The 135,819-nt window shown below is 46.7% G+C and overlaps 1 protein-coding gene and 1 non-coding gene across 2 annotated transcripts; both read left to right on the top strand.

Annotated features, from left to right (window-relative positions):
* The first annotated feature begins 14,525 nt into the window (after positions 1–14,525).
* Positions 14,526–112,663, top strand: LOC119436824 (ribonuclease 3). The gene is made up of 16 exons (XM_037703816.2): positions 14,526–14,804; positions 33,238–33,316; positions 36,210–36,317; positions 46,225–46,363; positions 52,877–53,097; positions 56,999–57,101; positions 62,445–62,560; positions 66,255–66,308; positions 72,416–72,519; positions 73,730–73,835; positions 90,148–90,280; positions 93,341–93,423; positions 100,788–100,894; positions 102,694–102,786; positions 103,222–103,274; positions 106,833–112,663. The coding sequence occupies exons 1-16, from the start codon at positions 14,566–14,568 to the stop codon at positions 107,105–107,107; spliced, it is 2,013 nt and encodes a 670-aa protein (XP_037559744.1). The 5' UTR covers positions 14,526–14,565; the 3' UTR covers positions 107,108–112,663.
* Trnas-aga (transfer RNA serine (anticodon AGA)) lies at positions 99,192–99,266 on the top strand. Its single transcript has one exon. It is a non-coding gene; the product is annotated as a tRNA-Ser (tRNA).
* Positions 112,664–135,819: the final 23,156 nt, after the last annotated feature.

The raw sequence follows: 135,819 nt of genomic DNA, 5'->3' as shown, positions 1-135,819 counted from the left end.
CCCATTTAGCCACTGTGCTAGGCTAGCTGGGCGCAGTCCACAAGAAGAAGTCCGGAGCTAACGTCCCATGTAACAACTCGTAGCAGGCCTGTGAAGCATCTGCCTGATAAGGCAGATGCCACGGTCTCTCAGTGGTCCAGAGCTTGGGGGAGATGATGCCCGGCGCTATCATCATCATCATCAGCCTATATATTGCCACCTGTAGTGTAGTGGGTCGAGGGCAAGAGTGGGTCGAGCCCAAGAGAAGAAAGAAGACCGCGCGCCCCCTTCTCTGCTCGAGCCAGCCCCGACGGTCGCGTCTTCCGAGAGCCAGCTGCTCTACGGGTTATTAAACCTTCAAGTCACTTCTAGAGGCTCGTGACAACTGGTGGAGGTGCGGGGTAAGCGTCCTCACGGAGTTTGCAGACCCCTCCAAGGATCCGCGCTACGAATCCAGTGCCTGTCGACACTCCCGTGCATCGGGCCAGCCGCAGGATCAGAGGACTGTCCCCAGAAGTCGTCGACGCTACGGTTCCCACCACATCGACCGTATGACCACGCCACCCTTCAAACCGCCCCAACCGGTACGGGAAGCACGATGTCGAACCGTTACACACTTGAGAGCCCACGGATCCCAAAGACGTTTCATGGCACAGTGTTCGAAGACGTCGAAGACTGGATGGTCGAATACGAGCGCGTGGCCTCCGTGAACGAATGGAACGCACGGAAAAACTCAGACACGTCTACTTCTACCTGGAGGATGGCGCGCGTACGTGGTTTCAGAACGCGACGGGCAACTGCCGTCGTGGCGCGAGTTTTGTCGTCAGCTCCTGGAGACCTACACCAGTTCTGATCGCCACGAACGAAGCGGAACGAGCGATTCAGGCCCGTGTCCAGTTGCCAAACGAAACTGTGACCACGTACGTCGAAGACATGACGCGCCTCTTCCGACGAGCGATCGATCCAGAATGACGGAGGAGAAGAAGTTACGTCATCTGATGCGCGGGGTCAAGGAGCAACTCTTCGCCTGGCCTCATACGGAGCCCTCCGAAGACGGTCGCGGAGTTCTCTTGTCCGAGGCCGTAACCATGGAAAAGATGCTTCTGCATCGCTCGAACTTGTATTAGCGGCAAGCGAACAGCATGTCTGCTGCTGACGTTTTCACGGCCATAGGAAGCAACGGCGACTCACTGCGAGAACTCATCCGCTCTGTAGTGCGTGAAGAGTTGCAAAAGGCCGCTGTAACACCGCAACCTACGGTAAGCTCCATAGCGAGCATTATCAAGGACGAACTGCACCAGGCGCCTCCTGCTAACGCTGCGGCAGTACCCCTCCTGAATACCCTCGTGCGACCTACGCGGAAGTCCTGAAGCGCCCTGCTTCCTCTCCGCCGCTATTCGTTCGTGCTCCTCCTACGGTGTCAGTTCAGTCGGTGCAGCCGATACCGTACTACGACGCTGGGTACACGCCGCCCGCCCGTTGTTCATGTCGCTCCATTTGCCCATCGTACGGAGCAAGCGGTTCACTACGTCGACGATAGACGCCCGCCCCCTCGGAAGTCGGATGTTTGGCGCACACCCGATTCGCGGCCTCTGTGCTTCCACTGCGGTGAAGCTGACCACTTGTACCGCCAGTGCCCATACCGGCGCCTTGGGATTCGCGGCTTTTTCCGCATACTCGCCACCGCCCCGATACGGCCAACGACCCCGGGACATTCAGGAATACCTGTCCCCAGCAGCGCTTGCCACCGCCTGCCCGGCGGCAGTCGCGTTCGCCGTCTCCGAGACGATTTTTCACCTCCGCCCCAGCGGTATTCTCCCGAGCGTAATCGACCAGTCCCCGCCGGAAAACTAACTGAAGCGATCTTTGGGGGCGAGGTCGCACACTGACGGTCGAAGCACTGAAGACCTCCGACGGACGCAGTTACGGAAAGATACCGACCCGACACCACCTGCAACGAAAAATGAACGAGACGACCGCTTTCGCTCGATATACCAGTTACTGTTGACGGTTATGCCGTTAGTGCTTTAGTGGACACCGGCGCAGACTACACCGATACTAAGCGGCAAAATAGCAACGCAGCTGAAGAAAGTGATCACGCCCTGGCATAACTCGCAGATTCGACGGCTGGCGGCCACATCGTTACTCCGCTGGCGCCTGCACGACTAGAGTTGAGATTCAAGGATCTACATTCGTAGCGAGCTGCCTTGTCTTACGCGAATGCTCCCGCGACGTTATCCTTGGGTTTGACTTCCTGCAGGAGTACGGCGCGATTATCAATCTGCAAGAGCGTCGTATCACTTTCTCTGCCGAACGAGCAATCGACGTGCAAGATGGGCCGACGGCGCGACGACGTACTTCGTGTTTCTGCTGACAGTGTAACGCTTCCTCCACGTGCCAGTGTCCTCGTCGACGTCACATGCTGTGGCTTACGCGATGGCGAAGCGGTGGCCGAAAGTAACTTGGAACACCTACTGAAACAAGGTGTTTGTGTGGCTCGCAGTGTTATACAGATTCGTGCTGGTCATTCGCAATTGCTTGTTACCAACTTTAGCTACTAGCACCGACACCTGTTCCGCGGCACTTCGTTAGCGTTTGCAGACGCAATAGCAGACGTTAACAACTGTTTCACGTCAGAAGTAGTGGAGACAGCAGACACGTCTCTGGGCCATCTTGACATCATTCTGAACTGTCCACCGATAGCCAGACAGCACTGCGCAAGCTCTTGCTTGAATTCAGGACCTGCTTCGCACATTCTTCCAAGGTACGCCAGACTTCCATCACTAAACACAGGATCATCACGTACGACGACGCACGCCCGATACACCAGCAGCCTTACCGCGTGTCGGCAAGAGAACGCCAAGCCATACGTACGCAAGTCCAAGAGATGCTTGACGATGGCGTCATCGAACCTTCCACAGCCCGTGGTCATCTCCGGTCGTTCTTGTCAAAAAGAAAGACGGAACGCTACGCTTCTGTGTCGACTACCGCAAGCTCACAACGTGACTAAAAAGGACGTGTACCCGCTGCCGCGTATCGACCCTCGTTAGATCGACTACGGCGCGCCCAGTACTTTTCTTCTCTCGATTTAAAAAGCGGGTACTGGCAAATCGAGGTAGACGAACGCGACCGCGAGAAAACAGCCTTTGTGACTCCAGATGGGCTCTATGAATTTCGAGTGCTTCCTTTTGGCTTGTGTTCAGCCCCCCGCTACTTTCCAGCGAATGATGGACACTGTCCTTACTGGACTGAAGTGGCAGCCTGTCTTGTGTACCTGGATGATGTGGTCATCTTCTCTGAAACGTTCGAGCAGCATCTTCACCGCCTACGGAGTGTGCTAGAAGCCATCCGATCGGCAGACCTCACACTTAAGCCCGAAAAGTGCCACTTTGGTTACGAAGAGCTCAAGTTCCTCGGTCATGTAGTAAGCGCCAAAGGGGTCCGACCCGATCCAGACAAGCTTGCCGCTGTGGCCGCGTTTCCAGCTCCTGCCGATAAGAAGGCCATCCGGCGCTTCCTGGGTTTGTGCGCCTACTATCGCCGGTTTATTAAAGGCTTTTCGAAGATAGCGGAACCCCTGACACGCCTTACAAGGACGATACGCATTTGTGTGGCATAAGAGCAACAGGCGGCTTTTGTGCTGAATTACGACAGCGCCTTCAGTCAGCACCCGTTCTTGCACATTTTGACGATGATGCTGATACTGAGGTGCATACCGACGCCAGTAGCATTGGCCTTGGCGCAGTGCTCGTCCAGCTTCAAGATGGAGGGGAAAGAGTTATAGCGTATGCCAGCCGCTCCCTGTCCCGTGCCGAGGCGAATTATTCGACTACGGAGAAGGAGCCTCATCGCGGTCGGTGGGCGATCATCAAGTTTCGCCCCTATCTCTATGGTCGTCCCTTCAAAGTAGTGACGGACCACCATGCCCTCTGTTGTTGGCAAGCATGCGCGACCCTTCAGGACGACTGGCACGGTGGAGCTTGCGGCTACAGGAATTTGACATCACCATCGTTTATAAGTCTGGCCGTAAGCATGAAGACGCTGACACGCTGTCCCGCGCACCCATTGATCCTGCCAGTCAGGAAACAGAGGATGATGACGGCTTCCTGGGCGCCATTAGTTCGTCGGACTTGAGCAGACGGCAGCGTGACGACGGTGAGATTCGACCGATCATCGATCATTTAGAGGGTCGCGACACAACCATACCACGCCATCTGTCCCACTCGCTGACGTCCTTCTGTCTGCGAGATAACGTGCTGTATAAGAAGAATGCTCGTTCGACCAGCCGTGCTTACCTCCTGGTGGTTCCAAGGGACATGCGCGACGACGTCCTCTTCGCTTGCCATGACGAACCGACATCTGGTCATTTAGGCTTTTCACGAACACTCGCTAGAGTAAGCGAAATGTACTATTGGCCCGGGCTTTCGGCAAGCGTCAAACAGTACGTTAAGGCTTGTCGTGAATGCCAGCGCCGCAAGACACCATCCGTTAAACCGGCTGGCTTACTTCAGCCAATTGAAGCACCTCACACGCCTTTCGACCAAGTCGGCATGGACATTCTCGGACCGTTTCCCCTTTCTGCCGACGGCAACAAATGGGTGATCGTCGCGACTGATTATTTAACACGCTATGCTGAGACGCAGGCGATCCCACGAGCCACGGCCTCAGAGGTAGCGCACTTCTTCATGCGCCACATCGTCTTGCGTCACGGTGCTCCCTCCACTGTAATAACTGACAGAGGGACACAGCATTCACAGCGCAGCTTATGGACGAGGTTTTTGAATTGAGCAACACCAGGCATCGCAAGACGACCGCGTGTACCATCCGCAGACCAACGGACTTACCGAGCGACTGAATAAGACGGTCACAGATATGCTCGCAATGTACATAGACGTTCAACACAAACATGGGATCGGATCTTGCCTTACGTGACCTTCGCGTATAACACCGCCGTGCAAGAGACGACGCGCTTCACGCCCTTAACTCGCCTTCTACTACGGTCGCGAAGTCCAGACGATGCTGGACGCTATGCTGCCGTGTCAAGACGCTGACCTATTGACAACTGACGCCGAGGAATTTGCAGAGCGTGCTGAGGAAGCCCGGGCAGCTCGCACGGCTGCATATCGGCCAGCAGCAGCAGGCAGACGCACGACGCTACAACCTCCGCCACAGGGACGTGTCCTACAACCCCGGGACCCAAGTTTGGGTGTGGACCCCGTTCGCCGTCGTGGTCTCTGTGAAAAACTGCTAAGCCGTATTTCGGTCCGTATAAAGTGCTCCGCCGCGTCAGTGACGTAAACTACGAAGTTGTTCCGGACACATCATCGCAGACCAAGGCGGGTAGGACACAAAGACAACCGAGCTCAGACATAGTTCATGTTGTGCGCATGAAGCCGTACATTGCGCGTCCGTAACTTTTTTTGTTTTTCGTTTTTTTTTTTGTTCTCTCATTCCCTTCTTTGTTTCTACTTTTCATTTATCTTTGGGAGATTGCTTCTTCGTTCTTTGACTGTGCCGGCGTGACGGCTACTTTTTTTTTGTGTACTTTCGCTTTGCCTGCCTTCTTCGTCGTTGTCTTCTACGCCTATTTTTTTGAGCATCGAGGCGATGCTTTTGTTCGGAAGGGGGGGATATTGCCACCTGTAGGTAGTGGGTCGAGGGCAAGAGTGGGTCGAGCCCAAGAGAAGAAAGAAGACCGCGCGCCCCTTCTCTGCTCGAGCCAGCCCCGACGGTCGCGTCTCCGAGAGCCAGCTGCTCTAGGGGTTATTAAACCTTCAAGTTCACTTCTAGAGGCTCGTGACAATATTATGTCCACTGCAGGACGAAGGCCTCTCCCTGCGATCTCCAATTACCCCTGTCTTGCGCTAGCGTATTCCAACTTGCGCCTGCAAATTTCCTCACTTCATTCATCCCATCTGGTTTTCTGCGACCTCGACTGCGCTTCCCTTCTCTTGGTATCCATTCTGTAACCCTAATGGTCCACCGCGTTGTCCATCCTCGCATTACATGGCCTGCCCAGCTCCATTTCTTCCGCTTAATGTCAACTAGAATATCGGCTATCCCTGTTTGTTCTCTGATCCACACCACTCTCTTCCTGTCTCTAACGTTAGTCCTAAGATTTTTCGTTCCATCGCTCTTTGTGCGGTCCTTAACTTGTTCTTGAGCTTCTTTGTTAACCTCCAAGTTTCTACCCCATATGTTAGCACCGGTAGAATACAATGATTGTACACTTTCTTTCAACGACAGTGGTAAGCTCCCAGTCAGGATTTGACAATGCCTGCCGTTTGCACTCCAACCCAATTTTATTCTTCTGTAAATTTCTTTCTCGTGATCAGGGTCCCCTGTGAGTAATTGACCTAGATAAACGTACTCCTTTACAGGCTCTAGAGGCTGACTGGCGATCCTGAATTCTTGTTCCCTTGCCAAGCTATTGAACATTATCTTTGTCTTCTGCATATTCATCTTCAACCTGATTCTTACTTTTTCTCGATTAAGGTCCCCAGTCATTTGCTGTAATTTGTCTCAATTGTTGCTGAACAGGACAATGTCATCTGCAACCGAAGGTTGCTGAGATATTCGCCGTTGATCCTCATTCCTAAGCCATCAAGCGTTATCAAGCGGGGGCCAATTGAGGCGCATCCCGCTGACATGTCCTTGTGCATGTGACTCAATTCAGGAGGGAGCAACACTGTTTGCACAGAAATGTAACTATGGCGCTCTAAGCATGGCTGCTGTGTAGCCGCTTGGGTGACAGTTCTCTATGATTAAGCTTGGCAAATGGCCATCATCACACACAGCAACAGTTGAAGCAGGGGAAAGCACCTCAATCCACAGTTTTATGGATATAGTTAGGCTTGAACAAATAGTGCTTTTTTGGTTCGAAGCGAATTCGAAGGGAATAGTAATTCTTCTTGAATAATTTCGAAGTGAATACATACTTCGAATAGTAGCAAATAAAGAAAAAAAATATGGCAGAAGGCTAAGGTCTGGGATTTATTCAAGGAAAGTAAACAACTTGATTATTTATATTTACGAAAATATACAAATTTTCATGCAGAAACACTAGCTATTCCTCATGCTGGGTTTGAGGTGCTCCCTTCTGCAGCTTACAATGGCACCTGTTGTGAAAAAAAGCCTTTCACTTGTCTGGGTGGCTGGTATCGAAAGATACCTATGGGCAGCTGCAACCAGGGTTGGGTAAAGGTGGCTGCCCTTGCTTTTTCCACTGCACAAAGGGGTCTTCGGACCGGGAAAGAAGGGGGGGCCTTCAAGTACCCAGCAACCTCATCCAAGATTGTATGGCTTCACTGATGATGTGCACGCGAACTGAAGTGTGTAAAAGCACTCCACACAGAGTCCCCTGATGGGTCTGCAGAGCAGGTGCTGTTCTCACTTGTTGCTGTACCATGTTGATCAACTGGCACAGTCTCTTCTGCTGCTGTTGTGAGTAGAGTGAATGCCCATTGCTTTGCGAGTCGTTCAGCATAACAGACATCTTTGTATCTAGGATCGACCAACATTGCCAATGCAGGAAGGTGTGACATCTTGATATCAGGGAACCTCGTCTTGATGCTACGTAAAAGGCTTGAGGCAAGCAATGCTGCCTCACCACCTTCGGAAACATGTTCAGCTAGAACCACCTCGGTACACTGCAACAGGGGAATGACTTGTGACAGCGTGGGATATCTGTCCCGAGACAGTTCAGTTGTGGCATGGTGAAGTGGCTTCAAGACTTGCACTGCTGCATTCATATGCTTCCACTCACTTGCGTTCAAGTTTGGAACTGCGTCAGATTCTGAAAGTTCTACAGTGATGACCGTACGGAGCTTCACGAGCCTGGCCATCATGGCATGCTCACTGTTCCATTGTATCGGGACATCTTCTATAACGTCGAGAGGGTCCAGCTGCATGTTTCTCTGAATTTCCTGAAGCCGTCCTCGGGCCTTGGCACTCCGTTTGTATCTAGCAACAATCGCTCTGGCTTTAGCACAGAGCTGCAAAAACCCTGACACTTCTCTTTTGGCATCACTGACACACAACTGAAGGGTGTGTCCGAAACACTGCACACCATTCCAGGACGACCACGCTACTGCAGAAGTAAAATTCCTTCCTTTAGCTATAACGACGAAGATCAATCACCACAGTATTGTGGGCTGGAAGTTCCCACTCCTCGATGACACCTGCGATAAATAGCTCCAGGTTTGCTGCATTGTGAGAGTCTGTCATCTCTGTGCAAGCCAATGCATGCAAGTCACTGTCCATGACGTGACAAGTTACTCAAACGTAGCTGTCATTTGCCCGTGATGTCCAACCATCAGTTGTGATTAAAAGCGGCTCCACTCCGCTTGAAAAAATGTCCCCGAGCTTCTTTTTCACCTTCTCTTTGCTTGATGCATAGAGGTTGTCGGGATAAGGGGGGGAAGCCACGGCTCTCTGCCTCGGCACACCGAGCCCTGCGGTTGGCGCATGCCTGTGCATCAACCATGGTCTGGTACAAGCTCGAGGAAACAATAGACGACAACCACGCGTACACTCGGAAAGCATTTATTACGACTGCAACTAACACTTCGAGCAGGCCAGCTAGCTATAGTTGACATCGCTGATAGTTCCCTCGAAGAGAATAATACGCTAGGTAAAGAAGGGCTTCCGACTTACCAACTGGGCAATACGGGCGGCCGCGGCGATTGCCGCTTCAAGAACGCAGTTGACTAGCCACGTGCAGGAATACGGGAACGGCAGTGGAGACTTCCGCTATCCCCGCTGGCTGGGGACCAAAAGAGACCCGGGTGATGTCAGCGGGATCTCACGTGACCCACCCGGTGGCGCTGATAGTGCTTGCGATTCCCGTGCGCTGCCCACGGAAGGAAAGTTTCCCCTCTCTCAACTCTCCCTGGTGCGCATGCGCCTGACACGACGTTCACTGCGCGTGCGGCGGTCATGGGACCCGAGGATTCCCACATCCCTCCACCCTTAAATGTTGCCCTACGGCGGAGAAATCACTGGAACGACGGCATTGACAAAGTATCCGGGCAGATGCGATGGTAAACTCCGGCAGGAAATGGCAGAATCCCCGTTGATAGGCCGTACAGTCCTGTGTGGCAGCCGCCCAGATATGGCAGCTGTCACAGGGCTGAAGATGGCTTGCCCCCAAGATGCGTGCCGCAATGTCCACCCGAGAACAGCGGGTCAAAACTTTCTCGAAACGGCGCGCGCGCCGGCACGTTGAACCTTGCACCGACGCATCCTCGTGGGAGTGTATGATGGTGGGCATCCTTCATTGTGGCTGCCATGTGCTACTGCACCGGGCCGCGAACAGGGAGGGGCCTCCGCTGCAGTTTGAGGCCGAGACAGCAGGCAGGGACGTGGACAATGGCAGCAATAGAAAGTCCAGGCGGCTTTACTTGTTCTGCAAAGTCGCGCAAATGCACTCCACAAACACTTAGAATTAAGGCAGTAGAGGCCGCCGCAGCGTCGAGCGTCTGACACGATGCTGAACCATCCGTCTACCGCATAGCTTTATGCGGCAACGAAAAAAAAAACAAAGAAAACAATCCAGTTCGTTTGAATGAAGTTATTCGCTTCTACCGAATTTTTCCGGTCCGATCCAGCGTGGAAGTGGGCGATGCTCGTATGAACAAAGCGCTCTATGGTGTCCGCGATTTCTGTTTTTCCGCCCGCAATATATTGAGCTCATCTGAACAAAGTAAGCTTTCTGTTTCGAACGAGGTTTCTCCGAAGCTCGGGCGAGTATAGTAAACCTAGCGAATCCATTTGCACCCGCTAAATGTCACGGCATGGTCGTCTTCGAACATGCGACCGGCAGCTCCGAAGGGCCTTAGGCCAAATCACGTCCATGACAGATACCAATGCCACAAAAGACCCATAAAGGGTTCCAATGAGCCGCCGTGAGGAGATGCAGGCCTAGCTAAGTGGTCCCCACTCGCTGCTCAACCCGCAGCTTCCGAGCCGACACCTGAGACTGCGCCCCCTTGACGTCCTAGCCAGCGTTTCCGGTGCTCGGCTCCCAGAGCCAAAGGTACAGAAAGGAGGCTATTTACATATGTACAAGGAAAATCGGCCACCGCGACGACTGCTGCACTCACTCTCTTCGGGCATACGCTTAGGAAAAAACGCGCTACAAATCTCAGCGTCTACGTATGAGTTCGGTGACACTGGTGCAGCGTTAACTCGCACTCAAGAAAGCACATGCCTAATCTAGCTAGGAATCACGCCTTTGGGTGAGGCCTAACGCTGGTGCGGACAAAGTGCTCCTCGCCCCGAACCGATCGTCGTCCCGTTTTCCAAGAGCTTGCCCCACGTTGGGAACGCCAAAATGTCGGGATATGGGGGGGGTTGCCCACGGCCTTCTGCCTCGACACATCGCGCCCCGCGGTTGGTGCATGCCTGCCCATCAACCGCGGTCCGGTACAAGCTCGAGGAAACAATAGACGACAACCACATGTACACTCGGAAAACATTTATTACGACTGCAACTAACACTTCAAGCAGGCCAGCTATCTATAGTTGACATCACTGATGGTTCCCTCGAAGAGAATAATACACTAGGTAAAGAAGGGCTTCCGACTTACCAACTGGGAAATACGAGTGGCCGCGGCAAGAACGTGGTTGACTAACCACGTGCGGGAATACGGGAACGGCAGCGGAGACTTCCGCTATCCCCGCTGGCTGGGGACCAAAAGAGACCCGGGCGATGTCAGCGGGATCTCACGTGACCCACCCGGTGGCGCTGATAGTGCTTGCGATTCCCGTGTGCCGCCCACGGAAGGAAAGTTTCCCCTCTCTCAACTCTCCCTGGTGCGCATGCGCCTGACACGACGTTCACTGCGCGTGCGGCGGTCATGGGACCCAAAGATTCCCAGAAGGTCTGGAATATGGCTCTCGAGAATGTTGTCCGAGACGGCACAGCATAATCCGGCATAGCAAACTTCATCATGTCGAGGAAACCCGGTTCTTCAACAATGTTGTAGGGGTGCATACCACGAGTTACGAAGCGAGCTATCATTTTTGTCATCTGTTTGTCATCTTTGGGGCCGACGCTTTCATTTTCGGCTTGAAACTGCCGGCTATGGATGGCTGTTGACCACTTGCCTTGCTTGCCCCCTTGAGCTTGGATGACCTTTCGCGTGCGTCCCGCTTCTCTTGGTAGTCCTTGTGAAAGTCCGGATGTCTCCTTAAATGCGTTGCTAGGGTTGTTGTTGTACTTGTTGGGGTCTTCAGGACTGCCTTGCATTTAAGACATCGAGCTTCGGTTCCCGGTGGAATTTTTACAAAAAAGTTCCAAATCGGATTGCTGGCTGCAGGCAAGTCCCCCATGGTGCTCTCTGGAGTGGTCGAAGGCGGCTGGGATTGATCAAATGCCGCTGCGGCAAAGACAGAGTTGCCCTCTAAACGCAATCGACCACACCACCACGCTGACGAGATGGGTTTTTGTACGCCTTTGTTCCGAGTATAGTTCTGTTTTCCTGGCTTGGTTTGGATTGGATTGGGAAAAGTATTACTGAATCCAAAACCGAAATTTCCGAAAACGCCTTCTCCCTGCCGCGTGTGGCTATTCGTTTTAGCCGAATACTTCGAAATTTCCGAATAACAATATTCGAATCGAAGTGAATATCGAATAGCACATTATTCGTTCAACTATTCAAAAATATCAAATATTTGCACAAGCCTAGATATAATGCTTTGCTGCTTTCCTGAAACAGGGTGCACTGAAGTTCACCTACACTTTGTCATGGTCGAAGTTTTCATTCTGGGGAGCATAGAAGAGCTCCTCTTTGTTGGAACCAAAACATGCAAGGGTGCTCTTCCTTAAGCCATACGTTTTGATAATCGCCCGCCATGGTGGCATAGTGGCTATGGCATTGCGCTACTAAGCCTGAGGGTGCGAAATCAAACCACGGCCGCCACGGTGGCATTTTGATGGTGGTGAAATGCAAAAACAGCCGTGGACCATGCATTGGGTGCATAATAAAGAACCCCAGGTGGTCAAAATTAATCTGGAGTCCCTCGCTACGATGTGCCTCATAATCAAATCTTGGATTTTTTTTTTCTTGTGATAATGTGCTCTTTTGTCTTGAGCAACATATTGAAGGATTGCTGCTTTCGTGCAAATAAAAAGTGCCATGTACGTTCCGTGCGTCATTGTTTCACATTAATTCTGCTCCATTATATGATTGCTCTCTGTGGCTTGAAATGTCAATCTCATCAATCTCGTCACACTTCACAAATTTTGAACTGCATCCTTTAACTGCATGGTGACAGGAATACGAAAATGAATCACATGGTAAACATGGCGAGTGATTCCCAAATAAGCTGATTTGCCAAGCCTCACTACCTGCCTTAGCCTCCCAACCTTTGCTTCCTACCTTCTGGCCTACTTCTAAAGCGGTAGCTTATCTTAGCTCATTCCTCAGTTTTGTGTTGCCATCGCCATGCCACAGCACCGACCTTGGCAGTGCACCAAGATCGTTGTCATCATCATCATCAGCCTATATTTATGTCCACTGCAGGACGAAGGCCTCTCCCTGCTATCTCTAATTACCCCTCTCTTGCGCTAGCGTATTCCAACTTGCGCCTGCGAATTTCCTAACTTCATCATCCCACCTGGTTTTCTGCCGCCCTCGACTGCGCCTCCCTTCTCTCGGTATCCATTCTGTAACTCTAATGGCCCACCGGTTATTCATCCTACGCATTACATGTCCTGCCCAGCTCCATTTTTTCGACTTAATGTCAACTAGAATATCGGCTATCCCCGTCTGTTCTCTTTGATCCACACCGCTCTCTTCCCGTCTCTTAATGTTAGGCCTAACATTTTTCGTTCCATTGCGCTTTGTGCGGTCCTTAACTTGTTCTCGAGCGTCCTTGTTAACCTGCCCCATATGTTAGCACCGGTAGAATGCAATGAGTAGAATGCAATGATTGTACACTTTTCTTTTCAACAACAGTGGTAAGCTCCCAGTCAGGATTTGACAATGCCTGCCGTATGCACTCCAACCCAATTTTATTCTTCTGTAAATTTCTTTCTCATGATTAGGGTCCCCTGTGAGTAATTGACCTAGATAAACATACTCCTTTACAGACTCTAGAGGCTAACTGGCGATCCTGAATTCTTGTTCCCTTGCTAGGGAACATCCTTTGTATCCTGCATGTTAATCTTCAACCCCACTCTTAAGCTTTCTCGGTTAAGGTCCTCAATCATTTTTTGTAATTCGTCCCCATTGTTGCTGAATAGGACAATGTCATCTGTAAACTGAAGGTTGCTGAGATATTCACCGTTGATCTGCACTCCTAAGCCTTCCCAGTCCAAGAGCTTGAATACTTGCAACACAACTCGCAACCCAACTCTAAGCATGCAGTGAATAACATTGGAGAGATTGTCTCTCCTTGCCTGGACCCCTTTTTTGATAGGTATCTTTCTACTTTTCTTGTGGAGAACCAAGGTTGCTGTGCAATCTTTGTAGATATTTGCTAAGATATTCATTTATGCCTCCTCTACTCCTTGATTCCGCAATGCCTCTATGACTGCTGGTATCTCTACTGAATCAAATGCTTTTTTGTAATCTATGAAAGCCATATAGAGAGGTTGATTGTACTTCGCAGATTTCTCTATTACCTGATTGATGACATGGATATGATCCATCATAGAATATCCTTTGCTGAAGCCAGCCTGTTCTCTTGGTTGGCTGAAGTCAAGTGTTGCCTTGATTCTATTGGAAATTATCATGGTGAATATTTTATACAATACTGAAAGTAAGCTAATGGGTCTATAATTATCGTTGTATGTTTGTGCAAATAGAATGTTTCCATTGGTGCAAGCACGTGCGCTTCCACGAATGAGAGAGGAGAGTTCGATCACGTGATGCAAAGCTCGGTTCCCTGCAACACCACCAGATGGTGTCGCCGTGCATGCATCATGGGTGGCAGAAGTCACCGATTGTGCCTGCAATATCGTGGAAATTTTGCCACGGTGCAGTCATGCCTCGCTTTTTTCTTTACACTGCAATGTCATTGAAGAAGCAGGACCCTATTGACCCCCAAGCAATTCGGCGAGCTCGAGATTGGGAGTGAAGATGCCCCGCCCGACAAAACAGTTTTGCCTTGCGTGCCCTGGAGGCAGCAGCAAGGCGACGTAAGCAAGGGGACTTATAGGTTCAAGTCGCTGAAGCAGAAGTGAAGCAACATTGATGCAAGGACTCTACAGTTAATACCACAGCGAACACTTAAGTGGTCACGTGACCTACACATACCCGTCGTGTGATTTTTTAAATCTCTGTTCATACAATTGAACTTTTCACTTCAAGTGAAAGGAAATACAGTGGCTGCATCGTGAGCATGCCATGAAAAACTGATTCCCTTTCTTTTCATTCAAGTTGAATATAAAATTTCATTGAATACCCCCATCCTATTTCTTTAATAACGTTATCTTGGCTGCAACACCTTCATTCCTCATTCGATGACCCAACGGCCCACGTGATGGGAAATTTATGCTGTCAGATGTAGTGCAGGCATGTGCAAAGTCAAATTATTCAGCAGGTGTGAATATCATGATTGAAAAACAAGTTTTTGCCCATGGAAATTCTTGAGCACTGGCTGAGACCTTGGGTTGGGACCGAATTAACTGGAGTCAAATTAACGAAAATCAACTGTACATTTATGATGTCTGTGTACCAACCTTCCAGGTACCAGAAGGCGTGGCGAGACTACGTAAAGTTTCGCCATCTGCTTGCCAACAAGCCCAAAGTGCTTTACACTGACCGGCACAAGCTACTCCAGAAGGAAGTCAAGCTTCAAGAGATGAGGCTCAAAAGGTGAGGCTGTGACGCTGCTTTTGAAGTTTAGAGGCCACTGCTTCCAAGGTGGGACTGTTAAGGGGGGCTTCTTTGAAAGGGGTACAGGAGGAACAACGTGACATCAGTCACCACAGGGAATTCCTCATAGACCTCCCTTGCTCACCTCAATGAGGCGATCGGAGAGAGGGAGGTGAGTGTTATCAGGATATTTTGGCCACTTATACCAACCACACTTGATCACTTGGTGATGACGATAGCACTTGCACTTCATAGGCTCTCCAACCTGGCCCAAGTGGTGCCACATACACTGCTGGGCGGCACCGCTTACAAGAGCAAATGAAAAAGTGTCCAGTGCGCTCGGTTGCACCGGTGTGTTGTGTATGGGAATACGGGCTACAAGATTGTGTCTCCTGTGCATTTGTTCGCACAAGCCTGTCGTTCAATGCCACAACAGCTTCAAAAACACTAAGAACTGATGCTCACTCATAAAATTCCACATATTTCAGGGCAGGTAGTGCAAAAAAGAGGAGACAAGCGTGCAACACTGCTGTTGTTTGCAAAGTTAAGTAAGTTGCGCTTGTTTGCTTTCACATGGCAAATTTTTACCATGTCACGCAGTCAATCGAAGGGGCTCTCGCGTGTCACTGGGGTCTTTTATTAAAGGGGACATTGAGGCTCATAGTCTCAGCTAAGTGCCACGCTGAGCACCGGCAGCAGTGGCAGCTTCATGCAGGTGCAGCGAGTGGTGTGGTGTGATGCGATATCACCACATGTTAAAAACGTAGAGGCAAAAGACTCGTCAAAGACTAAGAAAGCGTGAAGAAACTCCCATGAAAAGCCACCTCACAAGTAGCAAGAGAGGTGCTTTTACCATCGTGTTGCACGACACGACTGGGACGTCTCCGAGCTCCCGAAACCCATGACGAATTTATACCTCTTCCGCACAGACACTTTGGAATATGATCGGGTGCGAGCCTGATTGGGTGCTTCTACATGGGCCCTTTTGACCACGATTTTGCACGATCTGGATCCAGTTGATCACGATCGTGGGCTGTCGTCTGCACCGTCATCCTGAGTGAGCTCAACCAACTCAATCCGGATTGTTGGACCATGTAGCAGCGACCATTCTTGATCGCAATAGAAAAATTTGATCCGGATCAGGCTTGATCGTGATGAAAGTGCCCACGTTACACCGGTATTAAAGAACGACCGAAAGCCAAAGCAATTCAAACCACCACTGCCCTCCTCTCGCAACCCAACTCGCCTCTTCAAGATGTCACGCACTAAGGTCGGCATTCTTTTGACAAATGGGCTACCTTATGATACGCCTGTGCTAAAGCGCTCGACTGCTTGCAACTTGCTACTACAGAAATCTTACCGATCAAGACGCATGTACAAACAGCCCCTGCATGCTATCAAGCAAACGCAAACATGAAAAAGCACAATGTGTGTCGCATGCGCAAATCAACCGGCACCCCATGTGCCACTCAAAACACGTCCAAGTAGAGCTGGAGCAATATTCTTGTCGTCAAGAGCAAACTGTCATGACTGAGCTACAAGGCGAAGTAACAATGTTACCACAAATAACAGCAAGCTGTCAGGAAAACAACTAACTTTGACAATCCGACTTACTTGATTCTGCGGACGGTGGTTATCCGTGCCTCCTTGTGTGCCTTGTCATACCATTTACCCATTAATCTGCAAAACTTGTCAGGTGGCTGCAGGTCCCAGGTGTTTTTGTCACCATCGTGGCAGTTCACTATGCAACAGTACTGACCTCCTTAGCTACCTGGGCTTCATGCGGCCACTGCAACTATTGTGAAACAAAGGCGAGACGAGGAGCACGTTTGCAAAAGCTTGATCACGAGCGCCTGGTGGTGCCAGTGCACTGGCCGATGGTGACGCGGCTCTCTGCTAGGGGAAGGAGCGGCGCTTGCTTCTGGCAGCAAACTTGAGGTTGGGAGCCCCATAGAGTGGCATTGTCACCTAACTTTGCCATCCTAATGCCCACAGGTGAAGTGCACTGTCAAAATTTTGACTGGGTCTCGGCAACCACAACAACGAACCGATTGTCAAATGACTGTTGCCCTCTTACTGCAAGGCAACACCCCCTTACCCTCTGACTGCTGCATCCTCTGCCAAATGCAATTTCTCCTCTAGATCAAAAGCCCATCTCTTCAGAGATATGTGGCAGCAGCATGCCATCTCACAAAAGTGTGACTTCACGCGATGTGCACTCCCTGCACTGAGAGGCAGAATTTCTCCCTCGTATGAATACCCCTTTAGGATGAATGACTGATGGCTTATTTGCACCTTGTCGAGGCTAATTGTCACGCCTGCACTACAAATGCATTGCAGCACCTCCCGCACGTGCACAACATGGTTCTCAAAAGTTTTAGAGTACACCAGAACATTGTCGAAAAATGTCATCGCAAATTTGCGATTGATTCTGTTCGGCACTCTGATTCCGTTCGGGACCCTGTCCATCAAGGTTTGAAATGTGGTTAGTCTTCCTGCCACACTGAAGGGCATCCTAGTGAATTCAAATATGTCCTGGTGGCTGCTGAAGGCAGGTTTTGTGAGTTTTGCGAAGCACGTGCTCCCAGTGATAAACCCAAGCATGGAGCACGCATGTGCCACTCTTTCCTTTGTTGCCTATCCCCTGCCCTTCCCCTCATTCTTGCCTTTAAGTTAATGAGCAAAAAATAAATGCTTACTTTCTGCATGGTAAGTAACATGGACCACTTCTTGTCAGAGGCGGCGCGGCCGCCACCAAAGTGACAGTGAGGTCCTCATTACAAACCATAATCTGGAAGAAGACTTGGGAGAGATCAAAAACTTCAGAACCATTTTGCTCGACCAAGTTGTGCTAACATCCAGTCCATTCGCGGCATAAGATGCACACATTGGTGCATACTAGTACCATACTTTCCGGTGTATAAGACGCTGTTTTTTTTCTGAGTGTTTCGTCGGTGCGTCTTATAGAACGGTGCAACTTATGTAAGTTTTTTTTTTTTTCTGGAAAAACTGCCGTCAAAATCGGATTCGATGTTATGGCCATGCAAAGTGCGCTGGTTGACTTAATTGCTACGGGTTCTGTGCACACTATCGAGGTGGCGGGTACGTTCTTCTCGTGATGGAGTTCCCGAGCTCCGTTTTTGTTTTGTTTTTTTTGCCATTTTGTGGGGGGTGCGAATTATAGACCGGAAAATACGGTAGTCAATTTCAAGGTGGCAGCATCCCGATTTTTTTTTTTTTGGGGCAACACTGGGACACTTTTCCCCTGTTCTAGCAGGTCATTGATGCAGTCCATGATTATCTATTCCTTAGCATTGACTGGGTAGAGCTTGCATCTAACCGGCGGACTGTCTCTGGACTCTGTATGATGCTGGGCAAGGGTACTACATCCGTGCCTTATTGTGAAGACTCCGCTAAAATCTTGAAGTCTTTGTAATGTGTGGGTCCACGTCTTCTACTGAAGTGTGCCTGTCCTGCTGGATGGTGATGCTGTTCAATATAGAGACTCAAGTTGGTTCCTCTGCAAAACTTCATAAAGACTTATCATATTGACATTATCATCATCATCAGCCTATTTTTATGTCCACTGCAGGACGAAGGCTTCTTCGATTTTCAAACAACGATTTTCAAGCTCCGCACATATGCAAAACATGTAAACCAAGCAGCCGCGCGTATCCGAGAATCGAAGCGTGCGACTGCGAGTTATGCATCTGTTTAAATTTACGAACGTTGAATGGTTAATGTCCAAGTACCCATGATCTTCGCATGAAGCAGAAGAAGTAATAATTAAAAAAAATGTCTCAGTTTCGCCCGAAAGGCGAAGCATCAATTGCGATAGCAAATTATTAGAGAGCTATAAGAAGTAGGGATAGTAGTTTTATCGACTGCATAAACTTGACACATTTGCTTACTAACTGAATTAACAAGCGTGGTGTCAACGCGCACAAGCAAACATGAATAGACTCGATGACCGCAGACAACCACTGTCAAAACACGGCTCGTTCGTTCGTTCGGTCTATCGCTGCATCGGAAACTGAGCGGCGTAAGCACAGTGCCTACAAAGGTCAGAGCCGTGTGGAGATCGCTTTTAAGATATGGTGCGCGCGACAACGCCGACAGCCGGCACAGGCTGCAAACGCATTTGTTGGCAGAGTAGAAGCCGCTCCCCCCCCCTCCCTCCTGTGCTGCCTTCCCGCTTTGCTCCTTTCGCGTGGGAGATTGTGTCGCCAGTTCGCCTTGCGCCCGGTTGCAAGATACGCATTTGGTGCCGCAGCATAGCGTCGCCCCCCCTCCATCCCTCCCTCACGTACCTCTACGGCCATTCGCGCGACGGAAGTTGCGTTTGCTCTCCGTGAAGGTGCGCGTCCCCCGCGCTACAGTGTACTAGAATGTTTTAACCCGCGCGCTTTCACTCGCACATACGGCGCGCGGCAACGATTTTATCACCCTTGGACTCATGCTCCACATCTCATACTCCTCCTCCGCATCGCCCTCGTTGATCTCCTCTTCCATCGGTGGGCGCACCTCGTTGAGAAGCATGCTCGCTGCTGCCCTTGTCGGCGAGATTTTCCCGCGGAAGCCGCATTATAACCTGTATTTCGTCTCACGTGGCTGCACTGTTAGTGGTATGCGTATACATGGAGTGCTATGGGAAAATTAACGGAAGTGTGAAAAGACCATATTGTTACACGGCTCTGCACAATATTGCTACATGATGAGGAAGAGGAACACGAGCTGGGGGGCTGAAGAAGACGACGCTTCAGTGACTGACTGGTTGTGTCAATCATTGTCAATCATGTAAATATTGTAAATATATTTTCCCGTCTTGCTTCTTCCCTCTGTCACATATTTGGTGGAGGTGCTGGGTGTTGTGCACGACGGAGCTCCGCAGTGGACGTAGCCTGGTCACTAACAACATGACGAGTGCTGGAGCCGGTGCAGGGACAGCCACCATGCCGACAGGAGCAACCACTACCCGAATGCCGACAGTCATCTTGTCCCAGCCCCGCGACCCAGGCACGTTTTCCGGGACCGACAACCTTGACGTCGATGAGTGGCTCCACATGTACGAGCTTGTCAGCGCCCATAACAAGTGGGATCCAACTGTTATGCTGGCAAACATAATTTTCTACCTGCAAGGCACGGCACGGGTCTGGTTTAGAAACCACGATGAAGAATTGACTAGCTGGGAGCAATGCAAGCAAGAGCTCCGCGAGTTATTCGGCAAGCCTGTTGGCCGTCAGCGAGCTGCGCAAAAGGAGCTTGGGTCTCGCGTCCAGACGTCGACCGAATCATACCTGACATACATCCAGGATGTTCTCGCCCTTTGCCCCAAAGTTGACGAGCGGATGTCGGAAGAAGACAAAGTGAACCATGTACTGAAGGGCATAGCGGACGACGCTTTTCATCTGCTCGTATATAAGAATTTTTCCACCATCGACGACGTCATTAATGAATGTCGACGCTTCGAAGAAGCAAAAAGTCGTCGCTTCGCACACCAATTCACGCGTCTTCCAAACACAGCTGCTACGTCGTCGTGCGAGGATCTTCACTCTCCGCTTCAGCCGCCTACGTCTGAGAGCCTCGTTCGTGTCGTTTGGCGAGAGATCGAAGCCACGGCACCGGTTTGCTTCCAGACCTATGCTACCGATTCTCGACCGACAATTTCCCTCGTGCAGTCTGTCGTACGCGAAGAGTTGGCGAACCTTGGCATTCAGTCTGTCTGTTCCGTCAACCGATCGGATACCTATGCCTTCCCTACGATCCCTGCTTCGCGACGCCAGTACCCCTCTCGGCCTTTTCGCAACCCAGCTGAATGGCGAACATCCGATGACAGGCCGATTTGCTTCAACTGCCGACGCGTTGGCCACATTTCCCGTCACTGCCGCAATACCTGGACGTCATCGCAATATCGGTCTGCGTCCCCGCCTTACCGCCGCCCACCCGGTACTCAACCACCACCGGAAGATTCCACAGAGCCATACTACTGTACTCAGGCGTCGGCATCTACACGGCAGAGTCGTTCACCCTCACCACGACGTCCCCTGTCTCGCTCACCCACTGTTCGCCGTTCTCCGTCCCCCATGTACCGGCGCTCTACGGGAAACTGACGGGTGCAGCTCCGAGGGGTGACGCTGCTAGATCGACCCGGACTGCAATACCTCTACTGACCTTACCGACAGATAGGAATTTACTTGATGTGTATGTGGATGGTGTCACTGTTACTGCTCTGCTTGATACCGGTGCGCACATCTCTGTGATGAGTGACCAGCTTCGTCGACGGCTCACTAAAGTCCTGACACCTGCGGCGTCCTGTGTTGTGCGAGTCGCTGATGGAAGAACACTGGCCACAATAGGAATGTGTGCCGCTCGTGTGGGCGTCGCTGGCCGCCAAACATCTGTATTATTTACTCTTATTCGAGAGTGTCCCCATGACGTTATTCTAGGCCTTGATTTTCTATCCGCTCACTCCGCACTTATCGACTGCTCCGCTGGACTTGTTCAACTCGATTTGCCTTGCCCTGACCCACCCGAGGAAGTTCCCAGCAGACTGTGCTCGGCTGAGCACATTCGACTCCCCCCACAAGCCATGACCTGCGTCCTCCTCTCCCCCGCTCCACCTGTGCCTGACGGTGACTATATTGTTTCTCCTCTCACGGACGTTCTCCTTGCCCATCACGTTGCTCTTCCGCTACACCGTTGTCACTATCACCAACAACTCCACCAGCCTTCCTCTCGTAAACTTCGGAATTGGGGACCACGTCCTCCCGCAAGGCATAGCCTTGGGTACGCTGTCCTCCTCCCAAGATTACCAGTTATCAGCCTTGACTGCTGATATTACGTCGTCTACCCTTGACTCTGCATCTTCTTTGCCGGCTGTCTATCCAGAGTTAACAAACATGATTGCTCCCGATCTTCTGCCACACCACGCCGACCAGCTACGCCATCTGCTTGCCTCGTCCAGCGACATTTTTGACCTGCATGGTCGCCCTTTAGGCCAGACCTCTCTGACGACACACCGTATTGACACCTGGTGACGCACACCCTATTCACAGGCGACCATACCGCATGTCTTTGCATGAACGACAAGTCATTCACACGGAGGTCGAAAAGATGCTCTCTCGAGGTATCGTCGAACCGTCATCCAGTCCTTGGGCGTCCCCTGTCGTTCTAGTTAAAAAGAAGGACGACACCTGGCGCTTCTGCGTGGATTACCGGCACCTTAACGAGATCACAAAGAAAGACGTTTATCCTCTACCACGCATTGATGACGCCCTCGACTGCCTCCACGGTGCGAAGTACTTTTCTTCCATCGACCTTCGTTCCGGCTACTGGCAGATTGCCGTCGACGACTTGGACCGCGAGAAGACTGCCTTTATAATGCCTGACGACTTATACCAGTTCAAAGTCATGCCGTTCGGCTTATGTAATGCTCCAGCTACATTTGAACGCATGATGGACACACTCCTGCATGACCTGAAGTGGTCCATCTGTCTTTGCTACTTAGACGACGTCATCGTTTTTGCTCCTACATTTGCCTCGCACCTGGAGCGCCTCTCGCTCATTCTTCCTGCTTTTCGCACTGCTGGCCTTTAACTTAACTCATCTAAATGCCACTTCGGCCGCCGCCAAATTGCTATCCTCGGTCATCTTGTTGACTCATCTGGTGTGCGCCCAGACCCGGACAAAGTTAGTGCCGTACAGAATTTTCCTGTCCCAACCTGTACTAAAGATGTCCGGAGCTTCATGGGTCTGTGCTCATAGTTCCGCCGCTTCGTGCAAAATTTTGCGGAAGTCGCCCGTCCTCTTACTGCTCTTCTGAAGGCAGACGTTTCATTTTCCTGGGGCCCTGCGCAGGCAACCGCCTTCTCGAAGCTTATCTCGCTCCTGACGTCTCCACCCATCCTGGCGCACTTCGACCCGTCTGCTCCTACAGAAGTCCGCACTGATGCCAGTGGTCATGGAATCGGTGCCATTTTATGCCAACATTAGCGAGGTCACGACCGTGTGATTGCATACGCCAGCCGTCTGCTTTCTCCCGCTGAGCGTAATTATTCCATCACTGAACGTGAGTGCCTTGCGCTTGTCTGGGCAGTGGCGAAATTTCGCCCTTATCTATATGGTCGCCCATTTAAGGTCACCACAGACCACCATGCACTCTGCTGGCTTTCGTCCCTGAAAGACCCTACCGGTCGCCTAGGGCGCTGGGCGCTTACAGGAATACTCGTACACAGTTGCCTACAAGTCCGGCCGTTTACAACAAGATGCTGACTGCTTGTCCCGCCATCCAGTCGACCCTCCTGATGTTCCTGCGACCGATGCTTCTGTATTTTCACTATCTGCTTTTGGTGACCTCGCTACCGAACAGCGCCGAGATCCAACCATACGTGGTATCATGGACAAGCTCACATCTGGGTCAAGCGATCCCTCCCTTCGCTTGTTCGTACTCCAGGACGGCATTCTACATCGGCGCAGCATGCACCCTAGTGGACCTGAGATGCTGCTTGTCATTCCCCGGCATCTTCGTACCACTGTTCTGTCCCAGCTGCACGATGTACCAACTTCTGGTCACCTTGGGGAATCTCGTACGTACGACCGTGTCCGCCACTATGTCGCTTCGTGTGAGTTATGTCAGCGCCGGAAGAAGCCGTCTGCGCTCCCTGCTGGTCGACTCCAACCTCTTGACGTTCCTGCCGACCCCTTCTCTCGCGTTGGTGTAGACCTCCTGGGACCTTTCCCCACATCTACCTCCGGCAATAAGTGGATTGCCGTCGCAACCGATTATACAACTCGGTTTGCGATCACCAGAGCCCTCCCAACCTCCTGTGCAACAGACGTAGCCGACTTCCTGTTGCACGACATCATTCTTCACCACAGCGCTCCTCGTCAACTTCTTACCGACTGGGGTCGCTACTTCCTCTCTACAGTTGTGGACGACTTGCTCCGCTCCTGTTCTACCAAACACAAACTTACTACTGCATACCATCCGCAGACGAACGGTCTAACTGAGCGGCTTAATCGAACAATAACGGACATGCTCTCCATGTATGTGTCTGATGACCATCGTGACTGGGATACTGCTCTCCCTTTTGTCACATTCGCGTACAATTCCTCGCGCCACGACACTGCTGGTTACTCGCCATTTTATTTGTTGTACGGCCGCGATCCCGTATTGCCTTTTGACACAATACTGCCTACCCCTCAAGAGCCCGTGTCTGAGTATGCCCGCTACGTCATTGCCCGAGCCGAAGAAGCACGCCAAGTTGCTCACCATCGCCTTTGTGCTTCCCAGATCAAACAGAAAAGCATTTATGACAGTCGTCACCGTGACGCTGACTATGCTCCTGGGGATCTTGTCCTTCTACGGTCTCCGACCCGCCGCGTCGGCCTCTCTGAAAAACTAATGTCTCGCTACTCTGGTCCTTATCGGTTCCTTCGCCAGGTGACCGACGTGACCTACGAGATCTCTCCGGTCACACCTACTACTTGCTCCCTCCAGACTTCCCATGACATCGTTCATGTCAGCCGCCTGAAACGCTACCAGTCCTCTTCTACCTAGGAAGCACCGGGACGGCGCTCCCACGCCGGGCGGACATATGTTACACGGCTCTGCACAATATTGCTACATGACGAGGAAGAGGAACACGAGCTAGGGGGCTGAAGAAGACGACGCTTCAGTGACTGACTGGTTGTGTCAATCATTGTCAATCGTGTAAATATTGTAAATATATTTTCCCGTCTTGCTTCTTCCCTCCGTCACATATTTTATCCGGTCTTGCACTATAAGCGGTTACGTTATAAGCGGTCTATACTGTACTAAGAAAAAAAAATGGTACGAAAATTATGAGATATACAAAATGTATTGCCGTCTATTAGGCACTATCTCCCAAAAAATCGAAATTTTTAATTGAACAGGTATTTCGCTACAAACATTTAACTCCAAGCGTTACAGTTGGGCATGCCGTGCTGTGGCCGCCAATGTTCCGAGCTGGTTTGCGTCGTCGTCGATTTCAGACTCAAAGTCTGACGAAAAGTCAGCGTCCTGTGACTCGCTGCTGTTCGATGTATTGATAACATCAGCCGCATGGGCAGCGGAATCGCGTGCGACATTTCCGGAGCTGGACATTTTTTAATTCTGCTGTGACGATTGCGAAACTTCAGAGCGCATTTAAAAATCACCGCTTGGCGGGAAAAAAGTGAACTGCTTAGAAAACAAAAATATAGTTTCTCCTCTTTCACATCTGATGGTGCAGTGTGTTCGTGAGCAGCGCGGAAGGTCTCGAAAGCGGCTTTTGAAACCATCAATAGCAGGCAGCCATTTTTTCCGTCTCCTTTGAACGATCACGAAACTTTGGAGCACGTTTAAATATTACTGGCTCGCAGGAAAAAAGCGAAGTGCTTAAAAAACTAAAATGTAGTTCTCCTTCACGTCGGATGGCGCATTATGTCTGTGAGCGGCACGGAAGGTCTCGAAAGCGGTGTTTTAAACCATTGATAGAGGGCTAACCATGCCCATTGGGCGTGGTACGGAAAGAGTTAATGTCAACTAGAATATCCAATATGCCCTTTGCTCTCTGATCCACACCGCTCTCTTCCTGTCTCTTAGCCTTGCATTTTTCGTTCCATCGCACTTTGTGCAGTCCTTAACCCTTTAAGACGCTGTGTACACAATTGTGTGCGCCAAGTAAGTGCTTCAACAGCAATAACATTGATGAATGTAATGGTACTTAAAATGTTTCGCATACATCTTGAAACTGTTCCGATGGGAATCGTGTTGCAAGTTTGAATAACGGGTGCAAAATGTATTAGTAAAACAAGTGGCAAGGTAGATTGATGGGTGCTTTTAACAGCAGAGCTGTTTATGCCGAGCGTAATGTGTAGGCCGAAGCGAGCGCGCACCTGCATGGGCGGTGCATGCTCGCTTCGCCCTACACAGACACGGCTCCGCCGAGCTCCCTCCAGCTGCGCGCTACTGCGCATGCGCCGTGATGTCATCCTGGCACGTCTGCGCTTGCTGCCCGTACACTGTGCATAGCTTTCGCCCCACTTTTCCTACGACTTTGCCACCAGCTGCGCAGTGCTGTGCATGCCGCGAGTCAGACGTGACGTCACGGCCAACTGTGCATGCACTCCTTCGTTCCGTATAAAAGCCAGTGCGCGGCGGCGGCGTGCCAGATGTAGACATGGGGAGACCAAGGAAGGTTTGCACTGCCGAGGAAGAAGCCGCTTACCAAGAATCGCTGCGCACTGCTAAGCGAGACTGCCAGCGTCGAAGCCGACTGGACTGTGTGATTACTGTTGCGGTGCGGACTTGGCATCTGCCTTGCATTGCTTTGCATCACTATGTAAAACTTGGCATTAATTCGTATAACTTATCATCACTTTGTAAAACATTGCATCACTTGGCATTACTTCGTATAACTTAGCATCACTTCGTATAGCCAGCACCAGCTAGGAACCGATCAGCTCCACTTTGTCTTTAGCCTTGCGCCTCTAGTGCAAGCTACACCGAATTTTTATTCAAGCCTGCTAGACATGAAATAGTTGATGTTCTCATATGTAATGTTCTTCTAGCGAGTTTTCGCATGGAGTCCATGTTCTGTAAACTTGAAAAAACTCAATAAAGAATTGAAAATTCTTGATCTATTCTGCAGCTGTATGCTTTTTATGGTTCTGAATATGCAAGAAATGCAGTGAATGTAAGTTTCCAGTCAACAGAATTCATCAGCATCTGAAAGGGTTGACTTGTTCTCGAGCTTCTTTGTTAACCTCCAAGTTTCTGCTCCATATGTTAGCATCGGTAGAATGCAATGATTGTACACTTTTCTTTTCAATGACAGTGGTAAGCTCCCAGTCAGGATTTGGCAATGCCTGCCGTATGCACTCCAACCCATTTTTATTCTTTAAATTTCCTTCTCATGATCAGGGTCCCCTGTGAGTAATTGACCTAGATAAACATACTCCTGTAAAGACTCTAGAGGCTGACTGGCGATCCTGAATCCTTGTTTCCTTGCCAGGCTGTTGAACAATATCTTTGTCTTCTGCATAATAATATTTAACCCCACTCTTACACTTTCTCGGTAAGGTCCTCAATCATTCGTTGTAATTCGTCCCCAATGTTGCTGAACAGGACAATGTCATCTGCAAACCGAAGGTTTCTGAGATACTCGCCGTTGATCCTTACTCCTAAGCCTTCCCCGTTTAATTGACATAGGTGGAGGCAAACGCGCATCGGGAATAGCGAACTTCACCAATGGGGTGGAAGTGTGCCATAATATTTTTTTGGAGGGATGTTGACAGCTGGAACCCACGTTTACAACACAAAGTGGATGCCGGTGTCTGGAAAGTATACTTTCTTCAGATGGAGAGATGAGGAACGCAACAACAGGAGAGCGTGGAGGTCTCATTCTTGTAAATCTGCAAGCCGCTGGAGCGTGAAGTTAAGAGTTGCAGAGTTTGCAGATGCGGCTGAAGGTGTCACAGCAGCAATGTCTGTGCCTTTTATGTGCTGAATATTAGTTGTGAACTCAGGCAAGAATGCCAGATGACAAATTTCACGAGGACTGTAAGTAGTGCAGGCGGATGTGAAGGCTGTAGTTAGAGGCTTTTGATCAGTGAAAATAATGTACTGTCATCCCTTGAGGAAACATCAAAAATGCTTCACAGTTAGGTAAGTAGCATGTAGTATGCATTCGAATGCACTGTATCGTGCTGCTCATGTTAGTTTTCTGGAGAAAGAAAGCAAGCATTGGCCAGTGGCCATTGAGGAACTGCTGAAGGGTGCCACTGATGGCGGATCCTCCTACACTAAAACCCTATTAACTTGAAGCTGTAAAAAGCATGAAAAAATTTTTAATAAGTGATGTTTTGAGAAAAGTGAGTGAAATTGGAAAGTAGCGTACTGGCCACGCATTAACCACATGGAGCCTTTCCAAAGTAATGCCAATGAAATTCTCGGTCGATCACTTTCACATGCATCGGCACTAAGCACGTCGAATGGCACTGTGCCTAGCACTGTGCCAAGACAGCATTCTTGGCACTCAGTCAGATGATTGATCCTAAGGCTATATGAAGTCAGCCATCCGATCAGTTCATAACGAGTTCCAGTCATGCAAAAAGTTGATGCTGCTAATTTCTATAGACTGCTCCAAAATCAAAATTTGTCTGCTCCAATCTGCTCAGGAATTAAATTTTATCTGCTCCAATAATTGCTTCAAAATTACTTTTGGCATTCCCATCCCTGTTTTATGTGCTTGAATACTGAGAGTTATTTTCAATTTTAGATTTTGCTGCCGCGACAGGACCCAAAATGCAGTTTGGGACTTTAGTGTGTCTGATTATCGGAACTTTAGTGTGTTGGTGATAACTAGAAAGTGGAACAGAGTAAAACAAGAGATTTTCGTGCCCTCTGAAGTCAATCTATGGCTATGTAAGATACTTAAAGAATAACACTGGAGGAGTTCATTCAAAAATGAAGGGCTAGTGTAAAAATTTTCTTCTGCAAATGAGCTGCTCCAAATTTCAAACTTGCAGCTCCGAAAATTTGGTCCCCACCCCCCCTCTCTTCCCCCCGATAAAGGGGCCCTCACACACTTTTTCAAGTCACTGTTTTTCAGTTCAAGGCTGTGTAGATTGCTTGCCCCCAACTCAAATTTAGAGGGGTCTTCTGTCCCTCTTTCTCTCACCCACTGATGTAACCCCTCGTTGCCAATGGTGAGAGCCCGACGAGCCTACATAGCGGAGGTTCACTATTCCATAGTTGCCTACATAAACTATGTTCACGAACTCCGGTTACTCTGGTGTGCTGACGACGCTGTTACCATAGTAAAAAAATACCTTTGCACATTCTAGCACATTTCATGTGTGCCACTACTGGTCGAGCAACCTGGGACTATCCAACGTCTCTTTTCTTCAGTTCAGCACAGCGCCACGAACAAGAAAAAAGGTGCACGAACAACAAATGCACTGAGGTGAGAAACCTGCGCCACCTGAACACACGTGTGCAAAACTAGGCAGTGAGGTGACAAGGCTGCTCACGAGTGTACACAAGCGAGAGCAGAAGCTTTCGTGCTCAGGAGCCAGAGGTATGCCACCATACCAGGGGCAAAAGAACAGCCATACCGTGTATTGCGGTCATAGTGACCTTATTCTTCATCTTTCTTTTTTTTTCCCCACTATTTCTGTTTGCGTTAATATCAAAAGTACAGCAAATAAAAATAAAATAAAATCTTTATGTATCACATTTTTGCTTCAGTGCTATGGTTATCTGCAACTTTGTTTTTAACCAATCATGAAGGAGCGAGTGATGATGTCGATGATGCTTCTGGTGAGCGCCACCGGGTGATGATGCAGTCAGCAGCGATGTAGTGATTTGTTTGCGTGATTAAAATGTTAAATATTTCGATACTGTTGCTTTGACCTGCGCTAAAAGCATCTCCAATTGTCAGTGTCGACAACTTCCAACAGAAAGACGGTGGCTTGGGAAGTGTTCGAGGGCCCCTTTAACCTGCTCCAGTTTCAACGAAAATTGCTCCAACCTCCCCTGTAATTGGTGAGCCCTCCTCTTCTCGGAACACACAGCCAGCTTTCGTCACGTTGATGCTTTCATTCCTCGTAGTTCGACCAATTGACAGCTTTTACCCAAGTAAGGGCCCAGAGGGCCCGGAGACAAGCACCTAAGTTTGTGGCTTCCCCACCACACGAAGTGCTGCCATGTTTGCCAAATATGACCATTACAGCATCTGCACACATTATACAGCAAAATCTCTTTACTACGAACCCCACAATAACGAACTTTCCAGAATAACAATATTTTCAGAAAGTTGGTTTCTTATAGTTTCAATGTAAAAATATTTCAGTACTACGAACTTCGGAATGCCGAACTTTTCAGAATAACGATCGTTTAACGCCTCACTATTACAAACTAATATTTCAAAATCTGGGGATTCTTAAATTTCCATGTATCCAGTCACGGCAGCTGAAACAGGAGACAACTGGGCTCAGAAAGCGGACGCCGCGGCACATGTGTTCGGAAAACCTGAAATGGCACCTGAAGGGGGAAAAATAAAAGTACGCTGGCACGCAGCATCGGCGCGTTGGAAAGTGGGGCGGCTGCCTCTCAAAAGGCCAATCGCCCGCGATAATCACTCCACGAGTTCCAAAAAAGACTCGAAATCAGCGCGACAATCACACGAATCGGTGACAGCGCCATGTTGCAAGAAAAATGGCTGTCACCCGCGCGTGCACACAGGTTCTTTTGTGCACGCCTTTTCCATACAAGCCAACCATACCAGGCAGATGATACGCCGGTGCGCGTTGCACTGGGTCCGTCTCTGGTTTAGAACGACGCCCTTGCGCTCTACAGCGGTGCAGTGTGCCCGAAGGCCTCGCGTGGACGGATACTCCAACAGCGTAGCTTAGTAGAGTAGCGGGACCAGTGTGGTGAGAAGGCGCGCATCGGGTTAGGCATCACCGCAAAATACTTTAGCTCTCGACTCGCGCTTTTTCGTTCCGAGTGTCAACTGAACAGTCAGGCAAACCGTTCTTTTTGAGAAGGTCCCGAAGTGGCCATTGTCACGCACAGGACTGTTCGCACACTAGCTGAGGCAGCAATGCATCAGGTTTTGCGAGCGCATGCTCCGCCCAGACCAGTGTCGCCTAGCAACGGAAGCGCGGCTCTTTTGCCCTTCTTTCCGCGCACCTGTTCCGCGCTTCTTTCTGCGGCCGTACTGGCTATGCTACGTGCACGGAGAAATATAACCTCCGTACTTGTGGGGTTTCCACACGGTCACACTTTGTACTTTCCGGGCGGTGTCATTTACAAATAGTTCAGGTGTCCACCTCGAACAAGGCAGTTGTGGTGTTCCCGGCAAGGAAATGTGAAAAACAAACAACAAAAAACATTGTGCTTTGGAGGCGACATGGAGCGTCCTTTTTGCCGGTAGTTTTCTCGGTGTCAGCGTCTTTTTTGAGCACGTTACTGTTATTACACTGTTTCGGTGGTACGTGGGGCTGGAATCCATGGCAAATAGCAACAGCGCGGTCCGAGAGCCAACAGCGACGTCTTCATGGATAGCTCATATGGTGACAACTTATGAACTGATGGGTTAATGGGCTGAATGGTTAATTTTGGGGCTTTCACTATAACGACTTTTCAGAATAACGAATCATTTACCGTGGTCCCCACTCGCCACGGTGGCTCAGTTAGCAAAGGCGCTGCACTGCTGAGCACGAGGTCGCGAGATGGAACCCCGGCCGTGGCGGCCGCATTTCGATGGAGGCGAAATGCAAAAATGCCCGTGTGCTTGCGTTGTAGTGCACGTTAAAGAACCCCTTGTGGTCAAAACTAAAACAGGGCCCTCCACTACGACGTGCCTCATAATCAGAACTGGTTTTGGCATGTAAAACCCCAGAAAGAAGAAGAACCGTGGTCCCCTTAAGTTCATTATATAGAGATTTCACTGTGCATGTTTATTTAAATTATGTTCAAAGTGGCAGAAATGGCTTGGGGCCTTTTCTAGAGCATCGGATCCAGCATCCACCTAGGTGAAAGTCAACGTCTTGAAGCACGTAAAGAAAGAGTTTTGCCTCTCCACCAGGACTGGCCAACTGATCAGTAGGTTGCGTGTGTGTGAGTGTTCAGAAACCACTGGTACAGTGCCTGTTCACCTTCTTTCTTGACGCTGTGTCGCATCCTCTTCTGCCCCCTGCCCACGATTTTGTTCTGATTTTCGAGCAGTTTCCATGGGGATGAATGATCATTCAGATGTTCGACCGTGAGAGTCTATAATTTTGCCCCAACTCACGCACCTTCTTACCTTTGTTGTGGCCTGCTATGCTGAATTTCCACCATTATCGCTGTGTGCTTGCTCTTCCTTTCCTGCTGCATCGTGCATGAGAAGTGGAGGTGTCAGAGGTCCCTCCATCGTTGTGCAAGCTCTACAATTGTCAAACAAACCAGCAGAGTCAAAGTACTGGTGGAAATTAGCGCACAGTGTAGCCATCTTGCGAAACCACAGTGGCTGTATGAGGCGCAGAAGTGCACTGGAAAGGGACAACGGGACTGCCAAGGTGCCAGGGAAACACGGAAGCATGCGTCTCGTGTAACTTTCTGTCCACGTGTGCAGGCGAGGCCATGAGATGGAGAATGCTTTACCTGGCTTGGTGTTTTGAGCTGTCGATTGATGCTTCAAGGGGTGAGGAGCGCACTGCACGTATGCATGTGCACATGATGCGTTGCCATCACACGGAACTTGCAACCCCATTTAATTTTTTTATTCCTGCTGCATCATACTTTTGAAATTATGTAACTGGCAACTTGGCATGAAAGCATCGTAGTAAGCTGTTTATTTTACTATAAAACACATTATGAATTTTATGGTGCGGTGATTTTTCATGTTATATCTGATATATTGTTAGAAGCAGTATTGTTGGACAATACTGCTTTGTAAGTGGACTCAACTTTACAGTCAACACAGCAAGATGCAGGCGCAGAATTGGCAATAAAACATGTCTTCCATCAATCTTTTATCCAAGCCATGCCAACCTAACATTTTTATTTGTAGTACACGTGCTGCAGGAACAGGCGTTTATTGATCCACTGTGGCTTTATTTTTCAGTTAGCTTTCTTGGTTGGATGGTTGTAGAAAAATTATATAACAGAATGCTACTCCTATCCAGGGCATGGTGCTACAGTAGCCACCACATTTGCACTACTACTTTGACTATGTGTGGCTTTCCACTTAGTTTCTGCTGCTTGTCAGAAGTTCTTTAGGCCACTGCTAGCAGTAAGGCACATTTTCATGAAAATTGTACGCTATTTCTGTTCACTACTGTATATTTAAGGTTTTCATTTGAATCATTTTTGACTATGCATACTTTGGCCACAGCAGTCAATTGGTGAGAGACTTCCATGAAGTTTAAGTGATGCAGCACCTCTATATGTTAAGTAGCCATTCAGGATTCATTTTGATGAGCCATATTCGCTGCAGGCTGTGCAATGTTCACAGCATTTTCACTTTTAGCATCCCATTGGGCTGGATTTTCTGTAAGCCATTGTATGATTTCATTGCTTGTATTGCTACCTTTGTTAAGCTTTCTGTTTATTTGTTTGATTTTTTATTGTGTACTTAACTAGAATTCACTCTTACCTTTATAAAGCATGGGCCATTGCATTGATTGGAGGTGTAAGACCAGGGCTTGCACTAAGATTTATTAGTGTTCTATTACATGTAAAATGTCATTCTAATTAGACCAACAGGAGGGAGGCTTGCAGGTCACCGTACTTGTGACTGTAAGGTTCAAAATTTTATACTTTTAGACTTGTATAGATATAACTTTTTCATTTTTACCTTGAATTAACATCTTGCCAGTCACGTATGTATTGCTTGCCTGAACATGCTATGTTTCTTTCTTTCTTTTATATCCACACCAGCAACTTGAAGAGGGACGTTACTGTGGTAGTAAGCAGCAAGGGCTTCTACCGGACAGGCATCATGTGTGATGTTGTACAGGTATTTACAGGCTCCCGGTGTTTCTTTTTTTGCATGGTTTTATTTCATGCATTGATCATGTTTATACTAGTTGCTAATACAAATAGCTAATTGTATGAGTGTATGGAGTATCTTTCATGTGTACTCATTGGCTGTATTTAAGTTTTAAAAAGTAGGAAAAAATAAAGAACAGTGATGGAGGTGATGCTTGATGAAATTCTTTCAGTAACTATTATCTCTGCAAATTATGGTTTAGTTTTTGGTATATTATACAATATATTAGTTTTCAAGTAGTGTCTTGGAACTGGTTTTGCTGACACTGGTTTTGTTTTGCATCTAAGGTTTCGACTCTGGACAAAAATAGCTCTGGCCTTTTGTGTAGGCTTTCATAAGTGCTCATAAGAACTTCAAGTTTCAACATTTTGCCATTTTGCCTGATCCGCCAATTAGTGAATTTATTTGCCCGCTTGCAAAGGCGCAAAGTGCCAGTTACTGAGCGGTGCCCAGTGGCATTTAAGCAGAAACCAACCGTGAGCATTGCTTCTGTAAGCAATTGATTGCAACCACTGTGGAAGAACAGACAGGTGTCTGAACGGTGCCATCTGTCTGCAGAGCAAGTTGACTAGTTCTTTGTTCGTGCTTCATCCCTTTGCCGGCAGGAGCGCTGCAGTGTTGGGGGGTCATCATTTCCTGTTGTCTGCTGCCCCAGCCCGTCGTGCGAAAAGTGTAATGCCTTGTAAATTGCACAAGTTAAAAGATTGAATCGTTATAATAGTGTAAATGTAGATGCTTGGTAGCTTTATAGCGATAAGGAACAATTGAAAAAAAAAATTGATCAGAGATAATACCCATAGGGATACTAGGGCTCCATAGAAAATGCAAGGGGAAGCTTAGTAGAGGTAGGCCAATGTGAAATTTGGGGGTGGACCAACTTGAAATGTGGGGGTGGGTCAACCTAAATTTGGGGGTGGGCCAACTTGAAATTTGGAAGTGGGCCAAACTAAATTTGAGGCTATGCTTACACATACTTAGACAACTGCAGTGGAATTTCTGCATACTTTTAAACATTGTTTTGGTCACGAACAATCGTTATCACATAATTCTAGCTATCATGTACATCATTCAGACATTAATGTATATCCCTTTGAGAAATGTCTGTATAGTCGTGCATTTGTGTTTCTTGAATTTATGCCCTAGCGTGCCGTGTTAGCATTCAATAGACTAGGGGACACCACTCGGCGTAAATAAAATGTTTGAATTGAGTAACTTGCAATATAATCCAGATTAAAATAACGAATATTAAAAGTAACTTGCACGGTTGTAGCAATGTGCATGCTTGGCATGCATGCTAACCACAAACATAGCTGCAATTGGTAAGCTGTGGGTTTATGACTTATGTGCACAACTTGAGAAGCTTTGCACTTGCAATAGCCAGGTAGTTTTGCAATTGTATCAAAGTTGAGCACTAGTAAACACGCTGTCTCTACAGTGAACTTTCACGAGTTGCAAAGCACATTTACGTTTAGATAGTGCTACTAAGCTTAGATGTTTAAAAGGATATACCTAAGCTTGCTTCCCAAAGGCTTGCCAGAGGCTTAGACTGGCACACAGGCATATATGAGACAATTTAATAGTGATTCTGTTAAGCGCACGCGTGTTTGAGGAGCCCCACGCACTGAACCAGCTGCTGTGCTTCACCCCCCTATCATCCGCGCCATCTGCTGAGAGAGACCTAAACCACAACCGAAAAAGTCATCGGTGTGGCAGCCTAGTTCAGACACCTGTCTTTGTTCTTCCACCGTGGTTACAGCTATTACTGGGGTTGGTAGGACATGCAATGCGGTGCGTGGTATCAAGATGCTTAGCACAGTCATTCAGTTGGGGCTGCGGAATATATGTGATTCTTCTGAGGGGCTGTTGAACCAGTACGTCATGGTGCCCTGCCTGGCTTTGAAAATTTGTGCATGGCACACGCCACAGCAACAGGCAAAGTTTTTTGTTTTTGCTTCCTTTATGATCAGTATGAGAATGACATGCCTGCACAAGACATCCAACTTATGGAGACGTTTGACACTGCATGGAGTTCGATCTATTAGGTGTAGATACCATTTTAGTTAATAGATGTAACCCTATGTTTTGCTCTGTATTCTCACTGCAGCTTAAGGCAAACATTGTCAGAAAGTGCTATTTTGGCCGCACTGTGTGAACACGCAGTAGCAACAGCAGCTACAAGGGCTGTTATAAACTATTTGAAGAGCACCGGACTAGACTCGAGACTTGAAACCACTGTGCTATGTGGTTATTGCATATACCATCCCTTCTTCCTGTCATCATCATCTTTCATCGCTCATTTATCTCCGCTTTCCTCCTTCCCCTGTGCAGGGTAGCAGGCTAGAGCATAATTAGCTCAGGCCACCCTCTTTGCCTTTCCTCTACTAAATTCTCTTCTCCTTTGCTTTCACTGCAACGTCACAATGTGCAAAAATTGTTCTATATAAGAGATAGTTTGATTTAATTAGGTCTGATATCATATTTGGCTGTATGTGCAAAACAATTAATTTGGACATTCATTTTTTTTAAATATCAACCATTTATTGAATTATTAGAATACCATTAACATGCCATTTTGGATTTTCAGATGGTGAGTTTTTTGTGTGAGTACAGCAGTGCTCTTGATTTTTTCATTGCAGTAATCTTTTCTGATAAGGGTTAATTAGCGCCACCCTTAGCATTAGCAGTTGATGCTACATACACATTAGGAGGAAAAGCACGGAGAGCGTGCCTTTTGAAAGCACACTAGAGTGGGCTACTTATTGTAATGCAAATGCTGTGCTGCAGATAGAGTTATTAAAGCTGCCTTCATTTTATTTTTTATTCAGCAGCATAACAATAATTCATCCTGTTTCTCACACAGCATGCCCTGCTGCTTCCCGTGCTTGTGTGCCACCTTCGCTTCCACAAGTCTCTGGACTTTCTGGAAAGCATCATTGGGACTGAATTTAAGGACCGTTATCTTCTCCAGGTGGGCTATGCATAGCTGTCAACTCTCCCGAATTATCCGGGACCCTCCCGACGTTTAAACACATCTCCCGATTCTACGGACGCGACCTCAAGTCTCCCGGAAAGTAGCCGCCACAGCACAGAGTTTTTTTTTTTGTTTTTTTAACGCCCTATCGCTATAATACTATTACGCTCTATAATATAACCATTCAGGAAAGCAGTGCAGGAGCAGTTAGTCACCAGCATGCACCTTGAATCGAAGTAGTGGCCACCGGCACCACCACGAATGAGAGCATCTGACGGGCGCTGCCATATTGGATTTTCCAGATTGGCTCATCCCAGACTGGTTCGCGCTTTTTTAGCAATCTGGCCGTTAAATGACAGTGGGTGCCTAGGCTTTAGTTGGCTTTGTCAGAACGTCGAGTGTAGTGTGGAACGCCGAACTACTCTTTGTGTTTTCCCAAGTTTAGTTGGAATGATCGATGGCGTTTTCAAAAGCCAAGAAGTACTTGCAAGTATTTCTGAGATCATACACGACTTAGTTTCCGTGCATTGTCACTTCGCGGAAAGGTGACAAGTATGGATTCAGTACCACGTGCACCTGTGATATGAGCACAAAAAGAAGAAGCAAATTGAAAGGGGGGGGGGGGGTTAAAATTTGTTACCCTCTTTCCCCTGCGGGGCAGTCTCTCGAATTTTTATGTTGCTAGGTGAGCAGGTATTGCTATGTGATTTTGGGAAAAAAATAATTTTTTTTAATGTGCAGTAGGGAAGCTCATATTTTTAATAGATTGTTGAGTGAGATTTAGCTTTTCTTTAGTGTGAACACTCTATGCTCATAGTTCTCCATAAGTTTTCTTCAGAAATGGCCGATTGTGTTTTTAGAATGTCTCAGAGAAAGAGTGCAGCCGTTCACATTCCGCACACCATGCGACGGTGCCTCCCGCACATTTTCTCTTAATTTTCGCGCTCATAAAATGGGACTTTCCGGCGCTTCCGGCAATTGGCCGGTGGCCGCACGCGCCAGCAAGTGGCTGAGAGTGTATTAGAGTGTACTAGAGTGTACTAGAATATGGTAGACTAGGCCAAGTGGCACGGTGCTCCCTAGTTGAGGCGCAGAACAACGAAAAGTATATATGCTGAGGTCGCTGCGAGCAAACTAGATATTAGGGAGGCGCGCAGCGCCAACATTAAGTTGGTTCTAGTAACGTTGCATGGCACAGCTGGTGGGCATTTCTGTCCCCAGGACCGGTATAGCCTAAAACTATTCTAGTCTGTGTTTATGCTCATATGGGGCTAGGTCTCAGCCATTTTGATCTACCATGAAAGGCTTATGGCGGGTTTGGAATAAAAGGTCGCAGTTTTGCCCCATCAGGCAAAGCATCGATTGCGATAGCAAATTAGTAGACAGCTTTTCGAAGTAAGGATAGTAGTTTTATCGGCCCTATAAACTTGGAAACATTTGCTTATTAGCTTGATTAACAAGCATGGTGTCAACGCGCACAAGCAAACATGAATTCATCACACTTGGTGTCTGCGGATGCTCACTGTCAAAATGCTGGCGTGAGCAAGCGCCCTGATGTTGTTTTCCCTCCATGGCTCCCGTCTCCTGCAATCCGGCTTCCTCGCATAGCTAAGCGCCAGCGGCGGTCGGCGTAGATGTTACGAGAGATGGCGCGAGCGGCGCGCTGCCAACGCCACCTAACGGCGGGGTTACTTGGGCGCAAAAGGTCAAAGGCACTTCTTTTGGGTGGGGTCGGTGAGTGATGCGGACATTCTGCCCGTGCGCCGATCCACACTTTGCGATCCACGTGGCCTCGCGGCAAGGCGCTCATGCGTGGCAACTTGCCGCTCGCGGCATGATGTGCGTTTTTTGCCGCTAGCGTGGCCGTACCCTAAACCAGATTTCAGCTGCTCTGCGGTTATGTGCCAGTGACGACGAATAGAGTAACAAATGAAGCTGAAATACAGACTTCCCACGGTCATCGCACACGGCAGCAAGTAGCTTCTTTTTAAAGCATTAGCATTTCTTGGCTCGTTGCTCAGTTTTGCGCCATAGGCGCTGTCCACACCAACAGAGGCGAGAGATGCACCAGAAGGTGCTGTCACTGATGGAAGTGCATGCGACACTGTGTACACTTCCACCAATCAGAGAGGGGTGTTCCGTGACATAATGCAGAGCTCGGTTGTCTGTAATACCTCCAGACGGTGTTGCCTTCTGCACATAATGGCCGGTGAAACCCACGAAGTGTGCTCGTAGTATCGTGGAAGTTTTGCATCCATGTCACGTTAACCAGATGATGTTAACATCATATTATCAGGAATGCCTGTGGCAGTGCCTTGCTCGGTGCGCTGCTGCACGCCAGGCTGTGCCAGTGTATGCTTAGAAAGCTGGAGAGCACTTAAGCATTGGAGAAGAGCGTAGTAGTTTAATGAGACTACTACAATAAAACATCCTCTACACTGAAATGTCATGGAGGAAGCAGGACCATCAGACCCCAAGCTATTAGGTGAGCTCAAGATTGGGAGCGAAAGTGCCTAGCCTGCGCCATAGCTAATTAGCTAATGCTTGCATAGCTAATTTACTTTACCCGCTCATAACAGTCCAGTGACTTTACTTTTTTAGAGCAAATACAAATTTATTTACTTTTTGCTCATGTGTGGGATGCACCCACGAAGTTCAGGATGAAATTTGTTGAAAAAAATGTGAGGCCCTTACATGAGAATATACAGTATTTGGACTTACTCTTGGCACCTCCAAACCAGTGTATAATGGTAACCAAAACCTTCAAAGCTTTAAGATGTTCCACTGGATTTTTCAAACGTGATCGCATATGTGCCATTACAAACATGGGTGTCCGTGAACAAAGTTGCTACCGCTGAACTTGTAACTTGTACTGTTGCTTTCCTTAGCAAGGCTTGAATTTAGATATATTAATCAACATGACACCAAACGATACCTTAGTCACCAACTGCTGACACAACAGCACTGGTTACGCCTGGCAACTTCTCGGTGTGGCTTTGACGAGATTTTTCTCTCAGCCAGTGTGGTGGCAGGCACCAAGCAGTCACAGGAAGATTGCCACTATAATCTGTTCATACTGACACTAGTCCTGATTAGCAATCGGGCCCAAAATCACATGCATGGGCCAGACTGGTGGCTGTAGAATAGTCAAGTGTTCGACGGGAACTCGTCTGGCGAGGAAGGAACATAACTTAAATAAAACATGCACTCTCCAATTAAAGATAAAATGTAATATTATATTTGATTTTTAATGCGTGAGTGCATGTTTTAAAGCTGTAGAAATGGCTTTCGGGTCCGCGGGCAACCATTTGGTGTCTGCTGCAGGCGTCTGCCACGTTCAGAGGAATGGCGGAAGCTCTCACATAGGCAGAAAGCACTGGGCTGAATTCGTCTTGCAGTTAATGTCGCATGCAACACCTGCCCTTCATGACTTCATGGTATCGCAACAACTTGCAATGTGCATAGGGCTGTGTAACCATCACAAAACATAGAGTTAATTTACTTCACTGAAACAGAATACTGAAGAAAGGTCTGTTAACAAAGATTCTGCATTGCTGCCATTTTAAAAACATTATAAAAAGTAATGAATATTCTTTTTTCATTGAAATTAATTTTTTGGATTTCCCAAGTACCTAGACGTTTGTCCAGCCCACTTGTGTCCAAAAAATATGTTGGTGACTGTCGGTGCTGTACTGAGAAGTCAGTACAATGGAATCTCGATGATGATACGATCGCGGCTAATACGAATTTCCGGATGATACGAATTTTTCTGTGGTCCCGACCGAGTCCCATTACTTTGCAACGTGCTAGAGAATGGTTGTTACAAATAGATTTTCGACCCACGTCGGTTGATACGAATAAACGCCGCCCCACCGACGGCCGCGAAAGAGAAGAGCGTGCAGTCACGTGCTTTCTCCCTTTCTCTTATGGTGCGGAGGCGCGGGCGTGGCGCCGGACAGTGCGGAGGCCGCGACTGGGCACGAAGAGTGCGAAGCGGTGGCGTTTTTGTTGCTTTTGTGCTTTTCCTTTTATGCTTTTCCCCACGCAGGCATGGGGAAGCGCGGCCGCCACAGCGAGTGAACGTTCGTGCGGTCTATCGCTTTAACGGAAACTGAGCGGTGTAAGCACAGCGCATACAAAGGTCAGAGCCGCGTGGAGATTGCTTTCAAGATACGGTTCGCGTGAACACCGACAGCTGGCACAGGCGCAAAGTACAAGAACGCATTTGTTGGCAGACCTCCCTCCTTCCCTCCCTCCTTCCCTCCCTCCCGCGCTGCCCGCGGAAGCCGCATTATAATCGGTATTTCGTCTCATGCGGCTGCACTGTAAGTGGTATGCGTATACATGGAGTTCTATGGGAGGGTAAATGGGAGTCGGAAAAGGCCGAGTTGTAGCCATTTCTGGACTATAAATGGTTACGTTAGAAGTGGTCTATACTGTAAATGCTTTTTACATACGTGTGCCTGAGTGAGTTCACCTTTGACTCTTTAATTTAGCTAGTTTTAATTGTGTTTCGATGATACGAATTTCGGCTAATACGAATATTTTTCGGGACCCCGTGAGATTCTTATCGAGATTCCACTGTAATATGTGTTGCTTGGCTAGTCAGTTTATACTGAACAATTTCACACCATAAAGCCTGTTCCACTAAGCACAAAATGGAAACAAATAGGGAAGAGAACAAGGAGAACACTAATGCGACTGTTTATTCTGCTTAAAATGATTTCCAATGTGTAGAAACATGCACTGCGCAACATATAAAAAAAAAAAGCTTCAAACGAGCATCGCTGCGCTTGCAACAGGCTCTTGAAAAAACCGTCTCTCTGAAGGAAAGAGTGCAGCTGACATGTCACTGATACATGACGTACCTCGCTTCTTAATATGAAAAGTCTCTAATAATTCACGTGCTGCTGTGTCCCTACTTCTACCCAGAATTTAAGCAGTATAAACAGTTGAAAGAGCACTCCCATTGTCCCTTTCCCATTTTATTTCTGTTTTATGCTAAGTGGCCATATGTTTTATGCTCTGAAATCATTCTGCACTGAGAAGTGCTCGGTGAAATTACCACATGAACATATCTGACGAAGAGAAGATTTTATCCTGTGTGCTTATACTACAGTTTCAACATGATCCCAGCATTGATGGCTTAGCAGTCTACAATTCTACACTGTTAAGTGGAGCAGTCTTTTAAAAAATACTTGCTGGGCAAAAAAACTGCCCATCTTTTTAATCATAGAAATAACAGTAGCCATAATTTGAGGGCATCTACCATCAAGGAAAACCTGTAATGTCCAGGAAACTTGTTAGTTCTGGAAAATTCAAGTACAATGTAGACCGCTTATAACGTAAGTCGCCGGAGTTGCGAATATCTGCACTATAAGCGGTACCGCACTATAACCAAAACAACGATTTTCAAGCCCTGCACGTATGCAAAACATGTAGACCAAGCATGTAGACATGCTTTGTACTATCGCGCGCACATCGAGATTACGTTTTCGCCAGTGAGCTGGCGAAAACATAATAACGATGTAGCCAGTGCTCTTCAAGCTCGACAGCTTTGCACCGAGTCAAAACGAATCAATTGTTTGCCGCAACCCCTGTGGAAAAATCCGTGACCGCTATCGACGCGATTATGAATGGCAACTTTGCGGTGCTGAAGGCACGCGTCTGACGCACGCACCGAGTCTGGACGAATTAACTACCATTCGCTGCAACAACTGGGGGGGGGGGGGGGAGAGGAGGAGGGAGCAGTCGAAACCGCTGTCGCTATCGATGCAATCATCGATGGTGACTACGCAGTTTTTTAGGCACGCGGCCGACGTGCGTACAGAGTAAAATCAAAACTACTGTTCGCCGCAACCACTGCGGAGAAAACCGCGGCCGCTATAGACGCGATCGTGGATGACGACTACGCAATTACGAAAGCCCGCGGCCAACGCGGTGTTATGCGTGGCGGTAAACGCAAGAATACAGGCTTCAAAGTCACAAATAGGCTCGAAGCGTTCCGGTGTTGCTATCATCCACGTACGATTTCAACTGATGGCTGTGGCGATGCGACTCCGCCGCTTCATTTGGGTTGGACGCTAGCGCCGTTCTTGCTCTTTTGCGTCGCGCATTTGCGGCGCTCCTCTCTCACCGAGCTCTGAAAGTAGTCCGAATTAACCGATATGCGGCCAATTAAGTCCGAATTAACGAGAGTTTGATTGCATTGAATAATGCATACGCCGGCTGGGAGCACGCACCTTGTTGAGAAGCGTGCTCGCTGCCGCCCTTGTTGGCGAGATTTTCCCACGGAAGCCTCATTATAACTGGTACTTCGTCTCACGCGGCTGCACTGTAAGCGGTATGCGTGTACATGGAGTTCTATGGGAGGGTAAACGGGAGTCCGGAAAGGCCGCGTTGTAGCCAGTTCTGCACTATAAACGGTTACGTTAGAAGTGGTCTATACTGTAGGAACAGAATTTTTACCCTGGTTGCTTTGAATCAGGGAGCTTAGCAGCTTGAGTGAGTATAGTGAAGCTTGTGGTAGGCTAGAAAGGAGTGAAGTTTTCAACTGAACCTACACATTCCGCAAATAATGGTCTGTCTTCTACTGGTTTTGGAAGTGTGAGCCTGGCCAGAGTAGTGTGAATATCATGAAACTCATGAACCAGTCGAATCTGATTGTGCATCCAAACTGATTTGCAGCTTCCTGGTAGTAGTTGCTGAAAATTATGTGCTGGCATTATAACTTGGCAAGGTATAAATAAATTTTTTTCCTTGCGCCCACACCTCGGTGTTGTAGACTGCCAGGGAATGTTCATGGAAGAGTCAGGGAAAACCTGGAATAATGAGGGAGTTTCAATATGCCAACTTGGTGGACACCTTGGATTCTCATCAAGGTATTGTAGTGACAAAGGGAACTTGTTGAGATGTGCAGTTTCGAGAGCACCACATTTGGTTGTCCTTTTAGTTTTTAATGTGCTTGAAATACTGACCAGCAAGAAAGCTGGGATAGAATTTCTAAACCAGCTGAGAATGTGACATTCATATATAGTTTGCTTGACATGGACAGTAATAAGGTGGCATTACATTATACAGACAATACAGTAAAATCTCGTTACTACGAACCTCACATAAACAAACTTTTCAGAAATCCCCTCATGATTTCTTATGGTTTCAATGTAAAAATATTTCAGTACTACAAACTTCAGAATACCATACTTTTCAGAATAACGATCATTATTCAGTTTCCATGTCATCTTAACAACACCTCAGCTACTACGAACTCATATTCCAAAATTTGGGATTCTTAAATTTCCGTGTATCCACTCACGGCAGCGTAAACAGGAGGCTAGCAGATGACTAGGCGCAGAAACCGGACGCTGCAGCGCATGGGTTCAGAAGACCTGAGACGGCGCCTGAGAAAAAAATAAAGAAAGGATGCTGGCACGCTGCATCGGCACGTCGAAAAGCGGGGCGGCCGCCTCTCGTAGGCCAATCGCCCACGATAGAAGTCGTGGAGTGACTCGAAAGCAGCGCGACAATCATGCGAATCGGTAAAGCATCACGTCACAAGGGAAACGGCTGTCGTCTGCACGTGCACACAGGTTCTTTCACGCACGCCCTTTCCGTATGTATTCGGATATTCCAACAGTGCAGCTCAGTAGAGCAGCAGGACCAGTGAGGCGAGAAGGCGTGCATCGGGTCGGGCATCACCACCAAATACTTTCGCTCTCGACTCATGCTTTTTCATTCCGAGGCAAGGTAACAGTCTGTCAGCTGAACAGTCGGGCGAGCCGTTCGTTCTGAGAAGGTCCCAAAGTGGCAATTGTCGCGCGCAAGACCTATTCGTTCGAACACTAGCTGAGGCAACGACGCATCAGGTTTCGCGAACGCATGCTCCGCCCAGACAAGTGTCGCCTAGCAACGGAGGCGCGTCTCTTCCTTCTTTCGCCCTTCTTTCTGCATGCCTCTTTCGCGCTTCTTTCTGCGGCCCTACTTGCCACACGGTCACACTTTGTACTTTCTGGGGGGTATCATTTATGCGTGCTTGCGCTTTAAAATAGTTCAGGTGTCCGCCTCGAGCAAGACAGTAGCGGTGTCCACGGCAAGGAATGTGAAAAACGAAAACAAGAAACATTGCGCTTTGGAGGCGACATGGAGCTTCCTTTTTGTCGGTGGTTTTCTCGGTGTCAGTGTCTGTTTTGAGCGTATCACTCTTATTACACGGTGCTTCGGTGGTGCGTGTGGCCGGAATCTATGGCTAATAGCAACAGCGTGGGTCGATAGCCAACAGCGACGTCTTTGTGGGTAGCTCATATGGTGACACCTTATGATCTGATGAGTTAATGGGCAGAATGGTTAATTTTGGGGCTTTCTCTATAACAACTTTTCAAAATAATGAACCATTTGCTGCAGTCCCCTGAAGTTCATTATATCGAAATTTCACTGTAGCATGCAACCAGATTCATCATGTTTATTTTGTTCATCACAACAACCAGACACACAGTTTAACTATGTGCCATAAAACAACCTGTCATAATAAGAAACACACCGCACTCATGACTGAAAAGCTCTAGTTCCTCATGCATTGGTGTCACACACCCCGTGAACGAGGCACCAACGCCAGGCCAAATTCCAAAGCCGACATATCAGCTTCCGAAAATAATCCCACGAAAGCAAGGACAATTAATAAGGGGCCCTCTCGTGAGCCAGCAAACGCTGGTAGTGGTCCAAGGACCGAGTCAGAGCCCAGAGTTGTCAAAACACAACAAAAAGTATTCTTCAAATAAGGCTGTTACTTGCACATATACACACTTCGGCTAGGTACATCGCAATGCAATTCAGATAAGTGTTAACAAAACTCTAAAACATGATTAACGACAAGCACTAAGAGCTCAACACGTACAGTACAGAATGAATAGGAACACAAAGTGTCCACTTGTATTCACCTGTGCTGGTCTTGAGGCGGACGACCTCGGCATAGCTCGATGCAAATCTCGAAGAAGGAACTTCTTCTGGAAATGCAGACGCTCGAGGAGGTCATCGGTTAGCTTGCCGGGGAATCTCCTTCTTCCACAGACAGTCAGTCTTCAGTTGCATCTCAGGTCACGGGATCGAATCCCGGCCACAGCGGCCGCATTTCGATCGGGGCGAAATGGGAAAACACCCGTGTACTTAGATTCAGGTGCACGTTAAAGAACCCCAGGTGGTCTAAATTTCTGGAGTCCCCCACTATGGCGTGCCTCATAATCAGATAGTGGTTTTGGCACGTAAAACCCCATAATTAAATTTTTTTTTTTAGTCGCATCTCATCATTGGCGCGGTCTGATCCCCCTACTGATTCCCACACGGCGCTTTTATCGCCTTCGCTGGCGTTTCTTGAGCTTTCTGACGGAGTCGTGCTTCCATAGCATGCACAAAGCCTGGGAATCTTCTACAATCTAGACATTTCTCGCGTTTTCGACCGCGGCTCCGAAGGCTCTTCGAGAAGGGTGGCGACTCATCCGTTGGCGTACGCTCGGGCTGTCACATTCCTCTCTCTCTCTCTCTCTCTCTCTCTCTCGGCTCGTTGTGAGTCTGGGTCTGAGAGGGTGTTTCGGTGTGTGCCCTCCCTCTCTCCTCTTAACCTTCGCGTATCTTGTTGAAGCTTCTAGACTCCGTTGATCACGTTGGCTGTCTGTGGCATATGCGCTGTCTCCATCTGTCGAAGCTGCCGCTGGGCCGATGTGCTCTTTTGCTGGCTTGCATGACACGCAGCGTGCACTTTGATTTAGCGCACTTTTGTGACTATTGCGAAGCATAAACTCTATAGTAAAATGATGATGTCTGCTCCATATCGGGGGAAAATCTTCATGTTTAACTATGCTGAGGCCATTTGCATTAAACTGTTTCTTTTTTTTCCTTCTGTTTTCTTTTCCAGCTGGCATTGACACACCCATCTTACCGGCAGAACTTTGGCACTAACCCAGACCATGCACGCAACTCGCTGAGCAACTGTGGCATCAGGCAGCCAGAATATGGGGATCGGCGCATACACTACCTCAACACACGAAAAAGAGGTACGTTTCACGAGCTTGAAGAGCGTCACTTGAACTTTCAGAGACAGTGACATTGAAATAGGCAAACCTACACCCACACAGTATGCAGAGAGTGCTTTGCTGTCTACAACATATGCAACCGTTTGTCTACTTTAAAAGGCCAAGAAGAAGGCCTTTTTATCTGTTTGCATGTGGGTTAAAGATATTGCAACTTTATTATTTTTTTTTATTGCTTCATCCAGCATGCATTTCACAATTGGCTGTCAGAAGACCAGATTTAGATGGTGTGAAAATTGCCCTATAGGGGGTGTCAATTTCAAAGAATAGAAAAACTTATTGTGGCCAAACGAATTGGTGTTTTGAAACCAATCTACGCCTGGCAGTGTTTCTTAACTATTGATTATGCTACTAAGCTTTGGTCACACACACAGCTAATTAGGAACTACCCAATAAATCGGAATATAAGTTGATCTGGAATATAGGTCAACAACTTGCTGAGAGGTACAAAAAAAAATTATAAAAATATTCCGCGTTGCATTAAACTGCAGAACAGGTTCAATCGATTTGCTCATTTATCATCGGTGATGAAAACTGTGCATGTGAGTTGTCTGATCTGTGTGACTTGTCTGAACCGGGTAAACAGCACGTTTGCCAGCTTCCTTTTTCTGCGGCGTGCTGAAGGTAGTAAAATACTTTGCCGAAGGTTCAGTGGTATGCACATTTGCGAACCTCAACCGACAGTTACAACAAATGAGGAAAAACTTTGCGAAGAGAAGCAAAATACGCAGGGTCACATTCACTTTGGCATAGGTGGCAACTGCCCACTGAACTTTCTCGTCCAACGACAGCGCCAGGTGAAAGCGCAGCGCTGGATATTTCAGGAAAGCCCCGTTTTAAACGCTCACGAGTGTATTACTAGTACACCTGCTTCCTCATGGGTGACACATTGAAAACCAGCATCATGACACTGCCACATTTAAAATGACAGCAAGCTCGTGCACACTATTTATAGATGAGGCCGCAGGTTTGAGCCGCAAGTGTAGGCAATGCATGGATGAAAAGCTCCAGAGAATATGGCCAACCAGAATGCAAAACCTTTTTTAATTTAATTTTTTTTTTTCATTTCAAAGTGAAAAAGAAAATGTGATTTAACAATTCGGTTCAATACCCTCTGCAGAACACACTGAGGTGTCGAGAGTCCACAATGCGCCCACCCATGCTTGTCGAGTGCTCATGCAGCTCATTGCTGATTGTGCTGTTGCACATAGTGCACACATGCAATCATTAATTGTGCATGCCTGCCAAGTCTCCCGGATTACCCGGGAGACTCCCGGATTTTGACCATTTCTTCCGGTTGTACGGTTGACAGGAAAATCTCCCGGAAATCGCACTTGTGTCCTGTTTCTATCCGCGTCCAGCGCTTTGTCAGGCCACATTGTGAAAAAGAATCCAAACCAATCCAATCCAGTTGGAAGTTCATCGTGTAAAACATTACGAGCACATCATAATTGGATTAGTAGCGAAAACCCTATACATGCGCTATTTCGTTCACCTCGGAGCCGCTGACGGGGTTGTTGGGTGCCCTAGTGGGCCTAGTCTCATTAAGCTAGCGAGCGAATGCCGCGTTCCGCAGCTAGCAACACTCGACTCTCCATTGTTCTCCTCGGCGTCAGCCGCTCAGGCATTGCGTAGGCCTACGGTCAGTCATGACTTTAAAATCAAGGAGTGCTAGCGCAAAAAGCATCTTCGAGTATTTTTAATGTAGTGCTCAGCCGAAGTGACGCTGGGTATTTTGTTGATACCACAGAGCAATACAGAGTGCGAGCGGCAATTTAACATCGGGAAAAATACAAGGACACAGTGCCGCTCGTCCATGTGTCGCTCGTCTAAGACGCTAGGAAACGTCATCCTCATAAAATGTGAAAGAAATGGAATTTCTTACAATCAACCATTATCTGAAAAATTGTTGAACATCCGCCATGGTTGCTTAGTGGCTTTGGCATTGCGTTGCTAAGCACGAGTTCGTGGGATCAAACCTCGGCCGTTGCGGCCGCATTTTGTTGGCGGCGAAATGCAAGAACGACCGTGTGCCGTCCATTGGGTGCACGTTAAGAACCCCAGGTGGTCTAAATTAATCCGGAGTTCCCCACTACGGCGTACCTCATAATCAGATGGTGGTTGTAGGACGTAAGACCCGAGAATTTAATTAAATTTTAAAGAATTTTGGAAGGCTAAATTAGCAACAACGAAATGCTTGCAAAAGTGAGACTGTGATGTTCATGTGTTCATTTGTATATATGTAAATAAAATGGTAACTGAAGTTCTGTCATTACTTGAAAATATAGACGTCGAGGGTTGGGGGGTTGCGTAACCGACTCCCTACCCCCCCCCCCCCCCCCCTCGATCGGAAGATCACCCGGGTTCAGTTCCTTCGAAGTTGGCAGGTATGCTTGTGACAAGACCACGATGGTGGTGTGAGATGGCAAGTTTTCTAATTTCACCATTAATGCTGATACAGCCTGTAAACAATGCGGGGCCAACAATTGGATAATGTTAGTAAAAATCTTTAAAATCCGTAGCTGGTACATAAGTTCCCTCCCACCATCCCGTTTCTTCTTTTGTTTTTCGCATGTGTAAACTGTGGATTGATGTGACTTTGCCTCTTGCTGAAGTTTATGGTGGCAAAGAGTGCTGCAACTTAAACACCTTTTCCTTTTTTTCCTACACATGTGTTATACAGCATTTCCCATGTGTTATGTGTTCAGGTTTACTTAGTGCAAGTGTTACCTATCAATAGCAGCAACTCCTGGTCAATCAACATCCCCAGAACTAACTAGGCAATAGCAGGGTTATAATTGGGTGAAAAATACATGGCACTTATGGGAGAGGGTTCTGCACTTTTCAAATCTTTGGACTTATACAATATTTCGAGATATATGAGTCCTGAGTTGACAGGAGTTAACTGTATTCAGTATCGTATTTCCCGTTCTATAAGTAATTGGCACCTTTGGATAAGTCGCACCCCCCTCAAAACGACTTTTTTTCCGGGGGGGGGGGGGGGGGGGGACATATACAGTAGAACCCCGCTGATACGTTTTTCACGGCACCGTTAAAAAAAAGAAAAAAAAAAAAAAAAAGATGTAAGAGCCGGGAAACAGGAAAAATTGAGAAATGGGAGTAGTGTTGAACTGGACACAATTTTATTTTAATTCTTAAGTGTGAAAAAACAGTTGTAGTTTTGCCCGAAAGCCGAAGCATCGATTACGATAGAAAATTAGGAGACAGCTATACAAAGCCATACAACAGCTATACGTATAAACTTATAAACATTCGCTTATTAACTGTATTAACAAGCATGGTGTCAGCGCCCACGGGCAAACATGAACACATCACACTCGATAAGCGCGGACACGTGCTGTCAAATGCTGGCGTGAAGAAGCGCCGCTGCATAAGCGAGCGAAGTGACCTTCGGGCTGTTATCTATCACTTCAACGCAAACTGAGCACCGAGAACACACAGCACGCACAAAGCTACGAGCTGCCAATGCACCTACACTGCCTGGACTTTGCCCCCAACGCAGATCGCTTTCAAGATACGGCCCGTGTAGCCGCGCAGTACACGTTTGATGCCAGAGTACAACGCCGCCCGCTATTCCTCCCCCCTTGCCAGTGCCTCGAGCACAATGGAAGAAGGCATGCTTCCTCCCGGCTTTTCTTTCTTTCGTGCGCGGAATTTAGACGCGGTCGTCGGCTCCCCTCGCACGCTTTCACTCGCACATAAAGCATACGGTGCGAGGTGACAGCGTTATCACGCTTAGAATTTATACGGAACATCTATGAGCCAAAACCGATTTTAGGACCACAACGCGTCATAGACACCATCTTTAAATAGCAAATAGAGATCTCAAGGGCCATAATTTTGCTGGCGGAAATCAAAAATACGTCATAGGTGTCGCCCCTGGCACTTTGGGCAGCCAATGCCATTGTCAAGCCACCAAGCCAAGCGACAGGAAAAGTCAAAATGTCCGCTCGGGCCGGCGCGGGGTGGCAGTTCGCAACGTATGATGTGGCAACGGTCCCACAGTTGCGACGTAGCAGCGGGGTTACCAATGCATTGAGTTCTATGGGAGCTGTGCCGGGGAACCGGATGAAAACGACGTAACAGCCAGGAAAATGCAGCACCTGGGAATGTAACGGCGGGGCTTTACTGTATAAGTCGCATCGGTGTATCAGACACAGCGGTTCATTCGGTAAGCGATTTAAAAAAATTAGTGACATTTCACTCCGTGAATGCAGGCCACCTGCAAGCATATGGGTACCATTCCTATATACAGTGTAGACCGCTTATAACGTAAGTCGCCGGAGTCGCGAATATCCGCACTATAACCAAAGCAACATTTTCAAGGCCCGCACATATGCAAAACATGTGAACCGAGCCGCCACGCATATGCGACAGTCGAGGAATGCGGCTAGAACATTTGCATTCAATTTACAGTCGAATCTCGTTAATTCGAAATAATTCACGCGGCGGTGCCTCCGACTGGCATTGCTCCGGCACCGCCAAAAATCGCATTGCGACACGTGCGATTGCACCAGTTTTTTTCGCTCCAGTCGCAGCATGTGAAACGGCCTATAGAGTAAAAGCTTCGGAGAGACCCCTCAATGTCGCGCGCGAAAAAAAAAAAGAAAGAAAAAACGCGGCGGAAATTTTACTCTCTCTCAAATGGCAAGGTCGCCGATTCTGCGTTGCGCCGGAACATTCGTGTAGGTGCCGACGTCTCAGCCATGCTACCGTAGCCACGCGTAGAAAATGGCAGTGAACCCTTCTTTCTCCTTTATGCTTCCTCTACTTTCTAGTGACGTGTTGACCTTGCACGCTGCGGCTACTGGCACTAAGGGAAGCAGCGGCGCTGTCCTAGGCCGGCCAACGAAACTGCCCACGCCGGCAAACGCTCGCTTCCCGATAACAGCAGAAAACGAAACTTCGGGGAGCTGGCGCCGGGCCGGCTGCAGTGGCGGCGAGCGGGCACAGTGACAGTCGAAAGTGAATGAATTACGAGGGAGGGCGAGGGGAGCCACCGAAGCGGCGGAGTTGCCGAGGCGAAATGCGCTTCCCTGCCGCCCTCCTCCCTCACATTCCACGGTCTCCGCGTGCGCCCTTCGCCGTGCCATGCCGGCGGCCGCCCGCTCCCCGAAGTTTCGTTTACTGCCGTTATCGTGAAGCGAGCTTTGACCGGCGTTGGCAGTTTCGTGGCCCTTGCTCGCTATGCACGCCGTGATATTTCACAACTCGCACTCAATATTCTGGTTTCAACCTCACTGGCTGTTTGTTCGCACCACATGCCCTTCTCCTCCACTTCGTCACTCTTTCTTCCTCGAGCACTTCTTGGGGCGCCCGTTTCAGGGGAGCGTTCGCCGTCTTTGCTGACTTCCGTACTCCCAGGCGGCCGCACTGTAACCGGTATTTCGTTTCCCGCAGCTGCACTATAAGCGATACGTGTATACATGGAGTGCTATGGGAAAATTAACGGGAGTCTGAAAAGACCGCACTATATCCGGTCCTGCACTATAAGTGGTTACGTTATAAGTGGTCTATACTGTAATTGCGATAGCAATGATATGGACACTACATTCGCATTTCTGCCGTCATGTTTGCCGTGAAGTTCCATATAAAGTCCAAGGGTGATAACATCGTCCCCGCGCGCCGTATGCCGTATGTGCGAGTGAAAGCGTAGACGGTGAGCCGAACCGCACACAAGGGAGGAAACAGGATAGGCAGCGTGGGAGGGAGGGGGTTGGCTTGTACTCTTGTAGCAACTGAGTAGTTTGTGCAGCGGCGCAGGCCGCTTGCGTTTCTGTTCCGCCCTTCACATGTGGCGCTCGGGAACTCAATCATGAGAAGAACCCGTTACCTCGATAGCGCACACAGAACTAGTAGCAATTAAGTCAACCAGCGTGCTGCGCATGGCCATAGCATCCAATCCGATTATAACGGCAGTTTTTTCGGGGGGGGGGGGGGAGGAGACGTACATAAGCCGCACCGTTCTATAAGACGCATAGACGAAAAATTCGGAAAAAGGCCGCGTCTTATACGCCGGAAAACATGGTAGTACTTTTGTTTCTTTTTGTGCCTTCTTGTTATTTGTTGAGGCTTTGTCCTATAAGAAATGACTAACGCAATGTGTATCACTTGTAGCCCACTTGCAAGCATGTGGTTAATAAATTACATGTTTGTGTTTTGCACAAAAGTAAAAATTATGAATTCCAGCACACTTGCATGAGCGGTGCATGTTATGTGATTTTGTAACATCAAAGTCAAAAAGTTTACAAGGCTTGAAGCCTCAAATTTTCAGAGTTGCAGCCTGCAGCGTGGTCTGCTCTTGGATAAGGCATATTGCCAACTGTAAAGAAATTTAGCTTTAAAAAAAAAAAGCCTATGTGGTTTAAACTTTTCACACTGACGGTACATATTCCACTTGCGCAGCTCTTTAGGAATTAATTGTGTGTAAGCTGTACTTTGGTTCCTGCATTGCAGGCATCAATACATTGATCAACATCATGTCACGCTTTGGTCGACAAGAGGAGACGGCATCCAGCATCAGCCATAATGAGCGGTTGGAGTTTCTTGGTGATGCAGTGGTGGAGTTTCTCTCGAGCATCCACCTTTTCTTTATGTTTCCGGACCTTGAAGAAGGTGGATTGGCCACCTATCGAGCTGCCATTGTCCAGAACCAGCACTTGGCCGTTCTTGCTAAGGTAGGTTAAAGGGAAAACACTTAGGGCATCAGGGTAACAGGTATGGTTTTGAACAGAAAGTTCAGCTAAACATTGTGACTGAGCATAAACAGGTACTTGCGTGTCCTGTTTCATTCTTTTGTCTTAGTGGTCAAAGTCTTGAAAATGGATCACCATGAGAGGCTTACCCAAACTTTTGCTTAATTCTCTTTTAATCTTTTGTTGACATAGTCTAGGGCACTGCACTGGCATTTTGTCACAACCTTATGTCACAAATTTGGCTGTGTGCTATGAATAAAAAAAAAATATGCTACTTCGATGCAAGCTTTAATGTAAGGAATAATTGTATCAGACATACGCGGAAAGCATTGCAAAAGGCTCAGCCCTTTTAGACTCTGAATGATCAGTACAGTCAACTTATGTTAAGTCAACCCTGACGAGACTTGACAAAATTGACCGAATTATCGAGCGGGTTTAATTAAACAAGATGCATAAAAATATGCCAAAACACCACTGATTCATTTGGTAGTATTTGCCCTATTCTAACATGCTCCCGCATCAAATGTACACCCACTTTCTTTGTGTACAAAGTGGAAAACTAATATAGAAATGGCATTAAAGCTCCTAAACAAAGTATAAATCTAGCATTCACCGGAATCTTTAACAAAAACAGGCAAGGGTCTAATATGTATTGTACGACGGCGGCCTGTTTCCTAATGTCAGCTTTGCCGCCTGGTTTTTACAGCGAAGCTGTATATGACTCGGATCCCAGGATTTGTTCATCTCGGTCGACAGAACAGTCGACAGAAAACCATTCCACGAATTGAAGCGAAAAGTGCCCGTCTCCATTGGAATTATGCATGCGAGACAGGCCCCAGTATTCCTTTGTTTTAAAGAAAAAGCAGAAAACAAGTGTCAAAACCACATGAAGATGATAACGTGCCTTCGAACAATGCAAAGCACGTAGCATTCACCGCATGCATTTCCCGGTAAAGATTATGCTTGCATAAGCTGCAGTTGCCGAGAAGCGGCAACTGTCTCATATGAAGCAGGGAGTGACATCACTACACTTTTATATGTAAAAGAAGAACCCGCCTAGCAACTGATTTCATTTGTGTTGGGATAGCACCATGGGAAGGCCATGCATAGTTAGGACTGCCGAAGAGCAGCGTGAATACGATGAGTGGCGACAGTAACAGCAACGTCAATATACACAACGGCATCGGCGTCAGGCTGGGATGGTGCAGCTGTTCCTGCCCAAAGCAAGTCACGCTTTGCATATGACATTCTTGATAAAATATTGATATTGCTGTCAATCACTTCGTGTAGTGCATTGCTCAATCATTCAAGGCTACGTCACATTGGTCTATCGGATTAGGTGATACCACAGCTTCTCTAGCTAACTGCCTTCACAGTGGAGATTGGAGCGTAACTTCAATAGATTGAAGCGACAAGTGACACGATAGGCAGACCATGTTGCGTCACGGCGTGGATGAACCACACAGACATGACATCGCGAAAAAAAGTGCCCACAAATTTACATTGTTGTCTGAATAAATACAATCGTGAACCCTTAGAGAAATCACAAACGTACCATGAGACCGTTTTAACCAACTCGTACAGATCTAGCTTTAAAGGGACACTAAAGTCAAATAAAAAGTCAAGCTAAAGTGATAGAGCAATACTCTAGAACGTCTAAGGCGTCAGTATAATCGCGAACAGAGCTTTAGCATTAGAGAAATTGAGGTAAATGCAGGACTCGATAAGAGACTTTCCAGGGACATTCCGGTACTTACCCGATGACGAAGGCACTCCTCAAAAAAAAATGTCACTAGTACTCAACCACTCATATTAAAAATGATTGTTTTGTTGGATTATAAGACGAAAGAAAATTCTACTTGTCTGCTTCTATTAGATTCTTAGAAAAAATACCTTTTTGGCGTTACACTTGATAACAGCGCAGGTGGTCAAAAAGTTTCGTTTTCGCTCGACTCTGCGCCTCGCCTCGCGCGCTTTCGAGTTTCAGAAGTTTCGTTATTGCGTAGTGCTGCGCTGGTGTTTCTGGCTCGCTAAACTCGCACTTGAATTTGCTAGCAGCTTGAGAGTCGCGACGGCACGTCCAGACGGTGACCAGCTTCGTCGCCCGACGTCGCATTGCTGGAGTCCTCGCTGCTTTCGTGCTCGGAAGGGCTGGTAGAGCCAGTGTCGAGGCCGCCGTCGTATTATGACACAACGACGCCAGTAGCGCGAGCCCTAAGCAGCATGTCACGCTCATCAGAGCTTCAATCGCTAAAATCGAGCCCAGCATCGCGAGCCAATGTGTTGTCAGGGTCGTCGAACTAGTTGGTCCATTGCGACGAGCGTCGACGATCACCGTGTTCGCAATTCGGTGCGCACTTTACCTTTCTCTATGGTGGCTTACCACCATACTTCCATTTTCGCACTGCCGTCGGCTCTGTCTTGGCTCTGTTTCTGGCCGTGCACTTGCGCTTTCCGAAAAAAAAAAAAAAAAAAAGCCGTAGCGCCGTCTGCGGGCGCCGTTTTACTCACCGGCGGCACAACGTCACTATATGGCCATGACGTCACCACTCCTCGCTCGGGCGGGCGATTTGAATTGCGTCAGAGGTACGCGGACGCTTCACACGCAGTTTTCTCTTCAAATAAATTTTTTCTTGGCACGAAACAGCCGTTTCGAGGTTTCTGGTATGATATTTCAACAGTCCACGTTGAAATAATATTTGCCTTTAGTGTCCCTTTAATATGCTGCCACCGCCAGTAAAAATGTGTTCCATGCCGCCAGCATGAAATGATCTGTTGAGGAACACTCGAAACACTTTCGCAGCTCTCAGTCACATCTCAAAGCCTAACCACGTCAAAACAAATTACTCATCTCAATAATGACAAGCAATGTCGATACTTTGTCCTCAGCTTGAGATGAGACGTAGCGATGGCGAATTTTACTATTTATTTTTTGCTGCCATGGCAGAGAGCAAATTACATGTACGAATTCAGATCAAAGCGGGTGGATTGGTTGATGCCATGTTGTTGCACAATCATTCTATCCCCAGCGGAAGTCGCTATGCAGACTTCAGGGGGACAAGTCAAATCTGGCTGGCCAAAAACCGGTGACGCAACAAGCGACAGTGACGGATCACCCTCCGAAACACCAAAACCTGTCTCGTCGCCGTCACTTGTCACCATTGCTCGAAAATCGCTTGCGTGTGGTTGCGCCATTATGCATATAAATGCCGCCAAGGTGGTTTTGGTTTCGTGTCTGATAGCACCGCAGAGGCTATTTTTGGCCCAATATTCTATGAGAATAAAAAAGGTGCGTTATAGAATTGGGTAAATACTGCAAGCAGACATTGCGAGCTACAGTTATTGCTTGAAAATCATGCTAGGCGTTTTCGTTGGGAGAGTTTCTTTTTTCCTTTTACATGTGTTCAACGCCTTCACTGTCTCCTAAGCTCTGGCTGGACATACGCTGACATTAAAGGGGTTGCTATTGGGGTCACCATAGGGGTCAGGCATGTGAGTGCTGATTAGGCAAGTTCGAATTATCCAGAAAACACCAATTTTTGGATCGAAATGTAGAATGATCGAACTCAGAAATGCATGGGCGCCGACTGGGACCTTCAGTCGAGATCGATTTTACCAAAACTCGAATTAAGTGGAGTCTTATTAATGGAAGTCTACTGTACTTGGATTATGGTCCCATGAAGAAGTCCTCCTAGTGCAGTTGGAATATATGGGTATGTTGCAGTGCTCATTTATTTTGCTTGTTTTATTGTTTATGTGTTTGCCTGTGTAGACTAAATTAATGCCCTTGGAGCTTCCATTCTAATGGTTCCTCACCCTCCTCCTTGCCCAACCCATCCCATTTTTCGCCATATATCTCATGTGCCTCTTTCAACCTATGAAGAAACTGGAGTTGGAGAAATACATGCTTTATGCTCATGGTTCAGACCTCTGCCATGATTTGGAGCTGCGTCATGCCATGGCCAACTGCTTTGAGGCACTTATGGGTAAGGGCTGTCAAGTTGAATGGCAATTTATTCATTACCTCAGCACAAGTTATTGGTTGATTCCTTATCTCTTCATTTGTGTGCACCAAGGCATCTGATGGATGTGATATCTGCTTGAATGCCAATGATTTAAATTGAAAATGATAATGCCTGAACTCTATAGCTTGAATGTGTGCAGTAGTGGAAACATTTCTTGCTGTCCATATGAGCAAATTGCAATTGTGGGTACCGGGAATGTGTAACAAAATAAAAATTCCCTTGCAACATGGCTATCTGGTTGCATACTCATATTTGTTTATTTATATTTATGTTTATAACACATCTTTTTTTATAGCTTAGCAAAAAAAAAACCATTTTACCTTCCACTGCTTAACATAGCACCTTGATTATGTGTAGAAAACAATGAGCATGGCAGCATAAACCAAAGCTTGGTTGTTATTGTTGTTATTATTGTTGTTATTAGTGTTAGTTTTGTTGTTATTAGTTGCAAGTTCTTTTTGTTATTATTGTTACTGTTACTATAGTTCAACCTCAATATAATGAACTGCAATATCTTTCTTTCTATCTTTGGGTTTATTAAAGGCAAATTTGGTACAAAATTGCCTTGGGAGACATGGCTAAAGGCTGAGGAAATGCCTGACTTGGCCGTGCCACCCTGGCAGCAAAGCAGTGACATGATACAGTGGGAGAAAGAAAAAAAAAACACGTAATAAATGCATGCTTATGCTGTACAGGTCAAAACTGAAAAGCAAGTTGATTGTACATACAAGTAATCGGTGTCCGCATGAGAGAAATCGCAGTACTAAACAAAATTGTGAAAGGCACTATTAGCACTATTACACAGCTATAAGGTACAACATGTCAAAGTGTTAAGGTACGTCAAATGTTTTAGACATTGCGAGAACATTCGTATTCTTCAGCTAGTAGTTCTCTTGTTATTCTTTTAAATGCTTTAGATGAAGTTCCACACCCCAGTAAATGTAGTATGGTTGGGTATTGATTCAGCATGTCTGGTATTTGATAAGTTAATCGTTGGTCTTCGTAGTTGGTGCGTCATCGAGGTTTGTATATTAAGCTCTGGCGTAGTTCATACGGGGTTTGCTTCACATGATATGTATCAAATAAAAATGATGAATTTAACCGATACTGACGTAGTATCTCCAAACATAGCTTGTGTCTGTATAACTGCTTGATAGGCAATATTTTATAGGTTTTGAAATATGGTCGTGTGCTTTCGCGGAGTGAAATATTTAAAATTGCACATATTGCACGCTTTTGAAGAATTAGGAGGGAATTAAGGTTTGTGTCAGTCGTTGTTAGCCACACCAAGGAACACTATGTTAGGCGGGAATGAACTAGAGCATAGTAAATTTGAAGCTTAACATTCGATGGAACGTAATACCTTACGTCTATTTAAAATGCCGATTATCCTGGAAAGATCTTTTTTTTTTATCGTGTCAATTTGGGGGGACCCAGAGAGATGTTTGTAGAAATGATCTCCTAAGAATTTTATTGTTGTCGATTGCTGAATCTCGCTACCTTGGAAGTAGATTGGTCTGTATGGAATGTTTGTTACTCCTTTAGGTTTGAAAAGCAGGTACTTTGTTTTAGCTGTTTTTAACTGAAGTTTGTTTGCATTTAACCATATATTTAACTTGTTCATCCACACGTTAGCTTCTTTATACAGTTCGCATACGTTTGGACCTGAGAAAAATATGTTTGTGTCATCAGCATACAATATTATTTTCTTATATCCCTCAATATTTACTATATCATTAATGAATAGCAAGAACAGGACAGGTCCAAGGATGGATCCTTGAGGGACACCATACTTAATGAATTCAACTTGAGACTGTATATTATTTACTGTAGTGTATTGCTTTCTGAATGCTAGATAACTTTGGATCAGTTGCAACGAGGTACCGCAAATACCATAGAAGGGAATTTTCCGCAAAAGCCGGTCGTGCTGTATGCAGTCAAATGCCTTTCTGAAATCCAGAAATATCCCAAGTGTATATATTTTATTTTCAATGTTGTCAAGAATATATTCTTTCATGCTAAGTAAAGCGGTCTCTATAGACTTGTTTTGGCAGAATCCATACTGCTCTTTTGCGATAATACTGTTTCTGTTAAAAAACCTGTAATCCTCTTATTTATAATGTGTTCAGCAATTTTTGCAAATACAGAAAGGACAGATATCAGTCTGTAGTGGTTGAGTTCATCAAACGACCCACCTTTAAAAATCGCAGACACTCTAGCAAGTTTCATTTGATCGGGAAAGATGCCTGAAGTTAGTATTAAATTATAAATGTGCGTCAGAGGTACAGCGATAATGTGACTTATAGCTTTTAATGGCTTCGGCTTAACGTCATCAGGGCCACATGCACAGTTATCCTTTAATGACAAAATTAAATGTTCCACTTCGTTCTGGTCAGTAGGAAACAGGAAAACACTTTACGGACAGTCTGTGGCTATATAGTTATCACAGGGCGTTTGTATGTTGCCATTTGTAAACCCTCCTACAGTTAAAAAGTGTTTCAATAAAGTATCGGCGATTTCTGCATCCCTCATGCCCGGCTTTTGAAACTTGACTCTTCTTGTGATTGCCTTTTTGTTAATTAGCTCGTTAATTGTGTCCCACAAGGGGCATGGATCTGCTGAATGAGCAGCGAATTTGCTAATATAGTATTCTGACTTAGCTATTTTCAGGTCTTTATTCAGTTTATTACGAAATTTTTTGTAATTACGTAAATCATTTCCATCTCTGGAGGACAAAAATACTTGAAAAAGGCCATTTCTGAATTTAATTCTGCTGTAAAGTTCAGCTGTTATCCACGGCTTCCGGCATTTTCTGTGTTTTTTGAGGGGCTTAGGAGGGAAACACTTTTCATAAATGGATGTAGTCTAAGAATAGAATATATAATGAAGTATTTAACTTTTTATAACTTTTTGTCCATCAAACACCATGTATCTGGAACCTCAATATAATGAAGTGTTTGTATACCGTATAGACTCGTGGAAGGGCCACACTTTTTGTTGTTTTGTTTTTTTTTTCACAATTTTGATGAGGTGCCTTTTTGACCTTGTGGTCAAAATGGTCCCGGCTCAGCCGGCAACTTCTGCACACCCCAGATCTCCAGATGTACCATTGCATCAGAGGTGAACAGACAGCTCTTGCCATCTAGCAGCGGCACACCGAAGTACACAGTGCTCGAAAATTCGGCAATGCGCGGGCACATCATCGAGGCACCGAACGTGATTGCTTCTCCGTTGGATTTTTTTTTTCTCCAAATTTTGTGCTGCCGAGTTGAGGGCACGGCACTTACACGGGTGCGGCCCTTTCAGGAGTCTATACACTACATGATATCAATATAGCTCAATTTTATTGCGGCCTCAAAAGAATGCCAAGACAATAAATGGAAATTCCCGCTGAGGACGCAGGTGCAGAAGTGGTTGAATTACAAGCGGCTGCTTGTGAACGCACCCCTCAAATCATGCGCCGCGCGGCGAAGAGCGACCGTCGAAGTGTAGCAGCATCATTTTCCATATGAACTCTAAGTGCGATAAGGTCCTATCGCACCTCGCACTTTGTATGCTTTAGGTGCGAGTGAAAGCATGCAAGGGTAAGCTGAGAAGGATGGGGATTTGGTGAGCGTAGTCTTCCTGCGTGAGCAAGGGGAAAGGGGGGAGGGGAGCTCGCTCATGGTAATGCAATCAAAAGCACGTGCGAGAGGAGGAGGGAGGGGGAGAAGTGGGGGACAGGTTACCGAGTGTCTCCTTTTCTAGTGCAAGCCGTTGGCTGCACATGGCTGTCAGTGTGGCTGAGCACATACACCGCCCGCGCGCCCTGTTTTATAGGTAATCTGCCACATGTACAAGGAGTGGGTGTGCAGAGATGGCATGGCATCATTTGCACTATCTTCCCGCGCATTTATTATTGGAGATTGCGTAATCTCAAGTTTCTGAGATGCTTTGAAGAGAGAAGCAGACGAAGCATTTGCATCCCGCTGCCAGCACTTTAACGATAGCGCGTCCCACTGTGAGCAACAATATCAGCCGCGGAGTCGGAGTGGACACGAAAGCATGGCTGACTCTGCTTTGTATTGCCGATGTGTGTGAAGATATCGTCAACGCAGCATGAAACCGTATCTTTTGTCGCCGACTTTCAAATTCAATAAAATGAATTTACTTCTCAAAGAGGACGAAATGCGGTGTCTTATAGCTCAAAACGGCACCGATTCCGGTCACCTGTCATTTCAAAACTGCAAGTACAGCCGCCATTTTTTATTTGAGAGCTTGTGATATATTTTACTACCAGTGGGACATGACTGTATTATGCACGCGAGAGCGAAGCATTCTAGTTGGCCAGAAGCATAAACTTCAGAGATTACTGTGGCATGCTGCCATTCTGCGAAGCTCTCAGGCATCATGGTCTCGGCATTACGACAGTGCATCAGCCACACAAAAGCCATAAAATTATGTTATCAATGTCGCTTCGAGCGAATAAAATGTGATGTTCGAAAGGTCAAACGTCACCGTGAACCGTTATCAGCAATCGGCAACGTGTAAACGAAGCACCGTAGGAACTGTGATCTCCTGATAACTGCCTAGTAACCGCTGATTCTTTGCAACATGTGTGGCGGCAGCGCGTGGTGCAGCATCCTCGCCGACTGGGGCCGTGTCAACGGGAACACCCGAGCGGCTGTTGTTGCCATGGTGGAAAGACATAGATGGCCGTTCCAAATCGTTGTGGCATCCGATAGTGCTCCTACGCACATCCCGCACCATGCTGTTTAGGCTGTACGCCTCATAGAGTTTCCTACAATTACTAGCGGGAACTCTGGCGCTGTGATCGCTCTTCTTACTGTGACCGGGTTCGAAGCGTTCGTTGTATAATCGAATAATTAACATAATGCATAATTGAATAATGAATAATGTATAATCGAATAATTAAAAATTCACTAATCAAATTTTTTACTAATTACCTGATGGCCCATATTGCAATTTACGAATTGTAGCCGTGGAGTTCGCAAGGCGGATCTACTTGGAACGAATTCTCGGGATGATACCAGTTTCTAGCCATTCTTCTAAAGAACTACTTAAGTCTAGATTCTTTAGGAAATAAGCTTTTCATTGCACCACAATAGAAGGAGTCCTTGAAAAATTTTTTCAAGACTGTTTAAATTGAGGTTGTGCAGCAAAGACATTAGATTTTCTTGGTAATACATGCAAAGGATATGTTAAATGTCTGCTCTCATAACTAGCTCAGCCTTTCCTGAGCAGGCAGAACTTTCCAGTCTCTTACTTTTTATCGTTGTCTATATTTTTTCATGTCTTTCTTAGGTGCCCTTTTTCTAGACAGTGGCATCAAAGTGGCTGACAGGGTCTTTTCTACGACTCTGTTCTCGGAGCCTGATCTTCTTGACGTCTGGGTCAACTACCCACCACATCCCTTGCAGGTGACAATGCTATACTTAAAGCATTCGAGTGGTGAACTGATTGTGCTGTTCACATACACTTTCCGCTGTTTATATTGAAGACCCAAAGCGCATCCCTTTTTTACTTTTGTCAGCAGTTTGAAAAGCATGTGCTGCCACTCTCCTAGTGCTGTCTGATAAATTCTCACATGCAGTCACAATGATCCAGTTCAAATTATGGCAGCACCAATGGAGTTGTCATTGGAAATAGTGTCTCCAACCTATGTAAGTCCCAGCAAAGGCGCACCTTGAAAAGAACCCACTAGCACCCATTTTTATCTAATAGGTACTGGACAATTGGCCAATGTTGGTAGGTAGGGCGTTTCACTTGTTTTGGTCATTGGCTACTGTTTTCACTTTGACATTGGTGGGAAATGAGTATTTTTTCTCACGGACGCGCATCTCATGTGACTGGCCTCTGAAACCATGCAAACTACACAGCTGAAAAATTTGTTGACTGTAGTTGAATCCACTTTAATGAATCCAATTATTGTGCGCCATAAAATTCCTATATTGCGACTCACTAGCAGTTTACTATACTCCAATTACCTGAAGTGAGTGAAATCACATAATCTGGGATAGGCTGAACAAGGCAAGATTTCTTAAAATCTTAAAACCTTGTACCTTGAAACCAGGCCCTGTGATATGCTCTCACATACTCAGTGAGTGCGTGATTGCACACGTCACGTTGCAGCCATCTGGCTGACTAAAGGCATCCCACACGTAAGCAGTCTTAAGTGTCTCTGCCGAATTTTTTTCTCTCTCTCGTGTGCATTTTTACTGAGTGGCGCACTTCCTGTGATGGTCTCGTGCGCGAGCTGTTGCGTTTGTCTTGTTTCGTGCCACGGACGATTTTGCTCACTCTGCACGAGAGCACCTGATTAGCAGTTTCGTGCTGTGGACGATTTTGCTCGCTTTGCACCAGAACACCTGATTAGCAGTACAAGTCAATTCCACAATAATGAGCACTGAGGTAGGCACGAGAGGATGAACGAGCATGATCGCGGCACTGGAACACAGTAGAAAATAACATAGTTTTGTTCTCTGCATGATTGACTACTGTACAAAATGGGAACAAGGAGACGAACGGAAGTACATCTCTCTTGCTACGGTATGAAGTAAAACAAAAACACGCGTAAAAAAACACGTATGTTTTGTTATTTCTCCAAACTTTCATTCATCTATTGAAGCAACAAATTAAACAAATACCGTATTTACTCGCATAATGAACGTACTCGCATAATGAACGCGCCCCCAACTTTAGTCGTCAAAATTTTGATTTTTTTTACTCCTGTGCAATAAACGCACCCTGAACTTGCTGCCATGAAGTAGGAGAGACACAGTACGATTCGGCGTCCGATATGGTGTTCGGCGGGATACGATCCTATCGGACGCTGTATTTCGTCGCGCGCATGGCGCCGATGGGAGTGGAGGGAGCGAGGCGGCGCAGCAGCTACATATTGCACGGGCGCGCGTGCCCTATCTTGAAAGCGATCTGTATCGGGGGCTGAGTCCAGTCCAGGGGAGTTCCGGGGTTGTAACCCCCCCCCCCCCCCCCCCCCCCCGAGGCCGAGTTAACCCCCTGTTTTGTTTAACCCTTTTTCTTTTCTTGCGCCTTTGAGTACTGCAACTAAGATTTAAGACGCGCAATCGTCTGCACACCTTCAAACTTGCGCAAAAAGCCCATTTTTTAACAATTTCCCGTGAAGAAATTGAAATTAGTGTTGTTTAGATGGTATTGGCAAACTAAAGCAAACTGTCAACCCCCCCTGGCAGAGATCCTGGGCGTGCTACTGGCTGAGTCTATAGGTGCAACGGCAGCTTATACCTTTGTGCGTGCTCGGTTATCACCGTTCAGTTTACGTTAAAGCAATACACGGCACGAAGGTCACTTCGCTCGCGGTTGCTGCCACGCTTCCTCACACCAGTGTTTCGACAGTGAGTGTCCGCGGTCATCAAGTGTGATGTGTTCATGTTTGCCTGTGCGCACCAACGCCATGCCGTTTAAATTACTTTGCAAGTTTATGCGGCCGATAAAACTACTATCCTTACTTCGTATAGCTGTCTACGCATTTGCTATCGCAATCGATGGTACTTCGGGCGAAACTGTGACTTTTTTTAGAGGTGGCCGTGGAAAGAAAATCACTCAAAATTTTACCCCACATAATAAACGTACCTCCCAACTTCGCGCATATTTTCCGGGAAAAAAAGTGCGTTCATAATGCGAGTAAATACGGTAACTGATGTCGCCTTAAATATTTCTCGAAGTCACGTGTCACTATGAGTGACGTCACAGCACTACCATGTACGTAGGCTCACTTGCGCGATCAATGTCAACTCTTCGGCTGGGAGGACAGCGCCCACGAGGATAAGGGCAAACGGCATTTAGTTTGAAATTTAAGCTCTTTCCGCGGTGTGTAGGGATGTAATACTTAGCAGGCACGATGGTTAGTGCACATTGTATGCACTGCACTTGTCAGCTCAAAGTGGCCAGCCCTGTTTAACGAGGTTTTGCTGTACAAGACATCCCAAATGCGCAGGTGCATACAAATAGAAAGAAATAGATACCCTTCCCAAAAAGCCCCACAGAACTTTCTAATGCATCCGATTAATCAAAAAAGACATTTCTGCACTGAACTGTGATATAGATGTGTCACCCACATAGGTGCTAGCTCTTCTTCTGATAAAAAGCGATTCCAAAATCTCTCAATGACATGCGTTCTTGCTTCTTCCTAGTATTTTGACAAGGTGAAATTGCGCTTCACAGGTACACGCAGTGCAATGAACAGGCAAATTGGCCCTTTCATTATTTTTTATAGTCAGCTGATGTTCCCGTGCACTGTCGTCTTGCTGGCTACCCTATGTAGGATTTTCCCCAAGTTAGTGGGATCTCATATACCACTCCGACAGAGCAGCGTACATACGGCTTTTCATGCTTTTTGCTACAGCCGCTGGTGCGTTCATCACGTGAAATATGCGAACACAACCATGCAAGTTTTTGTGGTGCCGAAAACAATGCTGTGACGGTTCGCAACCTTCTTCAGGTGATGCATAACCCTGTGTATGTAAGGAACCATTTGCGGTTTCTTCTTTCCACACAAGACGCCTGGCTCCTCCTTTCGCTGCTTTCGTAAACGCCCTTTAAATGTCTGCAGTAGGGCCTCAACTACTGCTAGCACCGACTGCGGGAATCTGGCTGATTTTAATCTTTGAATCTGATCTAGGAAGCTGGCCTGCACGATTTCGTAAGGGCTGACTCCAAACACAAGGAAGCGATTGCAATAACCAGTTTGTATAGTCTGCGCTCGATGTTTCTGCATGTCTCTTCTTGTGTGCTGTCCTGTTTCGCAATTTTGCACATTTAGCAATTCAGCTAATCTTGAAGTTTACATAAATGTAATAGTTTGCAGACATTATTATCACCATGCTATCTATGCACCAGGCTTGCTTCTTTACAGCATCCAAACCTGGTGATGCCCCTTTAAAGTTCAGCCCTGAGATCTGTCTCAGTGAAGTTTGTGTCGTGCAGGCATTTTAAAGCATGTATATTTGTAACACTCACTTGCAAATGCTCACAGCTGATGGCTTGAGCCATGGCCTCTGTGGTGCCTCGTTTGTCATTTGTGTTTCACTGAAACACAACAGCTGTGCTGAAATGTGTGTTGTATACTTACAGGAACAAGTGCCTGAGGGTGATAGAAAGTGGATTGACTCCGTTCCGCTGCTGAAGGTAAGTGCTTGAAACCGCAAAATGATTTAAGTCAGACTAGTGGGTATGCTGATGTGTGATGTAAAGTGTTGAGAAATTTATGCTAACTTATCCTTTTGCTAAGTTGCTTTTCCTGATAGTAATCCTGAGTGTCCATCTTTATGAAATAAGTTGCAGAATAATTTTCCAGGACAGATTAAAAGTGGGGGTGTGTGATTTATTAGGACTGTGCGAATATTTGGAAATTTTATTAGTCAAAATGAATATTTTAATGTAGTCAATGCTTGTTATAATGGGCCATAATAATCCAGCAAGAAAGGTCTGTTATATCCTAAGTCCATTCTGGCCAAAATTAGGGCCGCGTGATGTTGTGAAATGGCACAAATTTGCATATACATTCGAGCCCACATATAACGACCTCACTTAAGACAAACTTTCGCTTAAAACAAACGAAAGCCGCGTGACCGTCAAAGGGTACATTATTTCAAAGGCACAAAATCGCATGTACAACGAACGTCTTTGAGCCTTGCCGATCGGTTACGGCGAACGGACGGCGTAAACCCAGCGCCGCGATGTGAGCTATAATGATGGTCTCCGACGCCTTTGCGTGCGTGGAGTGTTTTCCCGAGCCTCCTCGCAGGCTAACTACCCGTTTCATGCCCCTCTCAAGCGAGCTACCCTCTCCCCGCATGCACGCCCTCTCCCAGCCTACACACGCTGTCTCTGCGCCGCCCGAGCTACCGTGCGCGCCCGCCGGGCAGCAAGGCTCCAGGGGGAGCCATGTTGGTTTCGGAACTATGTGCCCCTGTGCTACAGGCACAATGCGAAGGCGTGGATGACGCGCGATTTATTAGCAGAGTGGCTGGACGAGTTTGATCGCGACATGCAGAGGCAAGGCAGGCACGTGCTGTTGGTGCTTAACTGCTCAGCACACCACGTTCTAACTTCTCTGATGGCAGTGACTCGACTTTTCTTGCCACCCAATACGACTTCAAAAGTGCAGCCGCTTGATTTAAGCAAAATACATGCCTTTAAGCCTTAAGGCATCGTATAGGCATCGCATTGTGGAGCGCTTGCATATCGCTGTTGACTGCCCGGCTGCCAACTTGCCGCTTCCGAGTTTCACTGTATTCAGCCATTGAGATGGTGAAGGCAGCCTGGGCGGAGGTGACGGCCGCTTGCGTGCGGAACTGTTTCCACAAGGACGGCTTCGTCAACGTAGTATCTGATGGCGAGCCTGACGCTTCCGAAGAGCATCGGTCCCGCAGTGATTTGTGGCAGCGCGTCGTTGACTCCGACATGGGGGTCCATGACATTTACTGAGATGATTTTATTCCTGCTGATGAATACACTGACATTGCGGAACCGTGCATGGACGAGGCATCGTTCGTGAATTGCGGGCCGAGAGCGACGTGGAGGAATCGTATTATGATGAAACTTCAGAGTCGGCACTCATAAGTGCGCCTGTAGCAATGCGCTACATAGAGAGTCTCAGGCAGCTTGTCTATGCCAAGGGCCTCGGCGAAGAGCATGCTTCCGCTTTAAATATTTTAAGTGCACATCATCCTCATCATCACATATTTTAAGTGCACTTAGAAACAGACGAGCATCATGGAGTTTTTTTTTTTTTTTTCCCCGAAAAAAATTTTTTTTAATGTTAAGCACCTTATTATTTGTTTTTTTAGCTGTGGTCCAATTACTACGAACTTCGGGATATAACGAATGGACGCTGTGTGACGCTCAGGTTCGTTATAAGCGGGCTCGACTGTATTACCATTGTCCAGCCCAAAGACTATCACAAAAATAATGAAAACATTGAAATTAAAATAATTATATAAACGGGCTTACACGGTAACCTTACTAACACGCGGCACAGTGCCTTCCTGTTTGCCGTTTTCTGCACTCTGGTTGCTTGCGCATGGTTAGATTAATGGCGGGCACAATGGCGAGGAGCAGGCCAGCCAGCTCCCCGCCGTGTGGACTGCTTGACCCGAGCGTATTGCCACCACTGGTCACACAAACCGGCTACAGTTTTTCACAGGAAACAGTTACCAGTATGATGTTTTAATATAATCTTTAGCGACAAGTGACGGCCACTGTCAAACAAGTCGCATAAACGAGAGCTGTGGTACGAAGCAGGTTCAACTCGAAGCCCGCGTCTAGTCGCCAGTGCAATGCATGCGAGACGGCTCGACTGCATCATGCGCTTCTGGAGGCTGCGAACAGCAGCCTATCTTCTGTATTGTGCAAACCGATGTGATGAGAAAGAAGACGTTATCAAAACAGTGCATTTTGCAATCGGTGGATGTTTTTTGAAGCGCCATGTGTTAGTTTTGAAGCTAAGCTGGTTAGGCGTAGCAGCACCCTCTGCCCTTGCTTGGCACTGAGCTGACAGCAGTGAGCCAGAGATCATTCATGTGGATGGGTGGCGGTGAGTCGTGTGCATCGATGATTCAAAACTGTCCTTCGGACGTTGTGTGGGAGCTTTACCACTAGTGTGTGCATTCCTTAAGAAATAACGCATTTTTGCACATTCTGCGAGCAGCCCGGAATGTTGCATACAGTGCACTGCTGCATGCACACATTGCCGCAGCAATGTACGGCGCATTTACGCGATCAGACAAAATTTACCTAAAAATTTGGCCATTCTACTCGATTGTCCTTTATAGCCGACTTGTTGCATTGACAATATGGGGTGGAGCAAAGTAAGTGAAAAAAATGGTTTGTTATATCCAAAGCTATCCTGTATGCAGATGCATTGTAGTGGGTGCAGGCGGTATTTTATTTGGTTAGGAGGCTAAGTAGTCAAAATTTTACGAGTACAAGAAATGATACGGATATTCTAAACATATTAAATATATTGCTGACCGGTTGCAAGAAAGTGTGATTCTTTGCATTTGTTTCTACTTTACCTGTAAATGTTTACCCAATTTTATGGTAAAGGGACCTGAAACAATTTTGACGATTGTGTACAAACATACGAGTCATTAGGGTAGGTCCTTCTGATCACTAAAGGACGTATTTAAGCGCTCCTTTTATAGCGTGTAATTTATTATAAGGTTTCAAAAATGTGCATCACTACCGATGGCAGCGGCGCCACTCCCCGGAGTTTTCATCCGCCCCTTCCCACACTACGTAGCATGGAAGACTGATGTCACTCGGGCAAGTGATCCTATTGGCTACCCACATTACATCATCAGGAATGCTTGAAACATGCCGTTCCATTGAAGGGTACCTCACCAGGCCACATAGGAAATTTTGGTTATACCGTATTTATACAAATCTAACGCGCACTTTTTTTTTCGATAAAACAGGTCCAAAAATTGCGTGTGCGTTAGAATCGAGTACGACCCTAAATCTGCATTACCATGTAGCCGTCGGCATTTCAAAATGGCCGCCTTGCACGCACTTCGAGCCTAGCTACACTCTAGCCTAGCTGCCTCCATGTGCTGCAGTACACGTGCTCAGGCATTAGTCTACCGTCTGTCTTCCCATTTTCTGCGTCTGCTCTATCACCATAAAGTGCCAAGTTCATCGTGATGCCGCAATTAAAAGGAAAGTGATCATGTGTGCAGAGACGAATGGAAATCAGGCCGCATCACGGGCATTCGGAGAATCCGAAACTTACGTGCGGGACTGGCGGAAACAGAAGGAGAGGATTTTCGCCAGCAAAGCAACATAGAAGCGTTTCAGTGCACCAAAGCAGGACGTATTCTGCGACGATCAACTTCGGCATTATGATCTCCTCGGCCCTATCTTGAAAGCGATCTTCGACGTGGAGAATCTGTTGCGCGCTGTGTTTTCGCCGGGTCGTGTTGAAGCGAGGCATGCTAGCACGAAGGTCATTTCGCTCGCTGTGCTTCGTCACTCCAGCGTTTCGACAGCGACTTTCCGCGGTCAACGAGTGAGAAGTGTTCATGTTTGCTTCTGCGCGCGTGACACCATGCTTGTTAATTTATTTAGTAGGCAAATGTTTGCAAGTTTATACGGCCGATAAAACTGCTATCCTTACTTCGTATAGCAGTCTACTATTTTGCTATCACAATTGATGCTTCGCCTTTCGGGCGACTTTCGGGCGACTTTCGGGCGACTTTTTTTATTCATCGCAACTTTAGTGCACCAGGAGTAAATCTGTTTTACCAAGTGAGAGGAAGTTGTGTTTCTGTATGAAAGTGTGAGGTGTGCGGTACTGTAAAGGATTTTTTTTTTTTGGTCACAGAAAACGGATGCGCGTTACGATCAAGGGCGTGTTAGAATCGAGTAAATACGGTAAGTGGGAAGTTGTTACATGCCCTCTAAGGAGTGTTCTACCGCAAGAATTTTTCAAATTAGTTTATTAATAGCAGACATAAAAATATTTGGAGTGCCACGAACTCGTGGTTTCAGGAGGCAAGCGCCACTGCCAACATAGACACTGTCTCCACTGCCTCGTCTAGCCTCCGCAAGCAAAATTTCTTCCCTGTGTTCTCCTATACCGGAGCTGGAGGATCGCGTGACAAATATGTCACGAGCTCTGCCTTCTTTTTTTTTCTCTCTCTCTCGCGATTTTGCTGAGTGGCACACTTCTGGTGATGGTCTCGCATGCAAGCTGTTGCAATTGTCTCGTTTCGCGCAGCAGACGATTTTGCATAGGCTGCCTGAGAACACCTGATTAGCGGATAAGTCAGTGCCATAATCATGAGCACTGAGGCAGGCATGAGAGGATGAAAGAGCATGATCGTAGCGCTGGAACACGGTAGAAAATGACATAGTTTTATTCTCTGTGCTCACGACTGCATGATGTGAGAACAAGCAGACGAAACAGAAGTACATTTCTCTTGCTACGGTACGAAGTAAAACAAAAACACGTAAACATTAGGTTTGTGTATTTTATTATTTCTCAAAATTTCATTTGTCTATTGAAGCAACAAATTAAACAAATAACTGATGTTGCCTTGAATGATTCTCAAAGTCACATGTCACCATGAGTGACGTCGCAGCACGGCATTGTACATTGGCACGCTTGCATGATTGACGTCGACTCTCCGGCTGGGAGTGTGGCGTCCATAAGGATAAGGGCAAACGGCATTTGGGTTGAAATTTAAGCTCTTTCTGCGGGGCGTAGGGATGTAATACGCAGGCACGATGGTTAGCACGCATTGTATGCACTGCGCTTGTCAGCTCAAAGTGGCCAGCCCTGGTGAGGGGCCCTTTAAAGGGGCCCTAAACCACTTTTTATCAAAGTGGAGAAAGGCATTTGAAGTGAAAATAGGCTATTCACGCAAAAAGTACTTCAGTGCGTTCAGCAGAAGCGGAGGTATTGGCAACCAAACACAGCCTCTGCTGTGCTCCTGTTCCATCTTCAATGCCTTGCACTGCAGAGGCTACGGCAGACTGGGGCGTGGCCACAACGAGCCGGCTTCTAAATGTCACCGTGGCGCGCAGTTCAAGTTTTATTTTGAATGTTAACATAGACGCCACGACTTCCGATTTTGGTGCCTACGACATGCTAAACGTAAGCCAAATGCGGTTGTCCTCAGCGAGCCGCAGTGCGCTTAGCCACTGGACTTGTGGCGGTGCCCGCAACAGTTGTGGTATCTACGCTACTGCTAAATAAAATGTTTTGAAGAAGACTAGGGGGAAGAGCCATTTTGTGTTGCAGCGTATGAAAGCCAAAGAAGGCTTCATGATGCATAATAATACAAAAATTTATAAAGGCAGCATTTTTTACATTACTGTGCATTGTAGCAATGTAGTAATGAAAATGTATTTTATGGTGCATAAGCAATTGCAAACTGAGTGTAGATTAGTCTGCTTTGAAGATAATAAAAATGAGAACATTAGTTTTTGTAGAATGAGTATAGTCAGTAATATATGGCAGCAGACACTGAATGAAATCAAGTCAATTCCTGAAAATTACATCCCCAGATATTGAGAATTTTTACTGAGTATTTATGTAATAGCAACACTTATTTAATTCACGTAACAACCATGCCCCTTACTTTGATGCTACTTAATCATTACTGTTGGATACAATTGAATGGTACAATACAATTGATTGGTTTCTCTGTATTAAACTGGTGGTATCATGTCATAAGTTATCTGGCTGCAAAATGAAGTGACTTGTTGCTGTCATTCTAATTTTTCAGAAACTGAATGAGTTTGAACAGCTGACGGGCATTGAGTTCACCCACATACGACTGCTGGCCAAAGCCTTCACTCACCGCAGCATTGGATTCAACAACCTCACCCTGTAAAAAGCACCTCATTTTAGCCATTCTTCCATGCAAGACAGTCTCAATGGCTGCACTGTAGCTCCACCAGTTTATCATTCGTTCTGCCCTCAGTGTGTGTGTAGGGTACCATAAAGCAGTGAGTTACAATAGCGAAGTGATTAAGTGTACAGAGTAAGCATAATGCAAAAAAAACATAGTATGCAAGTAGAGCAGATGCATTTAGCTATAACTAATTTGTCATGAAATTTCAAATAATCATGTTGGGCAAGCTTAAGTCTGTGTCCAAAAATAAAAACTTGGCTAGGGAAGGGAGTAAAATTTAATTACTGTTTGTGACAGAAAGGGCTAATAAAATGCTTCTGTGGAATTGCTCTCTTGGCACGCAGTTATGCACATTCAATAATTTTGTGATGTAAACCTGTTTCATTGACTGTTTCACTTCAGACCACTCTACACCTTTTCAATAAGATGGGGAACTCATCACAGTAGCTACCTTACCAGGCACCAACATTGGCCCAAGCACCTGCAGAGACAGCTTTGCAGCTTCTAAACTTGGACCTTGTCCACATAGTCCTTATCCATTCAATCTTGTCACCGTCAAAAAAAAATATGCACATCCTAGACATTATAAAGCATTGTTCAAAAGGATAATGGCACCGGCCTATGCACATTTTGCTAATCTTTGACTAACTGAACACTTGTGTGTCTAAAACCAAATAAAATCCTGTCCTCGATTTTGGCTAGCTTTCATGGATACTGTTCTGGCTACAATCTTTGATTATAGTACTTCAAAATATATAATTATCTGTAAGCTCCACTGTGAAAATTTGCATTCTTCAAATCAAATAATGTACACTGATTTCATCTGTGACACCTAGCAATTAGTGCCAGAGGAGACTGAAGAATGTAAGGGAGCACTCAACGGCAGTCAGCAGCTCTTTCTGATCATTGAATTTCAGACAGGATGGAGCTCTGTCACTAGCGTAGTCATGGTAATGTAAAGCAGTGACCTCCATTACCAGAGGCCTATTTCGAGGAGCAGCTGCTCAGCCTTTCTACAGACAAAAATGGGCGCCATGAGGGTGACAGAGCAAAGCAAAAACAGCTGTGTAATGGCCTTATCATGTTAAGGGTTCATCTGAGACCCACTGCTGCTAGCATCCAAGAGATTGCTCAAAAGCTATATAGTCTTATTTAAAATTTTTCACTGTTTTATACTCTGACCAGGGGCTCAAACCAGAGGCTAGAATTCCTGGGCGACACCGTTTTGCAGCTGGTTGCATCTGAGTATCTCTACAAGTACTTCCCAGAGCACCATGAAGGCCATTTATCTGTGAGTCCATCTGCACTGTGGTTGTCTTATCTCAGCAATGGAGCGTCTTGTCTTACCTTATCAGTGCAGTGTCACATAGTAGTACTGAATATTCATTGTCATTCTCCTAAGGTTGTTTCAAAGGTGTATTAACACGCTGGTGTCACAAGTTCCACAAAGCACTGATGCTGACACCAAGAAGCAGCACACAGTATAAAGGCTGTTTTTGCCTTTGTGCCATGTGCTTATATTTCTAATTTTTCCTGCTAGAACTTTCAATGCGACTAACTCTGATTTAATTAACCACCTTTCCAGTCATCATTGGGGGGTTGTAGCAGACCGTTACTTCTGTACCATAGTTACTACTGTATCGGTCATCGTCCAACATTGCGGTTGCTAAGTTGCAAAGTTCGACGATCACTTACAACATGTCAGAATGTCCGTCAGAAAGCCGCTATCTCTAGTTAGACTCATCACTTCGCATCTGCCAGCTTTGCAGATGGTAGGTCAGGCCATGTGCATGCGCACTACTACAGCACAGCTTAGCACATTTAAGAGGAAGCTTTAGCTTGGGCCCAACTCGATGCCGCCTATTCAGATACATGTGAAACGCAGAAATGCTTTTCTGAAATAATCCCTGGGTCGATTTAATGAAATTTAATGAATTTGAGAGAAAAAGTCAAATTCAAGTTACTGTTGAAAGTGCAAGTCTTATTTAGGACCTGACCAGAGTGGCAAGATGGGCTTGTTGGTTCATCATGAAGGCTGTATTTCAGCGCTTAGTAAGGACGAGGACAAAGAAGGAGACGTACGGACACACATGCGCTACTCACAACAATGAAGTTTATTGCCTTGACCACGCTGAACAATATAGTGCCATGGAAGTACGTCACCGACCACGTGAGCCACATTGCTCGCGGGGAGCAGGGTGACAAAAAAAACAGGGCGTGCAAACAGCAATGAAAATTTACTTGTACATGCGCAAAAAAGCAAGTTCCTTGTCACTCAACGCTAGGGAAGTCTTACTAATACAAGAGTCACCATGATAGTTTATCTGCTCACTCTTGATTATTACCTGAATTTTTTTAGAAACATCGGTGAAAATCGGCAAGTCTGAAAAAAAAAATATAGAAGCACAATGTTTACAAATCCATAACTCTGCACCAAAAACAGATATCGCAGTTCTGTAAACTGCATCCATTAGAACATCCATAGCGGACAAATTTGATGTATTAATTTATATCTTACATGAATTCGTCACAATGTTTACAGGGGTTTTGCGAAAGTCTTACTCGCATATTAGTGCTCTATTTAAGAGCCATGTATAATATATCAGTCTTGTCCTTTTAGATGTACTATTAGACGCACATTTGGAATTGTGATATCATTTTTCATTGCTGAGTTATGTAGTTATAAACTTTATAGGTTAGTTTTTTTTTTTTAATTTCCTTTTTTGCCAATTTTTATTTAAAACGTCGGCCTAAATAAAAAAGTCACAAGGTTTTAATTTTTTCTTTTAAATGCAACAAACCTCATCAAATTTGGTGGAGTAGTTGCTGTGAATAACTGTTTCTCCTTTCCCATGCATTTAGATAGGAGCCCTCGAGCTAAAGCTTCCTCTTAAAGCTAGCAGGTGGTTGAACTAGTAGAAGCAGTGGTGAGAATGGCAGTATAAGGCTAAGATGACTCTTTACTCTGCCATTATCTGTCCAATGAAAACTGATAATTTCTTGTGCTCCTGGCTACAGAGGTGTGGTAAAGAGATACTAAATTGAATTTCAATCTTGGATATGCAGTAGAATCTTGTTAATTTGAACTCCGAAGGAACTGTAAATTTATTCGAATAAAACAGAGTTCGAAATAAGGAAAGCCCTTTTGAATATAGCACCCGTTCAATTGTGCAGTACAGCGTGCAAAGCCAAAACCGTCAATGGGCTTGCGTTGAAAAAATTGTCTCTCTCTTCCATCAGCATGCCATGATTTGTGCCGGAAAAAGCCTAGGCACCGTATAAAGTCAATGTGCGATAAGATTGAGCACCATTTGCTGAGGGTGCGAGGGAAAGCGTGTGAGAGTGAGCCGAGAAGGATGGTGAATTGGTGCACGCCGTCCTCCCACATGCATAATATCGGACGTCACTAGATCAAACGTTTGCGTCTGCTCCTCTACCACAGCTGTGGCTGCGCATGGTTGTCCACGCGGCTGAGCACATACCTGGCCCACACGCCATATTTTGGAGGTAATCTTCGGTAGGTGCAAAGCTGTGGTGAGCCAAGGCAGCTGGTCTCTTCACATGTGCTGTCTTCCAGTTTGCCTGCTATTGGAGGTCGCACAATCTCAAACTCGCACATCCGTTAAAGCGAGAGACAGCTTGAAACGTTCACTCTCCAAGGCCGTCGCTCATCACATTTGTATTGTGACAGCGAGTATACACGGTCATCAAGTGACTGACATCTGTTCATGTTTGCCTGTGCGTGCGTGACTGACACCCTCTTCTTAATTTAATGAGTAAGCGAATGTTCACTGCAATTTATATGGCCCATAAAGCTACAAACCTTCATGTAGTTGTCTAATGCTTTGTTATCGCTGTTGATGCTTCGCCTTTAGGGTGAAACTGCAACATTGTTTTACAGCGTAAGCTATTACGGGCTCATTCCAATATTCATTTCTGTCGGCGATGTTGTCTGCCGCCGTCACCGGTGTCTGTCGCTGCTATCGGCAGAACCCGGACACTCTGCGTTGGAGTTGGCTTCTCTACCATTGCGCCACACCAGCGCTTGTTAGCAGCTGCGGAAACATGCCCTATACATGTGTCCTAGTACACGAGGAGTCACACCATGTGAGATGTGCACCATGTAGCGTCGATACGTGCGCCCTTTGCATTGCAGTTGCATATTATTGCACCACGTGTCACGCCATGTTGCAGTTGCATAGGTAGCGGTAAAAGGTAGATTGAGAAGTTTTGAGGAAGAAAAAAAAGACTAAGGAGATGTATACAAAAATGCTAGAATGAAAAACATGTACAGTGGAATCTCGATGATACGAATCTCACGGGGTCACGAAAAATATTCGTATTAGCCGAAATTCGTATCATCGAAACACAAATAAAACTAGCTAAATTAGAGGGGAACGCGGCGATCAGATCGCAAAAATCGCGAGAAAAATCAATTTTTGAAAACCAGGCGTTTGGGTATCTGCCAGTAGCGCACCCAGGATCTTTGCCAGGGGGGGGGTTGACAGTTTGCCAATACCATCTAAACAACACTAATTTCGATTTCTTCACGGGAAATTGTAAAAAAAATGCGCTTTTTGCGAGTGTGCAGACGATTGCGCGTCTTACATCTTATTTTGCAGCACTCAAATGCGTAAGGAAATAAAAGTGGTTAAACAAAAGTGGGGGTTAAGTCGGCCTCAGGGGGGGGGGGGGTTACAACCCCCGAATCCCCCCCCCCCCCCCCCGTCGCTGCGCCACTGGTATCTGCAACGCCTAATCTACGCTGCATCAAAATAATTTGGCTGAAAACGCACTGAAAGTGCCCGAAAAAGTTTAATTCGTCTGTGCGCAGGGCGAGAAAACAGCTTTAAATCGCACAAAATCACCGCAGTTCACGGAGCCATATCTCGTATTTCCCGCCACCGAGCGCCGCCATCTTGGTATCGTTCGAAAGCTCAATGTTTCGCCGTTCCGCTTCTCAATTCGTCCGTCGTCGCCAACTTGTAACAAACGCACAAACACCAAAGGGCAGGTCTGCGATAGGTAGTCACACGGGCCCTCTGATAAAAGCGGGCTTCCGATTGGCTGCCGTGCTGAAAGGCCTCTCTCCATTGGTTGCTGCTGTGACAGGGGCAAGATGGCAACCGCAGTTGTCTGCTTCGTAAACCACGCCGGTGTCTTCACTTTACACACAGAATTCGGATTACTGAGAACTCCCAGGTTAGTGATGGATCGTCGCTCGTTGGCGAATAAACTTTGGACGAAGCACGCCTTCGGAATACGGAAGCGCTCCTACGGCAAGAAAAATACAGCGATTAGCGGGAGAAGCTGAGGAGCACCCGACTGAACGAGCGCAACCTTGCACCGTGGATTACGTGCCGCGCTATCTTGCACCGTGTGACTCCAGCAGCAAAACCCACAATCGCCCTGTGCCATCGGCACCGATAACGCAGCCGACGGAATACATGCCAACGGAAGCTCCCGCGCCTCGTACGGCCGCGCGAATCAGCTGAGATCGTATCTCGGTAGACATAGCTCGCTGCGACTAGGCAAAATTGCGCAAAAAAGAACGCGGCCCGAAGCACGGCAGCCACTTCACCCGATCGATGGCACGTGGAAAAGCAGGAAAAGCACAAAAGCAACAAAAGCGTCACCGCTTCGAACTCTTCGCACCCATTCGCGGCCTCCGCGCTGTCCGGCGTCGCGTCCGCGCCTCCGCACCAAAAGAGAAAGGGAGAAAGCGCGTGACTGCGCGCTGTTCTCTTTCGCGGCCGTCGGTGGGGCGGCATTTATTCGTATCAACCAACGTGGGTCGAAAATCGATTCGTAACAACCGTTTTCTAGCACGTTGCAAAGTAATGGGGCTCGGCCGGGACCGCAGAAAAATTTGTATCATCCGGAAAATCGTATTAGCCGTGATCGTATCATCGAGGTTCCACTGTATAGCATACCTGAATAAATCATGCAGGCTAGGTGACTATTTGTCACTGCTCCGTTTCATAGGGGTCCTCAATAAATCATCATCAGCAGTAGCAGCATCGTATTGTGCCATGTGTCACACGATGTGAGATACGTGCAGCGAAGCATCGATACGTGCAAAATTTGCATTGTTGTTGCGTTGTATTCCACGAAGTTCACGACATGTAGCAATTGCATCGTATTGTGCCAAGTGTCAAGGAATGTGACATGTGAGCCACATAGTCTCGATACCTGTGTTTACTTTTCGGTACACGTTATGGCGCCTCCTCGCAATATACGAACCGCTACTGAAGAATGTGAATCGTACAGCTGCAACCAGGCAACGTCGGGCTCGGCAGACTGCTCTGCAGAGAGTAGCAGCACAACTACATAGGTGCATCTGTGGCAGCAGGTGTTGGGTGTGTTGCCGCACCACAGACTCAAGCACATGTGGGTTGGACCCTCCCATGCTTAACTGTGCGTGGCTTAGCCATGACCAGGGAAAAGGGGATCCTAGGGGCCTGAGTCAATGCCGGGTATTTGGAGCTTTATGGCCCCTCAGCAGAGGCAACACACCCTCTTTGGTCTCCGTTTCACGTAGTCAGCACCCCCGGACTGATCTACCTGGGGGAAATCAGTACAGTGTAGACCGCTTATAACGTAAGTCGTGGGAGTTGCAAAAATCCGCGCTATAAGCGGTACCATGTTATAACCAAAGCATGCTTTTTTCAGCTTCTGCTTATGCCAAACGGGCAACCCACCTTTCAAACACAATTTATTACGTATTTCACCCACACATACATGCAATAGAATCGCAACACAGCATAGAAACCAAGTTCCCCTAAAAAGTGCGGCATCAGCGGAAGAACGCTGTTATTTTTGTCTGGAGACTGGTCTCCATGCACACGCCCATGCTCCCACTCCTGAGGAAAAAAAAAAAACAGGAAAAAAAAAAAGGAGTGCGCCACCCTGCTTGGACGCTGCTATCTAGTTAACTCTAGACCACGGTGTTTCTAACCCCATGCTTTAGACGCTGCTATAGTCATGAAAACACGCGCCGTCCTTCCTCCAAAGTCTCCACCCTTCTCCTCCTTTTTGTTTCGCTTTTCGCCGCTGGTCTCCACGCGCGCCCACGCTTCTATTCCTGAAAAAAAAAAAAAAAATGCTGGGTATGCTGTATGTGCGAGTGAAAGCGCGCTAGGGGCGCGCGCTTTCACAGAGAGCGAACGTACGGCGGATAGCAAACGCGACGACTCTCGTCGTGCGGAAGGCCGTGGGGGTTTGGGAGGGAGGGAAGGGAGGCGACGTTTAGCTGCGGCATTCGATGCATATCTTGCGACTGGGCGCAAGGGGAACTGGCGACTCAATCTCCCACACGAAAGGAGGAAAGCGCGAAGGCAGCGCGGGAGGGTGGGGTGCGGCTTTCTCTGCAAGCCACTGCATACTTTGTGCGGCTGAGGTCGCGTGCACCGTATCTTGAAAGCTATCTCCACACAGTTCTGACCTTTGTATGCGCTATGCTTTCGCCGCTCAGTTTTCGTTGAAGCGATAGACCGCACGAACCTTCGGTCGCTGTTCCTGCCGCGTTTGCTCACGCTTGCGTTCCTACAGTGCTTGTCTGCGGTCGTCGAGTGCGATATATTCATGTTTGCTTGTGTGCGCTGACACCATGCTTGTTAATTCAGCTAGTAAGCGGATGTGGCGAAGTTTATGCAGGTGATAAAACGACTATCCTTACTTCACTAGTAAATTTGCTTCACCTTTCGGGGGAAACTGCGATTTTTTGTTTCGCTTTTCGCCGCTGGTCTCCACGCGCGCGCCCGCACTCCCACTCCTTCGCGTTTGCATGCCCAGCAACCGTGCGGCCGTGCTCCGTGCGCTGATTTCATGGTCGCGTGCTTAAAAGAACTGCGCTATAACCGGTATTCTGCTTCGCGCGCCTACGCAATAAACGGTCCGCCTATACATTGAGTTTTATGGGAGATATAGGGTCAAAAAAAACCATGCTATAACCGGTCCCGCGCTAAATGCAGTTACGTTATAAGTGGTCTGCACTGTAGTTGCCTTCCTGTCCTCCTCTCTAATCTTTATCTTTCTCTCTCACTTTCAGTCTTTACGGTCGTCTCTTAATTTCCGTTTACTTACGATTCCCCAGGCAGCAAGGATTAACCTGATGTAGTCTATCCAACCTTGGGTATATTAGGTTATAGTAGTTATGTACAGCTGGTGTATGCAATTCCTGTGGCTCTCCTAGTATCCCCCTTGTTGGGCTCGTTGGTGGGTCGCTGGCAAAACTTTTTTTTTTCATCTTTATTCTTCAAGTTACACTGCTGAAAACTAGTAGACATTGTGTGGATCGAGGTGCCTTCCCGTGCCTCATCCCCCAGCTCACGCATTGTGTTTAGCTCAATCTCTGGGAACTGCCGCCCCACTGGCAACATCATTGACACGGCTAGTGCACCGGAGCTGATTTCCAGTGCAAATCGTGCTTCTCCCTCCCGGCATCAAGCCACCGCGCAAGCATTTGTCACCAGGGCACGGCCTGATTGGGCTACCGAGTGGTGGCCCTCAGGCGCTCTCTCCACCTGAGCTGTCTTTCGCTGAGTGCTTCATCGCCGTGGCAGATTCTCACAGGCCTGCAACGAGTTCGTTACGTGGGACCTTTGCTCCCGCGACTTCTCGTTCCCGCACTTTTTGGACCGCTAGATGGTTAACCCTAGCGCAGCGGGTGCCTGTACTCGATCAGTCTTGCAGTGAGCCTTTGCTCGTATGCGCCGTGACTACCGCACTGTGCTCTACCTGTAGATTGTGTTAGTTGTCAATCTCATTCTGGAGCCTTCTCTGCGCCGTGTCGGAGAGTCAACAAACCCTGGCATTGCGCAGCGCCTTTGTGCGTTGCAGTGTGGAGGAGTGTCATGCCCTTTCCTGTTCGTCGCTCGTGGGGTGTGCCTCACGCAAACCCATCTCCACAACGTACATTATTTTACTTCTTATTTGCATGCGAGATCCATTATTGCTTATTTCATTTGGTTCTAATTGTATGCAAGTTTTGCCCAGTTTCGTAGAAAATTTTTGAAAAAATTTGTTCTTCAGATTTTACTAAACGGAGTCTCAATGACATCTGCTTGTTTCAAGGAATCCAGTAAGGCCAACCTTAGTGCGCTGTTTACCCTACAATAAGAGCTGTGAGGCTTCAAAGTTGAGACCCACAAAAACTTCTATGGGTGTGAACATTAAAGCCTCGCAATTGTTCTAGAACAGAATTTAAAGGAAGCCAAAGTAATCCACCAAATAGTGTCTTTCACTTCATGAGAAATTTGGAAGATAGAGAATAAATTCATAAGGATTAAGTACAAAAAAAAACATCTTTAGAGAAAATATTTTACCACCATCCCTTCCCCTGGGTATCTTTGGAAGAATACAGAGCTACATATGAAGGCTGTCCCATGAGTTTTTGGCCTAACACAAAACTTTTTCTACGGTAGACATGCCATTCAAAGCTCACTGCACAGACACTCTCGCATGTGACGTTGGGAGCAGACCCCCCCATAGCTCAGTAAAAAAGTAAGCTGTCCTATTTAAAGGGACAGTAAAGGCAAATATTAAGTCAAGCTAAAGTGATAAATTAGTGCTCAAGAACTTCTACGGCATCAATATTATCACGAACAGAGCTTTAGTAATCGAGAAATTGAGTAAAATGCAGGACACAATTAGAGACTCCCCTGGGACATTCAAGTACTAGCCTGTTCCTCACTATAATTCTGTCACTAGTACTGAACCACTCGTAATAAAAAAATGATTGTACAGTGTAGACCGCTTATAACGTAAGTCGCCAGAGTTGCGAATATCCGCACTATAAGCGGTACCGCACTATAACCAAAGCAACAATTTTCAAGGCCCGCACATATGCAAAACATGTGCACCGAGCCGCCACGCGTATGCGACAGTCGAGGAATGCGGCTAGAACATTTGCATTCAATTTACAGTTGAATCTCGTTAATTCGAACCAAATCACGCGGCAGCGCCTCCGACCGGCATTGCTCCGGCACCGCCATAGAGTAAAAGCTTAGGGGAGACCCCTCAATGTCACGCACGACAAACCAAAAAGAAAAAAAAACGCAGCGGACATTTCACCCTCTCTCAAATGGCAAGGTCGCCGATTCTGCGTTGCGCCGGAACATGCGTGTACGTGCCGACGTCTCAGGCACGCTACCGTAGCCACGCGTAGAAAACGGCAGTGATTCCTTCTTTCTCCTTTATGCTTCCTCTACTTTCTAGTCACGTGTTGACATTGCAGATTGCGGCTACAGCGCAGAGGGAAGCAGCGGTGCTGTCCCAGGCCGGCCAATGAAACTACCCACGCCGGCAAACGCCCGCTGCCCTATAACGGCAGAAAACGAAACTTCGAGATCGTTCCACTCTGATCCACAGTGTGCACACTCAGGACTATTCAAAACCTACCAGCGCCTCCGACAACGCTACTACTGGCGAGGAATGTACAACTACGTTCAAAAGTTTGTTCGCTCATGCCCCGACTGCCAGCGCCGGAAATCTTCACCCCAGCTCTCACCAGCTGGTCTGCAGCCTCTACCCTGCCCTACCTGGCCGTTCGGGCACGTTGGCATCAATTTGTATGGGCCACTTCCCTTGAAGTCGGCTGGTAACCGCTTGGCCATTGTGGCAGTAGATCACCTTACACGATACGCCGAAACCGCCGCTCTCCCAGCAGCTACAGCGCGCGATGTTGCCTCATTCCTGCTTCGCCGGTTCATCCTGCGGCATGGTCCACCTCAAGAACTGCTCAGCGATCGCGAACGCGTCTTCCTGTCGGAAGTAGTTGAAGCGATTCTCAAGGAGTGCGACGTTGTTCATCATACGACTACGGCGTACCACCCTCAAATGAATGGCCTCACAGAAAGCTTCAACCGTACACTCGGCGACATGCTTTCAATGTACGTCACCTCTGACCGCACGAACTGGGACGCCATTTTTCCCTTCGTGACCTACGCATATAATACCGCTACGCAGAGCACTACTGGATTTTCACCCTATTTCTTACTGTATGGTCGACACCCTTCGCACACCATCGGCACCATTCTACCGTACCGGCCGGATGCATCCGAGTGTGCGCCTATTTCTGCCACGGTCAGGCATGCAGAAGAGTGCCGCGACCTAGCACGGGCCTTTACTTCCAATGATCAAGAGTGCCAGAGGAGCACTCGCGGTGACGCCACTTCCACTGTCACCTTCGATCCGGGAGTGCTCGTGTGGCTCTCAGTCCCTTTCACTGCCCCTGGCCTCTCATCAAAACTGGTCCCGAAATATGAAGGCCCTTATCGTGTTCTCGAACGCGCATCTCCTGTGAACTACGTAATAGAACCAGTTGAGCCATCTTCGGACATGCGCCGCCAGGGACGAGACATTGTCCATGTCGACCGTCTAAAGCTTTACTTTGACCCGCTCATTGTGACGAGCTGTTAGGTCGCCGGACGGCTCCCTTATCGCTCCCAGGGGTGATTGTAGCGAAGAAGAGAGACGCTAGTGGGTCGAGCGCTCTCGCTCAGCAATGGCTCTCGTGCTGGGAAGCTGTGACTGCCCTGCCCGTCGACGTTGTGCTACTCCGAGCCCTTCCAAATAAATACCTTTAGAATATATATAGATACATATATTCCATGCTTCACTGATAGATATATACAGTCGAACCTCGATAATTCGAACTCGAAGGGGACCGAAAATTTGTTCGAATTAAAAGAAGTTCGAATTAAAAAAAGGACGTATTTTTGAAGTATTCGTGCACCATAGCACGATGCAGGAACGGTGCGAGTCGTGCAATATTGCAGCGCGCAAGCGCATGGCGAGCGCGTGCCACGAAACTGCCCATGCTGGCAAACGCTCGCTTCGCGATAACGGCAGAAAACGAAACTTCAGGGAGCGGGCGGCGCCGGCACGGGCGACGGGTGCGCACGGAGACCATCGAAGGTGAGGGACAAGGTCAGCAGCGAAGAGGATTTGGCCTCGGCAACTCCGCTGCTTCAGTGGCTTTGGTGACTCCCCTCGCCTTCCCTCTCAACTCCCTCGACGCTCCCTCACCTTTGGCTGTCTCCGTGCGCACCTGCCGCCGTGCTGGCGCCAGCTTAGCCCACTTCTGAAGTTTCGTTTTCTGCCGTTATCAGGTAGCGAGCGTTTGCTGGCATGGAAGCGTTCTTCGCCCTCCGTCTATCTGTGTGGCGACTCGGTGTCCCGGCAATTTTCGATTCATCGTGCTCGGCCGAGGAAGTGGGCTTCTTGCGAGGAAGACCAGAACCACCGTAAGCAGCAGCAGCCGGTCCCAGGAGCGTCGCCTGGGCTTTGCCAGCATCACGAGCTTCGTGGCCGGGCTCTCTGCTCTCCCATCGTCAGAATGTAGCTGACGAAGCGACCTTCCAGTCCGAGAGCCACGACGATAATGCTGCCTCGTTGCTTCTCCCTCGCGGATTACACGTCGGTTCGCGTGCCTCGGGCACTCGTGCGGTTGCGAACGCTCCGCGGTCTTCTTCTACTTCGTTCTCGTGTACCACCGGCATCTGAGTCATGACAACCTTGAGGGTGAGGGTGCGCATAATCCCCCAGCGCCTTTGTTCCCTGAACACATTCGGAGAAGTGCCCTCAGGCACACACTGTTCACTGCCCCACAGAAAGGAGGGGACGCTCGTATACCGGCGGCTTCGCGCTTGACTCAATGTGGCGCATCTTGGTTCCCGGGATGTCCCAACCATCGGCGGGTTTGTCTGGAGAACGGCCTTGGCGGCCAGCAGCGGCCGTGAGCAAGCGTCGTAGAAGGCCCTTTTCCAAGATTTTCCTGCTCTTAACGTCGTGGTCGGCATCCGGATGACATCTAGTAACCACGTATTCTTTGGAACAAGTCTAGGCATGGTGTTGCCGCTGATCTTTCCCGTGGGACGTTTCTCAGCTTCCCGAAGTGCTTCGGCGCAGGCAAGCACAAGATTTTCCAAGTTCGCTGCCCCCGCTGGTCGATCGTAACAATACAGGGTGTTTTTAAAGGTTGCCTGCGGCAGATAGCACAATTCTAGTTTATGAGCTGGTCTACTCGAAGAGGCGGACATTACTTGCACAAGAAATTGAAATGCTTAATTGACTAATTAACAAAAATTCACTGATTAAGTTTTAACTAATTACCTTATGGCCCCTATTGCAATCTACAAATTCTAGCCACGGAGTTTACAAGGCGGATACACTTAGAACAAATTCTCAGGATGACACGAGTTTCGAGATAATTCCCAAACTTTGCGGAGAGAGAGAGAGAGAGAGAGTGTGTGTGTGTGTGTGTGTGTGTGTGTGTGTGTGTGTGTGTGCGCGCGCGCGCTTTACTATACTATACTATACTATACTATTCTCAGTGTCTGGTGTCATGAAGCAGATGGCCAGCGTACATCGTAGTTGTTGACTTTGAAATGAGGTTTATTGATACAGAGTAGATGTAGATCCTTCGGATATACTGACACAGAATCACAGAACGGGCGGCTAAACAGTTACGTCGGGTAGCGCTCTTAGCGTTAACTTCGGCGGCGTCTTTTGCGGAGCGATCACGATGCTGCTACTGCTGGCGGTGTGCATCATCTGCAGAGCATGTTGCACGTCTTCTTCATCACAATCACCCCCGGGAGAAAAAGCAGCCATCCTGGCGGCTCAAACAGTAGTGATCACAAGCAGCTCACGGTAAAGCTTAAGGCGATTGACGTGAACAATGTCACGTCCACAACAACGGAGGTCAGAGCGGGATGTCAGTGGTTCAATTAGTTCATTCACCGCAGACTTGCGCTGAACAATGCGATAAGGTCCATCGAAGAGGGGAAGAAGTTTTGAAGAGAGGCCAGGAGCATGCGCAGGTACTGACAGCCAGACGAGGTCGCCGGGAGAGAAGACAGGTTGCTCACTGTGAGCGTCATGGAGCCTTTTCTGGCGCTGCTGCTCAGCGGTGGTGAAGTGGCGCGTTAACTTGCGACACTCCTCGGCATGACGTGCTGCAGTCAAAACGGGCACACACTCAGAAGCATCGGGCTGGTAGGTTAGCAGGGTGTCCACGGTGTGGGATGGGTAATGGCCGTAGAGCAAGAAGTAGGGAGAAAAGCCAGTGGTAATCTGGGTTGCAGTGTTGTAGGCGAACGTAACAAATAGTAGGATAAGGTCCCAATCTGTGTGGTCAGATGCGACGTACATGGCCAGCATGTCACCCAGGGTCCGGTTGAAACGTTCCGTGAGTCCATTTGTCTGGGGGTGGTAGGCGGTGGTTGTCCTATGAATAACATGGCACTGAGCCAGAAGAGCTTCGGCAACCTCAGACAAAAAGACGCGCCCTCTGTCGCTGAGAAGTTCACGAGGTGGGCCGTGATGGAGGATGAAACAGCGGAGCAGGAAGGAGGCGACGTCGCGCGCAGTGGCGGCAGGTAGTGCCGAAGTTTCAGCATATCGCGTAAGATGGTCGACGGCAACGATGATCCAGCGGTTACCGGTGGGTGTCATAGGAAGCGGACCATAGAGATCAATGCCCACTCGATCAAATGGTCGGGCGGGACAAGGAAGGGGCTGCAAAGCTCCAGCTGAACGGCAAGGCGCAGATTTCTGACGTTGGCAGTCCGTACATGAGCGTACATTGTGTTTACTATGTCATCGAAATTGCTGATGATATTACCCTGCTTATCTTTCAGTGCATACATTTTGCCTTGTCCTATGCCTAGTTTTTTTCTCACTGATTTCATGCTGCGTCCATATTTTACTGCTTTCTCAATCTTTTCCACATTATAATTTCGGATATCCCTTACTTTCTTCTTCTTGATCAGTTTTGACAGTTCAGCGAATTCTCTCTGACCTCTGTAGTTTGACATTTTCATGTTTTGCCGTTTCTTTATGAGGTCCTTTGTTACTTGGGACAGCTTACCTACTGGTTACCTTGGTGCCTTACCTCCCACTTCAATTGCTGCTTCTGAGATCAGCATGGTTACGGTTTCATTCATTACCTGTATGTTGTCTTCATCTTCCTGTTCTAAAGCTGCGTATTTTTTTGCGAGCACCAGCCTAAATTGGTCTGCTTTTACCCTTACTGCGTCTAGGTTGGCCTGTTTCTTCATGACTAACTTTATTCTTTCTCTCTTCGAATTGAGCGAAATCCTTTACCTCACTAACCTATGGTCACTGCACTTTACTCTACCTAACACTTCTACATCCTCCACTATGCTGGGATCGGCAGAGAGTATGAAATCCATTTCATTCCTTGTTTTTCCATTAGGGCTTTTCCAGGTCCACTTCCTGTTGCTGCGCTTCCTGAAGAAGGTATTCATTATTCGGAGCCTATTCCTTTCCGCAAATTCTACCAACATCTCTCCTCTAGTGTTCCTAGAATCGATGCCGTAGTTGCCATTTGCTTGCTTGCCAGCCTGCTTTTTCCCCACTTTTGTGTTGAAGTCGCCCATGACTACGATATACTGAGCTTGCACCTTTCTCATTGCTAATTCAACATCTTCATATAACTGTTCTATTTCTTCATCATCGTGACTGGAAGTTGGGGCGTAGGCTTGTACAACCTTTATTCTATACCTCCTATTCAGCTTTATTACGACGACTCCTACCCTCTCATTAATGCTGTAGAATTCATCAATGTTGCCCGTTATGTCCTTATGGACTAGAAATCCTACTCCGAATTCTCTATCTGGAAGACCTCTGAAGCAGAGGACGTGGCCGTTAGTGAGCACTGTATAAGCCTCACCTGTTCTTCTCACCTCACTAAGGCCAATAATATCCAATGCAATACCTGATAATTCTTCAAATAGCCCTGCTAAGCTAGCCTCACTCGATAGAGTGCACGTGTTGAACGTTGCCAGGTTCAGTTTCCATTGGCGGCCTGTCCGGACCCAAAGATTCTTAGCACCCTCTGCCGCATCGCAGGTCTGACCGCCGCCTTGGTCAGGTGCTCCGCAGGCACTGGCGACTGAGGGCCATGGGTAAATTGTAGGAGTCATTTGGGAGGTAGCGGCCGAATACTGCACCAGGATGGCCAATTCCTGTTCTGGTGAGGGAGTGACTTTGTTGAAGCTTAGTGGGCCTTCCTAATTTGGTTGCACCTTGACTAGTATAGCCCCACTAGCTCTCGGCAATGTTTTTTTTTTTTTTTTTTTTGCCTGTGTTAGGCTCCACTTCATGCCTGATAATGTAGTGGACTGGAGGAGGATTCGGACTTATGACCTTCAGATTACTATACAAAAAAAAAATGAATCGAACAGAACACTACATGTCTATGCATACAACACTAAAATCCTCCAACTTAACTGCAGAATGACCCTAAATAATTGATAATTGAAATGTCATATGTTCGTACTCTACATCCGTTATTAACGCACGTAATAGTGCCACTGAGAGCCTCGTTGACTGCACGGATGTACTATCAGACTCGCTCTCACTTTGCGGTCAAAACTCTTGCATGCGACTCGCGCATTAAAAAAAAAAAACTTGTGCAAATTACGCGTTCAAGACTACAAGAAGATTGACGCTTATTTATAAGTACTTCCACTACTAAAGGAAACTCAATACACGTGCGAGACACGCACAGCCTTACACATACCCTTACATAAGACGTCGAAGAGAAATGAAATATGTAGAGTATACGATTACTAAAAACGATCTGCGCAGCCAGTTTCTAAGGCGCAATACTCTTTACGTGCGTGCGGGAGCAACCATCCGACGATTTCTAAAATGAGCTGAAGTAGACTGCAGAATAACCAGTATCTTGCCTGATACAGTGTTATTTTCAGAACTCGCGAAATCCGAACACAAGGTCTTAGTTTAACGGAAACTCACGCAAACTATTTACATACCTCTGCGAAAAAAAGAAGAAAAAAACCACTCATGTTATCCTTTCTCGAGCGTTCAGCTGTCACATTTTCCAAACGTGCAAAAGCTGGAATGTCTGCTAGTACAAAAGGAAATGTTTTTCAGCTACAAGAGCTGCTACAAGGTGCCTTTTGATTGGCTTGCCATCATTGTGATGAAGTATTAGGGTGATTAAAATTATTCACATTCTCACTGTAGAACTTGTTTTAACCAAATTTCAGAAGAGACAGATTGATGTGTTGCTGACATAACTCTCCAGCTTTTCAACACACTTTTGTTTGCCATTCTACGACCACACTTGCAGAATCCCCCCCCTGAAATTTCTGTGTACTAGGGATACCTGGCATAAAACAACGTGCAACAATTGCCTGCCTCGCCCTCCTGGGTGAGGTGAACTATGTGCTCGCCCTCCCCCCCTATAACATGTCTGGCTACACCACTGCATCATGACTGAGTGAAGCAGAGTTGAGTACGTCTGCTTATGCCTGCAAGATGGGGGGGGGGGGGGGGGTTGAAATTAAAAGTATGTTTGTAAGCAGCTTCCTGAGCCTTGTATCATACATGCAATCTACTGCAGTCCTGGTTGCACACAGTTGCCATGGCTAGCAATGCTGCATTTTCCAAGACTGCCTCAGATAAAGTGTGGCACACAGCTGCTCTTGATGTTATAGACATTGTTTCTTTTTGTTGTTTTCTTTTTCTTGTTTTCTTTTTCCCCCTTCATCTTTTTTCTCCTCTTTCAGGCTCATGTGATGAAACTAACTTGTCTGTGTATCATGCAGCTTCTCCGAAGCTCTCTGGTGAACAACCGGACACAGGCAGTAGTGTGTGATGATTTGGGGATGGTGGAATACACTATATACCCATACCCAAAGGCTGAACTCAAGACTAAAGATCGTGCCGACATTCTTGAAGGTGAGAATCAGACTTGTACTTACTTTCCAGACTTGTAACAATTTCCCCTAATGGGGTCATTTCAGGCAGCCACAGCAAAAAGAGTGGTCTTTGGGCACCACATATGTTTCTTGCTTGTGTTCCATTTGTTGATACTGCATGATACTGCAGAAAATACTTCGCTGTACCTTGCCATACTGTGCTGTATATGCTCAGTATGTCTTTATATACTGTCTGTGTGCTTTCAACTGTTTGTACAGTGTAGACCGCTTATAACGTAAGTCGCCGGAGTCGCGAATGTCTGCACTATAACCAAAGCAACAATTTTCAAGGCCCGCACATATGCAAAACATGTGCACCGAGCCGCCATGCATATGCGACAGTCGAGGAATGCGGCTAGAACGTTTGCATTCAATTTACAGTCGAATCTCGTTAATTCGAACCAAATCACACTGCGGCACCTCCGACTGGCATTGCTTCGGCACCGCCATAGAGTAAAAGCTTAGGAGAGACCCCTCAATAACGCGCCCAAACAAAACAAAAAAGAAAAAAAAAATGCGGCGGAAATTTTACCCTCTCAAATGGCAAGGTCGCCGATTCTGCGTTGCGCCGGAACATGCGTGTACGTGCCGACGTCTCAGCCACGCTACCGTAGCCACGCGTAGAAAACTGGCAGCGATTCCTTCTTTCTCCTTTATGCTTCCTCTACTTTCTAGTCACGTGTTGACATTGCACGCTGCTGCTACGGCGCAGAGGGAAGCAGCGGCGGGGCCTGCACTGCGGCGGGCGCGCGGTGACAGTCGAAAGTGAGGGAGCTACGAGGGAGGGCGAGGGGAGCTACCGAAGCGGCGGGGTTGCCGAGGTGAAATCCGCTTCCCTGGCGCCCTCCTCCCTCACATTCCACGGTGTCCGCGTGCGCCCTTCGTTGTGCTGTGCAGGCGCCGTCCGCTCCCTGAAGTTTCGTTTACTGCCGTTATCATGAAGCGAGCGTTGGCCGGTGTTGGCAGTTTCGTGGCCCTCGCTCGCTATGCGCGCCGTGATAATTCACGACTCGCACTCAAGATTCTGGTTTCAGCCTCACTGGCTGTTCGTTCGCACCACGTGCCCATCTCCTCCACTTCGTCTCTCTTTCTTCCTCGAGCACTTCTTGGGGCGCCCGTTTGAGGGGAGCGTTCACCGTCTCCGCTGATTTACTCCCAGGTAGCCGCACTGTAACTGCTATTTTATTTCCCGCAACTGCACTATAAGCGATACGTGTATACATGGAGCGCTATGGGAAAATTAACGGGTGTCTGAAAAGACCGCACTATATCCGATCCTGCTCTATAAGCGGTTACGTTATAAGTGGTCTATGCTGTACAAAGAGCAAACTGCCTGTTACTTTGATTCGGGCATTCTGGTTTGCTCAGAAGTTATCACAAGGAAGCTGGTTGTGCCATCTGTCTGTTTTACATATCACAAACTAAGTGCTGCATGGGTCAATATTCTGCCCCTCCCCCCCTTTTTTTTTTATTTATTGCTTTCTTGGTGAATGCTCTGGAGTACTATCACCATCTTTAATCTTTCAGTTACTGTACTGTTTCATTTTCGGTGTTGGAAAATTGTGCCACATCTCAGAATTACTCTTGTCAGGCCTTGCAGAAAAGTCCATCTAGATGCGCTGTGACCCTTGCCACGGCGGCCACATTTCGATGGGGGCGAGCTGCGAAAACACCCATGTACTTAGATTTAGGTGCACTTTAAAGAACCCCAGGTGGTCCAAATTTCCGGAGTCCCCCACTATGGCATGCCTCATAATCAGATCGTGGTTTTGGCATGTAAAACCCCATATTTTTTTTTTTTTTTTGACCCTTGCACCAGCAATTCTTGAAACTGTTGCCCATAGGCATTGTAGGGTTTCCTTGAGAGAATATGAGGGGTTGTGCACGAACTGCTATATACACTTTGCATTAACCTACCTGGTGAAGCTGCGTAGTTATGTGCATGCTAAAGATAAAAGTTTGTCAAACATCTGATTTGTATGCGTTTTATTCATTATCAGACTTTGCCTGTACAGCAGTACATAGCAATGTTTTACTCTACTTTCTCAAGGTCTACAGTTTTTTTTTGTTTTTTTTTTTCCATTTCGTGCAATTTTTGCTGAGCACGAATAAGTTTGGAGCCATTTTCAAAGAAACTAGGCACTTATATTTAACACTATCAATATATTTAGTATGTTGACTGGACTTCGTTAGTGTGTTTTTAGGCTTTTTGACTAATGGTAAGAGTGACAGCGTTTCATACCATCTTTCTCAACTTGGTGAATTCATGGAAAGCCTAAATTCAGCATTGGCAAACAGGACAGACAACAGAACAAAGTAAACAAACTACAGATGCACTGACTGTTAACTGGATTTTATTCAGAGTCATACAGTATTAAAGCAGATGACTCAAAAGCATGACATTATCTACAAATTGCTCGGTTGTCTGTTAAGAAAATGCAGTGAAAGCAAAATAATCACAGAGGGCGAGATCACATATGGCAAAAAGATTAGTTTAACATAACAAATGTACAACGCCCCAACAGGAAAGAACAAAAGAGATCACAAAAAGATCACGTATTGCAAAGAGATTTGTTTAACATAACAAATGCACAATGCCCCAACAGGAAAGAACAAATCACCAAAAAAAGATTTGTAAATGCTTGGCAACAATCAGACAAATAACCAATAAAAATACTTTACATAGTATAAAAGCATGCCTGAAAAGTGCCCTTGTCAAAATTAACAGTCGAGAGACTTCGTCTTTTTGTCGAAAAGAGTGACGAATAGTGCACTGATGGATGCTGCTCCTTTCGATGATGATGTGCGCCTTAAATTCAATCAAGGTGTGCTTTTCTAGAAGTCTTCACATTGCAAAAACACAAAAAATGCATCAGGCTTATGCTTTATTGTTCCCACTTAACCACCTTTTTAACCACCTTTCCTCCTGTCTGAGTTATGAAACACAATTTATTAGGGTGACATTTAATTATGACTGCAGGGTTTATTAAGCCAAATACATTTTACTTTGTTTCCTAATAATCTTTATTTTAATATGCAGCTTTTCTGGGAGCGCTGTTTGTTGACCAGGGGTTGGAGCACTGCAATGCGTTCTGCCAGGTGTGTTTCTTTCCACGACTGCAGGTGAGCTGGTAGCATTAATAAGCTAAGTCAGCTGTGTGCTTTTGGAACAGTTTGAGTTGTGATGTTGTCATACTGCTGCTGTTCATGAGCCTCTTTCTTTGTTCTTTTTCTCGTGCTGTCTGTGTAATGAGTGTATAATGTCTGCCTGTTAGGTGTTGTTTCATTTGTTTGCTCTATAAAATTGATCATTTAGTGAGCAAGTGTTGCCTAAAAAATCAGCCAATAAAGAAATGTGCTCTGATTATTTTCCACAAACATTTAAACTAAATTTTAGGCTTCAAATGAACAAAGTGCAGATGATATCACGTGAAGTTCATTTTGTAACTCTTATTTACCTGGTTGATTCATTGGGCAAAGGGGTTTCCAAAATGAATGTTTGCTTATTAATTACTTTTTGCCCTGTGTTCTTTTGAATTAATGTTTGCTTATTATTTATTCCTTTTGCCATGTTTTCTTCTGTCAACAAATTCAAATGCAAATTTTAGCAGGCTTTGTGTTTTGTCTCTGTATTGTACACAGTGCATGCATAGTTTAGATACTTAGTACTATGTGTTCCCTCCTTTTACTGTAGACACTTGCTGTTTGTTTATTTATTTATTTATTTATTTATTTATTTATTTATTTATTTATTTATTTATTTATTTATTTATTTATTTATTTACAGAGTACCTACATCCCTTAAAGGCATTATGTAGGGGGAACAAAACATAACTAGTAAAACAGAAAAGCTTTTGCACAGATATACTCACAAACAGAAGCACTACAATAGCATTGTTGCTGCTGACACTATTAATAGGTAAATTTTTTCTGAAGTTCTGATGATGCCTATTCAGATGAAGTTTAGCGTTAGCACTGTAATGGCACAGAATGTAAAAACCTGAACTTTTAATGGAGGATCATAGTGGTACATTTAGAAGCATTAGTTTTGTGTGAAGATGGACTTGCCGCATTGTTTGTGGTGGACTTGTGCAGATTTATTTATGTAAGCTGTAGGTGTTTCTTAGTTAAAGGGGCCCCGAACCACTTTTTAGTTTTTAACTACGTTCTGAAATGCATTTGAAGTAAAAGTAGACTATTTCAGAAATACTTTGCAGCAAAAAGTACTTCGATGAGTTCAGTAGAAGCAGAGTTATTGGCAATGAAAGATCACCTTTGAACCCCTTCGTGGTCTTCCGCTCCTTCTTCAATGCCTTGCACTACGAAGGCTGTGGCGGAGTGGGGTGGTATCCACAATGCTCCGCCTACTGAACGTCACCATGGTGAACAGTTCAAATTTGATTTTGGATGTTCATGTAGACGCCGCTACTTCTGATTTGGCTTATGGCACGTCAAACTCTGAGGCTATCTGTCAACTTAAGTTAAATTCACAGTGTCTCCACAAGTTTCTCATCCCTTTGACGTGCTGTACGAGATAGATACGCACAACTGTGCTTCTCGCACCGAGTTGCTTGAGGAGCACATTTTGTTTTGCATTATTTCTATGGAAATCACATAATTTCCAAGGGTCGAACGAAACGTCGTCCTTATGTTTAGTCATGCAAGTGCGTCGGCAGTGCACACATCGGCTTAAAGGCGCAGATATAGTCTGGCATAATGCAGATAGGCATCTCGCACGGTGCAGTTATGCTATGCAGGCAAAAATTCAAGTCTAGTGTCCAGTGCAGTGGATGTGACCGGCGGTGCTCGGCACGGCTGGCGCTGGAATAGATGATGGCCTATCTCACACCAGATCCTCTAGACTAGAGTGCATCGTGCGCTAGCTGAGCTGGCTGGCAGCATGCTGGTTTACAGTTCAGGTGTACATGCTGAGTTTGCGCATTCACCAAATGCAAAACTGCTCGTTCACTGTGCACATGTGCACATGAATTATGGCAATAGCTGATCACCGCGCTGCTACGGGCCATGTTCAACATGCCGAACTACGAAAGGCAAATTTTAGGCAGTCCTAGTGTCACTGGCAGGACGTATTCAACTTCGCCGGCCACTGCCTGGCACACTGAAAACGTTGGACTATATCTGCACCTTAAGTGATAGATGCCGCACTGCGAACTAGTGTTGAAAGTATTCCTAAGTAAAATCTCGTTACTACAAACCCCACATTAACAAACTTTTCAGATTAACGAACTTTTCAGAAATCCCCTGCTGGCTTCTTATAGTTTCAGTGTAAAAATATTTCAGTACTGCGAACTTCAGAATACCGAACTTTTCAGAATAACGATTGTTATTCAGTTTCCGTTTCATGTTAACAATGCCTCAGTACTATGAACTCATATTCCAAAATTTGGGATTCCTAGATTTCTGTGTATCCGGTCACGGCAGCCGAAACAGGAGGCTAGCAGACGACAAGGCGCAGAAAGCGGACGCCGCGGCGCACGGGTCCGGAAAACCTGAGCCCGTACCTGAGGGGGGGGAACTACGCTGGCACGCAGCATTGGCGCGTTGGAAAGGCCAATCGCCCATGCACGATAATCACTCCACGAGTTCCGAAAAAGACTCGAAAGCAGCGCGACGATCACGCGAATCGGTGATAGCGGCTTGTCACAAGGGAAGCAGCTGTCAATTGCGTGTGCATACAGGTTCTTTCATGCACACCTTTTCCGCACCACCCAGCCCTCAGATGACACGCTGGCATGCGTTGCAAAGGATTCGTCCCTGGTTTAGGACGGCGCCCTTGCGCTCTACAGCGGTGCAGTGTGCCCGAAGGCCCGCGTGGACGGATATTCCAACAGCACAGCTCAGTAGAGCAGCGGGGCCAGAAGGCGCACACCGGGTCGGGCATCACCACAAAATACTTTGGCTCTCGACTAGCGCTTTTTCGTTCCAAGGCGGAGTAACAGTGGGTGAGCAGAACAGTCAGGCGAGCCGTTCTTTCTGAGAAGGTCCCAAAGTGGCGATTGTCACGCGCAGGACCGTTCGAACTAGCTGAGGTGACGACTCATCAGGCTTTGTGAGCTCATGTTCCGCCGACAAGTGTCACCTAGCAACGGAGGCGCGTCTCTTCCTTGTTTGGCCCTTCTTTCCGCTTGCCTCTTTCGCGCTTTCTGCGGCCGTAGTAGCTACGCGCGCGGAGAAATGGAACCTCCGTACTCATGGTGTTGCCACACGGTCACACTTCGTACTTTCCGGGCGGTGTCAGTTACGTGCACTTGCGCTTTAAAATAGTTCAGGTGTCCACCTCGAGCGAGACAGTTGCGGTGTCCACGGCAAGAATTGTGAAAATAAACAACAAACATTGCGCTTTGGAGGCGACATGGAGCTTCCTTTTTGTCGGTAGTTTTCTCGGCGTCAGCGTCTGTTTTGAGCGCGTCACTCTTTTTACACGGTTCTTCGGTGGTGCGTGGCACCGGAATCTATGGCAAATAGCAACAGCGCGGGCCGAGAGCCAACAGCGACGTCTTCGTGGATAGCTCATATGGTCACAACTTATGAACTGATAAGTTAATGGGCGGAATGTTTAATTTCGGGACTTTCACTATAACGACTTTTCAGAATAATGGACCATTTACTGCGGTCCCCTGAAGTTCGTTATATCGAGATTTTACTGCATTACGAGCTTCGACCATGATGATGGCACAACTCAAAGGTGTAAACTCAGGAAGCAGATGACCTGTTCCAGTCAGATGTTGGCGCTCGGGCCGGCTCCCCATGCGCCTGAAGTAGTACACTCTTATTAGAGCCGTGTCACCCACTGAGACCAGTCAAGGCATGCAGTTGTCCTCAGTTAGCCGCATTGAGCTCAACGAGCGGGCTCGTCGCGGCACCCTGCGGCGGCCGCAGTGTGTACGCCATGCAGCAGATGCAGCTACATGCAACTGTAGTGGCCAAGTGTAGTGTGTATTACAGGGTTGGAGTGTTTGCTTGCGCTCATGTGTTCCAGTCTAACCATGCTACGTGGTGTGGACCAGTTTTGTGCTGCACCAGCTTGACTGACTGATAGTAGCCACATCCAAATTGAGCATTTCGAAGAGCTAACAATAGCTCACTACGAAGCGATATCTTCCAATGCGTCAAGCCAGGAGCACCCAGAAGCACGCGCGCGCTGGCAAGCATACATGTGGTCTGACCTTAAGTTTCATGTGGTTGGAGGCTAGTTGAGTGTTCATTACCAATATACATTAGCGAGACCCAACGTCTGTGACACCGATAAGCATTGTGTTCCAAGTTTTGTTTCTACGTGGACGGACGTGGTGGAGCGTGAGCAGACGATAGTCAGTTTCTTCCGGTAGTATGTAATTCTTATCGAAATTTAAAACGCAGATTTTTGCTTACTTGAGGTTGTTTAGTAAGCTGCATTAATAAATATACACAGTAACAGCAGGAAGAAGTGCACTGATCCAAATACCCTTCTTGATTGTTGTCAGCTATCGGCCAATAGCAGGCTTCTATGGGAATCTTGCATGTGACAACATATGCAAAGCGTCAGCAACCTTGAAGCAGGTCAGAAGGCCTCTACTTAAAAAGAGTGTTTGAGAAAAATGTGACTTCGCGCTCTGCTTGTGAGCTCCATGCACGACTGCAAATTTTGGCTGAGATGTTCACAGCAGCATGTGATATCCGTGGAATGTGTTTTAACAAGGAAGCTGTTTAAGCCAGCCGTAATCCGTGGTTCGTATCAAGAAACTGCCGCGCCATAGCCATAGCAACCAGGAGGGCAGCGCAGCGCATGTGCACGCGGTCTCCTCCTCGCCAGCTCCCTCTCTTCTCTCCGCAGCGCGCTGAGCCAGGAGAGAAAAAAAGAAGGTTGCGCAGTGCCGCGACGGTGCAGGAGAGCATAACGTTACACAGTATAGACCACTTATAACGTAACCGCTTATAGTGCAGGACCGGATATAATACGGTCTTTTCAGACTCCCGTTAATTTTCCCATAGCACTCTAGGTATACGCTTATCGCTTATAGTGCAGTTGCGGGACACGAAATACCTGTTACAGTGCGGCTGCCTGGAAGTTCGGCAGTCAACCTAGACGGCAAATGCTCCCCTCAAGCCACAAATACCGTATTTACTCTAATATAACGCGCACTTTTTTTCCAATAAAACAGGTCCAAAAATTGCTGTTCGCATTAGAATCGAGTACAACCCTAAATCTGCGTTACCATATAGCCGTCGCTATTTCAAAATTGCCGCCTCACACGCGCGTCGAGCCTAGCTACTTTTTAGCCTAGCTACCGTAGCTTCCTCCATGTGCTGCAGTACACGTGCTTAGGCAATAATCTGCTGTCTGTCTTCACGTTCTCTGCGTCTGCTTTATCAGCATGAAGTACCGAGTTCATCATAATGCCGTATGTAAAAGAAAAGTGATCATGTGTTCTGAGACGGACGGAAACCGGGCCGCACCACGGGCGTTCGGAGAATCCGAAACTTGCATTCGGGACTGGCGCAAACAGGAGAGAATTTTCGCCAGCAAAGCAATGCGGAGCGGTTTCAGTGGACCGAAGCAGGATTTAATCTGCGATGATTCACTTCGGCGATATGATCGTCTTGGCCCTATCTTGAAAGCAATCTGCAATGAAGAAAGTCCGCCGTGCGCCATGTTTTCGCCGCTCATAGGTCACGTTCAAGCGAGAGGCATGATAGCACGAAGGTCAATTCGCTCGCTGTGCTTCATCACTCCAACGTTCTGACAGTTTGTTTCCGCAGTCAACGAGCGAGATGTGTCAACTTTAATTACTTATCTCCACCTAGCGGATTTCCGCTGAACTATTACGTCATACACTTGCCTTTGCTTCGAGTTGTCGACAAATTCGACTTCGCCCTGCCATCTGCTAGCCGCCTGGTTAGCTCAGATGGTAGAGCGGCTGCCCCAGAAAGGCGGTGGTCCCGGGTTTGAGTCCCGGACCAGGACGAATTTTTCTTCAACTGCGAGGCTTTCTTTCGAGGAACCCGGTTGGGTTTCCATTGTAGCAAATGGCTACATTTGGGTGGATGTCTCAGTTTTCCTTTAATTACTTATCTCCACCTAGCGGATTTCTGCTGAACTATTACGTCACCATGATAACTGTTTGGGGAATAAAATCCTGGGAAAATTGAGGAGAAAATTAGGCATACATAAGAAATTTTCATTTATCTGGAGAAGTGAGGAAGGTGGTGACTTCGTTTTAAAGGGGTGCTGAAACACTTTTTAAACATACTAAGAAAACATTGCCGATCTGTAGAAGTGGCTCCTGTGAACATGCGAGCCAAATAATATTGCACTGCATGTAGCAAGAAATTTACAATCTAGTGTCAAAAGCAGTGAAAAATCGCTTGCTCTTGCCTTCGCAATGTCGTCATCACAAGCAGGGAAGCCCACCAGCAGCTATTGGCTGATTTCGTGATCGCGAGAACATTCTCAGTAATATTATTTGTGCTAGTTTTGAGAGAATAAAGGAAAAATATATGTCTGCGATCTCAAAAAGACAGAAAAAGCATTTCATCTTGTTACTGCCAGTTTGCTGGGCTGGCCCAGCTGGGCTGGCCAGCCCAGCAATCTGCCGGAAATAAATAAAGTTCTCTCTCTCTCTCTCTGTTACTGCCAGTCTGCGCACAACAGCGTTGCTGTGTGGCCTCCGAGATATCAGCGTCATGTTGCGTAAAGTAGATGCCGCGGCCGCCACGGGATGCCACGATGAGACACTGAACTTTTGGGCGAAGCCTCTACCCCTTGCCACTTCCCCTGTATAGCTTCCAGTGCGCTAGTGGAGACAAAAGCAGAGAGAAAGCCGTTCATCAGTGTGATAACTACATCTAACTTTGAAAGGATTTGAAACCTTTTTGCATGATGAGATTCGTGAGGCAACGTCCTTTAATAGGCAGGTGATTCTATGATTAGTTATAAAAGTGTTTCAGGGCCCTTTTATCCAAATGTTTAGTTCAGACATGTTCATTCGATCCAAGATGCGGTGCTATCGCTGGCATACAAATTTTGTCAGTAGCACTTCCTTCATTCAGTCTTATAAGTGGGTCTATAACTGTAAGTATGCTTCATAATTCTTGCACTTTGAACTGTTATGCATTGTGCACCATGGTGAAGCATACATAATTCAAGTTTGCGAGTGCCACACATGCACTCGTACCTTTTTATGTGCACTAAACTTTTGTAAAAAAGTTGTGTGCTATATTGCAGTGTGTCAGTTCTGCCAAAGTGTATAAGCTCAAAATATTACATAGCATTCTTTTACTTCTGTATCTGTTAGATATCAGAGGCATGCCACACTGCATGTGACTGGAGCTTAGATAGTCCCTCCTCCATGCTAAACTCTGCAAAGTGATGAGGAATCTCCTTCTCCCCCTTCAGTGCTTTGGAGTGACATTGAGCAGCAGCGTGTAGCCCAGCAAAAGCACTACTTCCCTACTGCCCCATGTAAAATTTTGCTGTTTGTGCCCAGGACTTCATTCTCAACCAGGACTGGAATGATCCAAAGAGTAAGCTACAACAGTGCTGCCTCACACTGCGATCCATGGATGGTGGAGAGCCAGACATACCCATGTACAAGTGAGTGGACTTACAATGATAACAACACATTTGTTGTGATCTGAACATGTTTGATTGGGTGCTTCTCTGGCCACTACTTCATTAGAGCCTGTAGAGCCATGGTGAACGAGGTGGACATGTATTGTAACCAACTTGTAAACTAAGACATGTATTTAACACCCCAGACAAAAATACTGATAAGCTTCTGCCTGCTCTAATTACTATTATTGCGTTTCTGCGAGCCCACTTTAGTTTTGTTTCCACGGAGGTGTATGTTTAGTGACTTTCACAAACTCCGTGAACGAGGCGCAGACGCCGGACCAAATTCCAAAGCCGATTTATCAGCTTCCGAAAATAATCCCACGAAAGCAAGGACAATTTAGAATGGGCCCTCTGGTGCGCCAGCGAACTCCGGTTGCTGTCCAAAGACCGAGTCAGAGCCCAGAGTTGTCAAAACACAACAAAATATATTCTTCACACAAGGCAGTTACACACACACGGGCACACTTAGGCTAGACACAACACAATACAATTCAGATGGGTATTAACAAACACAAGAAAAATAATTCACGACAAGCACTAAGAGTCCAACACGTAAATTACAAAATGAATAGGAACACTAAATGTCCAATCGTATTCACCCGTGTTGGTCTTGTCAGACGATCTCGGCGTAGCTCGGGGCAAATCTCAAAGAAGGAACTTCTTCCGGAAATGCAGATGCTCGATGAACTCGTCGACTAGCTTGCCGGGGAATACCCTTCTTCCGCAGACGCTCGGTCTTCACGTTACATCACTCCACCGGTGCGGACTGAACTCCACTGACGATTTTCGCACGGCAGTTATATAGCTTCCACAGGCGTTCTCGAACCTTCCTATCGGAGTCGTGCTCTCGTAGCATGGCCAAAGCCTGGGAATGTTCTCGTCTTTTCTCGTACCTTCGACCGCTGCCGTCGAAGCGTTGTCGAGGGGGGGGGGGGGGGTGATGACTCATCCCATTGGCGCACGCTCACGCTGTAGCAATCTCTCTCGACTCGCCGGGTGAGAAGGTGTCTCAGCGCCCGTGTGTGCTCTCTCTCTCTCTCTCCGGTTAACGTCGCTTCGTCGATGCTCTTCTAGACGTCTAGGCGCCGTTCGCGTCACTGTTTGAGGCGTATGCGCTCTCCCCCTCTGTTGAAGTTGCCGCGGGGCCGGCGTGTTCTTTCGCTGGCTTGCGTGATACACGGTGCGCTTGGAATACACGCTCTTTTGTGACAGTGACGTCATGACACAGGAGGTGGTCATGTGGGATCAGAACATCACATTTTACCACTTGCTCCAACTCACTCGGTGGTGTTTCATGCTGCTACATCGGGCCTCTATGTAACAATAAAACTTTGATATAACGAAGTTGTACTTGCTGCAAAAAACTTCATTATATCGAGAATTTCATTATATCGAGGTTTCGTTAGTTCAATAGAACTAAGATAGGGAAATAAGAATAGTTTCTTACATCGCGAATTTCGTTAATCAAGGTTCGTTATATCGAGGTTTGACTGTATAGCCAGAAACGTCATACTCAATATCAAAACTCAGCATACCGGAAAAAATTTTGGTATGTTGCCTGTAAGCAACATTCGTCATTAAAGGGTTAAATATGGAAAACTACAGAAATATCTAAAGCCAGATTGTAAAGTCTTTTAATAAATCATTGTTCATGGTTTGTTTTGTTTAATGCTTGGTGAAAATTTTTTATTTAGGCTCATGAGCGTTCAGTGGCAGCTCTTACATTGCTGGTGCCTCTTATTTCATTTGTAATGCTTCCCTGGCTCCTGTACTTCCAGAGTGATTGAGTGTAAGGGACCAACCAATACCAGGGTGTACACAGTGGCAGTCTACTTCAGGAGAAAAAGGCTTGCCACAGGATCTGGTCACAGGTGAGCTTTTGATTTTCTTGTCTGTGGCCTTTTTCATTCTATGTGGACATGTCCTTTTATTGCACCAAACATACATCAATTGTTTTCTTTATGTTTACACATTTGCCATTTTGAAATTTTGAAAAATATTGTTGCACTTGACAGTGGCATTCTTACCCCTACTAGTTTTCTTTTTATAGACGGTACAGTAATTTTTTTTAGTACAGACATGAAGGCATCTGGGAAGGTTGGCTGAATGGGAATGTATTGAATTTAGAGAGAACATAACAAAGGGCCCTGGGCTGTTATCAGAGAATTTATTGCAAGAAACTACTGTAGTAACCATCACACTGTCATCACGCACTAACTGGCCCAGAAAACCACCCTGCTGAATAATGTAGAGTTATTATACCTAGCAATTTAATGATAGAGGATTTGAACTTTTATTTCTTTCAGCATCCAACAAGCAGAGATGGCTGCTGCCTCAAAAGCTCTGGAAGCATACAAAGGTATCTATCTGTACCCTTGGTGGTGTATTTTTACCTGTCTTTTATATTTATAGTATAGTATTTTCCGCTGAGTCTGAGACTTGACAGTGCTATTTTAGAATTTTTTTCATCGCAGTTATATTTACTTTTTTGACTTCAAGCAGGTCTTCTCTTCTTAATACTGTGAAAGTCAAGTTTTTTGCCAACTGCGACTCCCCAGAGTCTATGTATTTTATTTCAGATATAAAATCTGCAAAGTGGCCTATTTCTAAAAAAACATTTACCGTAGAGATGGGCTTGCATAAATACTTATAGTATGAATTAAAAAAGTAGATACACTGGAATAGATATATTCCGATTCGGCACTTTGGCAGAAATGCAACTTGCAGGCATGTCCATAGCACAAACGAACCGTGTGTGTGAGTGCATGTAAGAAAACTCTATGGTCGTGCGCCCATCAGAAAAAACAATGGAGTCAGAAAGTTGCAGTTATCCTTCGTCCCATCGCCAACAGGGGCAATCAGTTTTCGCGAATTTAAAAAACAGAAATGCAGGAATGGCAGCATTGTTTGTATACGTTGGTATCGTTTGTATGTACCAACACTCTCCTGTGAACAGATGTAATTGCAGCCCTATGAGAAATAAAATGAGCGTGCATGTAGCGGTGACCCTTTGAGAGATTGTCATTTATGCACAATGCCCCTTTGAGAGATTAGAAACCAAATAGACATCAGTATTTGTGAGCACGACAAACGAAAACAGCCCGTGAGGTGATACCAAAACTAACTGTCTCGCACGCAAGGGGACCACAAGCAGTCGCCAACGCGCCGGTGTAAGCAAGCCATGGAATTCAAACCTAGAGACTATGGAGTAAAAAAAATTTTTTTCTTGTATCCACACAGGGTGGCAGCACTTCATGGGCAACAGAGTTTAAAAATTGGTGCGTTTTTCAAACACACACACCATCGTAAATATGTGGCATCGACTATTTGGGAATTTTCAACGCACAGTATATTTACGTCCTAGACCCTCGAAGGGTTAACGGCCATTCCGACTAACCCTTTCCTTACCGGGCCCAAAGAAATTGATCAATGTGATCAACAGTTTTCTGACAGATTGTTAAACATAGCTGTTGGAATTCTTCCACGAGCAACGCCATGCACAGTATGAAATGACTGCGCTTTAACTATTGATCAGATTTGACAGGTGGTTTGACTTCAGAGTCAGATTTGACTTCCCTAAGGGAATCAAACGATGCAAAATTTGCACTTTGGTCTGTTCGACAATTTTTAATGACAGCAGTAATGACGACGCAGAAGCTTCTGTCGGGTTGTCTAATTTTCCAATGTGATTTCTACGCTGCTTTAATGATGCCTTAAACATCGGGGCTCAGGGGTGCGTGTTGTTTTGATGATTGTGTTCCACTAAAATCATGTGCAACTTTATTTTTTCCCACTGTGGGTTTCTTTTATCCATCAGAATTTCTATAACTTATGTATGTACTACTTATTACGGCAATCCTTACCATTGTGTGGAGTTTTCACTCACACAATGGCACACAGTCGATTTCAGACCGACTTTCAGCAGAAGCTTGACTAGCATTGTAATCTCTTACCTTTTGAACACCGCCTGTGCAAATGCCCGTATTCGTAACTCTACAATATACTGTAGAACACTGTAAATTACTGTACAGTACTGTACAAGTACTGTACTGTGCATTGCCCCCTCCAATGACGGATGTTTTTCTCATCGATGTCGAAGTCCCACCCGGCTTGAACGTTTGACGATGCCTCTACGGCTGTACAGCAGTTAGAAAACGGCACTATAGTGGCATCGCCTTTTTGGTGCCATTACGATAACACCACGCCGCACGCTGATGCTACACCATACCGATACTACCGATACGACACAGGTCAAAATAGCTACTGGCGCGGCTAGTAGTGGCTGCAATACTGACTTTTCTAGATCACGCTAACTTTACACCATATTTATCAGTTTCAGTTAAAAACTGTCGCGTTTTTCAAAATCCTCGAATCTAAGCCGACCCTAAAGTTTCGTATATGATTATTTGAAAGAAACTATTGGCCTAGATTCGAATAAATACGGTAGCTAATCATTACTTTGATTCATACTTCTTGATGTGGTTCTTGCAAGTTTCACATGAGAATTCTCAAAAACTCTGTGAGCAATTATTTCCGATTTACTTCCATTCAAAACACCTCTAATAAGGATACACTTTAATGTATCATAGTAGATATGTTGCGACCAATACGCCTTAAAGGGACACTAAAGGCAAATGCTTGTCTCGTGCAAATAAACGACTTAGTTTACGAGAAAATTGGATCTGAAGGGTCCAAATACCTTTATTGCAATTCAAATCACCCGCCACGCCAACCGAGGAGTGGTGACGTTGCCTACGCCATTTTCTGCCGTTGGTGAGTGTAACGGCGCCCGACAGATGGCGGTACAGTGCGCGCTGCAGCTGATTTTGGTGAAGTGGCGTAGACCGTTCGCACATTCCGCGACGTCGCATGGAAGTGGAATTCTCTGCTACTTGCAGTTAGTGCGAGGTTCGTGAGCCAGAAAAACAAGCGCAACACTACATGATAACAGAAAAACTGAAACGCAAAAGTGCGGGCGGCGCAAAGTCGAGCGAACACGAAACCTTTTCACCGTCCGAGTCGTTGTCAACGCTGTAATGTCAGTTAGTTCTTTTTTGTAAAAGTGTAATAGAACTGGTGAAGTAGTATTTTCTTTCTTCTTATAATACAGTACAATGATGTTTTTATAACGAGTGGTTCAGTACTAGTGACACAATTTAAATGAGGAGTGCCTTCGTCATCGGGCGAGTACTTGAATGTCCCGGGGGAGTCGCTAATCGTGTCCTGCATTTACCTTAATTTCTCTATTACTAAGGCTCTGCTCGTGATGATATTGACGCTTTAGAGATACTCGTGCACTAATACGTCACTTTAGCTTGACTTAGTATTTGCCTTTAGTGTCACTTTAACCCTTCGGAGACCCTGTGTGCAAAATTGTGTATGCCAAGATTGTGCAGCAACAGCAAAAGCATTGATGAAAGTTACGATATAAAATGTGTTGCATACATCTTCAAACACTTACGATTGGAATTGTGCTGCAAGTTTGAATAACATATGCCCAAGTGAAACGAGTAGGTATCTTTAGTCAAAATGATTGGGTATTTTTCCTCAGTGTGAGTCCTAGGACTGGGAGACCTCACTGCGCTCCACGGACCCGGCAAGGCAGAAGATCGCCGCCATCCGGGCTGCTAGCGTCATGGACATGTTAAACATGAACGTTTGAGTGCGGTGGGGTCGCGCGGGGACCCAGGGGACCTGGGAGGTCCCAAATGCCCTGTCAGAATAAAGTTTTTTCCTCCTCCTCCTAGGCGGAAAGTTGTCATTTTTCCGGGGGGGTGGGGGGGGGGGGGGGGGGTGAACTAGTGTCAGCAATATTTTTCACATGCGCAAGAGACTTGCATCAGCAACAGACAAATACCAGCATACACACATCATAACATTCATAATCTTAAGGGTGTGATGTTGCTTCCTTGTGCAGAACTCTTCCCCCAGCTGAGCCATCAGCGAAGAGTCCTCGAAAGAAGTCTCAAGCAGCGAGCTCCAGGCAAAGAGGATGAACACAGTACTCCAACAACCAAGAAATTGCGGGACAACTCTTCTGCGGATTCACGAAGCAGGCACAATTCTTCGTCATCGCGATCACATAGAAGTCTTGACAGAAGGAGGACAAGTCGCGAAAGGAAGAAGAGGTCAAGATCAAAGAGCAGGGACACCACTAAAGCAGATGTCAGAAAACCAAAGGAAGTGCTGTGATTCATCATTTTCAGAGTGCGCACATCTTCATCTATCAGTTTGTAAACTGTGAAATGCAGCTTTTTTACAGCATTTCACTGCAGAAGTACAGTATAGACCACTTATAACGTAACCGCTTGTAGTGCAGGACCGGATATAATACGGTCTTTTCAGACTCCCGGTAATTTTCCCATAGCACTCTATGTATACGCGTATCGCTTATAGTGCAGTTGCGGGACACGAAATACCGGTTACAGTACGGCTGCCTGGAAGTTCGGCAGTCAACCTAGATGGCAAACGCTCTCCTCAAGCCACAACTACTGTATTTACTTGAATATAACACGCACTTTTTTCCTATAAAACAGGTCCAAAAATTGCGTGCGCGTTAGAATCGAGTATCGTATCTGCGTTACGATATAGCCGTCGGCATTTCAAAATGGCCGCCTAGCTACTCTCGAGCCTAGCTACCGTAGCTTCCTCCATGTGCTGCAGTACACGTGCTTAGGCAATAGTCTACTGTCTGTCTTCACGTTCTCTGCGTCTGCTCTATCAGCATGAAGCACTGAGTTCGTCATGATGCCGCATTTAAAAAGAAAGTGATCATGTGTGCGGAGATGGAGGGAAATCGGGCCGCATCACAGGCGTTCGAAGAATCCGAAACTTGGGTTCGGGACTGGCGCAAACAGAAGGAGAGGATTTTCGCCAGCAAAGCAATGCAGAACGGTTTCAGTGGACCGAAGCAGGACGTAATCTGCGACGATCCACTTCGGCGATACGATCGCCTTGGCCCTATCTTGAAAGCAATAGGTCGCGCTGAAGCGAGAGGCATGATAGCACGAAGGTCAATTCGCTGTCCGCGCTTCGTCACCTGAGCGTTTTTACAGTTCGTTTCCGCGGTCAACGAGCGAGATGTGTTCGTGTTTGCTTGTGCGCGCGTGACATCGTGCTTGTTAACCTAGAGCACGGTGACAGCGACGGCAGAAATGCGGCTGGAGTGTTCATTATCGCAATAAAATAGTCGTTTTGGTTATAGTGCGGTACCGCTTATAGTATGGATATTCACGACTCCAGAGAACTACGTTATAAGCGGTCTACACTGTATTGTTATTTAGAGCAAAAATGTGACCATGTAGCCAAACAGTATCACTTGTGTATTTTTCATGTGAAGTGCTCACAGTATCCGATGTGATTTGCATGGAAGCAAAAAGGCTTGGAGCATCAATAGAACATGTGTTTGTAATAGTGTTTAGATCGTTGTTGAAATGTGTGTGCCCGACTAATATCGGTGTCACACGGCCATTCCAAGGCCTTTGAAACTATAGCCTATCGACTCATTGGCAAAGTAGGCGCTGCCACACGGGCAGTTTCAACGGCCATTGAGTCACTAGTCTATTGAGTCGATGGAGTTGCGCTAAACTCTTTGCTATTGGTGTCATTGAGTCTATCGAAACCTAAAGCCTTTGAGCAGTGGACATGGGCATCCTCGTCAACAGCATGTTTATTGTGGCGAACGGTAAGCGATAGACTCAGTGAAAAAGAAGAGCGAGAAACTGTTTACTTTTTAGACATAATTTTTTTTTCTTGTCGCAACAAACGCAAGTCTGATGCCATGATGAAAACACTGCAGTCAGCCGCTTCAGTGTTGCCAGAGTGCCCTGATAAAACCGACAACATACCATACAAAATGTGAAAATGTGACTACCACCTAACTAAACATAGTACATTTCAGTATGTCATTTAAATTCCCTACAGCAATGAAAACACACTCTTTAGGTGCAGTAAACCCTCGTTATAACGAAGTGAATGGGACGGTGAAAAAATTTGATATAGGAGGTAATTCGATAAAAGCAACTTCTCCATAAAAGCTAAAAAAGTTGAGCTGAAATAGCACAACCTGCGGAAGTCTAATGTGAGTGTATCACATGGCGCATTTTCCATCGTGATCGAGCCAGATAGGGATTGAATTCCTCGGTCGCAATTGGCTCCTTTGCATCAAGCTGCGGGAGGGAGCCAATAGGGTCTTGGTTCAGGCGACTTTGGAAGGCGTAAGGCGGCATGGAGTAACATCTCAGTGATAACAATGACGTCGTATAGATAAGCTATGGACATGCACTGCCAGTACATGACTATCCTAAGAAAGTGTCGAATGCGACCTGTGGACATCCCTCTCATGACCGTTTGGCCGCACTTTCTGTGTCCCGCGAACATGCAAGGTCCCGCCGACATCCCTTGCATGTCCGCGAGGGATATTAGGCTGACATGCTGCGTACATTTTGCAGACATATGTCAGGGCCTTTTGCGCAGTTTTTGCCATAATGTAAATTATGGTCGCAACACACGCTGTTTGACAGATGCAATTAACGGGCAGAGCGCCCATGCTTCAAGAACAGATACATTGTGTGCACACACCCGCCGTGGTGGTGTACATTGCGCTACTAAGCCCGAGGGCGCAGGATCAAATCTGGCTGCATTTCGATGGGCGTGAATTGCAAAAACACCCGTGTACCATGCATTTGGTGCACGTTACAGAACCCCAGGTGGTAAAAATTAATCCGGAGTCCCTCACTACTGCCTGCCTTATAATGAAATCGTGATTTTGGCACGTAAAACCCCAGAATTTATTACATTGTGTGCACACTTTACGCACGCATGCATGCATGTGTGCGGAAGGGCAACATACTCCTCATTCTTGTAGGCCTTCTGCCACGTGCAAGAGGCTTATTGAACTAACAAATTGCAATAGAAAATTTGTTGAGTACGACGTACACACGAGCTGCAGACATGATAGCTTCGGAATGTTATTCGAACATGCGAGAAAACATAATTCTTAGGAAATTTAGACAAAGTCTCAATTGGAGGACAAATATTCACATGTCTGTCAAAAGGCCCATGTGGGAGAACCTTGTGACATTCATGGTAGAATATTCGAAACAGGTCCATGTGCAATATCCTTGGAACATCTGTAATATAGGATCCGAAATGGTGCATCGACATTGGGACATGATTCGGAGGTCCTATGGAGGAAGAGGGTGGCAACTGTTGGTGTAGCTGGCGACAGAGAGGGTCCCTCGCTCACCCGGCACATAACACTTCGCTCGGCACGATAGGCGCGGAGCCCCGCCATGAGTGTGCACATGCCCCTTGACAGTTCTCTCTAAGTGGAGCAGCTTATCGATATGCTTCGTGTAATCCAGTTTTAAATGCATGCGTTTGGGTTGGGACTGGGAGAAATTTTGAATAAACGATAATTCAAGTAAAGCAGCTTTGTTATAACGAGGGTTTATTGTATTTAGAATAATTGTTAGGGCCATTCACTTTCAGGGATCCAGAATCGTCGCTTACAACGGGCCACAAGTGCTTGGTGTCAGATTGGGGAAACATTTCGATGGCCATCAAGTATGCTGTGTAGCAGTGATACAACTCTTTAAATTCGATTAAGAATTTCGAAGGCGATCGACATGATAGCCATTGAGAAATGCCCGTGTGACCCGGTTATAATACTGCCATTTTCGCTTCTTGGTTGATTCTACAAGTGACTGCTTTTCCACCCCACTGCATTAAGGGGCCCAGCGACGCGGCAGGGAAAGCTTGTTGAGCTGCACCGATAGCATGGCCTCGATCCAGTGATTTCGTGAACTTCATAGACAGGATTAAACGTCAAAGAGTGATGCTATTATTATTGGTTAAAAATGCAGTGTGCGATTTACGTACGCGTGATATTGCGAGTTCTGCAGAAAAGCTGCAGAAACCGCATTACGGTTTAGAACCATTTTAAGTATCGCACAGCCACGGTCGAGGTGTTGCAAGTATGGGAACAATGGCACTTTGGCAAGTATGGCACTTTGGCGCGCCAACGGCCGCCTGGCGGAAGCTGTTGTAACCATAAAGGTGGCGCGATGGTCTCTGAGACCAGGCCGCACACCACCCGGTCCCGGACGCCGTGGAAACACAATCAACAGGCTGAGCAGGCCTGACAGCTGTGGCGAGCTAATGCCCTGCTGCTATTGGCATCACCACATGACGTCATGGAAGAGTGAGATATGGCATCCAGAGCCACAAAAATTTTAGTGAAGGGTAACTCTAATTTTCTTGTATTTTAAATTTTTTTCTGACCAATAACTTTGTTTTATGTGGGTCAGTTTTCAAAATTCCTTTAAAAAATTTTGTGGTTTTACGTGCCAAAATCACAATATGATAATGAGGCATGCTGTAGTGGGGGACTCTGGATGAATTTTGTCCACCTGGGTTCTTTAACGTACACCCAATTCACGTACATGGGCGTTTTTGCATTTCACTTCCATCGAAATGCGGCTGGGATGCCATCTTGTGCCCTCGGGCTTAGCAGCCATAATGCCTTTTTCTCTGTGTTCTATGACATGTTGAGAATAGATCTAGAGTAAATCTGGGGACTCGGAAAAAAGCGTTGCATTGCCTCTTTAAACATTAGAAGTATGTGAATTTATAAATTTTGGATATTTCTTTTTGCTGATTGATTCAGGAATCTGATATTTGAAATGTATTTTTTTGTCTTCTTTCATTTCTAGACAGTGTACTGCATTCTAGTGATACATCAGTTTTAGATGGTCTTTGGATTTGGCATTTTCACTGTGCTAGCACCACGGAAGTGATGTATAGTGTGTGATTTGTGTTATAATGAACAGAACTTTTGTCATGCACTTTTGGATGTGAATGTACAATTTTTTCTTTCATTGTAATCATTATCATGTAAATGCTCTTGATATTTTACATGTTATTTGTTTGGTGCCTTATTGACCTTACTTGCATTTGGTGGCATCAGATATAGTGATAACAGTACATTTCCGTTAATTCAACTCTAGTTGATTCAATTTTTTACGGTTAATTAAAGCCATCTGTGTTTTGAGAAAGCCAGCAAAAAGGAGGCATCAAGATGAAAAACTCCTAAAGTCGAGGGGACGTTTAGGGCCAATTACATAGCGGGAGTTTATCTAAAACTGTGAAGGCCCGTCAGTAAGCCTATTAAGTGTATCAGTGCTCATACTGTGACTGGAGACGGCGCATGTCTGTGTGTAAATTCAGCAACACTTGCTATGTCCCGTAACGGTGGCACCTCTTCCAGCTTGGTATGCTTCACTGCATAACACGGCTGTATTGTCGCGAAGCTAACTTTAAAGGCAAGTACTGCCAAGTAAATAAACGGCAGGTATTGGCGTTTTTCTTTTCTGTCTTTTGTTGAATTCGACCCGCCGGATAATTCCACCAGTTTCTTCGGGCCTGTCAGGTTCGAATTAACGGTAGTTGACTGTATAAGCTTTGTCTACCCTTGCTTCTTGCATCATTTTTCTACTTCTAAAATATTTGTTAAAGATACCTAGTTTCTGTTGATTCCTGCATTCAATTTCTCGGTATGCAAATTGCTAGTGCACACTGACTGCTGGATGATGGTTGAAAAGTAAAAAAGTGAGAAAGATGTGCAGAAGCTACATGCAGGCTTTTCACATCAGCCTTGGTTCGCAGAAACAATATTTCATGTTTTTAAACTTGTAGAACTCAAGTCCAACTTGTTGCATGCCAAAAATTAAAGAGCAGTGCTGGTATGATCCGGTTTGTGGCGGCTCCGTACTTTGGCTTGACATTGTCCTTCAGGTGAGCATTAAGTACAGCGCAGAGACTGACAAATCACTGAGTAGCAGGTACAGAGTAACAGGAACGTGTGTGTGCATGCCCGAATAAAGGTGCTGTCCAAGAATGCTCACCCTAATGAAGCTTAACATATCGCCGTAGGGCAAGCATCCTCACACCCTGCCAGCAGATCAGATGTGTGCAACTCTCTCTGGTGATGACTGGCCAATGGCATGCACTGTTGCATCAGTAATGCTTCGGCCACACGCTAGCTCCTGCGTTCTTGTTAAGTTGTCTGAGCTCTGTACCTTGCATCCATCTGTTTTGCACTAGAAGAGCAGTGTTAAGTATTGCCTCAAGTGCAGACTGTCCAACTACCGTGAAGCTTTCACTTTTTTTTTTTCCTCTTCGGTGAAACCAACGGAATGCATTGCAAAGAGCAGATATCACTTGGCATGGAGGACCTGTGCTCTCTCTTATATAATGCAAATGTTGCGTAAATCGAGGAGACAAGTATTAATTGGTCATTTGCCTAAAGCACTGGCTTGTTCGCGGTCAACGGAATTCTCTCAGTGAAAAGAACCTTTATGCTATATCTCTCTTTTTGGTGGAACACGGGTCACACCGCGCACTTTCGTGCATGGTGCTTCACCGAAACCACAGTGGAAAAAGAGATTGGTGTTTGAACGATGCTCGGGAATGCGTCATTTCCTTATAGTTTCCAACACACTCGCCAAGAGCACAACAGGTCGGCGCATTAGTGTCCCTGTATATGCTCCCAAACGGAGCAGAGTTGCGGCTTTCTTTTCCCTGTGCCGCTATACTCGCCGAGCGCCATCACATAATCCAAAATGACGTCAATTGTTCCGCCGCGCTGCAGAGAAGCCAACTTCACGGATGCGACGCTGACTTTTCGTTTCCTTCAGTGCCATCAACATCGCAAACAGCCACTTCCGTATACATGGCGTGACCTGAATGGCATGACATAACATGATCTGCATGAAATGACAAATTGCATGACATGTCATAACATTGACATGCGCGCCCATGTACCTAGTGGCTGAAGCTAATGCAAGACATGGCAAAATAAAAAGAAAGGGTCAGTCAAGTGTTGACACTAAGGAGGACAAGGTCGACATACATGGGGGTTCAAATGATTTGATGATTAAATGTTGATTATCTCTCTCTAATCTGTCTCGTTTTGCATTCATTATTCACTCATTTCGTATCTTATTCATGTTGTATATTTCACGCGTAATTATGTTGTCTTTAATTGTCTTTAGCATTGATGCTTAATTGGTTGATCATTTTTTTTTTACCAAGAGGCCAAGTGGGCCGATCCCAGAAATAGTAGAGTCTATGGTGCAATATGGTTAGTTTTCGTCCATATCGGCGCTACTGTGCCCGTACCGTTAATTTTACTTACTGTGTGACTAATTCTCGTTTGTCTTGTTGAGACTTACATTTTGATACCATTTGCGACTCACTACAACGCTCTGGAGGCACGAAAGGGGCTTTTTTTGTCGAGGTGGTTACAAGATACACAGATACGCCAAGCACGTGTAAAGTCAGCGAAGAAACCCTTCTCTTCAAGAACTGGAACACCGTCTAGCTTCTTCCGCCAGGCCCAGTTTAGCTCCTCCGCATGCGAGGAGTGGCTTTATAGTGTAGCGTTGGAACAAAATGGTGGACCTTTGCGCAACTCTGCTCCATTTGGGAACTATGGGTCATTGGGAGCCTGGTTTTGGCTCGTGAAACCCGAGAATTTAATTTAAACCAAAGTAACAATTTCGCGCTCAAGATAAAGAGCACTTATTACCTTGGTTGTTTGAACACAAAAATTTGCCTCCTTTTTATGCACGCTCTCGGAGACCACACCATAGGGTTCCTTTTCCTTGCCTTTCGCACTAGGAAATGATGCTTCCTAGGGGTCATCAATTAAGACGTATGATATGCTGGATAAATGCACTGCAAATCAAAATCGGTAGGTGGTTTAAGATGCACATACTGTTTTTTTCCGCATGTATCAAGGGCAACGGTAATACAGGAACGGCAAGAACTATATTAGTGCCACAGAAGCAACTCCGCGAATTTTAAGGGTATTTGAAGCTCAACATCTGAGTGCAGGGCCTCACGGAGGTAGCATACAGACAATTATGACCCCTAGAGTTACTTTATGTGCTCGCTGCAAAGGGAGCGATATACGATAACTCTAATGACCCCAACACTACCGTCCTGCTGGCGGAGGAAGGAAGAGTGAACAGGGACGTAGTCACCGCACTCTGCAGACCGACGGTGTCGTTGAGACACCTAGGGCTGTATTCTGTAACGCTTCTGTTTTCGAAGAATTCGCTTTGCGAGCAGCGATTGATCGCCGCCTGGGTGACGCCATCGCCTCGGCGTGTGCACACATATTATGATGACTTCACACACATGTCAATCATGCGGAAACCGAATTGGCGTCTGCTACGAAGCAAAGTGGCGCGAGATGCTTCGGTATATCTTCGGTGTGATTTGAAGGCGCCGTGTGCCGTGTGCAGAGCCTGTGCGTGCCGTGTGCACGGTCGAGATCGGCGTTCCTAGCAAAATGACAGCAATTGTGATCCCTGCGCTGCCTGCGTTCGTGCTTTTAGCGAGCATTTGTGAGAGAGAACGACGACCTTGACATCGAAAAGACTCATTTGAGATGACAAAGAATTCAGGCGGCAATTATTTTTTTATTTGCCAAGACGCATTCCTAATTTACTATATTTTCCCTTGGTTTGTGACGTTCACTTCCAGAAAAAAAAGACTGTGCGCCGATTAGCCTCTGTCCTTTCTCCCGTTCTAATTTCTCAGCGGACTACCCAAAAATGACGCCACCGCCAAACTGAATTATTCGAACGCTGATGCGTTACAGAATACGTCCCCTGTCTATTTTTCACTGTGATCAAAAATGCAGTCGGTTAACGGTAGTGTAAACTCGATATAACGAGCATGGATATAACGAAGTAAATGTAAAACTTGATCGGCCATACTTTATTTCAATGGAATATTCACCTGCTATAACAAAACCGAAAATGCAGGATCTAAAATTGCGGGAACCGAAACGGTATCGGTTGTAGCGAAGCAAATCTTGGCACACGGCCCAAAATACGTATTGTGGTACAAAATATATCAAATATAGTCCCCGACCGATTTTCTAGACCTTAGAAAATATTGTGACAAGTGTCAGCGTGCCGTCAATAATAGCGTTTATAGAAACGGTTTTGATTTCGTTTCGTTGGAGTTACTCGGGCTGTTGTTTTAACAGCGGAGCTATGGTGGTAGCAGGGCTGTTTAAGCCAACAGTTAGTTTATGCAGAGTGAACAGAAAATGTGGGCCAATCTTGGCGGTAGTGCAGAAAGGGTCCAAGCGTAATGGCACATACCCTTGTGAATTAGCGAAGGTGTTTAAGCTCAAAGATGGTATGACCAATTGGTAGTGCTTAGCCTAGCCCAAATACGTGGCCAATACCTTGTGATAGCTAATCGACCAATAATCAATAAATTCCGGAAAATGCTGGGGGTGACTTGGTAGTGCTTAGCCTAGCTCAAATATGTGGCCAATACCTTGCAATAGTCAATCAATAGCTAATCTATCAATGAATTTCGTAAAATGCTGGGGATGACTTGGTACTGCTTAACCTAGCCCAAATACGTGGTCAGTACTTGCGATAGCCAATCAATAGGTAATCGATCAATAATCAATAAATTCCAAAAAATGCTGGGGATGACTCGGTAGTGCTAGGTGCCAATCAGCTCCGCTGTTTCTTTAGCCTTACGCCACCAGTGCAAGCTACACAATTTTTTTGCCTACACTTCGTGCAGGCTCATGTAGACGAGTGTAGTGCCTGGCAGAGGCTATGACGTCGTGTGCTGCACTTGGTTCGCTGGGCTGTAGCCAATCAGAGCAGACTGCGCGTCGTCTTCGCGAATGCGTAGTGCACTAAGACAACCTGTCAATGCGTATAATACAGCGCGGAGTCTCAAACAGCCTGCACCATCAGTGAATAAGATAATTTTATCTTCTTGGAAGATTGGCTCACCTGCTTCTGTGACACAAGGTCACGCCAGCACTTTGTTACTGTCCTTGCAGCGAATATTCAATATCGTCACTATATCAGAGCCAACAATCACAGACAAAATGGCGCCACGCGTTTGCAACGCCAGCTTGCTTGTTTGTCGTCTGCTGCCTACGCCTCATCAAAACCACAGTGTAGAAAGTGTAGTTTTCATGTTACACTACATCTATAAAAAATGGCTTCGTGTAGGTAGACGAAGCTTCACGTTTCTTCACCAAGTAAAAAAAATGGCTATTTCCTACACTAGCTACACTCCTGTAGCCAGTGCAGGTAAAAAAATAGCCCTACTGTATTGGCTCCCTTTATTCAGCCAACGAACTAACACCCTCCCCCCCCCCCCCATCCCCCCTTTCGAAATGTTTGTCTACCAAGGATACCTAGCATAAAACAACGTGCGATAACACCCATCTGCCCGGCGCCCCTTGAAAAAGGAAAAAAAAAAAATATGATCGGCGAGTCTGAGATCAGGGCAGTGTTACATAAGCTCAACACTAAAGCGGCGCCCGGGCCCGACGGAATCACAAACAAAACGCTCAGGAATTTAGATGATAAATCCATCAAGAAACTGACGGAATACGTCAATGCGTGCTGGGAAACCGGACACGTACCGCAGCAATGGAAGACGGCACACGTCGTGCTGATACCAAAGCCGGGCAAGCGACTGCAGCTAGAGAACCTCAGACCGATCTCCCTGACTTCGTGCATGGGGAAGGTAATGGAGCACGCGGTCCTCACAAGGCTGACCAACTACCTCGAGGACTGCGACCTGCTCCCCCACACTATGTTGGGGTTCAGGAGAAACCTCTCTACGCAGGACGCGATGCTACAAATCAAACACCAGGTCATAAACAGCCTGACCAGGTCCACTAAGGCCATACTCGGCCTGGACCTGAAGAAGGCCTTTGACAACGTAACGCACGCAACCGTACTGGCCAAACTGCAGGAACTCAGCCTTGGCGAACGAACGTACAATTACGTTCGAGACTTTCTGACGAATAGAAAGGCCAAGCTTACTCTCAGGGAGCTTACTACCGAACAAATAGAGTTGGGTAGTGCCGGCACCCCACAGGGATCGGTGATATCGCCCATGCTTTTCAACCTAGCTCTCGTGGGGTTGCCGCCCAAGCTAAACGAAATCGAAGGGCTCAATCACAGCCTCTACGCCGACGACATTACGTTGTGGGTTACCGAGGGGTGCGACGGCCAGATAGAACACACGTTGCAACGTGCTATCAAGACGGTCGAAGAATACTTGGAGAACACCGGACTGACCTGCTCCGCAGAAAAGTCTGAACTGTTAGTTTACAGACCTACGCGAAGAGGCCGCAAGCCGAATGGCGAGACGAGTGACGAGGATCCCGGTAGGGACATACGACTAACGACGTCCGACGGGCGCCCCGTACCCAGGGTAGATAGTATGCGGGTTCTGGGCTTACACATCGCGGCCAACGGACATAATGGCGAGACCATCAGGAGACTGGAAGGCGCGGTTGCACAGACCGTCAGGTTACTCAGACGCATATCCAACAGACACAGCGGGATGAAAGAAGGTAGCATGATCAGACTAGTTCAGGCCTTCGTAATTAGCCGAATAACGTACGTGGCACCATACCTCAATTGGCACGTTGTGGAGAAGACAAAGATGGAACGCTTAATCAGAAAGGCTTACAAACAGGCAATAGGGCTACCGATCAACACAAGCACGAACAGGTTACTGGATCTAGGTCTACATAATACGCTGAGGGAATTGATAGAGGCACAGAACATAGCGCAATACGAACGTCTTTCCAAGAGCAGGACGGGCAGATACATATTAGAAAAGTTAGGCATCGGGTATCACGCTTAACACGGCATCAAAGTCGACGTACCCAGCAGCCTCAGGGACAAGTTGGTCGTCCCTCCGCTACCAAAGAACATGCACCCGGAATACCACAGGGGTAGAAGAGAAAAGAGAGTGCAGGACGTACAGAGGAAGTACGGCAAATGTGAAGACGTGGTGTTCGTGGACGCGGCCAGGTACGCGCGCAGGCGCGCCTTCACGGCCGCGGTGGTAGATCACGAGAACACTTGCAAAACTAGTGTCACGGTACGCACGGTGCACGCGGAAACTGCGAAGGAGGTGGCCACCACCGAGGCCGAAGTGATCATCAGCGACTCCCAGACGGCAATTCGCAACTACGCCAACGGCCGCATCTCCCCCGAGGCGTTACGAATACTACTCGCGGGCAAAACCGAGAATAAAGAAGTTTACATCGTATGGGCACCCGCCCACACCACATCACTCGCCGGCAACGAGGCGGCGCACAGGGCGGCTCGAGGGCTTACGGACCGAGCCGCCAACCACACTACCGCCGCCTCGGCCACGACGTCTGGTGAGGGGTGGGAGTGGGAGGATCGCCTGACGAATTACAGAGAAATAACGCAACAATACATACTGGCGAGGTGCAAATTTCCGCCACCACACCAGAAACTGAACAAGAGACAGGCGGTCGCATGTCGACAGCTGCAGACAAGAACGTTTGTAAACCCGGTGATCATGAATCTCTGTTACCCAGAGCTTTATTCGTCCAACCAATGCAAGTTTTGTGAGGCCAGGGCAACGCTGGAACACATGTTATGCGAGTGCAAACAAGGGGGGGTTCCAGACGAGGACGCAGCCTCGAGCCGAACGCGCTGGGAGACTACGCTGCTCAGCTCCGCCCTCGAAGACCAACTCTGGGCCATCCAGCGGACCGAGGAAGCCGCCAGAGCTCAAGGGCTCCTGGCCGACACCTAGGCAGGGGTATTCGCCCAAATCCCCGAATAACTCGCCGGATTATAAATAAAGTTATTCATTCATTCATTCCTGGCTGCGCCATGTGTATGCCACTCGATTATTGGGGACATGACTCGCACGCGCGATGCCGTAAACATGGCGATTGTGAACAAAGATTCCGCGACGTCTACTTGCCACAAATCCGTTTGGTTGTCGACTCACGACAAAGCCGCGGTGGTTAGACCTCGCGCAACTAACCACACGTCTGTAACCAAATTGTCGTGATTTATTCTCAGTTGAATCCCTTAGTGGCTTTTTCATCAACAACATCGTGCAGACAACCATGTGAGCAGTTTGAAAACAATTTATTTACGCTGGTGGGCCTGGTCAAACCTTGCAATAGCACTAAAAACGAAAACAAAAATTTTATACAGGAATCTGGATAATATCGGCTACAAATATGAACACAAAGAGAGGGGGGGGGGGGGGGCGATCGCCCAACCGCTCCTACCCCCCTTCTCCCTGGATCCGCCACTGATGCCATGTGATCACATCGATATCGCACAGTTGTTGCAAATCGGATGTACTGTTGACCGATTCTGTAACAGTACCGCGCGAGCGGCTACTAGCCAACCAGCCAGCGCCTTTTAAGGTGCAACCACATGCACGCGATATTGTGATCTCGGCGTGAAGCGACGAGATCAGCAATAGTAGCGCATGCGCACAAGGTTCACTCGAAGCGCAAGTTTTGTCTTCTAGGCTCTTCCCACCAGCACAACACAGCCCCTGGCACGATTAATTCGGAGCAAGCTTCCCAGCTTATTGGAGATAGCTGGAGTGTGTGCCCCTGGCTTATGTCTTTTTTTATTGCAATAGCAATTATATGGACACTCCAGGTGCATTTCTGCCGTCGCCGTCATTGTCGCTGTGAGGTTCCGTATAACGTCCACAGGCGATAAAATTGCCGACGCTGTATGTGCGAGTGAAAGCATGCGATGGTGAGCCGGCAAACCCGGCTCCCCATGAAACACACAAGCAGCTATTTGATGTCTAAAAGATGTCTTGAACGGATAATTCAAAAGTCTAATAGCTGTCCTGGTCAAGACATTTTTTAGCCGTGGACGTCTACAGGTACTTCAGTAAACCCTACTAATGTTACGCTAAAAGTTGACTAATAAACATCTCAACAAGAACAACTTCAAGAATTGTATTAGACGTTCCCAGAATTCTGTAATAATGGCTTCGGAAACATTATGCAGGCTTTTATAAAACATCTTGACAAGAACAAGTTAAGAATTTTATTAGACGTTCCCAGAATTCTGTTATAAATTCTGTTATAAGTCAGCCACCAAGCAGTGACAACGATGTCGCCCTGGATCCTGGGACAACAAGCTACGGCAGCGTGCCGGACAATGCAACGCAGTTGCGACGCAGGTCAGATTTGTCATCAGAGGACTGTTTCCTTGATGTTTGTGCGCATCAGCGTGAGGCTCTTCGATGTGACACTCAAGTCATTTTGGAAGTGATAAATGGCGCGTCGGCAGATGCCTTCAATCAGCGGAGCTGTGCCGATGTTTCATGCGGCGGGCGTCGTACGATTCAAGAACATATACAACCCAGTTTTGTGTCCGCGGAAACGGCACAAGCGCGCATGTCCGCTGTTCGCAAGTCGCTCGGTGCGATGTCGGCAACTGAGCGGAAGTTCACGCTGACAGTGCAGCCGGAATGCGATACTACGCCTGCACCAGATGAGTTTGTATTAATTCAAATGAGCGCTCTAAATTCGCTGATTAGGAATGCTCTCTGCCCGATTTGCCAGAGGCCAAGCCTAGCAGTTGACCGAGACACCAGACTTGGACTTGCGGCGAAAATGATGCTGAAATGTTCCTGTGGTTTTATTAGCTCTCAGTGGTCCTCGCAAAGAAAGCAAGGTGCTAGGATTTTTGATGTGAACCTCAGATCTATGCAGGCAATCCGGAGCATTGGCAAAGGGCCCACTTCTCTGAATGACTTCTAGGCAGTGATGAATGTTTCTCACCGAGGACTACACCAGAAGACATACCAAAAGCATTTGAAGAAAGTGCTCAAGCCAGCAGCTGAAGTGGCTGCACAAACAGTTTTTGCAGATGCTGTGAAGGCTGTCAAGGATGTCTATAAAAAAATGGAAGTGAACACCACTAAGAACATTACAGTGGTGTATGATGGCACATGGCTGACGCGTGGGCACAGCTTGCACATTGGCGTAGGCTGTGTAATAGAATTTTACACGGGTCTTGTGCTTGACTGTGCAGTCTTGTCGAACTTCTGCCTTGGATGTAAAATAGGGCCAACCGAAAGCGAACCCGCAGACCATGAATGGGAGAAGGCACACCAGTGCCAAAAAAACACTGATGTCAATGCAGGACGCATGGAAGTTGAAGCCGCACTGCAGCTTTTTGGGCGCTCCCTTAGCAGAAACGACCTCAGATACACAAATGTAATCTGTGATGGAGGCAGCCGTACCTACCTGGCCCTGTGCAATGAACAGACATATGAGTTCGTACCTCTCACAAAGGAGGACTGTGTGAACCATGTTCAAAAAAGGATGGGCACAGCACTTCGCTCTCTTGTGAGCAAAGCCAAAAAGGGAGAGGCACTCGGTGGGAAAGGTGGCCTGACACAGGATTTGATAAAAATATTGTTACGATGGGGTGATGGAGACCGTCGCGGAGATGGAGACCTGCGCTGGCGTGAAGGCGGCGGCGTCAAGCTCCGCACAGAAGCTGGTGAGTCGCTACGGTAATTCGCCTGGTAGAGCGTTCTGCTATCTGAATCAGAGGACCAATGTGTCTCGTCACCTTGTCGGTTGCCCCGCCGATAAAAAGTATGCGGTCGTTCATAGGACGGTGGTGACGTGCGACGGCGGTGAGGACAAAATCGGGCGACGTGACCGCGAATGCCGCATTGGAAGCAGATGGGGCGTTCACGGGACGCACTGAAATTGTCAGTAGGAGGATAACTGGCACGGCCGTCCCACTCTTGAGGAACTGCAGGCGGTCTGCGTGAGTAACCGTTGTGAAACTGGTAACTGGGATGCGCGTTCGTAGTATGGTTTGACACTCCTGGACGAGGCGCGAAGTTGTAGGCATCTACGGAGGCGGCGGTAATGGACGTCTCACCAAAGTCGCCGGAAGAGAAAGGCTCTCAAACCCGAGCAGTCGAGAGGGAAACCGCCTGGCGCCGGTCAAGCTCTTCGCGCACCACTTGCCGAATCATTGAGGCGAGGTCGGATGGAGCTGGGACCACGTCAACACTGGCGACGTTAGTCACGTTGGCCAGGCGACCGAACTTCGATGTGATACGCCGAGCTCTGAGCGTTTCAAATGTGCGGCAGTGTAGAAAGACGTCCGTTACGGATTCCAGACGGTCTTTTCCTATGAGGAACTGGTACACGTCCTCAGCTATCCCTTTCAGCAGATGGCCAACTTTATCCTCTTCTGACATCTGAGGGTCCGGGGCCTTGCACAACTTAAGCACTTCCTCGATGTACGTAGTGCAAGTTTCGCCGGGGACTTGAGCTCGCTGCATTAGCGTTTGCTCTGCACGCTTCTTTTTAGCTGTCGGATCTCCGAAAGACTTCTTAATTTCGTCTACGAACTTCTCCCAAGTTGTCAAGCTTTCTTCATGGTTTTCAAGCCACACAGACGCTGTTCCCTTGAGGAAGAAGGCGACGTTGTTAAGCTGGGCGGTGGCATTCCAGCCGTTGAACCGACTTGCTCGTTGGTAGAAGCTGAGCAATCCGTCCACGTCTTCTCCGTCTTTTCCAGCGAAGGTGCGTGGCTCGATGTAGGGCTGCCATGGAACGCTGGTAGAAGGTGGCGGATTGTCGCCGTCAGAAGCCATCTCTGGTGGCAGACCGGCAATTCGGCGACTTCGTCGAAGCTCCACGGATTGCGCCTCAGCGGTCGGTTCGTTGTCGTTCTTCGGGGGCGCCGTTGTTTTACCCAGCACCGTCCACCAAAACTGTTACGATGGGGTGCGTTTATTTAAAGATGAATCGATGAAAAAGGGCAAAGGGTTGCCGCGCCGACACCGAGCCGCTCCAAAGACAAGCGCACTTCGTTCTCCTCTTCTGTCCTTCCGTAGCTTTTGCGTAACAATATTGACAAGTTATTATGGCCTAGCTCTGTGAAGTAACACAAATGTGGAAGACATGCAAAAGGCAGTGATGGCAACACTACATCACATCGCATCCACAGATGCTGAGCCCCATCACAATCTGTGCCCACCTTGGGCCCGCACCGTTCAGCTGAGGCAGAAGGCAAGCCACAACCTCCACACAAGTACAATCTTCCCAGCAGAGTTGTGCAAGCACTACTGCCAGTCTACGAACGCTTGTCCGACCCTCATTTACTGGCTCGATGTAGTGGCAACAAGACACAGAACGCTGCCGAAAGCCTACATTCAGTGATTTGGTCACTAATATCTAAGCAGCAGCATGCCTCCCTCTTCACTGTAGAAGCAGCAGTATGCGAGGCAGTTGCTAGCTACAATGCAGGCAACTTGCGAGCTTATACTGAGCTTTGTACCACACTGGGCATATAACCTGGTTCCCTTGCCCTTCAGAGGGCTGCAGAAAAAGACCACCAGCGAGCCAGAAAATCGTCTTGTATGCACGAAATCAAATGGCAGAGACCCAAAAAGTCACCTGTAAGCAAAGACAGCAAGAACTACAATCCGGTGCATTAAGAGTGACGTGAACTGCTTCGAAAACTTTGAGCTGTTTTCTCAAGTGTGTTTTGGGCATTTTGTGTTGTCTGTGGAAAGGGTAGCGTGGCAATGCCTGGACCAATTTTGATCCTGTTTGTTTTTATGTATTCCCTGAAGTGTGCTTGAGGGTATGACACTCTTCAATAAATTGCCGAGGGCTTAGTTTTTTTTTTTCGACGTATCAATTTGTGAATGACAAGTTTTGGTACAATTAGTAAAGGTGAGCACGATGTTCTGTGTAAAAAAAATAATAAAGGGGCTAAAAAACTTTTGGAACTGTTGTACCCTGTAGTGCTCTTTTCAGCAAAGATTAAAACTAAAGACAGCTCCCTGGCATGTTTCATTGCAGTGCCAGGTTTTCCACAAGCAGAGCACATGTAACATTTTGTAACTTGTAAACTAGAGAAGGTATGGTAATGACACTGCATATTTCTTCATTTAAGACACCTTCAAGTGTGACTGCCAAATTTCGTTGCTCTAGGCCAAAGAAAAAAAAAGTTAGCTCTGATCGCCACCTCCCCACTTAAGCTATAAAAGCCTGCATATTGTTTCTGAAGTCATAAGGTATAATGGCTTCAGAAACAATATGCAGCCTTTCATAGCTGTCTTTAAAGCAGCATTTATAGATTGTCATCCTACAGTGACATGGTAAGCAAAATTAATGGCCACTTCTTCAGCATACCATGCATCCGTATGCTAGCTTCATAGTACACATGTTGCTATATAGAACTGAATATTAAATTGAGGCATTACATTATATTATACCTTCCATAAAATTTTTAACATATATCAAATGTGCAATACACACAAAGCAAATGTGCATAACATGCAGAAAAAATTGCAACCTGACATTGTGAAAAAGCAGCTTTATTGACTAATAAATTAAAGGACATGCAGAATGATTTTACAGCATATTTAAATACAGTAGAAAAGGTGACCACATAAAATAAGACGTAGCTGCAGTAACCACAGGTATCCAGGTCCCTTCCCTCTTGGATACCACTGGCTGCCCACAGAAGTTTGCTCTGTAATACAACAGTGAAGAAAAAAGTGAGTAAGCCACACTCGATTTACAATAAAGATGTGCAATTCGGTATTTCAAATAGCAAAATATGTGCCGTTGTTTTACCTCGGTCACATTTACTTTATAAATTTAAGCAATACTTTCTCTCAAAATCTTATGCTGTGCGATGACGTTCAGAATTAAGTTGCAGATATGAAAAAGCTACTGTAGAGTGAAATGAAATTTGCAAATGGTTTAATCCACACAAGACTTGCAGTAAGTCATTAGCAGTTAGATGGTTTGCAAACAAACCTCTTGCAAGAGTACGTTACATTTATTTGGGTAGTGGTGTTGGTGAGTTGTAGCAACAGGTTTAGCCTGGCAATCAAGGCCGGCAACTGCTCCTTCCTAGTGTCTCTTACAATATCACTGCGGTAATGTCATCATCATCAGCCTATATTTTATTTCCACTGCAGGACGAAGGCCTCTCCCTGCGATCTCCAATTACCCCTCTCTTTCGCTAGCGTATTCCAACTTGCGCCTGCAAATTTCCTAACTTCATCATCCCATCTGGTTTTCTGCCGACCTCGACTGCGCTTCCCTTCTCTTGGTATCCATTCTGTAACCTCAATGGTCCACCGGTTATCCATCCTACGCATTACATGGCCTGCCCAACTCCATTTCTTGCGCTTAATGTCAACTAGAATATCAGCTATCCCCGTTTGTTCTCTGATCCACACCGCTCTCTTCCTGTCTCTTAACGTTAGTCCCAAGATTTTTCATTCCATCGATTTTTGTGCGGTCCTTAACTTGTTCTCGAGCTTTGGTACATTACCGCATTGGCATGCGGTAATGTATCACATGCCAATAAAACCATTCTCTTCCTAAAGGGACCCTGAAACACTTTTAACTAATCATAGAATGGCCTCACTATTAATTAAAGGACGTCGTCTCACGAATCTCATGTCGCAAAAAGTTTTCCAATCCTCTAACGTGAAGTTACAACACCAATGCAAGACTATTTTCCTGCCTGGTAGCGTGTTGGAAGCTACACAGAGGAGAAGCCAAAACAGCAAAGCCCCGGTATACTACGCAATGCAGCATGCCGCTGCCATCTTAAAGGCCACACGCAGCTGATGCAGCTATGGCCAGTGCAAAGATGAAATGATTTTTGCCCTTTTGCGATTGCATTAACTCACAAGTAGGAATTACTTATTACTGAGAATGCTCTCGTGATCACGAAATCAACCAATAGCATTGGTAGGCCAGCTGCTTTCAATGTAACGACATTGCGGAAGCAAGAGCAAGCGATTTTTCATTGTGTTTGATACGGGATTGTAAATTCCCTGCTGCATGCAGTGCAGTAATATTTGGCTCGCATGTTCACAGCAGCTGCTGTGAACATTTTCTTACCGTTTCAAGCAATGTTTCAGGGCCACTTTAAGAATGCAATAAGACATGAAGCTTCTTTGCATGCTATAACTGATCCTTCTAGGAACACGAAGTTCCTTTTTTTTTGCAGATTCTTCAGAAGAATGGCCCTTTCATCTCAGTACCTTGGGCACGACCACAGAAAGTGCTCAATGTCTCATGTCTCGTCGCACGTAGTACAGTTTGGAGAATCAATACGGCCGTCTTAAATAACCATGCTGGTGTACGAGCAGATCCTATCCATACTCGATATAGAAGTGATGCTTTCTCTCAACAAAATCGCTTGGTTACACAGGGCGCATATTGAAAGCACAAGAATGCACTAGCTGTTTCTCTGAAGTGAATGTACAACTTTATTATATACCTATGTAAAAAAATGCAAAATAGCTATTGTTTGAGATATATATAAGATAAAGCTGTACACTCACTTCAGAGAAAAAGCTAGTGCACTATTATGCTTCAATAAGTGATATGTACAAGATAATTTGGTGCAAACTATTATTAGTGCGCCCTCTTGAGGACAAAAAGATCCCTGGAACAAAAAGCATGTAAACTATATATCAACACCACAGTTGTCAGTAAACGGCAAGCATTTTCAACGGCAAAACAATTAGTTAAGCTCTGACTTACCATGACTAACAGAAATGGCAGCCAGGCAGCCACATGGTGCGAAATAAGAAATAACAATACACAAAAGAGGTGCATAGAAATCAAAAGAAGCCACTTTTAGAACAGTCAAGCCTTGCATGCTCCTACAGGTTTACCTTAAGATTAATTAGGTGTGCATGAAACTGCGAAACAAACACTGTTTGGCCCCTGTTCATCTGTTTGCGGAACATATGCCCTACAGCAAGATGAACAAATTTGTAGCAGCATACAAATGGTCAAATGCCAAAACTATGGAAACAATGCAGAGATCGTGCACGCACATCAACAAAGCAACCGAATAAGCATACATTCAGGCTCTGGCTTGCAACCATGCGACTTACCTTAACTAGACAAAAACAATGGAAGCCAGCAGGCCTTGTGGTTCCTTGAAAGAGTAAAATTGCTGCACAGGAAATAAAAAGAGTCAGTCAACAAAACAGTCAACGTCTGGCTTTCAACCATGCGACTTACCTTAACTAGACAAAAACAATGGAAGCCAGCAGGCCTTGTGTACAGTGGCTAGAATAGGGGAAGTGTGATTACTGCCCGGCAGCTCCTATGGCAACCACCGTCGCCGCCTTGTGATGCATCCGCCGGGGGGCGCTCACACTCGTTTATACGTTGCATATCAAGTGACATTAATGAGCTAGGAGAAGGGTGCGAGATTATTATACTAGGAGATATGAACGCACACATAGAAGACATGGACGGGTACACAGACTCAACAGGCAACATGATGCTGGATATGTGTGAAATGCATGACTTGGTTGTATGCAACAGTACTGAGAAGTGTGAAGGGCACATAACATGGGAGGTAGGGAGCCTGCAGTCGACGATAGATTATGCACTAATGTCACATAGGATGCACGATAGGCTAAATGTAATGAGCATAGATGAATATGGCTCCAGAAGTCTAGGTAGTGATCACAAACGTATTAAGGTGAGTTTTAGAAGGGAAATGAAAGTAGGTAGGAGGCAAGATGAACAACCAGGTGGGATATTTTACTCGGAAAAGCAGCTTGAAATAGCAACCCAGCAAATTGAGGAAGTAATTTCAGAGGATACAAAAACAGAATGGACATATGCAAATTTAACAGGACTATTTGAGCTAGAGCTTACTAAGGTACGAGTCAGGACAAAAGGGAACAGAAGACGTAAACCCAAGAGCTGGTGGGATGAGGAGGTTAAGAAGGCCATAGAGAAACGTCAGGAAGCATCCAGGGAACACAGATATTCAAAGCAGAGGGGTGAACCAGAAGCTGATGTAGGCAGAAAATGGAATAACTTTTTAAACTGTAGAAGGGAAGCATCCAATTTGATCAATGAGAAGATCAGAAGAAAGGGGAGCCAATGGTTGTCAGAAGTAAACAAAAAGGATAGAAAAGCAGCGAAGAAATTTTGGAAACATCTCAACTCCTTGAGTAATAAGACTAGTCTAGAGCAGAGGTTTATAGTTACAGCTCAAGGTGTTCCACTAGAGGGAGATGAGGCAATGGAACATATAAGAACAATGATGACAGAAAAATTTAAAGCACGAAACATAGCATGTGCTCAATCAGGTGAGGATGGACTAGTCAGCGCAGTGGCTCCACTGGCACAAAGCGAGTGGGAAAGGGCAGAGAAGAGGGTTCCTAGTAGCACGTCGACAGGTCCTGATGGCATCCCAATTATGTTGATAAAAGACATTGGGCCCAAAATCTAAGAAAGCATTAAGAGAGGCAGTGAGCAAAATGATAATGGACGGTAAAGCCCCCGACGGCTGGAGACTGAGCAGGATGAGCATGATATATAAGGGAAAGGGGGACAAAGCCGACATAAACAACTACCGTCCCATAACAGTGACGTCAGTGGTTTACAGGGTGGTGATGCAGATTATAAAGGACAGACTGCAGGCATGGGTGGAGAGCGAGGAGGTGCTGGGGGAACTACAAAATGGGTTCCGAAAACAAAGAAGGTTAGAAGATAATCTGTTCTCATTGACACAGTGTATTGAAATAGCAGAAAAGGAACACAGGCCCCTATGGCTTGCCTTTCTGGATATCAAGGGAGCCTATGACAGTGTAATCCAAAAGGATTTGTGGGACATACTGGGCACTCTAGAGGTGGAAGATGGAGTAAGAAATCTTTTAAAAGATATGTATAAAAGTAACAAGGTGCTTATAAAATGGGAAAACAAGGTATCTGGGCCTATAGAGATACAGCAGGGGCTTAGGCAGGGGTGCCCTCTGTCACCTCTGTTGTTCATGCTGTATTTACAAGGATTAGAGAAAAAATTAGAGAGGAGCGGACTTGGCTTCAACCTTTCCTATTTCAAGCAAGGAGAATGGATTAAACAGTCATTACCAGGACTGATGTATGCGGATGACATTGTACTTATGGCTGACAGCAAGGAAGACTTGCAGAGATTAATGGACATCTGTGGTAAAGAGGGAGATAGCTTAGGTTTGAAGTTTAGTAAAGAAAAATCGGCAGTCATGACTTTTAATGATAATCAGGGCAGCGAGCATAGGATACAGGAGGTTACGCTGGAGGTGGTGGATAAGTACAAATATCTTGGAGTGTGGATAAACAATGGGGCTGAGTACCTAACGGAACATGAAAAATATGTGACGGCTAAAGGTAGCAGAAATGCAGCTGTGATGAAAAATAGGGCACTGTGGAATTACAATAGGTACGAAGTGGTGAGAGGGATTTGGAAAGGGGTGATGGTCCCTAGTTTGACTTTCGGCAATGCGGTCCTGTGCATGAGATCAGAGGTTTGAGCAAGGTTGGAAGTTAAGCAGCGAGGGGTAGGTAGACTGGCTCTGGGAGCACACGGAAATACGCCAAATCAGGGGGTACAGGGTGACATGGGATGGACGTCATTCGAGGGCAGGGAAGCCAGCAGCAAGATAGAATTTGAGGAGCGATTGAGAGAAATGGCAGAAAAGCGGTGGGCAAGGAGAGTTTTCAGTTATTTGTACATGAGGAATGTTGATACAAAATGGAGGAAGCTGACCAGAAAACTGTCAATCAAATATTGGGACTGCAGGAGGGGTGCAAACCAGGAAACAGCGGTTAAGAAAAAGGTTAAGGAAACAGAGACGGGTCTGTGGAAAACAGGGATGCAGACGAAATCAGCACTGAGAACATACCGAACTTTCAAGCAAGAAATTGCCAAAGAAAATATCTACGATAATTCTAGGGGAAGCTCTTTGTTGTTTGAAGCCAGGACGGGAGTATTGCGGACTAAGATGTACCGAGTCAAGTACCAAGGTATAGACACGTTGTGCTGTGCGTGTGGAGAAGAAGAGGAAACGGCTGAACACCTCATACTTTTCTGTAAAGGGCTTAACCCTACAGTGCAAGGCAACGGGGCTGATTTTTTCAAAGCATTGGGGTTTAGGGACAGTGAAGGCAAAATAGACTTTAAGCGGGTAGAAATACCCAAACAGAGGTTATCTGATTGGTGGATAAAATCAAGGCAGGGGTGAAATTTCACCCACCACAAAGTACAAAATATGTTAATAGTCATGGCTAGGTGGCGTATGCCACCGCCCGGTTTAAAAGGTTCAGCCTCATCCATCCATCCATCCATCCAACCATCCATCCAACGTCGAGCTGCGTGCCCGATACGAATTGGTCCGCGAGTTTCTCCCGCTTGCTGTTGGATATTCTCGTGCGAAGTAATGTTTCGTGTGGAGCCGACAAGTGCTCATGAGCCGCCGTCAAAGTCGCTGTTTTGTGCCTGTCTGCACGACTGGTTACAAATCGTGCAAAAAGAAGTTGTCGCTCTTCGGGGTACCGTAAGATGAGGAGACGTACCGAAAGTGGCAGCGCAACATACCTCGGGTGGACAAGCCACTCGAACGAAATGCCGCTTTGTACGAACTGCATTTCGATCCGCAGTTTGTGTCGCGTCACTTTGACACATCATCCGAGGTGAGCTGGTGCGCCTGAAAAGGAGCAGGCCATTGCTACAGTCGCATGCGATACTGGACAATTTTTCCAAACGTCCCCAAGTACATCTCCAAGCCAGTGCCTAAGAAAAGGATTCCGAAAGAAAGGTTGGACCCATAGTTTGCACCTCCACAAAAAAAAAAAAAAAAAAAAAACGCGAATCTACGTGGCCTCACCCGACACATCGGATGAAGCACCCACGCTTGCCGCCAACTCTGGATTACCAAAATGTGATCGTGCCGTCCAATCAGTAGGGTAAGCACGTTTTTTTCTGCAACTTCCCTTTTTGTCGCATATAGTGTCTGCCTACTGGGGCCAATCATTAGCTTGCTTCACGCCCAAAAGCTTGTGCTGTTTCGTTGCGGGGACAGCATGATCGAACACCAAGTATTTGTACGTGGTGTCGAGCTCTCACTTGATGAGCACTACGATCCTCCATCCCTCCAAGAGGCTGTTGACAGCATTCAGCTCTGTTCTGGCGCTGCGCGGTCGGTGGAGTTCCCTCTTGCGCGCAGCTTCAACATGACAAGCTGGTATGAAAGCCTCTACCCCAGGAAGTGCAAGGGGCTTGTAAGTGGCCCTGAGAAGTGCTGCATCGCCTCCAAGTACCTCAGAAGGCTACTGCTCAACCAGAGGTGTCGTGCTAGGCAGCTAAAGCGTAAAAAAAAATTACGCCAGGAAGCTAAGGCAAGGAACCCAAGCTACGGTGCGCCGCCTAAGAGCCAAAGCGAAAAGCTTGGACGAGGCTCTCACGCAGCAAAAACAGGCAAATCACGCGATTGAAGAAAGTGCACTGAAGAAGATCGAGAAGCTAACACCCAAACAGAAGGCAGCAATCATGCAGTGCTTTGAAGCTGCCCCCCCCCAAAATGATCAATAATTGCCCCATATTTCGCTTATAACATACCAGTTTTCAAGAAATCTTGCAAACGTGAAAATATTGAGCGAGCCAAGGCAAATTGTATGTAACATAATCATCGGTGCAAGCCAATTAAGGGCAGTTACCTATATTTAAGTGAAATTCTTTCTTTAACGAACAACTCGGACTAAATTCATATTTGCAAGCAAGCACAGTTGTTTTTGTTCAAGCGTGCGTTTATAGACAGTAATTTGGCGCGTAAAATAAGACCGCAGTGAAGCAAAACTCGAGGCGTGTCCGCGCGGCCTCCGAGGTAAACATGCCAAGACGGCCTAGATCTCGCAAGCCAATGACGTGTTGTACACAAATTTATAGGGCGCATATGTCGCTATAATGTTGCTGCGATCTTCGCGAACACGAGTGGCTGAGCAAGATGTGCCATTTGAGGCAAAGAAAAGGAAATTCGCATCGCGAATCGGGGCGCTTATCCGGCTAGTCGATCGTCGGGCCTGGTCGGGCGACGTGGATGGATGGATGGATGGATGGATGAGGCTGAACCCTTTAAAACGGGCGGTGGCATACGCCACCTAGCCATGACTATTAACATATTTTGTACTTTGTGGTGGGTGAAATTTCACCCCTGCCTTGATTTTATCCACTAATCAGATAACCTCTGTTTGGTTATTTCTACCCGCTTAAAGTCTATTTTGCCTTCACTGTCCCTAAACCCCAATGCTTTGAAAAAATCAGCCCCGTTGCCTTGCACTGTAGGGTTAAGCCCTTTACAGAAAAGTATGAGGTGTTCAGCCGTTTCCTCTTCTTCTCCAACACGCACAGCACAACGTGTCTATACCTTGGTACTTGACTCGGTACATCTTAGTCCGCAATACTCCCGTCCTGGCTTCAAACAACAAAGAGCTTCCCCTAGAATTATCGTAGATATTTTCTTTGGCAATTTCTTGCTTGAAAGTTCGGTATGTTCCCAGTGCTGATTTCGTCTGCATCCCTGTTTTCCACAGACCCCTCTCTGTTTCCTTAACCTTTTTCTTAACCGCGGTTTCCTGGTTTGCACCCCTCCTGCAGTCCAAGTATTTGATTGACAGTTTTCTGGTCAGCTTCCTCCATTTTGTATCAACATTCCTCATGTACAAATAACTGAAAACTCTCCTTGCCCACCGCTTTTCTGCCATTTCTCTCAATCGCTCCTCAAATTCTATCTTGCTGCTGGCTTCCCTGCCCTCGAATGACGTCCATCCCATGTCACCCTGTACGGGGGCCCCCGATTTGGTGTATTTCCGTGTGCTCCCAGAGCCAGTCTACCTACCCCTCGCTGCTTAACTTCCAACCTTGCTCGAACCTCTGATCTCATGCACAGGACCGCATTGCCGAAAGTCAAACTAGGGACCATCACCCCTTTCCAAATCCCTCTCACCACTTCGTACCTATTGTAATTCCACAGTGCCCTATTTTTCATCACAGCTGCATTTCTGCTACCTTTAGCCATCACATATTTTTCATGTTCCGTTAGGTACTCAGCCCCATTGTTTATCCACACTCCAAGATATTTGTACTTATCCACCACCTCCAGCGTAACCTCCTGTATCCTATGCTCGCTGCCCTGATTATCATTAAAAGTCATGACTGCCGATTTTTCTTTACTAAACTTCAAACCTAAGCTATCTCCCTCTTTACCACAGATGTCCATTAATCTCTGCAAGTCTTCCTTGCTGTCAGCCATAAGTACAATGTCATCCGCATACATCAGTCCTGGTAATGACTGTTTAATCCATTCTCCTTGCTTGAAATAGGAAAGGTTGAAGCCAAGTCCGCTCCTCTCTAATTTTTTCTCTAATCCTTGTAAATACAGCATGAACAACAGAGGTGACAGAGGGCACCCCTGCCTAAGCCCCTGCTGTATCTCTATAGGCCCAGATACCTTGTTTTCCCATTTTATAAGCACCTTGTTACTTTTATAGATATCTTAAAAGATTTCTTACTCCAACTTCCACCTCTAGAGTGCCCAGTATGTCCCACAAATCCTTTTGGATTACACTGTCATAGGCTCCCTTGATATCCAGAAAGGCAAGCCATAGGGGCCTGTGTTCCTTTTCTGCTATTTCAATACACTGTGTCAATGAGAACAGATTATCTTCTAACCTTCTTTGTTTTCGGAACCCATTTTGTAGTTCCCCCAGCACCTCCTCGCTCTCCACCCATGCCTGCAGTCTGTCCTTTATAGTCTGCATCACCACCCTGTAAACCACTGACGTCACTGTTATGGGACGGTAGTTGTTTATGTCGGCTTTGTTCCCCTTTCCCTTATATATCATGCTCATCCTGCTCAGTCTCCAGCCGTCGGGGGCTTTACCGTCCATTATCATTTTGCTCACTGCCTCTCTTAATGCTTTCTTAGATTTTGGGCCCAATGTCTTTATCAACATAATTGGGATGCCATCAGGACCTGTCGACGTGCTACTAGGAACCCTCTTCTCTGCCCTTTGCCACTCGCTTTGTGTCAGTGGAGCCACTGCACTGACTAGTCCATCCTCACCTGATTGAGAACATGCTATGTTTCGTTCTTTAAATTTTTCTGTCATCATTGTTCTTATATGTTCCATTGCCTCATCTCCCTCTGGTCGAACACCTTGAGCTGTAACTATAAACCTCTGCTCTAGGCTAGTCTTATTACTCAAGGAGTTGAGATGTTTCCAAAATTTCTTCGCTGCTTTTCTATCCTTTTTGTTTACTTCTGACAACCATTGGCTCCCCTTTCTTCTGATCTTCTCATTGATCAAATTGGATGCTTCCCTTCTACAGTTTAAGAAGTTATTCCATTTTCTGCCTACATCAGCTTCTGGTTCACCCCTCTGCTTTGAATATCTGTGTTCCCTGGATGCTTCCTGACGTTTCTCTATGGCCTTCTTAACCTGCTCATCCCACCAGCTCTTGGGTTTACGTCTTCTGTTCCCTTTTGTCCTGACTCGTACCCTAGTAAGCTCTAGCTCAAATAGTCCTGTTAAATTTGCATATGTCCATTCTGTTTTTGTATCCTCTGAAATTACTTCCTCAATTTGCTGGGTTGCTATTTCAAGCTGCTTTTCCGAGTAAAATATCCCACCTGGTTGTTCATCTTGCCTCCTACCTACTTTCATTTCCCTTCTAAAACTCACCTTAATACGTTTGTGATCACTACCTAGACTTCTGGAGCCATATTCATCTATGCTCATTACATTTAGCCTATCGTGCATCCTATGTGACATTAGTGCATAATCTATCGTCGACTGCAGGCTCCCTACCTCCCATGTTATGTGCCCTTCACACTTCTCAGTACTGTTGCATACAACCAAGTCATGCATTTCACACATATCCAGCATCATGTTGCCTGTTGAGTCTGTGTACCCGTCCATGTCTTCTATGTGTGTGTTCATATCTCCTAGCATAATAATCTCGCACCCTTCTCCTAGCTCATTAATGTCACTTGATATGCATTCCAGCATTTTTTTGTTTTCCTCTTTGGCATTTGCTCCTGTCCACAGGTATACAAAGCCAAGGAGTGTCTGCTCTCCTGCAACTTTCCCTTTTAGCCATAAATGCTCCTTGCATTCCTGTTTGACCCTTTGCCAGTTCATACTTTTATGAATGAAT

Source organism: Dermacentor silvarum, chromosome 1, assembly GCF_013339745.2.
Source record: "Dermacentor silvarum isolate Dsil-2018 chromosome 1, BIME_Dsil_1.4, whole genome shotgun sequence".
Taxonomy (NCBI): domain Eukaryota; kingdom Metazoa; phylum Arthropoda; class Arachnida; order Ixodida; family Ixodidae; genus Dermacentor; species Dermacentor silvarum.
This window is presented reverse-complemented; position numbering and strand designations above follow the sequence as displayed.

Excerpts from the sequence above, each read along its gene's own strand:
- LOC119436824 (XM_037703816.2), top strand. The coding sequence starts at position 14,566 with ATGGAAATTCTTGAGCACTGGCTGAGACCTTGGGTTGGGACCGAATTA. Across the intron at positions 46,364-52,876 it reads CCTCAACACACGAAAAAGAG|GCATCAATACATTGATCAAC; the intron begins GTACGTTTCACG and ends CCTGCATTGCAG. Across the intron at positions 57,102-62,444 it reads CTGCTTTGAGGCACTTATGG|GTGCCCTTTTTCTAGACAGT; the intron begins GTAAGGGCTGTC and ends TGTCTTTCTTAG.